This window comes from Peromyscus leucopus, chromosome 4 (assembly GCF_004664715.2).
Source record: "Peromyscus leucopus breed LL Stock chromosome 4, UCI_PerLeu_2.1, whole genome shotgun sequence".
Lineage (NCBI taxonomy): Eukaryota > Metazoa > Chordata > Mammalia > Rodentia > Cricetidae > Peromyscus > Peromyscus leucopus.
In genome coordinates, this window is record NC_051066.1 from 77351869 (window position 1) to 77473764 (window position 121896).

At 43.8% G+C, this 121896-nt stretch overlaps 1 protein-coding gene across 1 annotated transcript; it reads left to right on the top strand.

Moving 5' to 3' along the window:
- The first annotated feature begins 31468 nt into the window (after positions 1–31468).
- On the top strand, positions 31469–121132 carry Pamr1 (peptidase domain containing associated with muscle regeneration 1). The gene is made up of 11 exons (XM_028877926.2): positions 31469–32000; positions 62273–62449; positions 69518–69646; positions 85916–86030; positions 87679–87896; positions 91760–91867; positions 111486–111698; positions 113378–113444; positions 116468–116700; positions 117925–118217; positions 120054–121132. The coding sequence occupies exons 1-11, from the start codon at positions 31928–31930 to the stop codon at positions 120588–120590; spliced, it is 2163 nt and encodes a 720-aa protein (XP_028733759.1). The 5' UTR covers positions 31469–31927; the 3' UTR covers positions 120591–121132.
- Positions 121133–121896: the final 764 nt, after the last annotated feature.

A 121896-nucleotide genomic window follows, 5' to 3' on the forward strand; every position in this document is an offset into this window, starting at 1 on the left:
CTTAGAATAATGGTTACATATATAAGACATTTGGGTAATATTTGTTGAATGAGTGAGAATCATCCTTCCGTGCCCAACTCCATGTTCTCCAGAGCACACACTCCCAGGGGTGTCCTATGCACATACAAGAATATGCCATTTAAGTTTAAGGCAATTCTTGTATTTTGATAAGCTGTAACTCCATTGTTAAACACCTCCAGTTAACCAGTTAACACCTGTAACTTCGAAGGGCTGAAGGAATGGTCGTTGTTTCTGTGTAGTAAGTGGGAAAGAACAGGGCCAGAATCAAAAGAAGTAGGTCATGGGCCATGGAATAGGGAAATAATTCAAGAAAATGCTAAATGGCTCCGACTCTTTATTTGTGATGATGTAAACTTAGCCAGGGCTACCAAGTAACTTGATTCTCTCTCCTCTCTCCTCTCTCCCTCCCTCTCCCTCCCTTTCCCCTCTCTCTTCCTTCCCTCCATCTCTCCAAGGTTGTATAGCCCAGGCTGGCCTAGAACTCACTAAGTAGCCCAGGCTGGCTTCATTCAGACTTGTAGCAATCCTCCTACCTTAGCATCTCAAGTGTTGTGACTACAGATGCCAGCCACCAAATGTAGCTTTTTGTCTTTTTTTTTTTTTCCTCTCATTCCTGTGGAATCCACCTCAGTTCTGATAGCAGGAACCAATTGTGTCCCCAAGGTAGCAGAGGGTGGATGTTCCTGGAATTCTTCAGGATCTCGTTTTGTTGGGTAAAGACAGGACTCCACTTTCTCGTCCTGACTTCTGCAGGCATTGAGAATGTGGGTGTCGGCTCTGACCACAGGGCTGGCCTTCTGGGTGGATTTTACAGCAGCACATAGATATTTCCTTTTGGCCCAAATGCCTGGGGTTGGAGGTCTGGAACATGTATTAGTGGAGTAATGTCTTGGGAGAAAAGGGTGATAGCATGAAAACCCTGGCTGCTATGACAACAGCTGGAATAATAAACAACCTCTGTCCCCCTAGCAAAATCCTGGAGTTTGGCCTTGTGGCAACATTTGGAAGGGAAATGTGTAATACACCAGTTAGATCTTGTGTTTGGCTTGGGTTCTCTCTCTCTCTCTCTTTGCTTGTGTTAAAAAGATTTGCCAAGTGCCTCACTGGGCAAATAGAGACAATTACATGCCATCCAACACCTAGGCCACCTTCCTAGACATTTTTAAACAACAGTAATTCAGAATATGTGAATTGAGAAGTCAGAACCACCCCTCTCCCTTCTCATACTCACTCTTCCAAAGTAACTGCCATTATAGCAACCATTATAAAATTCATACACATGTACACACGTACAGTCTCATACACTCACATACACAAATTTTCAACTGGGTTTTTTGTTTTCTGCTTTGAGTAGCCAGGGCTTAGTGGGGTCTAAGCAATGACTAATGACTCTCTGGTCTTCTGGGTGGATTTCACAGCAGCACGTAGATATTTCCTTTTGGCCCAAATCTTACTTACATGTGCTGTAGTGATTCTCCTTTGTAGTTTCTTGAAGGCATCTCAGATGAATTCAGCTTTCTGATCACTGTCACGTGTTTAAAGGTCCACCCCAGTAGAATTCAGTCTTCAACCTCTCATTGAATTCATTTTCTCTCTGTACCACTCCACCAAGACCTCTGACTCCAGCTCAGTCCTGACCCATGGTGATGTGATCTATTCTTTGAGATTTCTTGTGCCTGATGTCCTTGTAGATATTGGCTCCACTCTAGGTGGAAAAGAGGAAATTAGAAAGGACTAAAGTCTTGCCTCACTATTGTGTTGTAATCTGTGGCAGGAGCCCATATACTGGCTCTTTGGGAAAATCCCGATTCCCAAACCTAAGCCCAAGCGTTGAGGCATATCTTAGGCTCTACTTGCCTCCTGGCTCCATTCACCTTTTCATGGAGCTCGTTTGGTCCAGCACATCTTTGATTTGACCAAGAAGGGCACCATCCTTGAATCTCTACACACAAGGACCTTACTTCAGTCCACCCTCACTTATCTGTGACTCTCTCTTTTGAACTTGGCCATTCATAAGAATGCTTCTACCTGGAGTTTAACTGCTCTTCAAGACTTGTTTGGGTGATAGCTGGACTCCAGAGTTTTTTGAATGGCCTCATATAAGCTTCCAGGCCATTCTAGGTTTCTTCCCTAGGTTCACCTGAGCCTTATTACATGAATGTACATCCCTGGTTCATGGGATGTTGCTGGGGATGTAGATGGAGGTGCTGTATGTGTGGATGGATCAGGAACTTGGGTCAAGGCCAGTTGTCATTTTGTTTCTGCATTCAGAAGTGAGCTCCATTGATTCCAAGAGCCTGTTGCTTGAAGACAACTTTCTAGGTCAGTGTAGAAAAATAGTAAATGGATTATTTAAGTTGACTTGTACTTTAAAAATATTTAGATAAGAGATCCATAGGTCTCCATGTACTTTCTTGATGTAGGGCTTGAAAATAGTAGGGGTGAACATGTGCACTGTAGGGAAGTTCATGCCTCCTTTACCAGCCCAGCCTTGCAGGAAGGGAGGGTCCTGACACTGTCCACTATTCCTCTGCTCAGCACCACATGTGGCTCCAGCCAGCCTCCGGCCTTTTATTCCACTCTACAGGTAGGCACTTCTAGATCCTTATCCACGCCTCCTGGGTGGCCAGGGAAGAGAAACAGGACTGTATCTCTACTCCTTTTCATGGCTTTCCAAAGAATTCTTCTGTGCAGGATTTCAACTGAGACCATTTAAATCTTGTGGAGGGGTGTGTGTGTGTGTGTGTGTGTGTGTGTGTGTGTGTGTGTGTGTGAGAGAGAGAGAGAGAGAGAGAGAGAGAGAGAGAGAGAGAGAGAGAGAGAGAGAACTCATCAGGAAGGCCTTGTGGGTAAGTTCAGAACTTGGCTTTAGAATCAACAGGTTCTTGTCCCTTGCTGTTTTCAGCTTTAAACATCAGCAGACTTCACAGACACCAGGGAAAGTCCTTTCCAATCATCCACTCATGCGCACTCATTTTTACCATACGCACCCATCTCGGATGCTAAGCTTCCTTCTCTTTTGATGGCTTCTTTGCTTCTCCAACAGCTGTATAATCTTCCCCGTAGCACATGTGGATGGACCTGAATTTGGTGAACCATTGTCCTATTGATACCGATGACTAAAATGTTTTTTAATAAAATCAGTATTGCAGTGGTTAACCCTTTAACACATAGTCTCTGGTCATCATACAAATATTCCTAGAAATGTGACTGGTGAGCAAAAGTTACACATATTTTACATTTTGATAGGAGAGATATTTTGTGTTTTAATAGGTAGACTCAAATTGCCATTAAAAATTGTGGCAATTTACACTGGTTCTAAGTCCTCTCCCCCAATGCTTCCCTGCACCGTGTATTGTCAAGCTAAGCTAATTGGGTCTATTCCAATCTAATTGATGAAAAATGATCCCATTCCTGTTTTAATTTGCATTTCTGAGATCGCTAATGAAGTTGAACATTATTTCATGGGTTTACTAGTCATTTGCAACTTGTGAATTGTTTATATCCTCTGATAATTTTTCTTGTTTTATGTTTAGAACTTGTGTTCTTTAGTCATAACGGCTTGCCTGTAAGATATATGGCAAATATTTTCCTGCCATCTGTGAATCTCAAGATGCTTTCATAATAAACAGACAGATGACTGAAGCCAAAAGTTTATTCTTTTATTTTTATTTTTTTTTAACAGTGTCTTGTTATACAGCCAAGGCTGGCTGGAACTCATTCTGTAACTCAGCCTGTCCTTGAACTTGTGATGATTTTCCTGCCTCAGCTTCTTGTTCTTGAGTTACATTTACAAGCAAGCATGTGTTTGGCTCTGTGTGTGGGCTCTGTGTGAGTGCACATGTGTATAGACTAACACCAGGTGTTATCCCTCCTTCACTTTGTGTTTTTGAGATATGTTTTCTCACTGCTCCACAGTTTGAGCTTAAGTACGCTAGTCTGGCTGGCCACAGAGTCCCGGTGACCCACCCATCTCTGCTTCCTGGTTCTGTGATTATAAACATGTGCCTCCATGCCTGGGATGTTTATGGGGGCTCTGGGGATTGAACTCAAGTCCTCATGCTTGTTCAGCGGGCACTTATGACTGAGTTGGCTCTTTGGCCCCAGGATTACTTCAGGTTGTTGTTTCTGGAAAATATTAGTGTGTTAGTCAAAATAGACTGGCTATCCACACATCTGTTGTTTCAATCAGTAAAGGTTTCCTTTCTTCTCTTTCTTTCTGTTCTCCTTCCTTCCCTCCTTCCTCCCCCTCTCTCTCTTCCTTTCTCTGTTCCTTTTCCTTCCTTCCTCCCTCCCTCCCTCCCTTCTTTCTTTCTCTCTCTCTCTCTCTCTTTCTCTCTTTCTTTCTTTCTTTTCTTTCTTTCTTTCTTTCTTTCTTTCTTTCTTTCTTTCTTTCTTTCTTTCTTTCTTTCTTTCTTCTTAACTATAAAACAGACAACAGGGTGTTCATGGTAATCAGTTTCCTAGAACTAACTCTTGGGTTTAGGATCCTTTTATTCTGTAACTCTGTTCTCCTCTAAGTATTGTTCAGCTGGAGATGGAGAGGGAGAAGGAAGAGGAAGTGGAGGGTAAGGGAGGGGGAGAGAGAGACAGAGAAACAGAGAGATAGAAACAGAGAGACAGAAAGACAGAGACAGAGACAGAGACAAAGACTTTCTCTTGATGTTTTTCTGGCCAGGCTTGGAAGAAGGACACATTACTTTCCCTATATTTTTCTGGCTAAAACACAAATATATGGCAAGAGAGACTATCTCTGAAGTCTACCTATGAACCTGCAGGAGCAGGTGAACACAGTTGATCATGTAACTTAAATTAACAGACCGACAACTGAGTGGCTGTACTTAATTTTCCATAGTTGTCTTGTGTTTCTGGAGAATGCCAAGTGGTCCTTCAGAAGAACACAGGATGATCCTTGAGAAAGACACTTCGGAACACAGAGGTCCATTTGAATGCCAAGAATCATGACTCCCTCATTCCTGTCTATGAAGAAGTCTTCTATAACAAAAATTATTTAAGGTATTCTGTAGTCACATTACAGGGGTAAGAGGTAATTCGTCAGTTCTAAAAATAGTCTGGAGGTCTACCTGCCTTTCTCAGAAGTGTTTAAAGATGTGTGAAAAACAGTGATTGAACAGAAATGTTGGGATCAAACGGCCTCTGTAAGACTTGGGGCTAGGGATGATAAGATGGGGATGTGCTTGGCTGAGAGTGCACAGGTCAAGCTAGAGCCAGGGTAGAGCTGAAATCAGTATCTGTCAGGGTTGGGAGCCAATGTAGGGGACTTGGGTGAGCCTTTGAAACGTAATTCTTGTAAAGGAATGACTTCTAAAAAATACGTTAAGAAGGAAGGAAGAGAAACCAAGACAGACTATAGCTAGGTCTTCTGACTTCTGGGCAACGTGAGTGAGGTGATGGCCTAGGTCGGTGATAGAAACAGCGCCCACAGTCACTTCCAAAAGTGGAATGTAGGGTTTCCACACACACACAACAATTTGATCTGGCTCTCTTCAGTAGCCTTGATGGCTCTTCTACACTTTTGGAAGTGAGATTGTGAACTCATGTCTCTATGTCATTGGGAAGCAGTGCGTTATCATCTGGTTTACTGAGATTGGACCTTGGTAGTGGAGCCTCCAAAAGTATTTGATTAGCTAGAGGACTGGTCTCTGTTTCCCTGTTTGTTAAACCCGAGCACTCATGGGAATGCCTTTGGAAGTCTCCACCAACACACGCATTGTGTGTGATAGGAAGCTGAAGTCAGCAAGAGTCCTGACCTGTTTTCTTTACTAAGAGTAAGAACCAAGTGAAGGAAGATGGCAATGTCTCTCAGAGCTTTAGGTTCTCTTGATGTCCATGATTTGAGCAAGTCATTGTCTCTACCTGAGGCTGCATTACCATCTGAAAAACTGGGGTACAGTTGGTAGGGTGATTTGTCCTTTTATCTTCGATTTTCTAAATCTAAAGACAGTGTGTGAAACATGACTTTGTGGGAGAAGGTGAGCTCTACCATGATGCATTCTGGGTAGTCCTCCATGTCTGGGTTCATGTATAATCCAGTGGTCTTTACATTCCTTGTGGCTGCTCAGAGATCATAATGACCTCCTCCTCATTCACACTGGAAGGTCAGGATGTCTAAGGGCAAATTCTGTCCCCTGATTTGTTGTGGTGGCTTTACCTAACATTCTTCACATTCCACACCCAGTTATATCTGCTCTTAGAGCCCCAAGTATCCCCACAGAGATGGCATTGGGCAGTTGCTATAGACATAAGTACATGTCTTTGTTTTCCTGTGTTACAAAGTTTGGAGAGTAGCAAAAAGTCCTTTAGTGACTTTTAGCTCAGAGGGTCTAACCATCAGTTCTGTGAAAGATGTGAATAGTGGCTTTTTCAAACTGGCTGAATACTTGGTGGAGGTAGACTATATACGTGATAGGTCCTGGGGGCTATGTTGGAGAATGCATTTGTCCCAAGTAAGCTAAGAGGTGAGGAGTGTGAGAATCAAGCGTGTATTGGCAGGAGTCACAGATCTTTAGAACCAGACAGATGCCTGAGGAGGTTTTAGTTTCCATTTATTGGCTCAAAATATGTCTACCATTTCCAAAAACCCAGGCTTCACTGTTTGGGGATTATATTGGGCTAAAGGTGGTCCAGGTGCTTGATGTGTTTTATCCTGTACATTCCCCCATTTAATCCACCAAGCAGGGCAGGACAGTAGTTAGAAAAGACAGTGTTGTTTGTTTAACTAGCTAGCACAGCCTCAGCTGATAATCATTTTCACGTTCATCTGGCTTGTCCCCTTCCCCTTTGTAAAGGCACATATGGGTGAGATAAGATAATCTACAAACCCCAAGGGAAATGTGTGAGTGTGGAGCTCACATGAGGTAAAGAAAATTTCCCAGCAGAACTGTTTCAATCAGGCAACACAGCCTGGTCTCTGACAACTTCAGGGAAGGGTTTTCTTACCATCCTTTTGTGTATGCGCAGGTGGCCAGATATAGAATAAATGTATGGTTCTGAGGTTTCCCTGTGATACTCATGATGTCTGTTCACAGTACTAAAAGGCTCTCCTAGAGAGTGAGGCCCCATAATGCCCATCTGCAACTCGACACATGCCATTCTAATTTTCTGATGCTATAAATCTTACCTTGTTGCTTAATTTTTGTCATTTAACACAGATTTTGAGGCTCATTGCAATTCCTAGACATAAATTATCACATCTGACTGCTGCATAATGTTTCAATACCTCTTAAGGCCAAGCCCTCTGCAGATAGGCAATTATATTGCCTCCAATAATGAACTTCAATGTCTAGCTAGCACATCACTCAAAGTACATTCTTCCAGTTGCCTTACTCCAAAATGCAATTTGTTCTTACATGTTTAGTGCTTTCTTAAGTATGCTCAAGCATTCACTCATTGCTTTCTTAAATAGTAACTTTCCCTCAAGCAGATACTAAGGGGCTGCCTTGCAAAATGTTTGCCAGTATAAATGAGATCATGTATATGAAGTGCTTAGCACATTATCTGGCTAACGGGAAATTCTCAATAGATGGAATAAGCTCTCCAGAGCCTAGAACACATTAGAACTTTAATAAATACCAATTATAGTAATGAGTGTTTGATTACCTCTGGTGATCTGGGGTCTACTTCTCCATAAAGCTAGGTCCCGGAACATTTGAAACATGAGGTATGCAGAAGATGGTAATTACCAAGTCACCATTAATCCTTCCAAATTATTCCCCTTTCACAGATGGCGAAACTGAAACTCATAGAGATTACACATCCTGCTTATGATCATTCAGCATCTTTAGTGGCAGAACTGGGGCTCAAACTTCAGCCTAAAGTCAAAGCTTTTATTTTTAACTATCCTGCAATATTGTCAGCCTGGGGGAATGTATTCAAATTTTGCTATTTCAGCAACAATAGTTATGATTTTCTATTTGGGTGGATAATGATTATTAAGTAATGCTTTCTAAGACCTAATATGTGTTAAACCCTGCCAGGACTATTTTTAGAGTACATTTGTGAATCTTAGGGTACATCTTTTAAAGCCTCTTTTAGATAAATGCATCTGTGGAGATATAGATAGATCAGTAGAAGCCACGCTGGTTTCTAGCCTCCGCTTGTTCCCTAATCAAGGCACTTATACACAGCTTACAAACGGCCCAGGTGTACTTGGCACCCTGGGGGCTTTCTGTAACATGGAATGTGTCTCTCCACAACAATCCTATGAGTAAGTTCAATTCCACGTCACAGAGCAAGACTGAAGTTCATTGTTGTGGCATGTCCAGTGTTTTGTAGGTCTGGTAATACATGGTTCAGTGTTTCCCAAGTTGGAGTCCTCTCACTCAAAAGTGCTTAAATATAAAGTGGCTTGACTTGGGTGGGGTCACACTGGAAGACTCTGGCTCAGAATTCAAGAATCACTGCTAGAATCTTCCAAGTTGGACAACTAAGGTTCCTTTGAGCCCATAGGAACCCTTTGCTTTGATGTAGCTATTTCTTTGGTGAGGGATGTGTTTGGTTCTTCCTCAGTTATTTGCAGAAGAGGAAATTCTAGGCAGATGATGAGAAAGTACCAGTGACTTGAGAATGTGAAGTGGGTGCTTGTAAGATGTGGACAGCTCCCAGAATAGGTGGGGGATCAAGTTTGGTGAGTAAACTGTGCTGGATCTTGTAAGAGGCACCCGCATGTATGGGGAGTGGGGGTGGGAGTGCTTGATCCACAGAGAGCCAGGACATCTTGCTGGAAGTTGAGCAGAAATGGTTGACACACTGCTGGGGTCTGTGATTAGGATTCTGGGATCCAAAGAAAGCCAGAATGGAGTCACTGCCTGGCTTTGTTTTACAGAGGCCATAGGAGAAACTGGGAAAGATGTGATCATCATTACAAAATCTAGGACGTACTGTTGGGGTTTTATAGGGTTAAAGTGGTCTAGATACATTGAGAAGAATGCTGAACCTGGTTTTCTTTTCCTTTATTATTATATTGTCTTTATCATTTTTTTTTTTGTGTGTGTGTGATGTGTGAGTGTAGGTACAAGCATACCACAGTGTGTATGAAAGCAGCTAGAAGACAACTATGTGGAGTCAGTTCTCTTTTTTCATCTTTATGTGAATATAACTCCAAAAGTGGAACTCAGTGGTTAGGCGTGGGTAGGAAGTACCTTTGCCCAATGAGCCATTTCACCAACCCTGAGTCTGTATTTCTGACCCCATGAAATCTACGCGAAGTCTCGGTTTCCACTCTTATTCATCACAAGTTTCAGCCTGTGCCCTTCAGTTTCACCATGACTCACCTCGGACCTGCACTTGACCTCCTCCTCCTGGGAGTTGCAGAGATAAATCTGTGACTTCTTGGATGGTGGGCCAAGACTTCTGTCTGGCTGTGGCCCAGCACTGACACAACTCCTGAGCCCAGCAGGGCAGAGGCAGCAGCTTCACCACCGCCTGGAACAGGGTTGAGGTGCTCTGGTTGTGGAAAGATGTGCAACCTAAGGCAAGAAAGAGAAGTGAATTATATCCCTCCTTCTGGAGTTTTCCCTGACTCCTTAGTTCTCACTCGACCTTGGCCACACATATAGTCACCTTGGACTATGGTTATGTCTTATTATTTTAAAAAGTATGTACATGCATGCATGCATGTGTGCACGCACACGTGTGTGTGTGTGTGTGTGTGTGTGTGTGTGTGTGTGTGTGTGTGAGTAGACATGTATGCACCATGGCACTTGTAGGGGTCACCAGACAACTTGCAAGGAATCACTTCTCTCCTTCTACTGTGAGGGTCCTGAGGATTGAACTCAAGTCATTAGGCTTGGTGGCAGATGTCATTAACCACTAACCCATCTTGTCAGCTGCTGGTACTGTGATGATGATGATGATAATGATGATGATGAGCATGATCATGAGGAAGATGAGGATGCGGATTTTAATGCTTGCTCCTACCACCAATTTTTTAAATTTAATTGCCACAGGGAAAATCTAGATTTTCATAATTTTAAAAGTTGCCCTGGTGGTTGAATGTACCCCCATAGTCCTGTTAACATTAGGTTCTGAGACAGGCTAACAAGGGCCTCGGCTCTGGCCGGCTTTTTCAGGATTACTTTGGACAAATCAGAGCTTCTTTGAGCTTCATTTATTTTTTCCTTGGTAAAATCAGGTAAAACCAGAAAAGTACCACTCCTGGAGATGGCTGATGGGCCAGGTGCATGATGCTTGCGTGGGTCCCTAACATCCCTCAAATGCCTGTGTATTAAAAGGTTGGTCCCTCGATTCTAATGAGAGATTGTGGAAACTTCAAGTATGGCCTAGTGGGAGGTTTTAGGTCTTGGGGGTATGCCTTTAGAGGGTACAGTGGAACATCCCAGCCCCTGTCCCCCTTTGTTCCTACATAAGAGGTGGATGGGTTCCTCTCATCACCTGCAGAGGGGCAACAGGGCCCAGTGACTGTGGTGTAAAGGCTAGTGATAACTGTCAACGCCATACAACCTAGAGTCATTGGAAGGGCATTGGAAGTCATGTCTGTGACGGATTATCTTGATTATGTTAGTTGAGGTGGGAAGACCCATTGAACCATTTCCTGGCTGGAATCCTGGACTGATTAAGAAAAGGATCTGGGATGCAGTATCCATGTGTTCCTTGCTGTCTGTTTTCTTGATGATGGGGTGTAACCAGCTACTTCAAGCTCCTGTACCCTTGCCTCCTTGCCCATGGTGGACTGTTACCTTAAACTGTTTCCCCCTTAAGTTGTTCTTATCATGCTCTTTTTCTTCATAGCAACAGACAAGAAACTAAGACACATAGACTGAAACCTTTGAAGCCGTGAACCAAAGTGAATCTTGCCCCTTTATAAGCTGATTATCTTGAGTGTCTGTGACAGTAACAGAGAGCTGACTAACATGGCGTCCAGACGCCAACATCAACTGTTCTTATTTTTCTTCTTATGCTTATAAGATGGTACTGCCCTCCACCTCCACCTTTGAAATGCAGTTACTTTGATATGAGTTAGACAATCTGAAGAAACATGGAATGAGGAGAAAGGTGCAGGGCTAAAGTTTTAACAAGATGATTAAATAGAATAAGTTTGCATCTAGGGACCCCACCTACATATTCTGTCCCCAAGGTTTTTTTTTGTTTTTTTTTTGTTTTTTTTGTTTTTGTTTTTTGTTTTGTTTGTTTGTTTTGTTTTGTTTTTATAGGTAGGATTTGAGTCCAGCCAAAGTGCTTCAGGACCAAGCATGTGGTCTAGGAAGATGGAAGGAGAATTATTCCAGAAAATTTTCCTTTCATAAATATCTTCAATACCATTATGCAGTAAGATTTTCCATAGCCTCCCTCTGTGGTGTGTTCTTTGCTCTCTGGCAGCACAATGTTTCTGGAGGTCTTGGGTGGTCTTTGCCTGCAAAAACTCCCCATCACAATGGCTCTGCTCATCTCTTGTGAATGTGAGTCAAAGGGCTGATGACATCTGGCATGGCCAGGACATGAGTCCTCCCAGTCACAGTCAGCTCTGCAGGGAACTCTGTCCCCTATTCCTGATATTGCAAAGCTGGTCTGGAGGGCACAGAGGAGATGCCAGCAGAGGATAGAAAAGCTGGTACAAACTCATCCCCACTCTAGGAAAAAACAGCTCACCAACACTCTTCCATAATGAAAAGAACGATGTGTCTCTCGCAAAGGAGTCAAAGAAACAGGCTGGAACACAGTCCACAGAAAGGCCCCAAGAACCCAGTCATGATGGGAGAAGACAGAGCTCTCACCTCAGTGATGATGCAGTTCCAACCCGAAGGCTCTCGCATCACCTTTTCCTAGAGCCCAGCTTGCCACTCAGATGGAACACAAACAACCTTGTCAAAGATGAGCAATGAATGTGGTATGGCAAAGAGCCTGGCAGCAATTCAATTTCCCAACACGAATGCCATTTTAAGATGCAGATGCGCTACAATTATCCCCAGACTTTTAAAATGCCATGGGAGCACCTGGAAATTCTATGCATTGAGTCACTCAGTTCAGCAAGCATCAGTGGTCCCAATCAGCATCTATTTATCCTTCTTCACCACTAATACGTTACAGGGTAGACCCCCCCCAAAAAAAACTGTAGGCGTTGATTGGTGATTGGATGCTTCCAACACAGGCAACTTTATGTAGCATGAATCAACTGGGGAAAGTAGCTGTGTGGATTTAATGGTGTGTTCTGGGGAAGTGAATGAGCAATTCACCATATAAAGAAGCTTTATTGCCACATGAAAAAGAGAACTATAGTGGCTTGGTATTAATTATTAACAATTATAAAAATATTATGACTTCAACATTAATTTTATTGTCTCCATTAAACTTTATTTAATGGTGGCTAATCATTTCTCCTGACCCAACCTGGCTGTAAGACAGTGAGGGAAACAAAAGATGTCAGGTGCTTAACACTGTGTCAAACCCTGAGAGCAGACAAGAAATGATGGTCTTTATTTAATAATGGTGACATTTTAATTCTCCCCAAAGACAAAGATCTTGGAAGAAAAAAACCAGGAATTTTTCCAAGGAGAGGATAAGGATGGTGCTCCCCAGATGACTGTTCTTCTGATTATGCGTATAGTCATGAACTTCACATTTTTTTTTTTTTTTTTTTTTTTTTTTTTTTTTTTTTTTTTCGAGACAGGGTTTCTCTGCGTAGCTTTGCGCTTTCTGGAACTCACTTGTAGCCCAGCTGCCTCGAACTCACAGAGATCGCTGCTCTGCTCCGAGTGCTGGGATTAAAGGCATGCGCCACCACCGCCCGGCCGAACTTCACATTTTGATACTGACTACTGACACTGGGTTTTTCTTTGTTTATTTGGCTTCAATATGTAGCCCAGACTGGTCCTGAGGTTGCTGTGTAGCCCAGGCTGTTTTTCCTTCTTCCTGCCTCAGTCTCTCTAATGCTGTGGATACAGGTATGTGCCATCATATCTGCTGACATTTACTTTTCATGGGTTTTGTCTTTCCTTGAAGGAACAATAATATCATTAATATTAACAGCCACTACTTTTACTTCTATTTTGTGTGTATGTGAATGGTGTATGTAGGTGTGTTCCTATGGGTGAACATGCACACATGTGCACATGCTTGTGGAGGCCAGATGTTGTGGGATGTCTTTTTGTATGCTGTGAATATGTTTTATTACCACTGGTTAATAAAAAAGCTGCTTTGGCCTATAACAAGGCAGGATATAGCCAGGCGGGGAATCCAAGCAGAGATACAGGGAAAAGAAGGGCGGAGCCTAGAGCAGATGCCAGCGAGCTGCCCAAGAAGCAAGATGTGAAAGTACCAGTAAGCCATCGGCCACGTGGTAATACATAGATGAATAGAAACGAGCTAATTTAAGATATAAGAGCTTGCTAGTAATAAGCCTGAGTCATAGGCCAAGCAGTTTGTAATTAATATTAAGCTTCTGAATGATTATTTTATAAGCTGCTGCGGGACAGAGAAAAGGCTCCAGCTACAGCCAGAGAGGTCAACCTTGGATATCACTCCTTAGTTGCTCTCCACCCTGGATTTTGGGACAGTCTGTCATAGGTTGACCCAGCACTCTCCAATCCAGGTGCTTGCCCTGCCCCTGCCTCCCCAGTGCTGGTATTACAAATTGGTGGCCCTATGCGTGGATTCTGGGGATTGAATTTGGGTCTTTATGCTTGTGTGGCAGGTACTTTCCTGAGTAAGATCCCTCACCAGCCCTGTAATTATTAATTCTAGATGCTTTGGTGATAGTTAGTGTGGACATCAATTGATTATGCTTACAAAGTCCCCTGCCTTTGCTAACAGCTACATTTTCCTTCAGAGAGCTACTTTCCCCTTGGACCTGACCTTGATTTTATGTCAAAGTATACACCTTCCTCCAAAGAGAGACTCAGTTGGTACCCAGGTGCAGCTAATTTGTCCTGATCACAGTGTGTTGATAACATCCTTCCCTCCCATCACTGATGTCTTGGCTTTCCTGCTATTGGGAGCAGTGTGGACATTCATCTTATCCTCTGATTCTGTTATCGATCTCAGACACACTCAATGTGTCCTTTTCTTTTTTTTTTAAAGGGAAATAAAGGTGATTTGCTCTGCTTACTAATCTAAGAACTTTCAACAATATGTGGCATGTAGCAGTAAAAATAGCAGTGGTTATTATTGCCATTTTCAAAGTCGCTACCATATTCTTAATGCTTTTGTGTTTGGAGAACATTCTAAGCATAAGCTCATGACGGTCTCCTAAGAGCTCTGTAAGGTATGAGATACATACCATCGACACCTACTTTGAAGATGAAAAGAATGGCTTTGAGTTATTGGATAACTTGCCTGTAGCTAGTAAATGATGGAGGCGAGATTCAAACATGCCATTTCCTATTGTGGTCCCGACACTCTTGATCACTCAGCTGCTTTTCTGTGGAATGACTCAGTAGGATGTACCTGGCTGTTCGCAAATCACTTTACATCACTTACTTTGTTTAACTTTCGCAAGGACAACAGAATACCTTTTTAACATTCTTCATTACATTTTATTTATTCTGTGTATATGTGTATGTGTGCCCAGGAGCGTGTGTGGAAGTCAGAGGACAACTTGTGGCTGTTCATTCTCTCCTTCTACCATCAAATATGGGTCATCAGGCTTAATGAGAGCCACCTTTACCTGCTAAGCCAGAATCTCTTTCTTAAAAATATTTGTTTATTCTCTCTCTCTCTCTCTCTCTCTCTCTCTCTCTCTCTCTCTCTCTCTTTCTCTCTCTCTCTCTCTCTGTGTGTGTGTGTATGTGTGTCTGTCTGTGTATATGTACACACATGCATGTGTTCTCAGCTGTGCTAGTACCGCAGTGGGAATGTGGAGGCCAGAGGACAACTTTTGGGAGCTGGTTTTCTCATTCCACCATGAGAGTTGGGTCATCCCAAGTTTCTATGACAAGAGCCTTTATCCGCAGAGGCATCGCATCTGTCCAAACAGTCAAATTTCTGAAGAGGTCCCGACTGTGTCCTTAGAACAGAAGAAACTCTCAGGCAGGTTTAAACGCCTGTGCAAGGTCGCTGGCCAGCAGCTACCACTCTGGGCAAGCCATATAGCCCGGAAAGGTCTGAACTTGTCAGGAGAAGGATGAAGAAAAGAGAAAAAGGCTTGGTCTGCTCATTTCACAGAACAAAAGCAGCTTTCGAGGTTGTGCAGGGCAGGATCACTTCCTTTGGATGCTCCCCAGGAGGCTTCAGCAGAAAAGCAAAGCTTCTCTGAGCTGAGCTGACTTTGAAACCCCCAGACTGAGGCCAGTTTCCTCCCGATCTTTCTTTGTTTCTTCTTTGAGGATTTGAGGCCCGATTAGGTCATGCTCCCACTTGAGCCAGCCCAAGGCCATGCTTTAAATGACCGAGCTCCTGGTGACCTCACAGGAACAGCATCTGAGGCCAAATCTATTTGTTTTACCCGGAGATAATGGAAAGTAAAGCCAGACCTTCTCCTCTCCGGGAGACCTGGCTTACCAAGCTGGTTTTCATAACATACTTTTACAGTTGATTTAGCATCCCGGAAAACGGCGGCTTAAAAACTGAAAAATGAAGACACGCTTAGCAGTGCTTGTGCCGAAAAATAAAAGATGAAGGAGCAGGCATCATCACAGACCCTGTCCTAGAATAAGCAACCGGCGAGCGTCCAGACACAAAAAGAAGACCCTGCCTTCCTCTGAGACCAGAGAGGCATTCAGTGGCTGCGTGGCTAGGGTTTTGTCCAGAAGTGCATGCTTGGAAGGCACTTTGCAGACTGATGTGTGGTCTCTTCAGCCACATTACCAAATCCCATTGGTATTTCTGGTCTCCACCTCCAGACTGCCAGGTTTAGTGGGGTTACAAACTTAGGATTTTTACCCTGTCGGTACCTGGAGCCACTTTGTGTTCGTGTGTGCACGTGTGTACTTGGGGGGGTGGTGTTAGATGATGGTGAATGGGGGCAGTGTGAGGAGCAGTTAAAATGACAAGACAAAGAAGAAGTCATGTCTGGACCTAAACAACCTTTCAGAGGCATGATGGGGTGGAACTGTCCTGACCTTCATGTCTCTGGGCTTCATATTCATTTCTGTGAAATGGGGATGATCTGGTGTCTAAGTCAGTTTAGATGGAAGAAGCCCATACAATAGCGTGTAGAGGGTGTCTGCCACAGGGAAGTGAAGGATGACAACAGCTTCTTGCATTCTTTACGGCGCTCCCAGCTATTTCCACTCTAGGTCTGTATCACTGTCCACTATTCTGCCTTCAGGGATTTGTGACCCACTAAGGCCCCCCTTGAATTCTTCCCTGGATTAATGCTCTATCACCCAAACCCATTCCTCCTACCTTAGAAAACTGATGCTCAGAGAGGTTGAGTGGCGTGCTCGAATCCACACAGTTAACATTTCCTTCTGTCATCTGTGTTTGGGCTCCCTGATTGTTAATCCTGTCAGCTGGACCAGACTGAGAGGTCTAGGAGATTAGGAAAGCCTACCTCAGGGAGGGGACATTCCCAGAGCTGATTTACCATGAGCATTCTGATCTATAGAATATTGCGATGTGGTAGAATTGAGGAAGGTGGGATAGCAGGAATGACATCATTGGGGTCATGTTGTTGGGGGCTATTTCTTGTCCCCATCCCTTCCTGTTGTCACTGTACCCTGTTTCCTGTCCACCGTAATAGGCACTGCTCCACCATTCTGTCACTATCGTTATGGATTGAGACCCCTGGAGCCATGAGCAAAATAGATCGTTCCTCCCTCTAAGTCCTTCGGACAGGCATTTCGTCATGGCAACAAGAAAGATGACAGGTGGAGTCACACAGACCCGCTCTCCTACACTGTGAGAGGGGACCGTGCAACTTCATGACAGACAGGATGTAGACATCACAGGATATCACCTAAGAGGTCAGTGGCTACACCCTCTTACATGAAGACGAAGTCTTAGCATGTCCAGAGGCCTGTCTACCTTCTCAGGCTGCCCTCATCAGTGACTCCCCAGAAGTCTCAAGCTTGGGTTCTGCTGTTTCCAGGGCCTTGCATACACCATGCTCTCCTCCAGCTGCCTTCCAAGCCTGCCTCCTTCCTCACTCCTGACCTAGGACGTTTATGTATCACTTCACTGTCTTGTCAGTTCTTCTTCCTGTAAAGCTGGCTCTGCCAGCACTTCCTCCAGGAAGCCTTCCTGATTCCTGAAAGTTAAGGCTTGTTTTCTAGTTCATGTGTGGTATAAATAATGATGTCATGGTCAACTATTGAATGCACGTTTCCCTTCCAAGTGTCTATAGTCTGGCTTATTCTCTCCAGGTCCCCAGCACAGAGCAGACAGCATAGTCTCAGATTCCAGGGGAATTCTGGGTGCAAACTGGTAACCACCTTTTACTCCTCATTCCTAGAGGGAGAAAAGTAGCTGTTATTGTGCCTTGTTTTTATATAAGGCTCTTTTCATTAGCCCTAAATATAGAATCATGCATATTTTCCAGACTGAGCATCCAGCCTGTAGTTTTTTCTTTCAAGTTCCCTACATTGACCATTGGAATGAAAGCACTTTCTTTACAGTGTATTTTTGTATTTCCTTACCAATTTGACCTTTTTTTTTTGTCAGTGAATACAGGGTTTTAAACATCATGAGCAGTTCTACCTGTCACAGGTTTTCTTTGGAGATTAAGACTTGCTTCCAGAATACACGGGGTGAAGGAGATGGAAGAAAGAATTCTTAGTTTTACTTGGTCTTATGATTTGGCATATTGAATGAGCTGTTTAGAGTGCTGTTTTCACACCAGCCCCTCCTTATTTGTTTTCTCTCCCCTCCTCCCACGCTCCCACCCCCCACCCCATACTTTCTCCTTCAACTTTTGAGACAAGGTCTCATGTATCCCAGGCTATCCTCCAACTTTCTATGTAGCCATGGATAACCTTGAACTTCTTATCTTCCTGCCTCTACCACTGAAATGTCAGGATTACAGGTCGTAGACACAGTTTTATGCAGTACCAGGGATGGAATCTGCAGGCCCATGTCAGTGTCTCCAACTGAGATAGGTCCAGCTACCAACTATGCTATGTCCCTAAGCTCCCTAGTCCTCTTTTCTTCCACTGAGTGAACACACACACACACACACACACACACACACACATGCACATGCACACACGCACACATGCACACACCATTCACTCAACTCATTACTGTATTTGCTGCAATGATGTAAAATGCAGGTGTGTGTGTGTGTGTGTGTGTGTGTGTGTGTGTGTATGTGTGTGTGTAAGTCTTTTCTTGAACTTACAATGGAATTCACATCTGCAGAAGTGATGGGGGGCCTTAAGGAGGTGATTTGTAGGCAGGGTCTCCACCCAAAACTGGAAGGAATGAGGGATGGGGAGGACCCAGTTTTGCAGTCCATACCTTGCATTTTGAGCACTTAGAAAGGAGGTGCATAAGCACAAGAATTGAGAAAATATCTAAAATATCTGTATTAGACAATAGACTCCACAACATGTTTGCAAGTCTGGATGGCCCTGTGTTGTGGAGAGATACAATTTCTCCCTTCTGAACAGATCAGAGCAGCTCACTGGCATCTGGAGACCCAGCAGTTGTGTGGATGAGTGGGCAGCACCCTCACTGTGACTGTCGGCTGCAGCAGCTGGAAGCACACACTGAGAGTGCCTGCCTGGGGACTCCAGATGTGGCCAGCAAGACTGGAGCAGGAGAAGGTAAAAACCAGTGGCTGCTTTGTGTCTGTGGTGACTGGCTAGATGGCAAGTGCCTGGGAGACCCCTGCTGGGATGCCAGGAGACAAGAGACTGAGTGTTTACCAGATACTGGTATTCTGTAGGATCCTGTGAAAGAGCCAGGAGTATGTGGAACGGCTATGAGAAGTGACAGATTTCTATCCACAGATCACAGAACATCCCAAAGCACAGATTCCTATACAGAGCAAGTTCACTGATGGGAGAGGCTTGCAGGACTTTGCAGGTGAGTCGCCTGACCCCCACCTTACAGGGAGGATGCTGAGTCCTACAGATAAAGGCTAGTTTCCCTACTGCAGACAGCTAGAACAGAGATCTGAACTCTAGGCATCCTGATGTTTCCTTCAGACCACTGAGACTCAGAGAGTGGACAGATTAAGGTATACGCAGGGTACCAGTTTGTGTGACTCCAGACAGTGTGATTGGAATGGAAGGAAGCCAGCCAGCCTCAGGTGCCTCCCCTGATGGTGTACCTTAATCAAAGGCATTCTCCAACAGGATTATCTTTCTCTCTAAATCTATGTACTTAGCAAAGATGTGTGTGTGTGTGTGTGTGTGTGTGTGTGTGTGTGTGTGTGTGTATGTGTGTGTGTGTGTACATGCATGTAGAGGCCTGAAGCTGCCATCAAGTATCTTCCTTGATGGTTTTCCACCTTATATATTGAAACAGACCTCTCACATGAACCCAGAGCTCATCAGTTTGGCTATTCCAGCTATCCGGATTGCTATGGGGCATCTCCTGTCCTCTGGAGTGTTAGGATTACAGAGATAGACTGTTATAATTGCCTAGCATTCATGTGGGTACAAGAGATCCAAACTCCAGTCTCATGCTTGCCTAGCAAGTGTGTTACCCGCTGAACTATCTCTCCAGCTCCAGCAATGATGCTTTCAATGGAGCGGTTATTCCAGTGATGATAGACAGCCCTTGAGGATCCGGATTCCTTGTGAGAGCCTGTGAGAGTCTGTGAGGTGCTAGTTAATGGCTGCAGCACAGACAGAGACACCTGCAAATCTGTACTATAACAAGATCGGGTGAGACTTGGAGGGGTGGTCTCTGGGGTGCCAGGAAAGGTGAGTAGAAGCTAGAACGGGGAAATAATAGAAGTGGAGGACAATGACACTATGTCTCCTTCAGGCAGAACCCACTGGTTCTAAATGCTCTGCAGGGCATCAGTCCTGTTTACAATGCCCCCTTCCCCCCAGTCAAGGATGTTCCAGTATGACCTCAATATTTAGATTCTTGGCCTTGCCTTCCTGCAGGAAGGAGAAGGGGAGAGAAGTGAATGGGAACTAAAGGAAAAGAAGAAAAGAAAAAGGGAAGTCGAGAGGATAGAGGAAGGGCAGAAAGACACGTGCGCAAGAAAGCGAGAAACAAACGCGTGTGTGGAAAAGAGAGAGGCTTTGTGAGACCCATGATGAGAAAGAGCAGACAAGGCAGTAAATTGTTTCCAGGGTGTAAGGAACCCAGTGCACTTGTAGAAGGCCCCTGGGGCCACTGTTTAATAGCATCCAGGGGTCCAGCTGCAGGTGGGGCTCTCACCTGGCTCCCAGGAGAGTGCCTGGCCTTTGGAAACCTGTGTGATTTATGGGCCCCTCTGGGCTTCTGGCCAGACTGTCACCCCATCCCACACCTACAGGCTGACCCCAACTTGCCCTCCTTCCTGAACTTGGTCCAGCAGGTGCACTTGACTTTCTAATGACTGCAGATACCTATGTTTCTCTGAAGCACTTGCCATGGTGAGGGAGAACAGATACAGGCCATGCGGTGGAGGAAGCCAGACTTGTTGGAGGCATGAAATAGCACTGACGGTGTGGACCCTGTTACATTTCATTACCTGCTTACATTTCTCTGGCTGCCTTCCACTGGTTCCTGGGCCAGAAACAGAATGGGAAACTAACCTCCAATGAGATCAGATTTTCCAATGAAATATGATAAGGAAAAGTGTCCAGAGCCAAATCACAGGTAAATGGGCCTAGTCTACCAGAGGGACATTCAAGCAGAACTTGGTGTTGACATGGCCCTGGTCCAGCCTGACTGATGGCTGTCCTGAGGCTGCGGGAGGCTCGCTGTGAAGTAAAGTGGAGGAGATTTGCAGAGACCAAGGGAGGTAATGGACAGAGTGGAGTTTATCAGGGCCTGCCAGGTGCCTCCTGACCGCTAACTCTTTAGGAGAGCAGCATCCTTCCCCTGAGGGCAGTTCTGCTGCAGGTCACAGAAATGCAAGACTAAAGGTGTAATGTCCATAGTCAGGCCAGCCGGGTGGAGGAAAACAGATGGTAGGCATCCTGGGCTGGGGAGATGGCTCAGACCTAAGTTCGATTCCCAGAACACTTGTTAAAGAGAGCCAGGCATGGTGTTGGAAGTTTGGAATCCCACTTGAGAGGTGGGAGTCAGAAATATCCCTGGGGCTTGCTGGTCAGGTAGCTTAGCTTATTTGGGGGGAATTCTAGATGAGTAAGAGAGCCTGTCAAAAGCCAAAATGGAGAACCAGTGAAGTGATGTCTTCTAGCTTCCATTTACACATATGCACATATGTACCTGCACACACACACACACACACACACACACACACACACACACACACACACACACCACATGCCAGAGAGAGAGAGAGAGAGAGAGAGAGAGAGAGAGAGAGAGAGAGAGAGAGAGAGAGAGAATGCCAGTCCTAAATCTTCCAAGAGGAAACACAGTTCACAATTGTTCTTTGGTAAGGCACCTGGCTTCATTCCCGAAAGCATACCTGGAAACCATCCTCATTCATCTAAACTCAGCCTGTGGTACCAGCCCCCAAGGGTCAGGCTCTCCCACCGCTGCTTTCCCCTCTTACTCGGAGGAGAAACTATTCCCTGCTAACTTGCTCATGACTTCTTTAGAGCCTATGACAAGAGCTTTCCTCTGTGACCTTAGATAAGATGACATCTGTCCATCTCAGTCCTCACCATGCAAGTGGCCGTCCATGGACCTACGTCACATTGGAATCATTTGGGACCTTGTTAGAAAAGCAACGTCTCTGGTCTCTGTCCCAGCCTCACTAGATCTGAACAGTGCCTCCTGGGAACTCAGCACTGGGCCCTGTGACATACACAGACGTTCTAATAGTCAGATTGGCTTCTGTAAGTTATAGCCCAGGAGGCTGTGCCTTGGTTAGCCTCCATCTCAGCCACCATCTGTTCATGCATGTATGTCAGATGTCAGTGGTTGATGACCATCTCTGGCTATTACTAACTGGTTGAGCAGTTTGTGTCTATAGCTCTTCTTTGACTTACCAGGGAGGGCTCCTGATAACCCCATCCTAAGCTGATAGTGGAAAATGTGTTCACATGCAGGCCACCTCCTGAAAACTGTCAGCACAGCACAGGGTGCCCTGTCCATTGTCACCCTCTGTGATCCTGTGGCCACTTTGGAGCCGAAGGTCACTGATTCTGCCAGCATCTCATATAATTATCATACTGCGCATCACTAGTCCAGAAGAAAGATCCCACTTCAGCATCACTTTAACATCATCATAAAGTAAAACAGTCCTAAGTTGATCCATCATGATCGATGACTGTCTACACTTGGCTGTCCAGTGCCTATTCTTGGTGGCTGCATTCTCATCCACTATTGTCACACTTTACAGTCCCACTTAATACCCACCACCATATACCTGTCTACATGTGGGGATATTTTATTTGTGCTCTAACAAATAAAACTTATCTGAGGATCAGAGGACAGAGCCAGTCACTAGATTAGACATAGAGGCCAGACAGTGGTGGCACACACCCTTAATCCTATCACTTGGGAGGCAGAGATCCGTCTGGATCTCTGTGAGTTCAGGGCCACACTGGGAACAGAACCAGGCATGGTGGCACACACTAATCCCAGCACTTGAGATCTCATGCCTTTGCTTGGAAAGCACACATGCCTTTAATCCCAGGAAGTGACATGACTGGGTGGAGAATGGTATATAAGGTGTGAGGAGACAGGAACTAAGCAGCAGTTCAACTGAGACCCTCAGGGGTGAGGACCCAGAGGCTTTCAGTCTGAGGATTTGTGGAAACAGGATCAGCTGAGGAGTTGGCAGGGTAAGGTTGGCTGTGGTTGTTCTGTTTCTCTGATCTTTCAGCTTTCACCCCAATATCTGGCTCCTTTTTTTTTTTTTTTTTTAATATGACTGTTTAGCAATTCCTGTTACAGTCTGCATGCCTCTACTATAGACCTTTCCAACCATCCAGACTCCTGCTCAGCCAGCAGGACCCCAAGCCTGTATATGTATGCTCCCATCAGACTACTTTTCCTTATGCACTGCAGATGACTAGTAGTGGCCCTCAAGCCCTTGCCCATAGTGAAGACTTTCTCTCTTTCAAGTTCACTCCTGAATAAGGCTGCAACACCCACCACCCATTTTCATAGACTATGGTTACGAGGTTGGCTCACACAACAGGCAACTGATGGTGGTTGCCTTCCTTCTCCTTCTCCTCCTTTCCCTTTCCCTCTCTCTTCTTCCTCCTCTCCTTTGAATATAGGGGTTCCTTCTGCATTCTACCATGCACAATATAATATCTACCCAGCCCTCAAACAGGGACATGCCTGTGGCTCTCTCTCAGTCCTCCACACACCATCAATCACAGGTCCCGTCTTTCTGACCTCCTTATTGCCTCCTCCTTCAAGTCACTTCTCCAATTGAACGCAGGGTACAGAGAGCTGCTCTGAGGTTCAATATGACCCAGTAACTGTCTGGTTTTCAAATTGTTTTTCAATGTCCTTGGAACAAAGTTCATTGTTTTCAAGGCCTCGTCTCCTTATTAAACGGTCCATTCTGCTTTTTCTAGACTCTGCTCTTTTTTTTCTAGGTCTGAAGTTCAATGTCCCTTCCTCAGGAAGGGCTTCTGACCCACAGGGAAGATTGAACTCCTTGTTATTGGCTTCAGGGATATTCTGTCTTTGTTTTTGGCTGTACTCGCCACATTTGCTCGGTGTTTTAACCCTGTATGGTCTGTGTGTCTTGAAAGTGCGAACTCACACAGGCTTCACTCACAGCCACACTGCTAGCATCTACGAGGATGAACATAACATACAATAACTTGTGTTGAATGAATGAATCAAGACTGTTTGTCTAGGATTTGCTTTATGCCATTTATTTCCCTCCATAGAGAGAAGCAGCTTGATTTATATACAAAACCCTCTCAACCTAGTAAACAAAGTGATGAAATTGAGGCAAATATTCAAAGCCAGGCTCCTGGCAGGGGTGTTTCTGGGACCTGGGCAGGATCCAATTAGAATAGGCCTCTCATTTTTTTTTTGTCTTCCACTGAATGTATATTCTACCTCTAGACCTCCAACTAAAAATATAATTGTATAAGAAAATGCAGTTTTAAAATGTGCTTTTGTCTTGAACCAATAGCAATATAATGTAGTTTAAATTACACATCTGAGGAAAATAGTACCTACTTTTTAATTTCAGCTAACAGTTTGAATGGATTATTGTTTTTGAAAGAGCTATAGTGGGATTTTATAGATAGGTACAGTAATGCGAAATATATCCATTTAAATTTTATTATTTATTTATCGTGTGTGTGTGTGTGTGTGTGTGTGTGTGTGTGTGTGTGTGTGTGTGTGTGCATGCCATGAAGGTCAGAGGACAACTTGTGGGAGTCAGTTTTCTAACACGAGGGTCCCAAGGGTCAAACTCAGGTCATCAGGCTTGGCTGTAAGTGTCTCTCTATCCCCTGAGCTGTCTGAACCAGTCCCCTATTTTCCTTAGAGGTGTAGAAACTGAGACCCAGAGGGTTGATGAGCTTTTCTAAGTCCATGCACCCAGTCAGCAGTAGATCCTTGGTGCATATGGGGTCCGCTGCATACAATGCCCTTTTTGTGCACTGAGGTCAGACCCGCCTCCACCCTCTGCTGCCTTCTCACGAAATGGCTTTATTTTGTGTTCGCACCTTAAATGGCTCAACTACTTTTAACTCATCAGCTAGCCACTTGGATCATGGCCAGACATTTGCCGGTGTTTCTGTAAAGCTGTGTGCAGTGGCCAACTATTTCTTTTCAGTTGAAGTTCATAAATGCACACATGGAAGTCAGGACCGCGTCTCTCCAGCTGTCGCAGGAGCACATTGACTGTGAAGCAGAGAGGCTCGTGGGCTTTCAGCAATTTGCACGAATGACATAGAGCCAGAAGAATGTGGCCAGAGAACCACAGAGGCACCTTCTCCTAGCAGACTCCCAGCAGGAAGGGAGCTGAGCTGAGCCAGCCCCAGAGGCAGAAACATGGCTGTTTGCTGTTTAGGAGAACAGCAGGGTTTCATTAAGTCTGGAGACTTCCACGGTGGGGCCAGTCACAGCAGGCTCCAATGGAAGACCTTTTTCCTTCCCATGGTGCTCCCCTCTTCTTCTCTTGTCCTGGTCGACTTGAACGTGGTGTTTGTGATACTGATGAAAACCAAGCTTAATTATCCCGCTCTCTTCACAGATCCCTTTCCCTGTCCTCTTTCTTTGGCTTTTCCACTGTGTAGGTAGTCTGTGGAGACTTCCAGGCTGGAGAATGGGGAACTGCTGGCACTCATAAAGACAACCACCTGTCTTTATATGCTGGTGTTCCCTGTGTATAGCATGTGTGTAGCCGGAAGATGCCAACAGGGGTTGGGTGTAGGTTTTGTTGGAGCATCTCATTCTTTCATGTAAAACTTAGTAGGTATTGCAAGTGGCTTGACTCTGTGTACTACAGCCCATTGTTGAATTCCGAGTACTGGTTATAAGGAGACAAGACTTTTGTGGTTTTTCTCCCCACCCCCACTTTTTTGAGACAGAGACTCACTATGTAGCTCTGGCTGTTCAGGAACTCACTATGTAGATCAAGCTGGCCTTGAATTTACAGACATCCACCTGCATCTGCCTACTGGGATTAAAGGTATGTGCCACCACACTGGGCAGGAGATAATTCTTCATCCTGTCTGTCATTCCTACTTCCTGGCATGTTATTCTGCCATTTTCATACATAGCCTCTTACTTGGGATTTGTTACTCCCTGGAGCATTGGATAAGAAGCATGGATGTCTGATGGACAAGATGGCTTGTTGGGTAAAGGCATTTGCTGCCAAGGCTTTAGGATTTCTATAGCTATGAAGAGACACCATGACCACAGTAACTCTTTTAAAGGAAAACATTGAATGGACTTCAGTTTGATTGTCAGAACCCACATAGTGGAAGGAGAGAACCAACTCTTGGAAGTTTTCCTCTGATCTCCACACACACACACACACACACACACACACACACACACACACACACGATAAATAACTGCAGAAATTTTAAAAAGGAATCATGGATATTACTATCACACACCGAGTAAATATTAGATTTTAGGTACTGTTCTGAACGATTTGCTCCAATCCTATGAGAGATGGTACCATTATTTCTTCCCACTTAACAAATGGGGGAAGTAAGACCACCTTAAGTCCATAGATCATAAGGGGTCAGTCAGGAGTCAACACCAGGGAGCCTGATCCAGGGCGAATGCTAAATCAAGAATATTATTTTCTTTAAGATTATATTTTTAACTATGTGTATATGTGTATGTCTGTGTACATGCCGTGTGTGTGTGTGTGTGTGTGTGTGTGTGTGTGTGTGTGTGTCCATAGAGGAGAATGTGTTGGATCCCCTGGATCTGGGGTTACCAGATAGTTGTGAGACCCCTTATATTTGTGCTGGGACCAGAACTCAGATCCTTTGTAATAGCAGCAAGTACTCTTAACCCCTGACTCATCTCTACATCTCTAAGAATACTCTCCTTTAAAGGTGGGGTATAGGCCTTGCAAACATCTTGTTGTTTATGGCCTGGACTCAACATTTGCTTAGATGTACAGAACCATTTTTCCTAAATCTAAAAAATAATATTTAGTCAAAGTTTTAAAAAATATCATCAAGATCAATGTCCATGAAAGTTTGTAGATGAGACTTTTAAGAAGGCTATGGATTCCTCTTCCTCCAAAAATGGTGGACAAAACACTTGCATTTGGAGACTTTCAAGCCCCTCTTAAGTCCCCTTTCTCCACAAGACTCCCTGTTGAGAAGACCGGATTTAGAACAACACTAAACTCTATGTTAAAAATGGTGCTGATATTAATGCAGCACAGGAATCTACACTCATATCAGAAAAGAGATTTCAGCAGAGCTGCACAGCCTCAGATAAACTACTGACGTTCCCATATCATTGTCACAGCTTTGCAGGCCCCCTCCCAGCCCAGCAGCTCCTGTGAAGTTTAATAGAACATTATCCGACGGTCTCTGCTTTCAATTAGCTACATGAATGTTCACACTCCTTTGTACAGCAGAGTTTTGTTTTTTGTTTTTTTCAGAATGATTTCCAAGTTCCCTACCCAAGGAAATTTGCAAACTCAAATGACTCAAACTAGCATGTAAACCCCTGTGGGGATTCCAGAAACAAAAGAGGGTGTATTTTCAGTTCTTAGCTCCAGAGAAGCAAGGATCTGCAACCAGGGACTCCTTGCAGCCAATCAGGCTTATAAAGGAGGGGGATATCTTTTTTTTCTCTATCTTGTGATCATTGATTGGGGTTTTGTCAATTAGACAGTAGAAGACAGATTAATAAAAAGAAAACCAAATATACGTACAATCCATATACCTGGGCGTGCTCATGTGTGTGTATGTATTTGCATGTGTTCCCATGCACATGTGTGTACAGTTTGCATACATGTGTGTATGCCTGTGTATAAAGGACAGCCTCATGCCATTCTTCTCAGGAATGCTGTCCACCTGCTTTGAGACAGAATCTCTCATGGGCTAGTCGCTCACCTATTAGTCTAGACTGGCTGGCTAACAGACCGGGACGGTCTTCCTGGGGCTGTATTACAAGAATGCACCACTACACTGGTGTCTACAGAGCATCTTAGCAGAGCGATGCATTTGTGGGGAAGTGTCAAGGATGAGGAAGATGAGTTTCCAGGAGTGAAATTGAGAGAAGTCATAACTCTACAAGGGCTGTTGGGAGACAAGCACTGGATAGTAGGGTTTGTATATCGCTTCCTCCAGGCTCATGAGGGCTATAGTGACAAACTTGTGCATTTCCTCACATAGACAGGAAATGGGGACGCCTTTATAAATGAGGTTTTCCAAATGCAAGGAACACGGAGTTGTTCTTACATCAGTTAGCCTCAGCTCAGTCTTTTTGTCAGAGTGGCATGCTTGGATGATGTGCTTGCTCCTCTTCAGGCTCATCACCCAGAATGCAACCTGTCCAGGGTACGCTGAGTATTGGTGCGGCCCTATGGCCACTGAGTATTGGTGCAGTTTTACCTTTGAAGTCATATAGTATAGTGGTTAGTGCTATAGTCTGTGGATCTGAGAGTCACAGGCCCAAACCCAGCTGTGCCCCTTACTTGTGTGACCTTAGATGAGTTAACTTTCAAGGGATCATTTCCCTATTTATGGGAAAGAGGATTGGGTGATGGAGGGAGAAGAAAGAAAGAAATGATCCTGTCAACTGTTTGCAGACTCAAGAGGCCTTAATATCCACAATGCTTTGAGTAACAAGAATTTCATTCTTCATGCACAAGCCTATAATAACTCAGATAATCATTGTTAGTCAACATCCACAGGTATTTAGAGATGGAGCTACCTCTGCAGTATGACTCTTAAAAGGTCTTATTAATAAAAACAAACCTGGAGCCAGGTACTGGGGTGAACGCTGGAAGATCAGAGAGACAGAACAGGCCACAGTTAACCTCACCTCACCAACTTCTCAGCCAATTCTGTTTCCTCAAACTGGAAGCCTCTGAGTCCTCATCTGGAATGAGTCTCAGCTGAACTGCTGCTCAAAAGCCTAAAAGCTTAACCAGGCTCTAGTACCTGGTCCTCACGCCTTATATACCTTTCTGCCTCCTGCCATCACTTCCTGGAATTAAAGGCGTGTGTCACCATGCCTGACTGTTTACAGTGTGGCTTTGAACTCACAGAGATCCAGATGGATCTCTGCCTCCAGAAATGCTAGGGTTAAAGGCATGTGCTACCACTGCCTAACTTCTATGTTTAATATTGTGGCTGTTCTGTTTTCTGACCCCAGATAAGTTTATTAGGATGCACAATATATTGGGGAACACAATATTACCACATTTCCCCTTTTTTCTAAAATTAAAAAAGCTTATAACTAATACAAGAAAAACTATATCCAGTAAGTATATACAATATATACAGTCAAGAATTACATTAACAATGTCTAGTCCATTAACATTTGATAGATTCAGAAAAAAATTCCATTATATATATTAACAATGTCCAGTCCATTAACATTTGACAAATTCAGACAAAAAAATTTTATTACTTATTCTACTTCAAACAAGTAGTTCCTTTTTAAGAGTACATTCAACAATCTCCCTTTTTATCTTATCACACCTCTGTCCCCATTGCCATTACCAAAGGACCAAGAATGGTTGGCCAGCACCAGAGCAAATGTCCTTTCTCTAGTCTTTCTCTGCTTTGCACTCTTTCAGATATTCTGCTTTTTGTCATTTTTCTTCTCTTTAATGCCGTTCCTGATGCTCATTTATACAAATATCTCCTGGACAGAGAAGTTGACAATGAGGAAGAGAGCCCACACTGTATGTTTCCTCAAGGTCAGTCTCAGGATAGACAATGATGATGCCTAACATTTATTTATAACAGTCAGTGTGTGCTAGGTCATGTAGTATCCTTGCACGTATAATCTCATTCTGTTTTTCCAAGAGTTTCCAAAACAGGTTTGATCACTATACTCGCTGTATACTGAAGACAAGTTGAGAGGGTTGGGTAGCTCACTCTGTGTGGTATAGCTTGAAAGTGAAGCAAGCTGGGCGGTGGTGGCACACACCTTTGATCCCAGCACTCAGGAGGCAGAGGCACGCAGGCGGATCTCTGACAGTTCGAGGCCAGCTTGGTCTACAGAGATCGAGTTCCAGGACAACCAGAGCTACACGAAGAAAACTTGTCTCAAAAAAACAAAAAACAAAAAACAAAAAACAAAACAAAACAAAACAAACAAACAAAAAAAAAAGAATGTGAAACAAGGATTTAGACACAGGTCACTGAATGCTGAGTCTTCCAGCCTCTTCACAGCCCCAACCCACTCCCCTCCATGGCTGGAGAGTCTGCTCTTCTCCCGAGCTCTGGCCTACAGTGATCACCCATATCTTCCTGAGTGGAGAAAGTGGAGCCCTGTGTCATGGTTCTTGCCTTTCCAAACTGTCCTGAGTTCTGGTGTCCACCCTCCCTTAAGTTGTCTCTGTCATAGAGTTTTTATTGCTGCAAGGAGACACCATGTCCATGGCAACTCTTATAAATGAAAACATTTAACTGAGGCTGGCTTATACCTCAGAGGTTTAGACCCTTATCATCACTGCAGGAAGCATGGTGGCACACAGGCAGACATGGTGCTGAAGAAGGAGCCAAGAGTTCTATATTCAAATAGGCAGGCAGCAGGAAGAGAGAGGGAGACATTGGGCCTGGCTTGAGCATCTCAGACCTCAAAGTCCACTCTCAATGATACACCACCTCCTATAAAGCCATGCCTACTCCAACAAGGCCACACCTCCTAATCGTGCCACCCCTATGCCTGTGGGGGCCATTTTCCTTCAAACCACCACAGTGAATACATACAAGTTTTGAGATTAACTCATAAATACATGTTGTTTCCTAATGGCACTGGCACTGGTTCAGCCTTCCTTCTAGAAAATTCTCTCTACTCTCCTCCATGCATGGAGATCCCACTTTTTTCACTAGTTCTGGCCTGGAAGAATCACCCATGTCCCATAACTTTGTGTTTAATCTGACATCACCAACTAGTACTGGCGTAGCTCAGAGCTCCAGGCCAGCATTGGACTTGAGTACATCTTGCTTTGCCATTGGTTCATTGATCTTATGCAAGTCACTTAAAATCTGAATCTTTCTGTTTCCAGAACCTGTAGAAAATGCTATTGATTGTACATCTTGACTACAATGGTTAAACCTATTTTTATGTGAATTTTACCCTTGAAGCCATATTGCAAAGTGGTTAAGGCTACAGCCTGTAGGTCTGAGAGCCACAGGCCCAAAACCCAGCTGTGCTTTTTACTTGTGTGACCTTAGATGAGTTAACTCTCAAGGACTCATTTCCCTATTTGTGGGAAAGAGGCACTAGGGTCCTGCCTGTATGCACTGGGAAGTACTTCATGCTGCTGAACTCACTGCCATGGGCTTTGTGGGAAGATCAGGGTTTCCCCAGTGACCTGTGTATGTAAAGGGCCTGGTTTCTGAACTGCAGTTGCTCAAAGGAGAGAAGGGGAGAGCTTGGAGGTAGAGCAGGAGAGCTGAGAGAAGAGTACAGGTGGGTCTCCTCTATCTGCCCAACACCTACTAGGGGAGGGAGTACACGGCCTCCCATGGAGGTCACAGGAGACAGTCTCTCCTTCCTTGGGTTTCGGGGACTAAATTCAGGTCCTAGGGCTTGAACAGTAAACAGTTCTGCCATTGTGCTGTCCCACCCCGCCCCGCCCCCAAGCCAGTTTCTAATCTGGCTCAGCCTGGCAGGTCCAGGCAATCTACAGCCAACACTTGTTCCAGCCTCCCATTCCAACCTTCCATGTCCAGTCTTTCTCAGCTTCCATCATCAGCCTCCCGTCTCAGGCTCCAGTCCCACCCTGCCTTCTCAGCCTCCCATCCCAGCCCCCCTCCTAGCCTCCTACACCAGCCTTCAACCCTAGCTTCTCAGCTCAGTTTTCTAGCTCAGGGTTTGTGGTGGTGTGGGATGTTTGAGGGAGCGTGGTCCCTAACCTCATATGAGAGGTCCCACAACCATTCCAACTTCTGTTCCCAGCCAGGTGCTGCCCGCCACTCATGTCTACCCTCATCCCCACCAGAGGTTAACCACGGGAGTCCAGCGTGAAGGAGCTGACCCTGGTGTCCCGTAGCTTTCCCGTGGGTCGCAATGCACCAGCCTCCAGGCGTGGCCACGTTTCCTCGAGCTTCTCAAGGGTTAAGAGGAGAGCTTCGGGCTGACGTCGCTCTGGCCGAAGGTGGTTCCCCTCTCGGAGGGTGGGAGAGCCCAGCGGGCTGAAACCCGAGCTCCCGCTCAGCTGGGACTTGGGGAGGTCCCGGCAAGAGCAGAGCCTGCTTGCTGCTCTGCTCTCGCTCAGGCGTCACTCCAGTCATTCGGCACCGGTGCAGCAGCGGGAACGATGGAGCTGGACCGCTGGGCGCAGTTGGGGCTGGCGTTCCTGCAGCTCCTTCTCATCTCATCCTTGCCAAGAGGTACTGTTAGTGACTGGAAGCCCTCCTGGGGGCTCCTGGGGAGCCAGACCAGGCTGGGGGTTGTTGCAGTGACAATCTGGTAGTGGTTCTGATGCCCTGTTGTCCTCCTTGAGAAATGGCTAATGCAATCCTAATTGCGGGGCTGGACTATGTCTGGAAAGAAGAGCGCTCCTATGCTATCTGTCTGTCTATCTGTCTGTCATCTATTTTCTTAAAGTACCACATTGCCCTGGGAAGTCCATTTCCTGTGAGTTACTGGTTCTGATTTGCAAAGTCAAAGTTTCCTGGGAAAGCACTCGCGCAGGGATTGGGTGGGTATTTTTCTAATGAACTCCTGCTTGATTAAGTCTCAAGGTGGGAACTCTTCCTAGCAGATCCCCAGTACAGGAGATGTGCTCACTCAGAAAATACCCCACATCCTGGGAAATGTGAAGCAGAGGCTTGGAGAAAATGGGCAAGTTCTTTCTGGGGGTGCAGTGTTTGGTTTGAAAGAAAGAGTCCTGGCTCCTTTGTTTCTCACATGTCATATTTCTGACCCCCAGTTCCCAGGAGATGGGCTCCTAGGGGCACTAGAGCTTGGGGCAGGATGTGGTTTGTAGCAGCCTCTTGACAGATCATGGAGCAAAAGCCAGGGAATGGCAGGTCTCAGAAGAGGTCCATAGTAGGGGGGAAGCAGGGGCTTCTGTCTGCATCTGTCTTGGGTGGTTGGAAGGGTGAGGTGTGAGGTGAGCCTGAAAGGGTGGAGGAAGCCTGAGGGTCGAAGAGTGAAGAGGGCTGAGATGTCGGGGGGGGGGGGGAGTGGTGTGTGTGTGTGTGGGGGGTGTTGGAGGTGCGAGGAAGTGAGGCTGGAGGGACAGGTGTGACTCTCGGAGAGATAAAGTATGGAGTCAGAGAGGTGAGGTGTGAGGAGAGGAGGTAAGACCTCATCAGATGAGCACAGCTGAGATTTGCCTAGGAGGGGGAACTTGCTTGGGGGAAGGGCACCTGTGAGCCCCTCCTGTAGCCTTTCTGGGTTGATTGACTGTACCCCTTGTGCACCAAACAAAAGGGGGTGCTTTGCTCTAGCAGGTGGCTGGCAAGTGCCCGAGAAAGACACAGAAGTGGAAATGGTGCTGAACGCAGTAGCCTGCTGCAGAACAAGAGAACACAGCCTACAGAAGCTCCCCTTTATGTCAACACAAAGCCTAGAAACACGAGACTTCCCTTCCCATGTTTGGTTAATAATTTCCACGTACAGGAGCCTGCCTGTGCTCAGCTAAATCTTCCTTAATGATTTACTGTCCCGATGGTGGGAGTGTTTGGGCTGGGTATATATATATCTCAGAGGCACGGAGCTTGCCTGAAGATGGTTAGCTTGTCTCCTCCAAATTTCACCCCACTGACATCTTGTGCAGCCTCGATACAGTATTGAAAGAAGGAAGAAGCAGCCCTTTGAGGAGGGCTCATAATCCAAACATCCTAAACACTTAGGCTGACTTAAGGACTCTGTATTAAGACCTATCTCCATTTCATCTCTGCCTTTTGGATACAAATCTCTACGGTGTGCTGGGTGGCCTAGACCCACTCTAGAGGATTCTGCTTCCTCTAAGTTCCTGGGCCCAGTGCACCAGACTCGCAGGGTGCCACCAACATTTCCCTGCTTAATTTCTCTGCAGTGGCAAGTGAGACAGCATCATTCCATACAAGTTAGGAAACACAGCTCAACTTGCCCAGGGGCTGAAAAACTCATTTATTGTTGACCTAAGAATCTCTTTTACCTTTTGCTATGGAAAAGCTCGGAGGAGGGTGTGAGGTGAGCCGTCAGCCAAGTTGCTGGCTGAACCAAACAGCAGCTTTATGTGTTTAGCATGATTATCCACTATTGAGCTCAAGGCAGAAGGCAAGAGCGGAGAAGGAAAGTATTTCTTCCTGCAGGGAATGAGTCTACTCCCTGGGCCTGTCAAGAAAAGCTTGGAAGGACATTTCCTTTAATTGCTTTTCTAAAAAGAGTATCTGGTATGTAAACACCCCGTGGGTTGGTCCGGGGAAGTTGTTGTTGTTCAGGGACATGTGATTCACGTTGGAGGAGGAGAATCTAAGCATGGGGCCAAGTGATAAACCTAACATAAACAGCATGTGAAGGGGAAACCCAACTCCGCTGACTCCACCAGACAGCATCCGAGCTGCCAGCGGGACTCTGCCCGAGAGGAAAAACCTCATTGGAAATATGGGGCTCTGGGGAAATGAAATCTTAATACGGATCGCTTCACAGGCATCGCTTCCAACAGACGTTAGCGTGTAAGGAATGAACACAAGTGCAAGTGGGGAAGATGATTGGAAGCACAGATACTCAGTGAGCAGCAGCAGCCGGCTGGGAAAGGGAATGTGGAGAGTAAGCAGAGGAGAAGGAGTGGCCAGAAAAAAATTAGAGGTTCTTTATAACGGATACGTTAGCACATTCCGAGGAGAGCTATGGAAATCGGCCTTCTTAGCAGGGGTGGAGTTGTGTGAGGAGCATGAAGAGGCTGTTCCCTAACATCTACTCTGAGAATGCCTGGCATCCCAACAGGAAAATAATTTCATGGTGGATGCACTTCAGACCCAGGACCCAGAGGCCCCTGAGCTGGATCTGACCTGAAAGCGTCCTTCCTGAGGACTAGCTCTCATGGTACCATGAGGCACCATGCAAGCTTCCAAAGGAGGCAAACAACCAGTAGTCCTACCCAGCAAGGATGCCTATGGACCACAACAACCAGCATGGCACAATACTCCCAAAAGTGAAGTAGCGGCCTGCATGCCTTGGTGGTAACCAACAGCTCTCTAATTGTACTTAGACCTGTTCACGGAGAGGGAAAACACCGTGTGACTCCATTTACGAGTGCCACACTTACTTTTCTATTGCTGTGATAAAACACCACGAGCCGGGCAACTGATAGGAGAACTAGTTTAACTGGGCTTACAGTTCCTGAGTTAGAGTTTATGAGGGCAGAGGAAGGCATGGAAGTAGGTAGCTGGAACAGCAGCTGAGAGCTCACACAGGCAGTGAGAAAAAACTGGGAATGGTGCTCGTCTTTTGTAACCTCAAAGCCCTCCCCCCCAAGTGACACACCTCCTCCAACAAGGCCACACCTCTTAATCTTTCCCAAACAGTTCCACCAACTGGGGACCAAGCATTCAAAGCCATGAGCCTCAGGGGGCCATTCTCATTCAAACCACCACAGTGAGGTGCAGTGAAATTCATTAAGATGGAAATTAAGATGTCAGTTGCCAGGGCCTGCAGGAAGTAATTGGAAGTTAGTGTTTAATGAATACTGAGCTGTGTCTTGATATGATGAAAAGGTTTTGGCAATAAGTGTTGGTGACGGTGTGACATCAACTATGTGAATGTTGCACACACACACACACACACACACACACACACACATGCAGTTAGTGAATTATAAAGATAATTGTATTATATATATTTTCCTACAATAAAAAAATACTTTCGGGTAATGTCAAGTGGTTCACGCCTATCATCTTAGAACTTGGCAGGAGAACTGCAAATTTGAGGCTAGCCTAGGCTACATATACTCCCCTTCTCGAAACTAAATAAATAAATACAACTATCTAAAGATATTAGTGGAGCCTTAGGTAAACTTCGGCTGCATAATTTTCAAGATCACATTACCTTGTAACCTTTTATCTAGCCCATCTAACCTTGGTAAAGCTCAAGAAACACAAAACAGAGAGAGCCCTTGCCATTCTTGTTAGGAGGGTACTATTGCTCTGTCTTGAGTGGTTGGGGTGCTGAGAGAGACCACAGAGCCAAGGACTGCACACTGATCACCCAGAGGCTACATGACCTGAAGTATCTAGTGGAACACAAGGGTTAGCAATATTGGAACCTGAGTGTGTTGAGGGAGGCTGGCTCCTCTCTGTAGCTGGCACATCCCACCTGCTCATGCTTGATATTGGCTGCCAGCACCTGAGTTTCTGCGCTACATTCTTGAAGGGTCGGGAACAGAAGGGGGAGGGCAGAAGGGAGAAAGAACACAGAAGGCCGGATGCTGGATTGGGGAAAGTACAAGCATATAAAACTGCTAAGAGGACCTTTAAAAGCTCCTGCTCTCTATCTGTGTAACCCTCCACTATGTTCCAACCCACAAGTTTCACAGGACCTGGTCTTGCTTCTCTCTGTGACTCCTTACCCTTTGGTACAGTATTTAACTCCCGTGAATATCCTTGAGTGTGAGCTTGTGGTGGAAGCTGAGGCTGAGGCTGGTTCTATGCCTGGTCATAAACTGTGGATGAAATACTTAGGAGCAAAGAATTAGGAAGTGGGAGTGCCACAGAGCATGCAAGGCCCTTGTGAATACTCAGAGTCTTGGGGAGCCTTTTGATGTCACTGGCATAGAATGGGAGTTCGACTCGGTCTTGCCTACGTTTGGGTTACATTGGAGAGACAGAACTGGCAGAGACCACCGTGTCTAAGGACCTATGATTGGCCTCGAGTTAGAAAATGATTTCCATCTGGCCAATTAGGGAACAGAAAATCCTGATGCTGAAGAAATCTTCTCCACCTGCCTCCCCCAAGGCCAGCTCTAGACACTGCAACTGATTTGAGGTGTGTACATGTTGGAAAAAGTGCCATGTCCATGATAAATGGGGAAGGGTGTGATCTCTTCCTCAATGTGGAGAAGGGACTGTCAGCCTCACTCCAAGGCTATTTAGAGTTACAAGCACTCAGCCTCCACTCAGCCTCCTCTCCTCTTCTTATGTTTTTAATGGAAGTGAAATGCAGTGTTTACGTGTTCCAGCTCACAAATTCCAGAATAAAGAACTCAGAGGCCAGCCAAAGTACCCCAGCTACCAGATCAGCCGTGGAAAGTCCACCAGATTCCAAGCCTGGTCCCTGGTGAAGAAATTTGTCAGTCATAGTAAGATGTTCAGCTAAAGCTATAGGCTTTTAATGGAGAAAAAGAAGTATTTTTTAAAAAATATGACCAGCTAAGCCTCATCTCTGTAAACAGCAGCCTTCAAGGAAGGTGGAGAATTAGAGCTGGCAGGAATGTTTCGGGCTTTGAAGCAACGTGACTCTATTTACTGCACTACTCCACTCCTTCATTTTTCCAGATTGCAATGAGCTGTGAGATAGGCTCAGGTCCTGTAGGTTGAGAATGGCGTAAATAGTGATTGCACGTCAAATTCTTTACTGTTGGTGAAATGCCAAAGTATTTGCAACTTTGAAGACAACTTTGAGGGGGCTTCTGTCGTATTATACCCTACCTGAGGGATTTAATTCCAAATTTGGTTACCCAAACAACTGGCTGTTTATGATGAATACATTATATACATATATAGATATGTATACACACACCCACACCCACACACACCCACACCCACACACACACACACACACATATTTAATTCTTGCAATAGACATAGGAAGAAATAGGATTGTGAGCCTAAGTTCACATGTAGAAGAACTTAGGCAAAGTTTCAGTCCTTGCCCAGGTTGAATGTTGAGTGCCCGTCCTGAATGCAGACCGACAGTCTGATTGCACAAGGCATGGACTGTAATGGTACAAACAGTACCACAGTAAGCAGCAGATCCAACCAGAAGAAATGATGAAAGACCCTGACGTCTGACTATCCCTTGGATGCTTCAAGTGCTCAGCCTGGCCCAAATGAGGGCATCTGCTCACCTCTGTGGAAGAGGATGTGGAGAAAACAGAAAAATCAGCTTCAGTGGAACCGCACGGATTCTGAGAGGAGCCGTTACAGAGGAAAGGGCTGCTAAGCAGACCCCAAACCCAACCAGTTTCAGGGATGACTGTCCACAGGGTTGCCCACTCTGATTAGATATGGGAAGTGGGAGTGGGAATTTGCCCCATGGTCAGTTTTTGTAATCTGAATCATGTGTATGTTTGCAGGAGAAGAGACTGAACATGAGACAGATTTCATGTTTGGCCTCAACACTAAGTATTCCTGCTTTCTTATGGACTGGTTCTGTCAGGGTCATCAGTTGAACACTTGTAAGCCATGCGATAGGAGGAGCTGGCCCGTAAGCATCTTTTCCTTCCTTTTTTGGCATAACGTAGCTGATGGATATTGCAGGAGATGGAGACTTGGTCCTTTCCCATAAATACCAGGATGCCTTTTACCAAGTCATTTCAACCTGGAGAATCTAGCGCCTGCCAGACACCATCATCTTGGGTTTTGTGGCACATAGAGCAAAGACTCCTGTTTCTGCTGCCCTTCAGCCTCCACAGTTGGATAAAAACTTGACTCCTGCAAGCATGGTGTTTTTACCACTGCCCTCACGGAGCTTCTGGCTGTCTTGGAGGGCTGAGTTAGTGGTTTGGCAGCCTGTGTCTACATAAGTAGACGTCTGGTCAGTTGGTTTTGTGATCGGAAAACCATGGCTACTGCTGTTGCCAAGATGGAGCAAGGAACATATTTAGCCAACTGGAGCTTACAGGGAGACTCAGTGATTTTCTTCATACCACGAACTTTGGTTTAAAAAAATCCCAGCCACTTTAATGCAAAACCCTTGAGTGGAGGGGGCAATCTCAGTCCAATATACTTTAATTGATTAAACTGTTTGAGGACTATGAGGAACAAATACTGGTATCTTCAAACCCACTTTCCCTTCCATTACTTCAAAAGATTTCACTAAAGGTGACCAATGAACCCCCTTGATCACATGATACCTCTTCTTAGAATTAACAATAAAGATGGAGAATGTCTTAGGTGTCCTAAGACATGGCACCTGAGCTTAGATTATGGCTGGGAAATTCTCTCATATTTCCAACATACCCCTGTCTTATCTGAATTTAAGCACAAGGGAAGATGTAGCTGGAGGCAAAGTATCTTTGTCTGGGACTTCTTGGCCTGGCTTTCTGCCTCTAGGGGCTGTACTGCCCTCATCTAAATGGTGCCCAGCATCTCCTCTGGGTAAGATTGGCTTCCTTGGCTCATGCATCAATGTAATACTAAGTGTCTGGAGCCTTATAGAAATGTGACACAAACTTTAATAGACAGACATGTCCAGCTTGATGGATATGATGGATCTCCAGACTCCACAATAAGGATGGAAATATTGTAGCAAGAGAAGTGTCTAACATCCATCTTTGTCACAAATGGCCTTCACTTCAGCAATTACTCCTGCCTCATATGTCCATACTCATGTATCTATTCAGCAATGTTTAGCCAGCACCTATCAGGCACCAAGAATGTTTCCAGGTGCTGGGATATCATGATAACTAAGACGAAGCCCTTTTCTTAAAAACATTTACAACCTGTTGAGAGAATTTGGCGTTAATCCTAGCAATTCCCTCCCAATGTGGATTTCACAAATTGCAAGTCCAGGTTGATGTTTAATACCAAAAGAGAGAATCCAGGAGGCTGTGATGAGATAAGCTGGGGATGCAGAGATTAATAATATACAAAGTACAGTACAGAGTCCAACAACAAAGAAAGCCATCATTAGCAGATCACAAAGTTGTTTGGCCATAGAGCATTCTTGGCACAATATCTTAAATGCTGGGTAGAATTAGTGCTTCATGGGATACAGTTGTAAAAATTCTAGTCTCTCACAATTAATAAAACATCGAAGAATATCTTACCTCTACAGAAGAAAGGATAAAAAAGGGCATGTTAAAGTCCAAAAAATTATGGGCTTCTCTTCAGACTTTTTTTAAAAGGTGTTGCTACTAGTACCTGCCAAGATATTGAAAGGATCCTATGGAAGATGATGCATCCATGGCACTATGAGAAAATTCTGGCTAGCATTCATCTGCATGACTCACTGAGAAAATTCATTTCCTGCATTCAAGTTGCTTTAAGCAATGTGATTGGCCTGGGATCGTTGGGTATTCTGAGGTGTGAGTCTGATTGATTAACACTCACAGTGGTGATAGTGCTGAGGAGTGATAAGGCTTGTGACTTGACTTCTCAACTAGATGCATCCCCACTTCAAGAACAATGGGAATAATTGAGCATCCTTTGAATTTGTGGGAGCACTGGAAGCCTATACCCACCCCTACAAACCACCTCTGTTCCCCTTTTCCCCAGTCTAGTCTCATGTTATCTCCTCATTACTTCTGGAATCGTTCACACACAATAACTGATTTGTACAGCCTGGAAGTAGTGTGGCTGTTTGCAGCTGGGACATATTCCATGGAGACGGCACATGCATTTCAGTTGTTCATTGGGCCTTTGCTTGCTATTTCTGCGAGCTTGTTTTCTTCCTTTATAAAATATTGTTCTTGTCAACATGCAACATGTTTTCTGTCTTGGCCCTCACACTGCCTGCCTCCTCTCTGTCCAAACTTGTTTCAGATGCAATGACAACAGTGGCCATGGGGGAGGAACAAAAGCAGCTGTTCCTATAAAAGGCATCTTCATGGGAACACATGATCTTCTCGGAGATTCAGCTCCCACTCACCATGTACATGAGGTTCATCTTTGACGTAAATGTCTTGGTATGAGTATATTCACATTTATTTGTGCATATACACAGAAGACTAAAAGTATAGATTTGAATGGTTATATATATATATATATATATATATATATATATACATACATGTGTAGATGTGATCTATATATACATGGCATCTAGTGTGTTATGATTTAAAACACAAGCTGGTATCAAATCTCTGATCCATCACTTACCACTCTTTCCTCTTTACTTATTTTACCTCTCGGGTGATTGCATAACCCTCTAAGCTATAGACTAAGGATAATGACGGCTATAGTCCAGGTTTATTCAAAGTTTTAAGTGGAACAACTTAAAGTAGTTAGCACATTGCCTGGAAGATAGGGAATGTTCAGAAGGTTAAAGTCTCCCACCTGCTCCTTTCTTTTAAAAATATTCATGTATGCCACGCACACTGACCATTCTTACTCTTCCCCCCCCCAACACCTCATCCATCTCCCCACAGATCTTCTTCTTATTCATTTTGTTTTCTGATCCATTAAGATTAGCCAAAGCCATTTGTGTGACCACAGGTTTGAACTACCATAAATCCATCGGAGCCTGGTAGATTCAGGCACACAAAAGACAGTGATTTCCCCTCTCCCAGATTCTTTTGATAGCCAATAGACCTATGATGGCCTCCCCTTCCTTAATTGATTGTTGGCAGAGCTGGTTTGTGAGGACCCAGTGCCAGTAACCACAGTTGTGTGAGTTAATGATAGCAATGATTGTGCTGAGTCTGGAGAATAGTGTTTCATGGCCCTTCATCCTTTCCAGTCTTGCTTGTCTCAGTAGCATAAACTTTACAATGGAGAATGGAGAAGCAGCAATAACAGGCTTCTTCATCTATAGTAGTAAGGGACTTACATGGTCCTCTTGAGGCTCACTTTATCCATCCTTAGTCTCATTCTATTCATTGGTGATCCTGTTAAAGAAAAACAAATCCCCAAACACTCAACATATATTAATCTCATATGAAACATGCTCTCTTCTTTTGGTTTTGCCATCCATGCATTCTCCAGCCTTAGGGGAAATGTTTTCATATTCTGTGCCTTAGTGTCTCTTTATTTGAAATGAGGCTAATGTCAGGAATTTACAGGGACTCAGGAGACAGTGTTTAGCAGAAGAAATGATTCTGGGACAGTTATGTTGTAGCACAAACACTGGGGTTCCCTTAATAGTACGAAGATGAAATACTGCCAATGACTATTCACTGTGGATTAGCCAGACACCCTCAGTGAGAAGTTCCCTTCATCCTGTTCTAGCTTGCAGAGCTAGTGGAGATAACTATAGCAAGGGCTAGACTGCCCAAGTTGCCATGAACCTCAGGGTTGGTCAAGAACTGACGGGACTCACCATTGCAATTACCAGCCATCTCCCTTTCTTGTCTTCTTGCACTTGATATCTATTATTAGTCAGCTGTCTTTAGCAGAAGGAAAATCTGGCTTCCACTGGCATTGGTGTACGTGGTTATGAAAACAGTAACACTAACTTTATGAGCTCTCGGCAATGATGTGGTGGGTCCAGGCATGTCCAACCTTTTAATTTTGTATCGTATTGTTGTCATATGCAAAGCTTACCTAAAAATGGTTAATAGAGTAACTAAAAGAATAGCCAAAGCATGATGTACTTTTATGGTTTTGTGTTGGGCTGCATTCATGGCTATCTTTGGGTGGACTGTGGATTGGACACACCTGATTGTAGTCTGTGGAAAATCAACACCCATGATAGCCCTGGTAACATCCTCATTCAGAAGACTTTGAAGTGTGGAAGATTAGGAACAAGGAAGAGGTTTGTAGAATGCCTGGGAAATACAGATTTGATATTAAAGGCATTCCTTAAATTTCATCATTTATTGCCAAGCACATTTAGGTGCATCATTCAACTGTTTTTACAATTTCCTTTTATTACTTTTAATTCTGTGTAGGTGTGTGTGTCCATGTGTGAGTATGCGCACATGAGTGAAGATGCTCACAGAGGTCAGAGGTATCAGATCCCCTTTGTTGGAAACTGTCCTCTGGATTAACAGCAAATGTTCCCAACCACCGAGCCTTCTCTCTAGCCCACAACATTTTTTCCCAGTAGCCAATGCTAATAAGAAAGAAGAAGAAAATTTGTCCATCTTATATTCTCAAATTCAAAATAAGCAGAAGCAGCTGTCCTTGAAGGACTTTTGCACCACAGTTGTTGAGGATTAAGGCAACTGGGGAGTTTCTCCAAGACTGGAGGCTTTGAGTTCCCTTAGGCTGTGGATGTGGAATTTCCATTTCTAAAGAAAGGCAGCAGGAAGTGATGTATGCCCTATTAAAAGCTACCCGAATGAGAGCACTATGGTTTGACTCTGTTCCCTAGTTTTATATCTAGGAGAGTTAATCCCCAAGTTCATATATGAAGTAGAAGTGAGACTTTGGAAGATGATTAGTTCTATTCGTTAATGGATTAGCCCCTGGGTTTTGGAGGAAGTGGCTTCCTTATATAAAAGTGAAGTCCTCTAGCTTACTTGCACTATCTTACCTGACAAAGCCCTCCATCTAATATTATGTAGGAAGAAGACCCTCACCAGAAGCTGAGAAAGTTCCCATGGTATGTTTTTAGACTTCCCAGCATCCAGCACCATGAGCTAAATAAAGATATACTCTTTATAAATTATCCAGTCTTGTGTGTTTTGTTACAGAAACAAAAAAATTGGACTTAGGATGTGTTAGAGGAAAGCGAGTAAGATCTAAAGTCAGGTGGGAAGAACCAAGAATGGTTCAAAGAAACACGAAGAAATTGCTTGAAATGCTGTGCATGTGGGAACCTGTGGAGAACACACTGTTTCTCACCCTCTTCATTCTCTGGGGTTTAAACAAAGATGTTATTTGAAAAAGAAAGATTAAACAGTGAATGATGGTGAAATTTGAAAATTGTGCAATTCTTCTTCCAAAGCCCTTCACGGTCATTGTTATCTTTGAGTGCAATGACATCTTTAACCTCATCCCTTTGTGGCTTTGGGGAAAGCCTGTGGCAAGATGTCCTGTCTATGACTGTCTGTCAGTACAAAAGAGAAGTGAGTTCTATGGATGTGGATCCAGAGCGTGGGGGTCCCTTCAAGGGTTTCTTCACTGAGGAGTCAGGGACACCATCTTGGATTTTTAGTCAAGTGGGGAGGGAGAAGCCATATAAGTCTAACTTTTCATGGACTGGAAGGAGGCTGGCTGAAGCAGCATAGTAAAGCTGCAATTCTAAAAGGAGTGTTTATTTTGTTTGAAAGGCAGAAATCTCGATTCTATCTGTAGTGGCGGTAACAGAATGGGCCTGAACTTGGGTACTCAGCACAGGTGCTGGTGTAGATGAGAATGCTACTTTCTGATGCATACAGATGAGTCTCAGCTCTGCCAAGTACTATGTATCTTTGGTCAAAGTACTGAACATTTGTTGCCTCAGTTTCTTCAACTATAAAATGGGAGACCATCATGCCATTGAGAATGAATTAACACATGGAAACACAAGGGAACAATCTACCCTGTACCCAGCTTAGAACAAGCTCCAATATATAGTAAGGCTGTTGCTGCCATTCAGAATCAGGAATAATGTCCGTAAGCCAGATCAGCACTGGTTAAGTGCTCTCTCTGATCCAAGAATCAGGCTGCCTATATTTGAACTCTATTTCTGATATTTGCTACTTATGTGACCTTGGATGTCGTAACTCCAGGCTATAAAATGGGGGATTTCTTCTAAAGTCCTTCATGGCGGCTGTCATTTTCAACTGCCGTGACATTGATGTGAGTGGATTGTTGTGAGGTCTAAATGAGCTAATACAGGTGAGTGACTTAAAACTGGGTCAGGTCTAAATGTTACTATCATTAAGCAGGGTACTCAGCAATCATTTCGAGAGCTCTAGGGGTATACCACTCTCTTCCCCGGGCTTACCTTTGTCACTCTCTGAAGCAAAGCTCTCTTTTGGATGGCCTACTTACTGATAGGACCCAAAGTAAGACTGCTGATCCTCATCCTGAAGATAAGAACACAGAGGATTTCCTGAGTCCTCTGTCTGTCACTTTGTTTTTACATTTCTTGTGTTCCTTCTCATAACTATCACTATCAATACCTGCATTTTACAGATGAGGGAACTGAGGCACAAGAAAGCTGATGAGCCATCCAAAGCTGTATACTAATAGACAGAGTCAAGAGTAAGTAGTTTTAGTCAAAAGTTGGTAGTCTGAGTCTCAACTGTTTCTATTTTTACCAATAATACTGATGCTCTCTTCTTAAAAGTTATTTTTGTGTTTATGTGTGAATGGTAATGCATGCTCCTATACATGTTTGCGTGTATATGGATATACATGTATGGGTATGTGCTTGTCAAAGGTTGACGTCAGGTGTCATCCTTGGTCACTTTCCATTTTATTTACTGAGGTAGGGTTTCTTTTTGACCCTGGAACTCATTGATTAGGCCAGTTTAGCTAGTGAGCATGCCCTAGGGATCCACTACCTCTGTTTTCCAAGTACTAGGATTACAGGTGGCTGCTATGAGGGGGCCGGGGATCAGAACTCTGATCCTCATACTTGCGTGTCAAGCATTTCCTCTATTGATTCCTCTCCCCAGCCCTGCTGCTTTCTTCTTAAATGGTAAAGTCAGAGGCTGAGGCTCTGGAGAACCAATATACCACATTGGCAAGACAGAAGTGTTGACCCCAGTAAGAGTGGGGTTCTGATCTGTCTTCTTTTACTTAACATGCGGCATCTATTTACTGTCTGTTCTTCCCTGTTAAATGAAGAAAACAACACACACTTTGAATGGTGGTTGTGTGCACTGATGAGCTGGTGAGTTTCAAAGACTGAGAGCCAGCCACAGTGTGTGGTGGCACTGAAACGGGAACACATGCAGACAGAGCAGCACCGTGGATGGAGCTTTGTGCTAAGAAAGCGAAGAGGAACAGCAAGTGATAAATGCCATTCTTACTCTCCTTCCTTCCCAAACACACACGGATTTAAACATCAGATTCCTGAAGAATTCATTCAACACCATGGTTTGCAAAGGGAGGCAATGAAGGACTTGGCTTTGTAGTTGCCAGTATCTTACCAGGAAAGGGGGAACTGTGAGAAGGGAAGCCTGAATCATTGAATGTGAGATTCAGCGGGCTAGGCCTGAGGAATGCTAGGGGACAGAATGGTTCCCAAGTCTCCAGAGGAGTGATGGAGTCACCCAAGGCCCAGGGAGCATTTTGTCAGCCTGACTTAGTCTTATTCTTCTACCCTGGTCTCCAGCTGTTGACCAAACCTTACAGCAGGGAGGAAGGTTGTGTGGTGTGAGGTAGCAATATGGGGGTTCGGTAGCCAGTGTGGAGAGGTGCTGTGAGCAGGGGTGAGTGAGGAGCTCAAGCTGCCTAATTATGTATCTCACGGACTCCTGCATTTATTTCCTTCATTTTTGTCCTGGAAGATTTATAAAATGAAATCTGGTTTAAGAAAGAAACCTCAGAAATTTTAGTTAAATGAGGCTAGATGGGATGGCTGTGGAGGTTTTGATGGACACAAAGGTAGGTTCTGACATCTAGAAGGAGGTGCCATCACATGGTAAAAATGCCTTTCCTTGATACCTTCTGGGGTGCTCCTGGCTAGGACCTCTGTTGTAACAAATGATGTGGTGCTTCAGCAGGGTATGAAACAGATGGATTCCTGTTTTCATATGGAGTCCCCGGTCTTCAGACCGGCCCTTGATGGCTAGCATGCCCACTTATATCCTTAATAAGGTTGAAGACTTTGCACTTGAAGGTTCTGCTAAGGGGACAGGATTCCTCTCTGCCCCTTCGCTTCTGTAAGTACAAACTGCTGAAGGAATTGTTTGTCCAGTTCATCAGCAATAGAAAGAGACCAGGGCCAGATAACCCTAAAGCAAACTGCCAGCACGTTCCAGGACAGTGAAAGTGAGCGTGAGATGATGGTGACAGTGATGACAGCAGCCAGCTGCCTTTCCTGTCCTGCTCACGTGTTTCACCAAATGCGTGGAAGCTGCGCTGGTTGAGCAGCCTTGTGTAGATCACCGTGGCATTCTCTCTACAAGTCAGAACTAAGATGTTAGGCAACTCCTGATATTGGTTAACCCCGGTTTTTTAAAAGGGGGGGGCACAGGAGAACCCTTGTACATATAGGATAATTACACAGCAATTTCAATGATCAGCAACTGACCATTGACTTTTCCATGTCAAAAGGAAAAGCTTCTGGTAGAAGTTTAGAAGAAAGTTTCTGAATCAAAGTATGGCATCAATTTTGAGAGGTCGGGGGACTCTGTAGTTACACAACAATCAATACCGACATGTAGATATATATGTATACTAAAAGCATGATGTGAAAGATGGTCATGTGGAAGTTGTTGAGGCTATTTCTAAATATTTATTATGGTTTATTGATGTTCTTCTTAACTCCTCAAAACGTTCACAAGGATATCGCCCTCCTCTTTCTTTTGTACTGAAACATGTATTATTTTGTGTGCGAATGAGGAAGAGAAGAGATGTACATCACAAGAAGTGAACTGGATATAAAAGTGGACTGGGTGATAATTAGTGGATTGTAACAAATTCCCACTCTTGAGGGGACTGTTCTTAGTGGGGGACACCGTGAAGGCATGGATGGTCAATCTCTATAATTACCCCCTGAATCTTATTATGAACCAAAAATGGCATCTTAAAAAGTATTTTGGAATGAAAAATTATTTTATCTATCCAAAAAGCAAGTAATGAATGTATGTACAGAGAGCCCAGGAGGAGGGGAGATGATTCACTCTGAAGGAGTGTTTGCTTGGCAAGCACTGGGATCTGAGTTTGAGTCCTCAGCATACATGTAAAAAGCCAGGCCTGGCTATGTATGCCTGTAACCCCAACACTGAGGAGGGCAGAGACAAGGACACCTCCAGAGTTCTTGGGCCAATTGGTAGTTTCTGGTTTAGGGACAGTCCTTGTCTTAAGGCAATAAGGTGGTCGGAGATAGATGAAGACACCTGACTTTTTCCTCTGGCTTCCGTATGAGGCCCATGGACACCATACCCACACACTTATGTGTATGCATCACACATGCATAACCTTTCCCCTGCATCAACACACCTGAAGTTTGAGAAGACTAGTTTTAGCCATAGGACACAGAGGAAGTAAGGTTGACCCTACCCCTACCCTACGAGATTGTTTCCCTTAAGTAGTGAACTTGTTCACCTTCTGCCAGCCCTAGAATTTTTTCTTTTTAGAATAAATTCCCTAGAAAAGATGCTTGGGTATGTCTTAGTTAGGGGTTTCTATTGCTGTGAAGAGACACCATGACCATTCTCTCTCTCTCTCTCTCTCTCTCTCTCTCTCTCTCTCTCTCTCTCTCTCTCTCTCCTCCCTCTCTGCAACTCTTATAAAGAAAAACATTTAATTGGGGCTGGCTTACAGTTTCAGAAGTTTAGTCCATCATTACCATGGCCGGAAGTGTGGTGTGTGCAGTCAGACATGGTGCTTGAGGAGTTCTACATCTTGATCCACAGACAGCAGGAAGAGACATCGAGTTGCTAGCCTGGCTTAAGCGTCTGAGACCTCAAAGTCAGCCCTCTAGTGACAGATATCCTCCAACAAGGCCACACATTCTAATAGTGCCACTCCCTATGGGGGCCATTTTTATTCAAGCCATCACATCTGGTTCCCTGGCCCGCATGGGCTTGTAGCCATATCACAATGCAAAATGCATTTAGTTCAACTTCAAAAGTCCCCATAGTCTATAATAGTCTTAAACTTGTTTAAAAGTCCAAAGTCTCTTCTGAGAGTCATGGCAATTTCTTAACTGTAATGCCTGTGAAGTCAAAATGAAAAAGCAGATCACATCCTTCCAATATATATAATGGCACAGGGTATATATTACTGTTGAAAAGGGAGGAAAGGGAATATAATGAGGAAATACTAGACTAAGGAAAGACCAAAAAACCATTTGGGCAAATTCCAAACACTGCATCTCCATATCTGATATCAAAATACTCTTTAATTCTCTAACTCTTTCCAACTTTGTTCACTGTAATGCACTTCTTTTTTCTGGGGCTGTTTCCACTCCCTGTTGGCAGCTTTCTCCGGCAGGTATCCCACAACTCTGGCACCTCCAACTTCTTGGGATCTCCAACACAATCCAGCTTTTACCTTCACAGCTTCATTCAATGGCCCCTCTAAGCTTCCATACAGGGACATCCCTGACATATACCTGGTCTTAGAAGCTTTCCTTAGCTGCAGAGGGAGAATCCATAACCCCTTTCTTCTATCCTTGACTCTAAAGCCTGACCACATGGCTGAAGCTGTCAAGTTCTGATTCTTGCTGAGACTGGAACATTTTTACCAGCTTTCTGTTTTCAATGGTTTCCTTCACTGCCTAAGCTTGACTGTCCTGGAACTTGCTCTGTAGACCAGGCTGTCCTTGAACTCTGAATTGTGGATGCCTCAGCCTCCTGAGTGCTGAGATTAAAGGCGTGCATGCACCACTACAGAGAGCCCTAAACTTTTCTCTAATTCCTTTTTACAAGTTGGAAGTTTAGCTGGGTAGGATCTTGCCCTGAGATCATCACTTTATTCCATTTAACAGCAGGTTTTTCTTTAATCTGTTTATCTCTTTGAACATAGGACTTAGCTCCATTCCACTTCCTGGTATCCCTATTTTCTTCAAATTGTACAGTTTGTATTTTTTCTTGTTCAGCTTGTCCCTTTTCATTATATATCTGCATAAGAGTGAACACTAATAACCACATGACAGAGTCAATATTAGGTTGTCTTGAGATTTCCTGCTGGGCGGTGGTAGCGCACGCCTTTGATCCCAGCACTCAGGAGGCAGAGGCAGGCAGATCTCTGTGAGTTCAAGGCCAGCCTGGTCTACAAAGCGAGTTCCAGGAAAGGCGCAAAGCTACACAGAGAAACCCTGTCTTGAAAAACAAAACAAAACAAAAAAACAAAAAAAAAAAAAAAAAAAAAAAAAAACAAGAGAGAGAGAGAGAGAGAGAGAGAGAGAGAGAGAGAGAGAGAGAGAGAGAGATTTCCTCTGCCAAAGCAATTAATCCAAAACTCTTCAATTTAGCTTCAGGCAGACTTTTTGGATAAGGGCAAAAATTAGCTACATTCTTTGCCAGAGCATCACAAAAACAATCTCTAGGCCACATATGTAGATGAATTGCTAAATGGTCTTATAAGTGAAATGCACAGAGCAAGGTATTAGGGTAAATTCTGAAAGATCAGAGAGACAGAACAAGTCACAGCTCACCTCACCTTGCCAACTCCTCAGCTGATCCTGTTTCCTCAAATGGGAAGCCTCTGAGTCCTCATCTGAATGGATCTCAGCTGAACTGCTGCTAAAAGCCTAAAAGCCCCAAAACCTCTAGTTCCTGGTCCTCATGCCTTATATACCTTTCTGCTTCCTGCCATCACTTCCTGGGATTAAAGGCATTAAAGGCATGTGTCTTTCTCAAGCAAGACATGAGATCACAAGTGCTGGGATTAAAGTTGTGTGTCACCATGCTGGCTGTTTCCAGTGCGGCCTTGAACTCACAGAGATCAGGATGGATCTCTGCCTCTGGAATGCTAGGATTAAAGGCATGTGCTACCACGGTTTAACCTCTATGTTTAATATAGTGACTATTCTGTTGTCTAACTCCCAGATAAGTTTATTGGGGTGCACAATACATCAACCACACACATATTAATATTCTTCTCCTCTGAAACCAGTTGAACCAGGCTCCCACAATTCAAATATCCCTCAGTACCACTGTCTTCCATGCTCCTCCTAGAATGTACCATTAATCCCTACTTAAAGTGTCTAATCACTTTTCTGATCCAAAGTCCCAAAGTGTTCCACATTCCTGCAGGCAAAAACATGATCTGGCCTATCATAGCAAAACCCCAGTTCCTGGTACCAACTTCACTTAGGGTGTCTATTGCTGCAAAGAAACACCATGACCAAAAAGCAAAGTTGGGGAGGAAAGGGTTTCTTCAGCTTACACTTCCACATTGCTGTTCAGTCAGGATAGGAATTCAAGGTGGGCAGGAACCTGGAGGCAGGAGCTAATGGAGGGATGCTGCTTACTTATCCAAACCACCACAGGGTGTTTCTCTGTGCTTTCACTAATAAGGTAACTAAGGTCCCCCCTTAACCTTCCTCCCTGGTAAAGTGAAGGCTAGAGTAAGTGATTCTGACTTAAGAGAAACACACTATAAACCTCACTGGATCACACTGAAGACATTGCATGAAGAATACAGAAGTGTATTCAAAGTTATGGAAATACTAACATGCCTCAACATGGTAATTTAAATGGGATTGGCCCCTATAACCCCATAGGAAGTGGCACTATTAGGAGGTGTGGCTTTGTTGGAGTAGATATGGCCTTGTTGGAGGAAGTATGTCACATGGGGGTGGGCTTTGAGGTTTCCTATGCTCAGAAAACCACCCACTGTCTCAATTGGACTTCCTGTTGCCTGTAAGATGTAGGAGTCTCAGCTCCCACCCCAGCACCGTGTCTGCCTGTATACCGCCATACATGATGACATGATGACAATGGAGTGAATCTCCAATTAAATGTTTTCATTCACAAGAGTTGCTATGGTCATGGTGTCTCTTCACAGTAATAGAAACCCTAAGGATGACACTCAGTACACTTAGAGAATACAGACAAAATGTCTACTACTGCTGTTGTTTCTGTCAGTCTTAGGTTCTGAAACTGGACCTCAGCACCATCTGAAACTCCTTGAATTTGTACAGCTGAAATCAAGTCATCAGTAACTCTTCCCACAATTGTAATTCCAGTAAATGGAGAAAACTTCCAAGATGCTGCTCTTGTCTGCTTATTACACCTCAAATCTTATCTCATTAACTCAAGCCACCACAGGATACTTCATGTGTCTATTTTTTTATTATTTATTTTGTTTTCAAGTGTTTGTGTGCATGTGTGCATGCATGCGTGTGTGTGTGTGTGTGTGTGTGTGTGTGTGTGTGTGTGTGTGTGTGTGTGTATTTGTGTATGGGGACATGTGCACCTATGTGTAGAAGCTGGGAGAAGCATTGTATGTCCTGGAGCTAGAGTTACAGGGGGTTATGAGTCCCTCATTGTGGGGGCTAGAAACTTAACTCAGGTCCGATGCAAGAATAGCAGGTGATCTTAACTGATGGGTTATCTCTGCAGCCCCATCTGCTTATTTATTACATGTCTCTTTCAGAGACCACGTTGCTGTATCTTTCAAGCTGAGAGAGTAAGAAGGGCCGTGAACTTAGACTGTGAAAAAAAGAGCTTCATATGAACCTTTGAAGCAATGACCTCTATTTGTCATGTCCCATCTTCCTGGAAATGGTCTCATCTTTACAAATAGATCAGTTTCTTTCTATGATTTTATTTAAATGACCCCAACCCATTTTATTTAAAGGTCCTTTCATGACTACTTATTTTCATAAGTTTCTCCTATCACAGTTTGTGATCCCGTGGGGTCATCTGACCCACATTTATTCCTCTACCAAACTGTGATCTCCTTGAGGTCAGGAATGGTATGTATTGCCTCCTTCCTAGGACATATCTAATACTCAATAATTGCTTGTGGAATGAAAGAGTTAATCCATCAGTTCACCCATGCTCTTGGTACTCAGCCTCACAGGGAAATGAGGCACAGGATGATCATGTGACTTGCTGTGGGTTAGCCTGTCTCTGCGTGGACCCAGTGTGTTAATCCCTTATTAATTTTCCAGTCTGGTATTACAAACTTAATGACGCAAATGGTCCACATTGATCACCTTCGACTTTTGGAAGTCAGCTAAATCTGAAATGAATCTTACAGGCAAAACCAGGGTGTTAGACCTACTGCTTTCTCCTTTCTAGAAACCCTCTCACTCACCACCTTACCCCTCCTCTATTTTCAAAGACCCTCGCTTCTCCAAACTCTACTGCTGTCTGCACGCCTCCTTTGCTGACTCTCACCCTCCTACTTCCTTCTTACACCTCCTTGTGGTTACACTGATCCCACCTGGACAGTCCAGCACCCGTCGCCCATCTCAGGATTCCTTAATAAGTTTCATCTGCAAAATCCCTTCTGCCAGATTCCCCTGAGGTCATTATGTGGGACTGAGAAGGCTCTATTAATAGAACAGTCTAGCAGGGCAGAGCTGGGCTTGCTCACTGAAGTAGAGACATGCTAGAGAAATTACTTCAGGGAATTAATTCTTGGGTAAAATGGAGGCACCCAGGCTGGAAGTGAACCAATCTGCTGCTTGGCAAACAAGATGTGGCAGCTACCGAAGCAGAACAAACCTCATTTGGCCTTCCATGTTGAAATACACAGTCTTAGAAATGATTTTTAAAATTTGCAAGTGAGTTTCATCTGTGTGGTGACCTACCTCAAGGGGTTACTAGGATCTAGAAATTTTTTAGGAAACCAGGGAGGGCATGATGCTCTAGGGTGGAGAGATGGAGAGTGTTAAGACATGAGCACACACCTTGCTATTGAGAAAGTGCACATTTGCTGTTCAGAAAGGGCAGAAAAGACGCAGTCTGACAAGGCAGGAGCTGTATTGGAGAAAGGCAGGTCCATAGTGGAGGTAACCTGGACCAACCGCTCTAGGCACTCCCTCAAGGGGAAGGACATGGCCCTCCCAGCTTTGACACCTCAATGGGGGCAAAGCCGACTCTCCTGGCTCAGAGGTTCAAGAAGGATCCTGGGAATTTGGCTGCTAAGGGGAAGCTAGCTCTAGAGTTTGATGAACTTCGATCAACGCTTTCTTCCTCTGCACTTCCTGGCACAGCCTTCCTGGAAGCTGGGACTGAGTTAGCTGTAGCTGGGTCATGTGAAGGAGAGAGGAGATAAGCAAGGACAGTCACCCCACCATGGTATCCAAGGAGATTGGCTCAGGCACCCTCATGGTTATGCAAAGTCCATGTATGCTCAAGTCCCTCATATAAAATCCGTCGTTGTGCACCACCTCGCACATTCTCCTGTGTGCTTTAAAGCATTTCTAGCTTATCAGACGTACATAACACTATATAATAGTTGACATATTTAGATAATGATTTACCTTCGTATGAGATTTTTTCCCCTTTGTTTTTAACAGGAAAATTACTTGAAAAGACAAAAGCCTAATCCTGCCAGGCAGCCTGACTGCCACTGGCTGCTGCAAACCCTAACATTTCAGATCTTCTAAGTTACAGAATTCAAGTTCATTTATCAAAAAGGAATGAAAAAAGTTAAAACGGCACCCTCAATGGAACACAACAAAACCTATTTTTAAAAAGTCTATGCATGTTGAACATAGGGAAATTCGTTTTACAAAATTTGACTAGAAGCTGTTTGAATCTGGGTGTGCCAAGCCCGTGGATAAGGAGGGCTGGCTGTAATAAAAACAGCTCTGTGCATTGAAAGACAACCAGTAGGATGCAGTGTGTGGTAGAGACACCTTGGTGGGATATGTGTGGAATGTGCTTCTGATGAGTAGGCCAGAGAGCCCCTCCCTGACCAGGTGTGATACAGAGCTGGGACAGAGGTCATGGGAAAAGCACAGAGGAAAGTCCCGTGGTGGGCAAGAGCTTGGGGAGGAGGGTTCAGAGAAACTGAAAGAAAATGAGAAGCAGTGGCCAAGGACAGACAGCAGAGAAAAGGTCAGAGGGAGGGGGAAGGGGAGGGAGAATCAGGCTCTTCGCAGTTCTGTGGACCACGGCAGAGCTTTTTGTATGGCCGTCTTGACCATTGTGTTTCTTTTTTTTTCCCCTTTTATTGAAAAATGGATTCTTTTCTCATACAATATATCCTGACTACAGTTTCCCCTCCCTCTACTCCTCCCAGTTTCTCCCACTTCCCCTCGCTTCTGGATCCACTCCCTTTCTGCCTCTCATTAGAAAAGAACAGGCTTCTAAAAGATAACAACCCAACATGACAAAAATAAAAGATAATAAGATCAAACAAAAACCATCACATTGAAGTTGGAAAAGGAAACCCAACAGGAGGAAAAGGGTCCCAAGAGCAGGCAAGAGAGTCAGAGACCCACGTGTTCTCACACTCAGGATTCCCATAAAGATCCTAAGCTACACTATGTGTGAGAGGATCTGGTGCAGACCCGTGTGGGTACCATCTTTGCTGCTTCAGTCTCTGTGAGTTCATGTGAGCCTTGCACAGTTAATACAGAGGGTCTTGTTCTCCTGGTGCCTTCTGTCCCCTCTGGCTCTTACACTCTTTCTGCCTCCTCTTTACCTGAGCTCTGAGAGAGTGATTTGATGGAGACAGCCTATTTAGAGCTGTGTGTTCTAAGGACTCACTCTGTGTAATGTGTGGCTGTGGGTCTCTGCATCTGTTCCCATCTGCTGCAGGAAGAAGCTACTCTGACAATGGCTGAATAAGGCACTGATCTATGAGTATAGCAGAATATCATTAGGAGTCAATTTATTGATACTTTTTTTTTTTTTTAAAGAGAGCAGTAATATCTGATTTTACATTAGATTTCTGCGCTATCCCGTTTTTGGTTCTTGGTCACCCAAATAGTGTCAGGTACAGGTTCAGTCTTGTGGAGGGGCCTCCAGTCTAATCAGACATTGGTTGGTCACTCCCACATGTTCTGTGCCACCATTGTCTTAGCATATCTTTCAGGCAGGAAGGATGTAGGTTAAAGGCTTTGTGGCTGGGTTGATGCTTATGGTTCTCTTTTGGTAGCATGCAGAGTACCTTCCACACAAAGACATTAGAATGTAGGGGTGAAGGTTCAGAGCATTATGTGAGTGCTGTCCTCAGCAATGGGGCCATGCTGTCAGTTTTTGAAGAGAAGCCCACTGTTTTAGCAACAGCCTCAGTTATTTGGGGATTTCCATGGGACCACCTTGGCTGACAACCCAACCAAATGCAACCCAGCCATGGTACTAGAAGCCTCATTTGGTAACAAGAGATGGCCAGTTGGGACTCCCTATCCCCCATTATTAGAAAATCTCATTGGGATCACTTTCATATATTTTGGGCAGTTTCCACTGCACTAGGTTTCCACATCATCCTTCAAATGACCCTCAATTCTGGCTGACTCTCCCTGAATTCCCTCCCTCAACCCTGTCTCTCCTCTCCATCCCTACCTTATCTTCCTGTTCTCATCCCCACCTGCTCCCATTTCACGCTCAATATCTACTCTAGTTCCCCCTCCCAAGGAGATCCACAGGTCCCCCCAGTCTCTTTTTCTATACCTAACATCTCTGGATCTATGGATTGTAGGTTGGTTATAATTTATTTAATGGCTAATATCCACACATAAATGAATAATACCATATTTATCTTTCTGGGCCTGGGTTACCTTACTCAGGATGATTTTTTTCTAGTTCCATCCATTTGCCTGAAAATTTCATGATGTCATTTTTTTTAAACAGCTGAGTGATACTGCATTTGTAAATGCACCATATGATTTTTATCTATTCTTTTGCTGAGGAACATCTATTTTGTTTCCAGCTTCTGCTATTGTGAATAGAGCAGCAATGAAAAGCAATGGTTGAGCAAGTGTCCTGGTCATAGGATGAAACATCTTTTGGGTATATACCCAAAAGCTGGGTCTTGAGGTAGATTGATTCCCAACTTTCTAAGTAACTGCCATATTGATTTCCATAGTGGCTGCACAAGTTTGCACTCCCACTGCCCATGGATGAGTTATTTATCTTATTCCACATCCTTGCCATCATGAGCTGTCACTTGTGTTACTGATCTTAGCCATTCTGACAGATCTAAGATGAAATCTCAAAGTAGTTTTGATTTGCATTTCCCTGATGGCTAAGGATGTTGAACATTTCTTTAAATGTTTTTCAGCTATTTGAGATTTCTCTACTGAGAATTCTCTGTTTATATATGTACCCCATTTTAATTGGATTATTTGATTTTTTGATATCTAGTTTCTTGAGTTCTTTATATATTTTGGATAGTAGTCTTCTATTGGATGTGGAGTTGGTAAAAATCTCTTCTCATTCTGTAGGCTGTTGCTTTGTCTGAATGATGGTGTCCTTTGCTTTACAGAAGCTCTTCGGTTTCATGAGGTCCCATTTGTTAGTTGTCGATCTTGGTGCCTGTGCTATACGTGTTCTGTTCAGGAAGTGGTCTCCTGTGCCATCGTGCTCAAGGATATTCCCACTTTCTCTTCTATTAGGTTCAGTGAATCTGGTTTATTTTGAGGTCTTTGATCTGCTTGCACTTGAGTTTTGTACAGGGTGATAAATATAGATCTATTTCTATTTTCCTATATTCAGATGTCCGGTTTGACCAGCACCATTTGTTGAAGATACTGTCTGTTTTCCAGTGTGTATTTCTGGCTTCTTTACATAAAATCACATGCCTATATGTGTTTGGATTTATGTCTGGGCCTTAAATTTGTTTTCATTGATCAATATGTCTGTTTTTATGCCAATACCATGTGGTTTTTATTACTATAGCTTTGTAGTATAACTTGAAATCAGGGTGGTGATACCTCCAGCACTTTGATTATTGTTCAGGATTGTTTCAGCTACCCTGGGTTTTTGTTTTTCCATATGAAGTTGAAAATTGTCCTTTCAAGCTTTGTAAAAAATGGTGTTGGGATTTTGATGGGGATTGCATTGAATCTGTAGATTGCTTTTGGTAAGATGGCCATTTTTTACAATGTTAATTCTATTGATCCATGAGTATGGGCCATCTTCCAATCTTCTGATATCTTCTTCAATTTCTTTCTTCAAAGACTTGAAGTTTTTATCCTTCAAGTCTTTTGCTTGATTAGAGTTATCCCTCGATATTTTATATTATTTGAGGCTATTGTGAAAAGTGTTGTTTCCCTGATTTCTTTCTCAGTCCATTTGTCATTTATATAAAGGAAGGCTACTGATTTTTTTAAAGTTAATCTTGTATCCAGCCACTTTGCTGAAAGCATTTGTTAGCTGTAGGAGTTCCCTCGTGAAAATTTTAAGGTCACTTATGTATCCTATCATATGAAAATAAAGATACTTTGACTTCTTCCTTTCCAATTTGTATACCCTTGATCTCCTTCAGTTGTCTTATTGTTCTATCTATAGAACTACTACATTGAATAGGTATGGAGGGAATGGATAACCTTGTCTTGTTCCTGATTTTAGTGGCATTGCTTTGAGTTTCTTTCCATTTAATTTGCTGTAAATTGCCTTTATTATGTTTAGGCATATCCTTTGTATCCCTAAACTCTCTAGGACTTTTATCATGAAGAGGTGTCAGATTTTGTCAAAGGCTTTTTCTGCATCTAATGAGATGATCATGTTGGTTTTTTTCTTTCTGTTTGTTTATATGGTGGATTAATATTTGCTGATTTTCATATACTGAACCATCCCTGCATCTCTGGGATGAAGCCTACTTGTCATGCTGGATGATCTTTTTGAAGTGTTTTTGGATTTAGTTTGCAGGTATTTTATTGAGTATTTTTGTATCTATGCTCATAAGAGAAATTGATCTGTAATTCTCTTTCTTTGTTGGGTCTTTATGTGGCTTGGATACCAAGTAACTGTGGCCTCATAAAATGAATTTGTCAATGTTCCTTCAGTTTAAATTTTGTGGAAAACTTTGAGAAGTACTGGTGTTAACTCTTTTTTGAAAGTCTAGTAGAATTCTGCACTAAAACCATCTAGCTCTGGGTTGTTTCTTGTTTTTTTTTTTTTTCCTGGTTAGGAGATTTTTAATGATTGCTTCTATTTCACTAGGGCTATAGGTCTATTTAAATTGCTTATCTGATCTTGATTTAACTTTGATAAGTGGTATCCACCAAGAAACTTGTCCATTTCTTTTAGATTTTCCAATTTTGTGGAGTACAGGTTTTTTAAGTATGTCCTATGATTCTCTGGATTTCCTCAGTGTCTGTTGTTATGTTCCCCATTTTGTTTCCAATTTTGTTAATTTGAATAGTCTATTTTTGTCTTTTAGTTAGTTTGGATAAGGTTTGTCTATATTGTTGGTTTTTTCAAAGAACCAGTTCTTTGTTTCATTGATTCTATGTTTTGTTCTCTTTGTTCCTATTTTATTGGTTTCAGTCCTCGGTTTGATTGTTTTTTTGCAGTCTACTCTTCTTGGATGTGCTTACTTCTTCTGTTTGTTCTAGAGATTTCAGGTGTGCTGGTAAGTTGCCAGGGAGATCTCTGTCTCTCTGTCTTTCTCTCTCTCTTTCTTCTAATGTAGGTACTTAGTGCCATGAACTTTCCTATTAGCACCACTTTGAATGTATTTCAGTTGGAAAAATATTTTTACATCTAGGTAATTTTCATCTTTGTGCATTGATAAAAAGGTGGCCAGTTTTCAAGTTCCTAAGTGAAAGAGGCTAGGGCTCAGTGAGTCTAAGAGTGATGCTAATTCACTGAAACTTGCTGTGAGTGCATTTCTCTTTCTGTGGCTTAGAGTAAAATTTATGGTTTGACGTCTTTGTCATGAAGGAAAAACTATAAATGAGATGGAAATTCTCAAAAGTATGCATCTATTTCATGTGAGTAATGTCACAAAATCATGGGAGTAATTCACATTGCTATTTCAATGCCATTTTTGTAAATTTAAAAAATTTTATGCCCTAAAAAGTTTTTTCCTTAATGTTACTTGGGTTAGATTACTGTGACTGAGTAAATTATTATATATCCCTGTATAATATTAATTTTTTAGCCTCTGTCTCTTTTTCTTCTGTAATAAACTCATTTTTTTTTTTTTTTGGTTTTTCGAGACAGGGTTTCTCTGTGTAGCTTTGCGCCTTTCCTGGAACTCGCTTTGGAGACCAGGCTAGCCTCAAACTCACAGAGATCCTCCTGCCTCTGCCTCCTGAGTGCTGGGATTAAAGGCGTGCGCCACCATCACCCGGCAATAAACTCATTTTATGAGAGGTGTAATTTATTGTATAAAGAATATAAGGACATTCCTTGTAAACAGAATCAAATTAGTTGACAAATTATCCTACTATTACAGCTTCAAAACAGATACTGGGAAAAAAGAAACATAATCAGTGTACTTAGCTTAGAAGGCGGAAAGATCTATGATATAAATACATTGCAAAGAATTTGTTTTCTAAATCTCAAGAAGATGTGATTGCAGGTCTTTCTTTTGAGTTTTTTCCCCTCTGATCACAGACATTGCAGCAGGTGGCCAATCATGATTCAAAAGTCTAATTGTTGATAAACGATTAAAGCATAGACAAAAATATTAATATCCATTGTTTACCACCATATTATTCTAAATGCAAATTACCAACTTCTTGCTTGAAGAAGTTTTTGATAAAAGAATAGCAATAGCCATCATCTGTAGATTTTCTTGTTTTAAAGAAAGCAGTTATATTCTGTATATAAAAATTGTGTAAATAATAGTAATTTTATACAAAAAATCCTCCTAATGATATATTGCTATACCCATAGATGAGTGCACTCTTCAACTCCCATCAGAGAAGCCTTTCTTGCAGTAGATGGTTAACACAGAGACCAACAACTGGACAAGGTAGAGAGAATGAGAAACTTTGGAGTGCTCAGCCCTGAATGGGGTGTCTCTATCATGCCCCTCCACTCAGTGCTCAGGGATCATGTGCAAGAAGGGTCAGAAAGACTGTAAGAACCAGAGGGGTAGATGATTTTAGGAAAATCGCATTTCCCAGACACAACAGTGCAGGTGCATGGAGTTTAGAGAGACTGTGACATCACGCACAAGACCTGCGCAGGTGTAAGCCAGACATAATCCCAGTAGGAAGAAGGGGACATAGGTACAAAGTCCCACCCCAGCCAAGAAGCTACTTGCAACTGATAACTGCTGGGAAAGTGAAAGTCAGTTTTCTCCCATGGAGTGACACTGGGTATGTCAACCACACTCCAGGACAAGCCCCGTGCTCAGGAGTAATTGGCCAACACAGATTGGACTCCATGGCTTTTAGTGGCTCTTTTCTTTTCCTTTTTTTTTAAAAGAAGATAAAGAACATGAAGCTGGGTGGTAGAAGAGGGGAGAATCTGGGAGTAGATGATGTAGAACATCATAAAAATATACAGTATGAAATTCTTAAAGAATAAAACCTAATAATAAAAATAAAAGTTCATTGATGAATCCGGAGTCATGGGCTTTGCCCTTACACATCACCCTGTGTTCACTTTCTCTTTCCATCTAGATTTCAGAAGTTAGGCTAAGAGCATGGAGGCACAGCTGAGCAGAGCATAGAGCTCCCGAAACAAAGCCTCGTGTCAATCTAATGTCAAGGCCAGGGTCATTGCCGGTCCATTGATGTTAGTGCAAAAGGATGAAAGAAAGACAGTCTTTCATAACACTAGACTTACTCAATTTAATGAAGTGTCCCATAAATAAACAGGCAGTTCTTTTGCATGTGTCTAGAATGTTCTTTTAACCTGAGCCTGAGAGTAGATGGTGATTTTTTTTTTTTATGGTTCTATTTGGTAAATTAATAATGACCAATCTTGTGTTGGAATTTCCAAACCTGGGGGAGAAAATCAGAGAGCTAAACTATGAGATTCAAAGGTCTTGAAGTCACCACAGATGCTAGGCATGATGCATGCTAGGGATCCCTGCAGAGAGTTTCTAGGGAAGGCTTCATGGGACCTTGCCCAGACAGATACACTTTCTTCCTCAAATATCCGACCCACTTCTTCTTTTATCATCTTATGCAACACTTTTGGAAATGGAAAGTGGGGAAAAGGAAAACAAGAAGACTAAATACAAGCTAGCAGGTCTGAGTTTTAGCCTGAGCTTCTCTGTGCAGCCGCCAGCTGATCCCTGTTATAGATTTTGCCAGATGGTTTTCTTTTTTCACTTAAGGTATATTTTTGCATATATAAAAAGGAATGAAGAAAATGGAAGGAAAAATATCCCACCCACAAACAAATACTTCTCCCCGGAAAGAATGCATGGTTGTACTAGGTTGGGGTACTGACTTCACCCTTGACGTTCTCCCAAACATTCTAATAAAGGTACTTGTCCTCTCTGTTGCTTTTATGTTTGAAGATACTATGACTATGGCATGCTGCAACACTGAAGAACCAAGTTTGGAAGCAACGACATAGTCTCCACTTGGCCACCAGCCTTGCATTTGAATGTCCCCATCTAGAGAGTGGTCTCTGGGCTTTTCTGATGGGCCCCATTGCCAGGCTTCCTTATATAGCCCTGCATTTGAATCGTCTATCTTGGTGGTGTGCAGTGAGCAACACGTGCAGCTATAAACAGTGGCTAGACATATCTCAAGAAAAATAGATATGAGACCAAGGAGGGGCTGTGGTTTGGTGACATATGCTTTGGTTTCAATCTCCAACACAGCTGAAACAGCAAGTTCAGAACCTAAGGGATTTGTGTTGATTATAAAGACATTCTACTGCTTGTCAACTTGTATTTGCTGAAGCACGCTTTTACAATTTATTTGTTTATTTATTTGAGAAAAGGTCTCCTGTAGTTCAGGCTGGCCTAGAACTCACTATGTAGACCAGGGATGGCCCAGAATTCATAACCCTCCTGATTCCACATCCTAAAAACTGGAGATTACAGGTGTGTACCACCACACCCATTTTTTTTTGTGGTGCAGGATCAAAACTATGGCTTCATGAATAGTAGATAGGCAAGTACTCTACCAAGTGAGTTACATCAATAGCCCTTGAAGCATGATTCTTTAAAGACTAAAAATAAGGTGAAAAACAGAACAAATTTCATCTGTATACCAATGACTGGCTTTGAATACCCCTTGGGGTAGGTCACCTCACTTGGGAGACACTGACTTGGGAAGAGGTTACACCAGTGCCTCTCATTCAGACAAGATGACACTCTGGTAGGGTCAGATTGCTTCCTCACGGTGGCATGTCTGTGGGTCTTCCAATGCCTGCTAGGACCTGGCCTCACCTGCTTGTTTCCCATTGCAGAATACACCGTCATCAACGAAGCCTGCCCTGGAGCTGAGTGGAACATCATGTGTAGAGAGTGCTGTGAATACGATCAGATTGAGTGTGTCTGCCCAGGAAAGAAGGAAGTGGTGGGTTACACCATCCCATGTTGCAGGAATGAGGACAATGAATGTGACTCCTGCTTGATTCATCCAGGTGAGTGTGCAATGGGACACCACCAGTTGTCTTCACATTATCAGAGTGAATGTCTGGATTGCAGCAGGCAGCCATCCATCCAGGGCTGTGGTGCTGTGGGAGCCCACAGAGCTATGTAGTGAGACCTTACTTGGGGTCAGAGAGTCTGGGCTTGCTTTACCCAGCAGGACTGCATAATGGGATGATTTTTGTCATTACCAGATGTTCAGAAGGGTCTACCTGTGTCTGTATGGTGTGCTTTGATCTTACAAGGTGATGATCTCTTGCCTATTATAAAAAGCCCTTTTGAATAAAGTTCTAGGCACAGCTGGGTATTGATCCAGGGCCCTCCTGGGGAAAGCTATGCTGTGTTTCTGTCTTTCTCCTTGTCTCCATCTATATTTCTACCTAATATTTCCTCATTCCTCTGTCCTCCACCCAAGAACCCTTTGAAAGGTGGGAGCTGGTCAGAGCTGGACTCCCACATGATGCCACAGTTATTAAGAGTAACACAATGCAACTAAATCTGACCAACCGCAGGAAAAGGAATCAGAAGAATTAGTATTCTTTTCGTGATCAAGTCGGAAATCTGAGAGTTTGTCCACTTATTTGTTCAATTAGCAAGCAGAATGAGAAGCTCTTAGGCAGGCATGGAGAGGACAATGTGACGGTTCTGTTGTTGTTTATTTAAAATTTTTATTTATTTATGTGTGTGTGTGTGTGTGTGTGTGTGTGTGTGTGTGTGTGTTGGTGTGTGTACACATGCACATTTCTACAGAGGTCAGAAGAAGGTGTCGTATGCACTGGAGCCAGAGTTTCAGGCAGTTTTGGCATGGGTGCCGGAACCAAACTCAGCAAGAGCAGTATACATTTTTAACCACTAAGCCATCTCTCCAGTCATTTTGTTTAAAGACACATGCCCAACATTGCCAGAGCTTACAGCCCGGTAGGGAAGGTGGGGAACAGGGAGCCACGATTGGTTCTATGTGAGTACTGTGGTAGAGATGCACAGGGTACCATGGTAACAGGGATGAGAATGGGGTGAGGTAAGATCAATGAAGACTTGTTTATCAAGGTGATGTGATGTGTATTCTGAGGATGGAAGCAGCAGACTCAAGAGGATCTGGGGGACTAGAGGGGCTCAGCTGTTGACGGAACGTGCAAAGAACCTATGTCAAGAGGAAGCACGAGGCTTCGAGAATTCCAAAAATCTCCCTCTGGCAATAAACGCAAGTGTGTGCTGTGAGAAGTGAGCAAAGGGAGACAGACAAGGAGATATTAAGGGAGAGCTATTTGAAAGAAGGAGCAGGAGCCAAATTAGGAAGGGCTGTTCCCAAAGCCCCGCTATGAGATTCAGGTTATTGGAGATCTTTTCGGGAAAGGTTAAAAGCAATTTCTCTTTAGCTATAGATAGAGAAAGGACCTGGAGGAGGGCAGGATGAGGGGCAAGAGGGAACTGATGGGGGCTACAATGAAGGTCAGGGGCTGGTGGATAGAGTTAGGGAGAGGGCTGAGAATCATCAGGGAGTGGAATTGGCCATAGTTTGGAATTGGTCGGGAAGAGCAGAAATCAAGGATGATGGATGCTGAGCCTCTCACCGCATTTCCATTGTGACGGGCACTGAACGTTTTCCAGCATGAAAAACAAGAAACTATTGCTGCATTACACTATGACATCCCCAACACCCCGGAGGCTCATCTTGTCCCTCTGGGAAAGGTCAGATGGGAGGATGCAGAGACTGCCCAGTGGGCTTTCTGAAGGCTGAAGAATGAAATATCAAAACCGTGCTGGTGGAATTTCTTTCATTTTCGTCTTCTCCCTTCTTTAAGAACAGAGAGTAGCTTTGAAAATGAAACCAGGATTGGCTTCAGTAGACCTGTACCACTGAGTTCAGAAAGGAAACTCACCACCCCAACTCCCTGACAGGCGAGGCGGGCCTGTGGAGAAATGGCTGAACACTCCTCAAGATTCCTCTATTATGGGACACTAGTCGTGGTCTGCATGGCTTTGAATGGTTTGGGAGAGACCTGTGTTTGCTGTTGGGTAACCACAGGGTAGCCTCAGCTATTATAAAGTGATGTGAGGGTCAGTCAGGCACATGATAGGCAACAGGCAGCACCCAGGGTCTGCAGTGTCTCCTTCAGAGGTTCTAGGAGTGATCACTGGCTCTGAAGAGTGAAGGACTGTCCCATAAGAATCACTCTGCAACCCTGAAAGGCAAGCAAGGCAAAGGGAAGAAGGCTGCTTTGAAACTCCTTTTCAGAGCAGTGAGCTGATTCACTAGCAGCCACCATTGAGGATCCAAGAAGTCTCAGTGTGTGTCCTTGGGAACTGCAGTTTGTTTATATTTGTAGTTTATCAACTTCAGGCATTACCTTCTTTAGCATGTACATGATCCCATTTTAGGTCTCTGAGAACCTATTTAGTCCTTTAGTCCTTGTCCTTCAGACATGTCCACTGGTGTGATCACACTAGTTTTAGAAGGCTTCTTGGGTTTCTATCATGAACGAGTCTTTCAGATTTCGTATATATTTCCAGCCCAGATCTTTCATCAGCTATTTCTCCAAGAAACTCTTATCCTAAGAGTGCAGTCTGGGTGTTGGCAGTATTTCTGGATTGTTGGTAGGTGTGGTGTTTTAATGTAATTGGCCCCCATAAGCTTATAGGGAGGGGCACTATTAGGAGGTGTGGCTTTGTTGGAGTAGGTATGGCCTTGTTGGAGGAAGTGCGTCACTATAGAGGCAGGCTTTGAGATCTCATATAAGCTCAAGCCATGGCCAGTATCTCAGTCCTCTTCCTGTTGGCTGTGGATCAAGATGTAGCAGGTCCTTTTCCAGCACCAAGTCTCCCTGCATGCCACCATACTCTCCGCCATGATGATAATGGACTAAACCTGTGAAACTGTAAGCCTCCACCTTAATTAAATGTTTCCTTTGTAAGAGTTGCTGTGGTCATGGTGTTTCTTCACAGCAATAGAAACCCTAAGACAATAAATAATCATTTTTTATTTTCTTTCTTCGTGAGATATTTGTTAGAGCGCGCGCGCACACACACACACACACACACACACACATCCCTGCACTGATAGGAATCAAGCCCAGGATGCCTGGTATGTTACCATTGTGCTACATGCCCAGACCATGATGCTTTTAAGATAGGATCTCTCCATTAGCTCAGACTGTTCTTGAGCAAAATCCACCTCTTGAGTGCTGGATTTAAAGACATGGTCAGAGTGTAGATCTATCACCTATCTATAAATCAATCAGTCTATCTGTCTATCTACTTACCTATCTATCTGTCATCCCTTTAGTATCTATCCTCTACCTACCCTTTTTAAAGAAAAATAGAATGCATGCAAATACTCAGGTCTATACATAACAGTACAAGGCTGTTTACTACTTTGATTTTCTCTCAAGGTGAAAAACCATTTCCTACTAATATTAATGTAATTCCTTATTTGCCTCATCTTATAGCATACTATAAATGTGCAAGATAAGAATAGCATTGTCTGTATCACCAATAATCCCACTGCATACAGTTATGATTCTTTATGGTTACCCTTGACTTGGGAATGCATGCCAGTAGATGTGTACAATCAAAATGCTATATTGTAAAATCAATAAATGTGGCTTCCTCTTTGGTGTTATGCTGCCTATCTAATATCTAGATAGGTTAATTGTTTTCTATATCTGAAAATGCAAGGGAATAGACACATGCATTTATTTCTCTTTCCCTATTTCACACAAAAGACAACATACCATAAACATTGCTAATTATCTGGTAGTATTTTTTTCATAACAATATGTGCTGGAGATATTTTACATCAGATAGATCCATCTTCTTCATTTCTTTTCACAGTTGCATATGACTGCATTGTGTGAATTACTATATCTTGTTGGCATTGGGCTGTTTCTAGCCCTTAGCTATTGTAAGTTGAATATTTACTACCTGCAGTGCTTGGGACCCAATATATTTTGGATTTTAGACTCTAGAGAATTTTGCACATATAAGTAATGAGGTGTTTTAGAGGTGGCACCCAAGGCTAAATGTGAAATTCCCTTATCTTTTATGCAACTTATACCCATAGTTTGAGGTAATTTTATATAGTATTTTTAAATATATCCTTTGTTTTGGATATTATCTGCCTATGGAATTTTTTTTTTTTGTTTTTTTTTTTTTTGTTTTTTTTTCCGAGACAGGGTTTCTCTGTGTAGCTTTGCGCCTCTCCTGGAACTCACTTGGTAGCCCAGGCTGGCCTCGAACTCACAGAGATCCGCCTGGCTCTGCCTCCCGAGTGCTGGGATTAAAGGCGTGCACCACCACCGCCCGGCATGCCTATGGAATTTTTTACTTGAAGTGACATGTTTGCACACACACACACACACACACACACACACACACACACACACACACACAAATCCTATTTGAATTAAAAAAAACCCTCAGATTAGGGAAGTCCAACCTGTCTCAACAACACTACAGTGAATACTCTTAAGCATACATTAATTAGTATTTTTTCAGTTTATCTTAGAGGTAGATTCCTAGAAGTGAGGTCATGGGTAAAAGGAAAGCAATATGCTGTTTTCTAGCTTTTGCCTAATTCTTTGCTATGAATTTAGCACTCATGCTGAGGGTTTGTGAGGGTATTGTTTTAGCAACCTCTGTAACAAAGTATGTCATCTGGATTTTTATCAACCTCATATGTGGAAAATGGAATGCCATTATAGCTTCAGATTACATTTCTGTTGTAAAAGAAAGTGATGGTCTTAGTTTTGGGGGGCTGTGGATATAACTCAATTGGTTGATTTGACCCCGTGTACTGCATAAGCTTGGTGCTGTGACCTATGATCAATCCCTGACCTCTGAAGATCAAGGCAAATAGGATCAGAACATCTTCAGCTACATAGGAAGTTTGAGGGCAGCTGGGCTTTTTTTTTTTTTTTTTTTTTTTTAATGATCATCTCTTCGCTGTTGTAAGTGATATAGGGGTAATTGAGATCTGGGGACATCAGTGTCAAAGGTGTCAATGATAACCTCCAGTGGCATCCAGCTAAGTCTATGCCCTGGATAGGCCGGTGTGAATTCCTTTGATCCCAGACTGTGCAGCTCTGTGATAGCCCCTTCGGCAACCTGTGAGCTTCCTAGCGTGTCTCCTGCAGAGCGTGGCTCACCTCCATCTCTAAGATGGGTTTTGTGGCTGGAACCTAAGGACCCCAATGTGTGGCTGTGCCAAGGAACAGAGTTAGCAGGGCTGTTGAGGACAGGCTCTGAGTCCATTCACCTCTTCAGTGACAAGTGAGTGGAAGGCTCAGGGAGTCCAGTTGTGGGGCACAGGATGGGCTAACCACATTAATCATACCAGCAGCTCAGCTTCTCGGGTAGGAGGGAAAGCAAAGTCAGGAGGAAATGGAAAGAGGACTGAGTCCAACTGCTATAGAACACACACACACACACACACACACACACACACACATACACCATACACATACACACATACAGACACACCACACACACACACACACACACACACACGTACAACACACACACACACACCATACACATACACACACACACACACCACACACACACACACACACATACACACACGTACAACACACACACACACACACACACACACACACACGAAGAGAAGAAGGATGTTGTCAGCTCGAGCAAACAGTGGCCATCTCCAGCAGCAGTTCATTAGTCATTCACTCTTTGGGATAATTTTTATTCAGCACTAAACTGGGTTCTGGGTGTTTAATGCAGAAGAAGATATATCTCCTTGATTGAGTCCGTTGTAGGAGAGTACAATAAGTGGTAACATTAGGCATGGAGTGTACAATGATAAGGATAAGCCAGGTGGAATTATGGGAAAGCACAATAGTAATAGTTCATAATCTGAGAGCACTTACTACTATGCGCCAAACACTTTACACATGTTAATGAATTTTTAAACAATTCCGAAAGGTAGATACAATTTAATCACATCTTGCCATTAGGGCATTAGGGCAGGGCTGAGGTTCTGATAAATGAGAAGGAATTATTTCTACGTTTTCTCACCCTCCCTCAACCCTTCAAGAGACCTTGCTTTTGAGGAGAACCACACACGAACAATACTCAGGTCTCTCTATCGAGCTTTTCCTCTGGGGGCTCCCTGCCTAACCTTTCCAGGGCAAGATGCTAGCTGGCCATTGGCACTGATTTCATGCTGTATTTTTGTGATAAAAGTGCATGATGTAGATGAATATTTAATAGAAAGGTATTTACCATTTGTAAATAAAAAGGAATGATGAAAACAAAATGCATAGTACACTGAAGAAATTTAATTTGTGTGTGTGGATATGTATTCAGCTGTATGTGTATGCATGCATACATGTATGCTTATGTGTGAGGTCAGAGGACAACATTGACTGCCATTCCTCAGGCATGGTCCAACCTTGTTTTTTGAGACATGGTCTCTCACTGGCTTGGAACTTGCCAATTAGTTTAGGCAGACTGACCAGTGAGCTCCTGAGATCTACTTGTCTATGCTTCTGCAGAACTGGGATTACAAATTCACACCATTATGCATCATACCCAGCTTATTTATTTATTTAATAAACCTGGTTCTAGGATTGAACTCAGGTCTGGATTATCTTCCCAGCCACAAGGTATAAGAAAGAGTATTAACAGAATTCTCCAGATGATACCATTTTGGGTGTTTTTTTTCTTTTTCTTTTTATTAAATAAATTATTTTGTTTGTCTGAATTTTCTATTATACAGTAAACATAAAATAAATTTGCAAAGAGCAAAAACTAGTACCACACTGGCTGATTTCACCCTGCACTACAAGCTGTTTTGTATGACTTTCTTTAAGACGACAGCCACTAATCAGGAAGATGCTCAAATCCCCACACTCCTTGCTGAATCCCAGTGACTCTCCTGTTCCTTAGGAGGAGCAGGTTCACCTGAGATCTTTGGAGTCTTTCCAGGGCCAGGTGCCCCAGGCAGAGATGGGGCTGTGCAGAAAGAGAGACATGCAGTTTGTCTCCCGAGAAGACTCAGAATCTGCAAACGTGTAGACTAATATTTTGTGATGTTTCAGGTTGTACCATCTTTGAAAACTGCAAGAGTTGCCGGAATGGCTCGTGGGGCGGAACTCTGGATGATTTCTACGTGAAGGGATTCTACTGTGCAGAGTGCAGAGCAGGCTGGTACGGAGGAGACTGTATGCGTAAGTAGATGCCCTGCGCACATGCTGAAGCTCCATCTAGACTTGGTTCAGCTTTCACGTCCCAGCGTACAACACAACTCAAGTTTATCTCGTTAGAATCTGAGTTTTGGAAAGTTTGTGGCCAGAAGGCTCTATAGATAGGTAGGACTATGAAAACAAAGATGTGCTTTCATCTCTTGAGGGTGGATAACAGACATACGTTTGGGATTGTTGCTTCCAGAAGCTTCCATATCTGGCTTTCAAGTTTGCCTTTTGCTCAAGTGAAGCAGAAATGTTGCACACACAACATGCCCGGCGTCTGTGCCAGGAGAACATGAGAGGTGGCTTTGGTCAGCAGACAGTGAAACAGCATCCACTGTTGCCATCTGTAGTACAGTTAAAATAGGAATGTCTTTGATAAATTTCTTAACTCCTGAATTAAATCCTTGAAACCAGAGCAAACTGCCAGTACACCACTTTACCCGGGAAGGGAATTCTTCTGCAAAGTACTTGATCTTGGAGGATTAGTCTTTGTTATTCTTCTTGAAGCTTAAAAGTTCTTTGAAATGTAGAATAGAAATCTAGCACTTCTCTTAGGCCAGGACACACCTCACGGCTGGCCTTGGATGTCCTCTGAGAGCCTGCATCCACAGCAATGCCCGTGCTGTGCGATTTCAGCAGCTCTGCTTTCTTTATGTGCTTTTTAGTGGAATCAGAGGCAGTTAGGACAGTCAGCTTCACTTCTATGAACAACATTCCTGTTTACAAAGATGGTTTGGAGTGATGCTGACCCGACCACTGGACCCGATTTGTAGCCAAACACTTGTAGTTTTGAGATGCCACCATAGCCAGGGGAGGAGAGGGTTTGTCTATATTCCGGGGTGAACCTAACAGTTCTAGAATGTGGGTAAATTTTGAAGTGCCAGTCTCTGCTGCAGATTTAAAACTTCCACGCCATTTTAATTGGGTTCTAGGAAATTTAATTTGGGGATTTGTTCATTTTTTTTCCTCAGGTAGCTCAGCTGCAGATATAACCCATTCTTCACCCTGGCAGCTATTCTGTGAGATAGTGTGGGAGGACAATGATCAGGATACAAGCTCTGCAATGACACAGACCTGGGTTGAAGTAAAAATTACCTATAACTTCCTATGACTTTGGGCAAGTCATTTAGTCTTGATGATAGTTGCTGTCTCCTCTTAAAAATATGGAAGAATGATGTCTGCCTTACAGAGCTGATTAAATGAGATTAAACACATATGAAGCATTTATTGCTTTGCTTAGAGATAGCGAAAGCCCAATGCCATGTACATATATGACATATTGAATGTTTTCCATATGCCTCTAATTGATACGATGGTAAGAAGTCAAAATATAAAAGTACTTTCAGTAGTAGATTAGGAAAGTCACAGGGTCCTGTAAAGATAATTCAGTCAGTGAAATGCCTTGCCTTGTAAGCATGAGGACCCAAGTTTGATCTCTAGCACCTATATAAAATGCTGGGCATGGTGGTATAGGGGAGATGGAGACAGGTGGATCACTGGAGATTGCAGACCACCAAGCTTAATCTACTTGGTGAGTGTCAGGCCAGCCAGAGATAAAAGAGATGGAGAGTATCTGCGAAATGACTCCGAAGATCCCCTGATTCCCACATGTGCAAATACACGAGCACACACACACACACACATACACACATATACACACACATACTCACACACACACACTCACACACACACTCCACATGGACACCCACAAAAAGAAAATAACATCATTATAATGCATGGCTTTAGATTTCTTGTTGGAATTTTTTGTAAATAAGATAACTTTAGGGTTTTCACTAGCTTTAGGTTATATTGGGACTGTGTGTGTGTGTGTGTGTGTGAAATGCCAAATCAAGATTCAATCACATGTGGTCCTGCTGATAAGATAGGTAAAGAGTTTAGATGGTATTCAGGTGCAGTGGGAAACCAAGGATGAGATTTGAACTTGAGCTGGACTAAGTGCTCTGAGAACACCATTAAGTGAACAATTATTACAGACAGAGAGAGGCATATAGGGGTCTCTTCTGAAATTATCACTGAATTGCAATTTCTTCCTTCCTTTTGTTCCCTCCAAACCCTCTCATATACCCCTCCATGCTCTTCTTCAAATCGTGGCCCCCTTTAAAAAAACTAATTATTTCCCTGTCTCGAAAAACCAAAAAAAAAAAAAAAAAAAAAAAAAAAAAAACCACAACTAATTATTATCGCGCGCTCACACACACACACACACACACACACACACACACACACACACACACTCTTCCTGTTCAGTCTGTATAATGTTACTTGTATATATGTTTCCAGGGCTGACCATTTGGCATTAGACACTCAGTTGTCTGTAGTTCTTTATGTAGGGTTGAGGCTTCATGGGTTTTTCTCTATCGTTTGGTGTGTTCATGTGTGTCATCCTTATTTAGTTCATGCTTGTGCAGCCATGTTAGTGAGGGACCTCGAGTTTGTCTGATTCCCACTCTGAGCAGCTGCCCAAGTGGGTGTTGGTAAGTGAGATGGTGCTCCACTTGAGATCAGTGGACATCCGTGCATCAGTAAGAGACTGTATACCTAATAGGTTCCTGGAACTCAAAGAACTCCAGATACGGAAGCCATTCCATACAGGTATGAGTGTTTACCCGAGGTCATGCACTGAAGAGTAAGGCCCTGAGAAACCAAGGTCTACAGTTCGTCTCTGCCGTTCAACAGGGACCCACTATGTTATATTGCCCAAGCTGGGCTCTAACTGCTGGCTCTGAGAAACCGAGGTCTACAGTTCATCTCTGCCATTCAATAGGGACCCACTATGTTATATTGCCCAAGCTGGGCTCTAACTGCTGGTTCTTTTGCTTCATCCCCCGTCTCTCTCATCACACTATTATCTTACCTTCTACCAGAGAATTCCTGTCTAATAGGTCTGTTGTTTCAGGAAAAGTAGGGACTGAGCACTCTGCTGAGATTAGAGTGGAGTCAGGCTGGGACCCTCAAGAGTCCCAAAGGTTTAACATTGTCTTGTAGGAAGCGGGAAAGGGACCACAAGTGTGGTAAGGCATGCACAAATATCCAGAGATGAAGCAGCAGATGGAGCTGCTATGAGCTGCTATGAAGGTGACGTGGTCAGTTAGGGTAGTTGAGAGCTCCTATCCAGCTGCACGGGAGCAGAAATGATGTCTGCTGTTTGGCTGACCCAGAGCTGGCTAAGACATGACTATGGCCTCAAGTTGGAAAGGGCATGAAAGTAGAAAGAGCCTAGTGGAGGCAGAATGGGGACTGGGGACAGTCATGAGCTAGAACAGTGGTTCTCAGCCTTCCTAATGTTGTGGCCATTTAATACAGTTCCTCCTGTTGTAGTGACCCCCAAACAGAAAATTATTTTTGTTGCTACTTCATAACTGTAATCTTGCTACTTTTATGAATCCTAATGTAAATATCAGTGCTTCCTGATGGTGACCTCTGTGAAAGTCGTTAGACTCCCAAAGGGGTTGCACCCCACAGGTTGAGAACTGCTGGGCTAAACAATCTGATCTGACGACAGTCAAGCAGTGGTGCCTCATAGACAGCAGAGGTGTTATAGTCAAAGAACGGGATTTCTAAGCTGACATTCCCAAGGTTGTGGTAATGGAGTGTTCAGTGCTGTCCTGGGTAGAGCTCTGGGCTGCAGCCTCAGGCAGTAGGCAGAAGCCATTCAGAACTCCATTCAGGCACAGAGACACATTTAAGGTTTCTGCTCACATCAGTTCACTAACATCTCACCAGCCAAAAATAAGTCACTAAGTTACAAATCAGCCAGTAGGTACATGTACTTTATGCCAAGGGGAAATGCACTCCACTTACCTCATGTGAGTGTGTTTGGGGTCGAGGGGAGGGAAAGAATATTTGCATCCAGGAGATCAATAAGGCATAGTTACAGAACAGTAGGTACCCGGAGATATCCCATAGATAGCCTTTCCTAAAGACTCTATTGGTTGGGTCTTGGGTTGAGCCACAGTATGAGAGCTGGCTGCAAAGTCTAATGGTAACACTCTAAGAGCCAGGCTCTCTGAAGGACAGCAGCTGGCTCGGAGCTGACAGTGATCTCACTAGATAGGTCAAGGAGATGCCTGTGATGTTATCCATCAGCTTGCAGATTCATTCAAAAGAATGCATCCGGGGTGCCGGACACAGGACGACAAGCAAACAGACATGGTTTCTGCTGTTGTAGAGCCGCGAATCAGCAAAGGAAGGCAAAAACAACAACAAAGAGTGAAAACAAACACAGAAAGCAGTTAATTCTGTGAAGTAAACACACAGAATAAGGGCCAGATTCCTCTCTGCCTCTGATTCTGTCTTAGACACATGGGGTGGTGTGATTGCATTCTGCCTGTTTTGAAAGTCTCTTTCTGCACAAACTGTATGTCATCACAGCTGCCAGCACAAGTGGAGCATTTATTATGGGCTGGTCATCACAGAATACAGTGAGTCCTCAGGAGGGTAAATTCCATCTGTGGAAAAAGGTCAACCTCAAGAAGATACCAATTTTATGCTATTAGATTCTTACCACCTACACTTCATTCTGTCACTACATAAATTCCAAGTGATTCATGTTTCTGTCTGCTGAATGCCTATCTGGAGCTGGGCATTAAGCTGCCTTCTGTGATGAGGGGACTGGGTAGTTGGGTGGCCCTGTCCTTGGCCGGGGCACAATGCAGGAGCTACAAGGCAGTACCAGAATTTCCCCAGTAGATGGCGCCCAAACAATCCTTTCTATCTGTCTTTATCTTGAAGGAGGGTTTTTTTTTCCTGTAGGGCACCTCTTGGAGGGCTCCTGCAGTTTCCCTCCCTGAGTACCACGTACAGCCTTAGCAGGAAAGAGGAAAGGCCAGTCAACATTGAAAGACATTAGGTGATATTAAAGCATTAGAACATTCAGCACTGGAGAGACGGAATAGCACCTTAATTTGTTAACTGTCCATATTGATGATAATATTAGCCCACCTCCTAACAGTCTTAAAACTTAGTATGTGATTGTTTCATCCATTGCTATGGTCCAGGAGAATGCTTGAGTCCAGGGCCTAGAGAGCTTACTCATTTTCACCTTCCTATGCAAGAAAGACAGTTTGGTGGTCTCAAACTATCCATGCTAAGAGCCAGGGGGCTTTATTACTAAAGGAAAGATCTGTTTCTTTGTTCTTTCTCTCAACTTTTAAATTAGAATAATTTCAAGTCTACAGAGTTGAAAGAACTCTTTGCATCCATGTTGTCTGTCTGGACTCACCAATTATAGTTTTCCAATATGTGACATTATTTCTCTTTTTCTGTTCTATAATCTTCAACATTTTGTGTCTTATAATATTAGCATAATCTTTCCTTGCTGTTTTCTTCTGAGACAGGGTCTCAGGATGTAGCACAGGATGGCCTGGAAGCCTCTGTTCTCCCGCTGCATCCTTCCATGCGCTGGAGTGACAGCCGTATTTCATGATGTCTAACTAATTCTCCTTTCTGAGCCTCAAATTGGCCCAGGGAAGAGCCTTTAAACAGTCTCCACATGTTGGTTTTTGAGCAACCTTTCCTCTTTTCAGTCCTCATAAGTATTTTAAGTTCATGTGTATTTCTCTTCCCCGGGGCCTGAAACTGGTCATTGTCTGTGACTCTGGATTCCTTTCAGTGGGGAGTGGTACTCAGGGTTGTCACCAAGTGCTGCCAGTTGAGGCGCCAGGATCTGAAGTTAAGCCCAAGGCTGTCTTCAGAGCTCCTTAGACGGGAAAGTTGGCTTCTCACGTGGAACCACCTGCTGCCCTCCAGGGATGGCTTCTGGAATAGGATTTGTGTGTGTGTGTGTGTGTGTGTGTGTGTGTGTGTGTGTGTAAATGGATGTTTTGTTCTTTGTAGCACTAATCTTAAAAAGTCTTATTAATAAAAACAAACCTGAAGCCAGGTATTGGGGAGAATGCTGGAAGATCAGAGAAGCAGAACAAGCCACAGCTACCTCACCTCACCAATTCCTTAGCTGATCCTGTTTCCTCAGACTGGAAGCCTCTGAGTTCTCATTCAAATGGGTCTCAGCTGAACTGCTTCTTGAAAGCCTGAAAGCTTAGCCAACCTAGTTCCTGTTTTTCACGCCTTATATACCTTTCTGCTTTCTGCCATTAAATCCTGGGATTAAAGGCAGGAGTCACCATGCCTGGCTATTTCCAGTGTGGCCTTTAACTCACAGAGATCCAGGTGGATTTCTGCTCCTGGAATGCTAGGATTAAAGGTGTGAGTGCCACCATTTTCTGGCTTCTATGTCTGTCTAGTGGCTGGTCTGTTCTCTGACCCCAGATAAATTTATTTGGGTGCACAATATTTTGGGGAACACAATATCACCATAGTTCCTGTTTTAAAAATTTAATTTTCATTGCATATATTCATTATACATGGTACTATGTTGCCTAAGGACAATTTTACACAATATGTATTGGACATTGAACATATTCTCTCCATCTTACCCCTCATTCTTTTTTTTTTTTTTTTTTTTTTTCCGAGACAGGGTTTCTCTATGCAGCTTTGCGCCTTTCCTGGAACTCACTCTGTAGCCCAGGTTAGCCTCGAACTCACGATCCTCCTGCCTCTGCCTTCCGAGTGCTGAGATTAAAGGTGTGCGCCACCACTGCCCGCCTTCCCACCCCTCATTCTTAGCCCCCACCTCCTGTTAGTCCCCTTTCGCTTCTACTTCCATGTCATGTACACACACATAATTTTTACATATTTATATAAAATGTAGGGACACCATTTTAGAGAAAGCATATGATATTTGTCTTTCCAAGGCTGGCTTAATTTGCTTAATATGATCATCTCCAGTTGTATCCATTTTCTTACAAATGACAACTTTGTTCTTCTTTACGGCTGAGAAATTCCATGTGTACATAGGACATGTTTCTTTATCCATTGCCACATTGTTGAACACTTATGTTGGTTCCATAATTTAGATACTGTGAATGATGCTGCAATAAATATCAATGTACATGTGTCTCTGTTATGCTGTGTTGGCTTGGAGTCCTTCAGGTGAGTACCCAGGAGTGATAGAGCAGAGTCATGCCTTTCTAGCTTTAGTTTTTTTGAGAAAATCTGATAGTAACTGGACTTATTTCTGTTCTAGCAATCTATAAGGGTTCCCTTTTGTCCACATCCTTGCCAATATTTGTTGTGATTCATTTCTTAGTGACTGCCTTTCTAACTGGGGTGTGATGGAATACTAATGTAGTTTTAATTTTTATTTCTCTGATGGCCATTAAGCTTGAACATCTTTTTCATGTGTCTATTGGCTATTTGTGATTTATCTTCTCCAAACTGTCTGTCCATTACCCCATTTATTTATTGGGTGGTTTGATTTCTTACTGTTTAGTTTTTGAGTTCTTTGCATGTTCTAGATATTAATCCTATCTCAGACATATAGCTGGTGAAGATTTTTCTACCATTTTTGTAGACTTTCCCCTCACTTGATTAACTATTTTCTTTGCTGTGCAGAAACTTTAATTTCACAAGGTCCTGTTGGTCAATTGCTGTCATTATTTCCGGAGTGACTTAGCTTTATTCAGAAAGTCTTTTGCTTATTCCTTATCTTGAATCATTTCCTTACTTCCCTTAACAGATCCCGAGTTTCAGGTCTTATATTAAGACCTTAGATCCATTTGGAGTTGCTTTTATACAGGATGAAAGCTGGGTATCCAGGTTCATCTTAGAACAGTATTTATTTAGCTTGACCCTCAGGATGGTCCTTGCTCACCCACACATCTGAGCAGCAAGAGGACCTCGGGCCTTGTGGATGTTACCCTGGTGGCTAATGTCACAGTGATCCCAACAATGCAACCACTGAAGGATATTGGGGATCTAAGAAGGTTAGGAAAGCAACCCAGATGAGAGGATTTATGGGGAGAGATTATGGCCCCCTAATACGTTTATCTTCTTACTTATGTTTTGGGCAGAGACAGAGGAGAAGAGGTACTGGCTGTGAGCCATGCCCCCCAAATGTTTGAGGGCTAGGAAATATGAGATGATTTGTGAAGGATATATCCAGAAGTGATTAAAAGAAAATTTGAGAGGGGAAAGATTAGAGGAAGAAGGAAGGGTGGGTTAGGGATTGGGGACAGAGATGAGGAGCAGAGATCACTCATTGAAACTGGATCATCTTGCCACAGCTTTCTGGGTCCTGACTTTTTTTTCTTCCTTCCTTTCATTTTTTTTTTTTTTTTAGATGGGGTTTCTCTGTATAGCTTTGGAGCCTGTCCTGTACTGGAACTCACTCTGTAGCCCAGGCTGGCCTAGAACTCACAGAGATCCACCTGCCTCTGTTTCCTGAGTGCTGGGATTAAAGGTGTGCGCCACCACTGCCTGGCGAGTCCTGACTTTTCTAGGGAAAGAACAATTCACGGTTAGGTCTACGGTGAGGAGGGTATCATGTAGTGGTTAGTAGCCAGAAACTGGAGCTGACAAATTTGCAAATCACAGGTTCTTTTTTATGAGTAGAGACAACAGTGGCCCTTGGTCCCTAGAGAATATGTTTATTTATTTATTCTTGTAAGAGTTAAATCAAGTGCTGCCTATAAGTTCCTTAGTCTGAGAAATAATAACTACTCAATAAACAGTTAATGTGTGTGCTGGTTAGTTTCTACTGTCAACTGGACACAACCTAGAATCACCCAGGAGCAAAGTCTTAACAAGAAATTATCTAGTTTGGCTGATAGGTACATCTGCAGGGAACTGTGAAGTTGTGTAGGAAAACCCAGCCCACCGTGGGTGCACCATTCCCCAGGCAGTGGGTCCTGAACAGTATACAAAGGAGGAAGCTAGCAAGCAAGCAAGCAAGCGTGTATGCATGCACCACTTTTCTCTGCTTTTGTCTGTGGACGTGAATAGCTGTTCCTAGCTCCCACCACTGTGACTTTCCTGATATGACGGACTGTAACCTGGGACTGTAAGCCAAATAAACCATTCTCCCTTAAGTTGCTTTTTGACATAGTAATAGAAATAAAATCAGAACAATGCTATTCTTATTACTAACCCAGAGCAATGAACTTAGATTTATTTATTTATTGCTTATTTGTTTGTGAGCACACACGTGTGTCTGTGTGTACATATGTGTGTTTGACATGGGCAGAAATTAATATAAAAGAGGTACATTGCAAAAGAAAAATCCTGAGAGGGAAAAAAAAAAAAAGAGGAAGTAGTCATGCCAGCATAAGTGTTCCTTGGTAAATAGAACTTCATGTTTCCTGTCTGATAAGTTTCTTGACACCAGGTCGTTAACATTTGGACTGCTACAGACAGCTGTCGATGCCTCACCAGCTGGAACTCAGTGTCTGGGGAGGAGGAGAATGCTCGAAGACCCCTTCTTCTCAAACAGTAAAAAATAACTAGGTTAGCAAGAATGCAGTCAGGATTGCGGCAGTTATCTGTGACTATAGAACCTGAAAGACTTGGCTCTCCAGAGGTAGGGTTTCTTTCCCAGATGGACAAGGACCTAGGATGCTGTGTCCCTAGAGTTGGTTGCTGAAGCAGGCGGAAGACAAGGTTCAGACTTGTCCAGACTGTGCCTGTCCGAGGAAGAACAGAAGCCGGGCCTTGGTGATCCTATGAGCCAGCCTGTTGGAGCAGAAGCTGAAATAGAAGACAATCTCCTCCTAGTATTTTCTGAAAGGAAGTTTTGTGAATTGACCTGGGTAAGGCTGGACAGCAGATCTCTACAGGGGGTGTCATTACAGGATCATAAACCCAGTCTCAGGGCCTCATAGCCTCAGAATCCCCCAGGGTCTTCGTCGTGCTGTCTGGAAAGCGGTGGAAGTGGGAAGGAGAAGGACTGGAAGAACAGAAGAGTGTATGGGGCTCCTGGTGCTTGGGTTTCAAAGCCACCCCGCTTCTGGTGGGGCTCTGCTGTAGAATGTCTCAGTTCCAGTTAGCATGTCCCAGTTACTAACTCCTGATCTGACTGACTCAAACTGACCAAGCTTATCCCATGTGCCTGCTGGAGGAGAGTGCATTCCTCATCAAAGAAGTGACGTGCTGTGAAAGAAAGAAAGACAGAAAGAAAGAACTGCAGTAAAGAGAGCAATTAGCAAAGTAAGTTTTTAGATGATCAAATAGTGGAACTTTCAGACTAGAGCTTTGAATAACTTTAAAATAATTATATTAAAGGATTTATAGGAAAATATGTCTCTTATGGACTAACATATGAGAAATGTCAGGTGAAATTTAGAAAAACACAAGAACAAAGTGAGCATCCAAGAATTATCAATACAGTAGTTGAAATAAAGAACAACAAAAGCACCAGTTGAAGGGAACCAAGGAGGAGGAAGAAGCAGAGAATTAGAGGTAGGCCAACAAAAGTCAGACCAACGACACCCGGAGACAAGACACACCAAGTCCCCAATGTCATCTTTTTATTAGTGTATTTTAATTGTATAAAACACTGGTTTGTATTGTGATATTTTTACACATGTAAGAAATGGATTGGGGGAGGGGCTGGGTGGAGCAAAGGAGAGATATGGGGACTGAAAACAATCAATGCATTTTCCTTTTCCACCTTCCTCCAGGTCCTATCTTTCCGGCCGGATTGGCAAGTTGACTTAATGTGCATTTTTTGTGTGAAAAGATCCAGGCAGTGTGGGGAGAAAATATCTCCTGCCTCATAATGCTACATATTTTTGATGCTGAACAGTCATTTTAATGGAAGGCATAACACATGCAGTCTATGGAGAAGGGGCTTTGAAATGCTTTGATTGGGCAGGGAGCTGTTGAACTATTGGGTATGGTCACCCATTTGATTAACAGTTCACTGGGCACCAGCTTGATACTTACAAATGACATTGTGAACAAGACAATGTCCCAGCTCTCGCACAACTGTACTATTAAGTACAAAAGAAAATTCAATCAGCAGTTTTCATAAAGGGCCAGGCTGAGTGGAGTTTTAGGCCAAATCACAGCTTGAAAAGTCACTCCAGGACCCCTAGAGTTCCTGATGAGGACAAGAGTACCTATCAAAGCAAAGCCTTTGCTTGGCACTTACTGCTAACTGGGCATTGTTCTAATACCTTCATGCACAGCCTCATTTGGCCTTTCCTGTGGCCTCATCAGAGCTGTTTGATGGAGAAAGACACTAATGCACCCAGGTCAGGGAAGGGATGGAGGAGAGGGGGTGCTGTCACATAGCTGTGAGCACCTGGGCCCCATCTTCTCCACTGAACCACCCCAGAGGACTGGGGCAGCAGAGGTCGGGGTTCTGGGGGTCTGTCTGAGGACCTGAATGGTGATGGTAAGATGACTGGAGTCACACACAAGGCTTCCTTTCTGACCCTGGCCTAGTGCACTGGCAGGCTAACATGTCACCATGAGGGCCTCAGCTCTGCCAGCTGTGTGTCTGCTGGGTATTAACCATGATCACCATGTGACTCTCATGAGATCTAGAGTACAAAGCGGAACCTGAGTTCTCTCTGGAAATCTTATGCTAAGATAGTGTCTCTGATCCAGACAGGACTTAATAGAAAGAATAAAGACATTTACAGAGTGTTTTTAGGAATCACTGTGTTGAAAACCAGGGCTACAGTTAGAGCTCAGCTGGTAGAGTACCAGCCCAGTACAAGTGGACCTAGTTTTGATCCCCAGCAACACATAAAATAGGCATTGAGATGTACCTGTGGAACGCTCTCACTTGGCAGGTGGAAAGAGAAGGATCAAAAGTTCAAGGTCATCCTCAACCTCAGCTAACAAATTCAACACTAGCATGGATGATGTGAGACCCTGTCTCCAAAAAAAAAAAAAAAAAAAAAAAATCACATTTAATCAAACACGGAAATAAGAAAAGCTACAATGGCGGTACTATTATCATTCTCACCTCCAAATGAGAAGCACTGGCTCAGACAACAGGGAACTCTTCTAGGGTTCAAACCCAAGCTGTTTTCATGGACTGAGTCTCACCTCTTGCCTTATCTTTGAAAGAGAAGAGACAGCACCAATATCTCACTGTCTGGACCTTTTCTCCAAGTCCCTATGAGGGAAGAGTAAAGGAAAACAACAACAAAAAGCTGCTTCTCAGAGGTGTGCTGTGTCTCTCTCGCCCCTCACTCCCCACACCTAGTGCTGGAGATGATGAGACTTTGGTGAATGTTGGAGGTGTTCCTTTCTGTGGGGAACCTTCCTGTTCTCTTACTAGTTTGGAAATTAAGGAAGACATCTTTTCGATTCTGTAAAACAGAAGCAGATCTGTCCACCTATCCCATCCATGTTGAGCTGTAACTGTGGGCAAGAAGAGGGGTGAATCCAGCGTTTGGAAGCCTTGGGATGATCTGGATACACACACACACACACACACACACACACACACACACACACACACACACACACACTTGTGTGCAGTAAGACATCATTAGGGAACCCACTCATGTCTCCGGGGCCCTGAGCCTGTTCTGGCCTTCTAACTGAGGACCACCTGCCTGGTTGGCCTGTGGCACTTCCTTGGCAGGAACTCTGGCTGGATTCACTGTTCTGTCCTGGACAGAGAGGTGTGTTAGTTTGTCTCTGCACCCAGATCAGAAGAGGGAAGGGAGCTGAGGGTGCCCCGAATGTGGGAGGGAGTGGGGTCCCTTCTCTTCCTTTCTGCTCAGTGCCCCCTCTCCAAGCACATTTCCAGAAAGCGGCCTCTTTGTCTTTGGTTGGCTGGAAGTTGTTCCTCCTCTTGGAGCCAAAGATTCCCTCCCCTTCAGAGTGAGAGGGAACCACACCAGGAAGAGCTCAGGCCCTGCATATGCTTTGCAGTTCTGGCTACCTCTGGAGGACAGCTCTAAGGCAGGCAGGCATAAAGGGACCAGCCTTCCCTGGGTGGGGCTGGGGGCGCCAAGCCCTCCAGAGGCTGCATGAAACCCTGGAGCTGTCCTAGCTTCACCAAAAGAGACCGGAATGAGGAGGGGCCCACAGACAGGCTGTCTGATTTCAGCTTCCACCAGGAGGAAGAAACCGGAAGTAGGCTGGCAGCCTTCACGCTGCTTCTAACTTGGGGCTCCCAGCAGGAGATTTGTAGGGGGAGCTGGGATTTAACACCTTGCAGGCTGGGAAGCTGCCAGGCTCTGGAGGGCTGAGGCTGTGCGGGAAGGCTTCTTTTTCTGTCTCTCACACCCAGTGTAGCACGGAGCACTTCCTCAGCCTTGCAGCAGATGGGCAGATGTGGGTGAGAAAAAGAGTGAGGTGTGCGGGAAGAAAGATTGTGTGCTTCCGGTGGGGGGCACTTCACTAAGGGCTGCGTGCTGAAAGAGGAGGCAAGTTCTTGCTGCTTCCTAATGCAGAGAGAGAGAGGGTTAGATCAGAACGTCGCTAAGGCAGTACGATGTATCATCCAAGACCCACTACCTGAATTCGGCAGATCCACACATTCAAATCCCTGCTCCCCCCCCCCCCCCGCCCAGTAGCAACAGCTGATTTTCACTGATTTTTGTGTTACCACCTCCACACACAATCTGTCTGAAGCCTCACAAACCATAAGACCTAAGTGCTGCTTTACTCACATCTGACCGAGGTTGACTGAGGTTTGGAGAGGTGAAGTAACTTGCTTAAGGCTGCACAGCTAGTGAGCTTGAAGCTGAGCCTCAGAGGACAGTTAGACTTTGAAATTTCTGTCCTAACGTAATGACGCTCAGAGACTTGCAGGGTCTTCTGTTGGCCATCTGAGCCTGGGAGCATCACGTTCTTATTCTCAGTGTTCAGCATCCAGGCAATGGGAAGATGAATGTTCTTTCCCCCAGATTTAAGATGAGGGTTATCCTTCTTTCCCTCCTTCCTTCATTTGACATACATTCCAGGTACTATTCTAACTGTACAAGCTAGCTAAGGTCCCAACTCTACCAAAGTAGGTAAGGAAGTAAAGTCAAATGATTTCAACTTGTGTGTGTGTGTGTGTGTGTGTGTTATAAAGAAGACAAAACATGATAAAGTTAGACTGTAGAGTGGGGGCAGACATTTCCACGGATGCTTGAGGAAGGGTCTTTGAATAAGTGGCCCCTGAGGTTAGTTATCTGAGACAGGAAGAGGATGAACTTCCTAGGTTGAAGGAGGAGCCAGTTGAAGGCTTAGTGTTAGGAAGGCTGCTGTTGCTGGAGCAGAGTGGGCAGGCAGAAGGGGATTAAGAGGTGCTGTCACATGGCCAACAAGGCAATGCTGTGAATGTCACTGTGTTGTGTGACTTTCCCTGGGGAGATGTGAAGGAATGTCTGTCCACTCTAGATAGGACACTGATGTCTAGCTTGGTGAATCACTGAGTTTACCTGGGTTATTTACAGGAGGAGTTCATGTGTAGAGCTACTGATAAGAGCATGGATCTCTCAAAGACAGCTACCTCACAATAAACAAACAAACAGACAAATAAATTTCCTTTAGGCAACCATGCACTGCACACGTGACAGACTGCTTAGCCTACCAGAGTCTCCTCTCCCCAGCAATTGTTACTACTTTTAAATCATTGGGGAGGGGCCTTGTGAACCTTGTAAGTTTCTGGAGCATCCTTAGCCTTGTAGGTTTCATTAACTTCTTGCATCTTACAAGCTTCCTTGACTTCATTAGTCTTACCAGCCTCCCCTTCTTTCTGGAAGAAATGTTTCAATGCAGAGGAAATAACTACACAACACATGGGAAGGTGCTCCCATGGGGTGAACTTCGGCGAGCTTAAATAGAGAGTGATACTATCTGATTTATTTATTCATTTGAGATAATAAGGACAGGCCTGGGGTCCCTGTGGAGAATAGAATGCTGGGTGTTAAGGACATATGCAGGACAGCTTGGAGGAGGCTGGACTATCGCAGGGGTCCACAGTGGACAGCAGCAGATGACATTCTCATGGTGGAGCAGGGCAGCAACCACACATCTCAGGGAAGAGACGGACTAGACATCTTAGGCAGTCACAACAGCCTTGGGTCTCACCCTCTTTCCCTAAGACCATATCCACGCTTCTACTGTCATTTTGCCATGGACGAACACCCACTGATACTATTTTTCTTATTAGCTTTGAGATTAGCTTTTCTGAGGGCTGGCTCTGGAATGGGACTACTGTATATCTAGAGTTTATGATACCTCAATTTCTGCATAGAACCAGAGTAGATCAGTTTCCCTCATGATGGTCTAGATGGTCAATGTTTTCATTTGCTGAGATCCAACTGTCTCTCTGTGACTTCTCAGCTCTGCTACTATTGGGCTGAAGAGCCAAAGTCAGTATCCCAGTGGATGGGCTCTGCTGTGAACAAGAAAACTTGCTTGTTATTGTTGTTTAATAATGTCTTGCTCTGTAACCTGGGCTATCCTTAAACTTACAATCTTCCGGCCTCAGCCTCCTTGGGTATTGGGATTATAAGTGCATCGTCACACTCAGCCCAGTGAAACTTCATTTACAGCAACAGAGAATAGATTCCGTTTGGCTCTTTGGGTCACAATTTGCCAAGGTCAGGTAAAGAAAACCATTTATTTATATTACTCAAGTGAATTTTTTTTTTCAAATAAATCACCTGAAAATGTTTACTAGAAACCCTTTTACAAAAATAGGGTGTACATTGCCATGGATAAACGTACAATTCAAAGAACGTCTCTGTTAGGGACTTCCAAGTCTCAGAGTTGTCTTTGGAAACAGTTTATGGGACCAGCGAAGCAGGGGCTGGAATGCTTCTGGCTCTTCAGCCAGGAACTTGTCCTTTATCCACGGTTTGCGTTTTTAGTGGACAGACCTAATGAAAGCTTGAACAGGAAGACACGGGGGTAAGAGGAAAAGCGATAACCATTAATCTAGCTCACCTCATGGTGATCATTTGTCTTTTCTAGCATCGTTGTGGGTTAAGGAAGCATTTATCAGTTGGTCACAGAACAAATCTCACAACTGGTCACAGAACAGATGAACACATCCGTTGTCTAAGCGGGTGGGAAGGAGGGAGAAGAAGTGATGCTGGAGAGGCCCAGCCTTCTGCAGGAAGTAGCAGGAGAGGAAATGAGGTCACAGAGAGGCAGATGACGGATGCTGTGGACTTTACATCAGGCACTAGTCTCTCGGGAACAAGACTGGAAAACTGAGATGGTCCCACTCTGTCCCACATGACTGGGCAGAATAAAGGAACTAAGTTATGCAAATTCCCTAGATTGAGAATTATTTACACACTTCTTCCTTTTCCGCTTTATTTGGTTCTTGGGGATGTGACTGAAGCAAAAGGCCCTGTGGAATTTCTCCCGTATCTCTTCTCTTGACCCTGTTGTCTGTGTCTCCATCTTTTCTTCTCTTCTCAGGGTGTGGCCAGGTTCTTCGAGCCTCAAAGGGTCAGATTCTGCTGGAGAGCTACCCCTTAAATGCGCACTGTGAGTGGACCATTCACGCCAGACCTGGGTTTATCATCCAGCTGAGGTAGGAGTAAGAACCTATAAGGAAACTGTGATGGGATGGAGGGTCCTGTGTCTGGGTGACCAGGGATGAAACATTGACACCGTTCTTCCCTCCAGAATAGTCTCACCTCCTGAAGCATGGCTCCTCTTCCTTTCCAGCAGGATGGAATGATTCCATCACTTACAGGATTTCCGGGACTATTGTTCTTCTCTAACTAGTGGTGAGGGGGAGGTGATTAAAACCCCTGGTTCTTTGGGTTACAAGTTTTCAGTAAGTATTTTCTGAGTGAACCAGTTCATGCCAATGTTGCCATGTGCTATCTGGCTCCTTAAATGGCTTCCTGCCCTTCAAAAGGGGTAACATGTCACCAAAACTGACAGCGAAAAGCAAACTAGACCCCTTCCTAAATCCTCCTGTGCCAAACCAGACTTGATTTCTGGTGCCCCCACAACCCAAGGACCTGGGCTTGGGAACAAGACTCAATGGTTGGCTTTTCTGATCCAGGGAGCCAGTGAAGGGCCATCGTCTTCCTGCTTAATAGACTCTGGGCTGGGTCTGTGGTGTTAAATATTGCAAGTTAATATTTCAGCAGTTCAGGGACCAAGACAAATGGGTATTTCAGAGCCTCTGAGAGTGTCTCCAAGACGCAGGGCACAAAAATAAATCTCTCCTAAAATAAAATGGAAGAAGCACGTCAGCTATTCAAGAGTCCCAGAGAAGCACAGAGACACGGGATTTCATTGCACTTATTGAAACACGGGCTTCCTGGCCAGGGACAGCTAAAATGGTGGGAACGTTTGGAGGCGCATGTAGAATGCTTTGCCCAAAGCTCGATGGTCATCCCCAGTGCTCCTTTGCAGCACTAACCACATCCATGCTGTCATGCAAATCTGTCTTCCTGCCTGTAAAATAATCTCAAAGTCGTCCACATCCTCCCTTTTTACCCACTGTCACAATGTTAGTGCAAGGATCCCCCATCCTCCCCGAGAGAGGTCCTGGATCTGGCCGCATCTCTCTGCTTCCACTGTGACCGATGCTACCATTTCCTCCCTTTAGACTGATCTTTGTGCAGTGGAAATTCAACCATCAGCCCATTGTTGAAGCCTGCCAATGGCTGCCCACTGGACTTAAAATGAAATCTGAACTCCCCAGAATGCAGGGTGAAACTCTGGCTCTCCTTGTTGGCCTTAGCTCTCTCATGTCCTCCCTCCCTCACGGCCTAGCTCTCACTGACCACCCTCCCTCACAGCCTAGCTCTCACTGACCCTCCCTTTATTCACGGCCTTGCAGTAACCGTGACTTTCTTTCAGGTCCTCATACATGCCACACTCATTATAGTCACTAGGATTTCTGCACTTATACATTCTTCTCCCTAGACCACTCTTACCCATGACCTTCCCAAATCTGACTCCATTGCATTACTTAAATCTTGGCTCAGATGTCAGGCTTTTGGAGATGTCTCAGTAATATTGACAGCAGTCTTTTTTCCTCCATCTTTCCCCGCTACTCTTATATGGCTTATTCTGCACCTGTCCCGAGTCCCATTCTTTATTATCTGTTTTCTATATTAGTTTATCTCCATGAAGTCATCTGATCTTGAGTTCACCCGCAGGGTCTCAGGACAGACCCTGGGCCCACCTGCTCCTTCTGCCACTCTTCCCCCACACAGGTTTGGCATGCTGAGCCTGGAGTTTGACTACATGTGCCAGTATGACTACGTTGAGGTTCGCGATGGGGATAACAGTGACAGCCCCATCATCAAGCGTTTCTGTGGCAACGAGCGGCCAGCTCCCATCAGGAGCACCGGTTCTTCCCTCCATGTCCTTTTCCGCTCCGATGGCTCCAAGAACTTCGATGGATTCCATGCTGTCTTTGAGGAGATCACAGGTAAAAAGCACAGGGACGAATGTTGCAGCGGAGGACTTGCTCCGTAAAAGCACCTTTCTAGGTCTCCTTGTTCATCTTTATTCAACAATAGGATGCCCAGATCTCAGAAGCAGCCTACGTAAAGAGGGAAAAAATAAGCGGAAAGATGAGAACTTTCCTTCTCTCCCCTCAGCAAAGCTCACCCAAAACTGGAACAAGGAATTATGCCTTCCTTATCCAGAGGAGGTGGCTGGATCCCACATGGGCTGCGTTGTATATTGAGGGTCACACAGGTATGAGGGTGGAGCCTAGGGTTTGTATTAAAGCTTTTGACTCTAGCAATCATGTGAAGAGGCCACTCATGGTTAAGAGTGCTGGCTTTATGAGTGCTGGCTTTGTGACCAAGTTATGTGACTTTGGGGAAATTCTTCTGCCTTTCTGGGCCTCAATTTTCTAAGAAATAATAAAAGGAAGAAAAGATGGGTTGATCCTTAAAGACACTCTGGAAGAAGAAGCTTCCATAGTCTAAGCACTCACGACCGCCTCAGCCATAGGCATTGCAGGTCGGAAGCCCGAGCCCATGCTCCACTAATAACTCCCACTGTGTTCAGGCAAGTGACCCCAGTTAAACTCAGTGGGTCACAAAAATAAACAAACAAAACCAAGAAAGACAGGAAAGCAGGAAGGGGGTTAGCAGGAGCAGGAAGGGGCGTGAAAGGCTGAGAGCAGATGTAAAAGTGATCAAAATGCACAGTATCCATGTGTGGAATTGTCCAAAAGTTAGAATTAAAAATATTTATTTTATGTGTATGTGTGTTCAGTCTGCACGTAAGTCTGTGTACGGTGTGCATGCTTGGTGCCCACCGAGGCCATCAGATCATCTGGGAGTGGAGTTACAGACAGTTGTGAACTGTCATGTGGGGTCTGGAACTTGAACCTGGGTCCTCTAGAAGAGCAGCCAATGCTCTTATCCTCCAAGTCATCTCTCCAGGCCCAGAAATATATTTTTTAAAGTCTTAAACTTAAATGCCATTTACTTGATTACTCCAAGGTCAACTTCAGTCCTGCCCTATCTGGTCTTATCTGGAGGTAGGCTTGACCATCTGGACAGAACCCTGAATTCTAAGGAGTCACTTCAGCTCTCTTTATTGCGAGTCTGGATTTCTCATGTTTTACACAACAAGCTTCTGCTCTAAGGTCAAAATTTAAAGCCATTGTGTGAGAGTAATGAAGAAAGAACAAGCCTGCAGTGGCGACCTGGTTATCAGAAGGCTGTGGGAGGAAGGGCTAAGGTGAGAGTCTCAGGGAAGGAAGAAATGAGAGGCCCCAGAATCAGGCTTCTTCAGCCACACCCTTTGTTCAAGACCAGCATCCTGACCTCCGAGTCTTCCCCTCCTTGAAGATGGTACTCACAGCAGCTCTCTGTAGTTGTTCTTTATTGTCCGAGGGTCTGGTTCCTTCTCATGCTGGGTCCTACGGTGCTGTACAGGGAAAGATGTAGTGTTGCTGGAGTGGAGTGTGGTCAGTCTGTGGCTAGCTCCTCATTCCACAACGGCACCCTACAGAGTAGACTGAGGAGATGCAGTGAGAAGCATCGGTGGATGTTTGGAACATGCAGCCGGAGCTGGCTGGCAAGGTAGCCAGGGTGGACAGTGGCAGGTCGTTAGCTTGCGGCCCTGTGACTAGAGAAGCATCTTCCCCCTCTGAGGAGGGCTGGTGACAGCAGGCGGCACCACCTCTCGTCTGTCCCTCAAACACTCCCAGCTGTCGGCTCACCTTTGACTTATTCCCTCTGGCTAAGGTCACTCGGCCCAAACTTGTACTTTGAAATCTGTTCTGCAGGCCTTTCCCACATTCTCTCTTCTCTGCTACCTTTCTCTTTCTCCATTGAGTTCTGACTTTGCCCTCTTGTTAACTAACCTGTAGCACTTCTTTTGTCCACCGTAAACTACCTACATTATGCTTCAGGCTGTAGTCATTGTGTATTCTCCTTTACATAGCCTTGATCTGGTAAATTGGAAGTCCTGTGTGTCTGTCTCTCCAGGGCCCTCACTACTATTTCACTGAACTGAGCCCAGGGATAGAGTTCTACATAAGCATATATGGATTTAGGAATGAGGGCTAACACATACACTAATGTTTTCCATTGGCCTTTGCAGGGGAAAAAAAAGCCCCTTAGATGCTCAGTAAGCCACAGGTTCTGAGCTTCAGTAAGATTTGAAAAGACTGAATACTATGTGTGTTCTTGGAACTTCACAGGTACACTAGGCCACTGAACTAGGAAGTTCTGCAGCAAAGAGATCTGACCTATTACTGGTTGAGCGGCACTTCTTGGGGAGTCTAAAAAACACCCCATCTAATTCTGGCTTAATGAAACAGTGGTTTATTAGGGGTTCTTGCAGGAACCTGGGTGAAGGGCTTCTTACGGGAACTGTGCCACTCAGGAAGCATAACCCAGCATGGTGATGATTCCTGACCGCTGGAGTTGCCTGTGCAGTTTGCAGGCAGCTGCACCACGGAAAAGTCTCCTTTTCCCCAGCGTTTGTTCGCTGGTTGCATGACCTCGAGGACGAACCTGCTGAGTCCCTGTGGGAGAGATACTGCATGATGTTGCTTTCATTGGTGCTTTTCCACTGTGTGTTTGCCTTCTGTATGTGGGTGTTGTTGGTTATTTTTACTCTTTACTCTTTGGCTCTTTGGGAGCCCACCACCTGGCTCCAAATAAATCCACATGGAGACTTATTCTTACTCATAAATGCCCAGCCTTAGCTTGGCTTATTTCTAGTCAGTGTTCCTTAACTTAAATTATCCCATTTACCTTTTGCCTCTGGATTTTTTTTCTTTTCTTCTGTATATCTTACTTTCACTCTTACTCCATGGCTGGCTGTGTGGCTGTGTGGCTGGCCCATAGCATCTTCCTCTCTAAGTTCTTTTGCTCCTCGATCTTGCTTCTCTCTTTTTCTCCTTCTGTTTATTCTCTCTGCTCTAGTCTCCTGCCTGCTTGCATGAGCTCTTAGTAGACATCAGTTTTAGACAGGCACAGTAACACAGCTTCACAGAGTTAAACACATGCAATATAAAAGAATGCAACACATCTTTGTATCATTTAAACAAATGTTCCACAGCATAAGCAAAGGTAACACATCTTAAAATAATATTCCACAGCATATGGGTACCTTGAACATACTGTTAGGTGCTTTGGACATGTTAAGCAGCATCTGCACCACTTGACACTTAATGTCATTGTGCTTTCTGCATTCTCAAATCACAGCATCATGAATTCAGTAAAATGAACAATTACATTGTAAGAAGTTGGGGTAAACACATTGGCTCAGATTACAGACTCAAGTGTGGTGGTATTGTGTTCCCCAAAATATTGTGCACGTTAATAAACTTATCTGGGGTCAGAGAACAGAACAGCCACAATATTAAACATAGAGGTTAGGCAGTGGTAACACATGCCTTTAATCCTAGCATTTCAGAGGCAGAAATCCACCTGGATCTCTGTGTGTTCAAGGATACAGCCAAGCATGGTGACTCATACCTTTAATCTAGAAAGTGAGCCTTTAATCCCAGGAAGTGATGGCAGAAAGCAGAAAGGTATATAAGGCACGAGGACCAGGAACTAGAGCTGGTTAAGCTTTTCAGCTTTTAGCAGCAGTTCAGCTGAGATTCATTCTGGATGAGGACTCAGAGGCTTCCAGTCTGAAGAAACAGGATCAGCTGAGGAATTGGCAAGGTGAGGTGGCTGTGGCTTGTTCTCCTTCTCTGATCTTCCAGTGTTCATGGTTTGATTTTATTAATAAGAACTTTTAAGATCCTGCTACACTTGAGGAGGTGGATCACTGTTGGTGGTGACATTGACAGATGCCTTTGTCTTTCAGCGTGTTCCTCATCCCCTTGTTTCCACGATGGCACATGCCTCCTTGATGCAACTGGATCTTACAAATGTGCCTGCTTGGCTGGCTACACCGGGCAGCGCTGTGAAAACCGTGAGTATGCCTCCTGGTGGGCTTTAAGGTATTAGTGGGGGCATCCACAGGGATTTGGGGGCTCACAGCACTCTGGTTTCTTGGTGTCTCCAGTGGTCTGTCAGAGATGGCACATCATAGGGGCCTCTGAGTCATAGTTGTTGCCATCATTATTGTCATCATAGTGTGTGTGTGTGTGTGTGTGTGTGTGTGTGTGTGTGTGTGTGTGTAAGTGAGCGCCTGTGGAGGCCAGAGTTTGATGTTGGGTGTTTTCCTCTATTGCTCTCCCCCTTATTTTTCTCCATTGAACTTGGGACTCATTGACTGGCTAGCCTGTCCAGACAGCAAGGCCGTCTTCCTGTTTGCTTCTCACAGTGCTGAGACTGAGGATGTGTACTGTCAGAATGAAAGAAATGGATGCTAGGACTCTAGTCTTACACCGTCATGCCTTCACAGCAGGCATTTTACCCACTGAATCATCTCCACAGTCCCCCAAGCCACATTCTCTTTTCCTTCTTTCTCTCTCTGTCTATGCCTCTTTCTTGGTTTGGGTGCTAGGGACTGAACCCAGGCTTTCCTTCATGCTAAACACAAGTCTTTCCACTGAGCTACGGCTTTCTTCCTTGTGCCATGGATTGGCTCTACTGTTAATTTGCTAGCTCTTTGGTTCTTATGGACAGTCAAAAGCAGAGCAGTAGCAGCCCTCAGGAACCTGGGGCCCTTAAAAAAGGAAACCAGGTGAAACTAAAACAAATAACCCACACCAAAGCAGCAGGAATTTCTAAATTATGTCCTTGAAAAGGCAGGACACAATTTTCTTCTTCTGATACTAGATTTGAGCTTTTGCCAGAGGGAGAAATTTGAACCGACTGAGTTCATACATACATATAACAGGGCATATCCTTTTGGCCTTGGGAAGTATGTGTCCCACGACACCACAACTTCCCAGCTCTGCTGTGTGGTGCTGAGGACCATGCCGTTGGCAAAGAGGAACTTCACCATCATGACCAGAAATACTTGATTATGGTGTCTGGTAGCCAAGATTCTATGTATAATGCTTGTCCTAGCAGAAATTTGAGACCTAAAATTCGTGCCACTTCCTCCACCTATTGCTCTGCAATGGAGTGTGCAGAATGAGATGTGCAGAGCAAGAATGAAGGTTTGAAGACAAGTGGAGGAAGATAATGTCCTGAGCAGGGCTCCTCAAAATAGATCCAGAGATGGGGTGTGTGCAAGTGAGGCTGTAAGGACAAGCTCCCCAGAGGTGCTCTTATGGCTTGGGAGACCTGACCTAGAAATGGAAAGAAGTCAAGCAAAAAGCAATTTCAAGAAAAAACCTGGGCCCACTGCTTGGCGATATTGAAATATGGAATGCTAGTGAAGTGCGCGCAAGGGTACTGGGTTCTTCTAACCACACAGCAGCTAGTCACTAGCCAGGCTGCCCTGGGGGAGAAGGGAAATGTGAACTCAGGCACGCTGTCTTAGTTAGCTTAACTGTCAACTTGACACCACGGAGAGTCACCTGAGAAGGGCCTCTTGGTTGAGGGATTGCCCAGGTCAGACAGGCAAGGCTATGAGCTGCCTGTCGGGGATTGTCTCTTTTGTTAATTGATTATAGCAGGACCCAGTGTGGCACCATTCTCTGGACCTGTGTTCCTGGGCTGTAGAAGAAAGCTAGCTAAGCATGAGCCTGCAAACGAGCCAGCGAGTAGCCAGCCTTCTTCCATCATTTCTGACGCTCTTCCTGGGCTAGGAGTGCGTTCCCCGCTTGGAGGTAATGCTGTGTGGAACAGCAAGCCTCCCTGCCGTCAGGTTCCTGATTTGAGTTCCTGTCTTGACTTTCCTCAATGGTGCACTGTGACCCGGAGGTGTAAGAGAGATAAACCCTTTCCTCCCTAAGTTATTTTTGGTCAGAGTGTTTTATCTCGGCAACAGAAAGGAAACTAGAACATATGCCTAGCTTCCTGAGCAGATGCTCAGTGTGGTTCCAGGAACCGAGGATCAGTTTCCTGAAATCATACAGGCCACAGGATTCAGTGGGGGAGGAAAAGGAGAGCATACGAACAGGAGGAATGGATTCAAGGGCAGAGCACTGTTCATGTCTTCTCCAGTCATTCCGGACTAGAGCGCGCACACACACACACACACACACACACACACACGCACACACACGTTCTGTGCGCCTCTGCTGTCTGAGAGTTGCTGTGTTTTTCAGGCACATGTTTCCTAGCATTCCTTACAAACCGTGCGTTTCAACAGTGGGTCTCTGAGTATGCTACCATGCTCTGCTAAAATCTCTGGTTCAGCACAGTGGCTGGAGTGTGTAGGAGGCTTAGAAAATGATGCTGAGATTCATGGACCCTCCCTGATTTGAGGCTTCTGTGTTATGTGTAAGGCAGATGAGAGCAATGTTGTTTCCTCCTCGTTTCAAGGATTTGTATGTGTTGTCTAGAGTCTGAGCAACAGCAAGCTCTGAGATTCAGAAGGGAAATGAAGGAAAGGTAGGCTTCATTTCTGGACGACTAGCCACAGTTCTGATAAACAGGTAACACTCGATGAAAGCAAAACATGAGCACATAAGCCAGACACCTTTAAGAACTGTTTCAGATCAGGAGAGGAAAGTAAATTGCTCCAGACGTTATGACTAAACTATGCATGGGTGGCGTGCAAGTCAAAAGTGGATTTTTCTGTAAAGTTATTCTATCAAAAGAAAAACAAGCATCATGAAGAAAGAACGTAGTGTAAGGCACGTGGATTGTAGCTTGATTCATAAACGGTCTCAAATCACTTTAAATACCAGGCAAGGTTGGGGTTTGGCTTTGTGATGGTGTGTTTGCATAGCATGTGTCCTCAGCACTGCAAACAACAACAACAACAAAAAGCCACAGACAAATGAAAACAAGCAAACAAACAACCATCATGACCCCCTAGGGAGATGGTCAAGGGAATTAATTCTCCATGTCCATGTTTCAATACAGTTCCGAAACTGTAAGCCTGGCACTGCATACTTGCAGCTGGGTGAAGAGTTGGGGATGGGCTTGTCATCTGTCATTTGCTAATAGCAGTCTGGGAAATTATATTTTTATTGTTTTTTGTAAGATCTAGGTCTGCTTTTCCTGATATGAAGTTCAGGGTGAATTCTAACTCACTCAGTCAGTGAGACATCACAAAAATCCAGCCATGAAGTTTACTTGGTTATTTCTGAACAGATCTTGGCCATTGTTCATGGCAGTTTTTCCATGAAGAGAGTAAAACTGAGCAGGTGCGTGTGTGTGTGTGTGTGTGTGTGTGCTCTCACACGCACATGCACTTTTGTTTTCCTTCCGAGGATATCAATGGGCTGGAGCAATATCCCCAGAGGGAATTTTTTCAAAATTAGCAAGAAATGCAGGCAAGCTTTTGGAGAATCGCCAAACTCCAAAATACCCAAATTGGACCTGGCACTTGCTTTTAGAAGCAGCTTCAAGAGCACCAAGGCATGAATGAGAGCCCTGTCCTTTACTGATGCGCCTTTAAACCTGGTCCCCAGCAAATTCAGAGCCAGGAGATGCGCACATTTCTCATAGTTTGTGATATCTCGGGTGCAGATCATAGCATGTAGTGTGGTGAGAGTCCAGGTGACTGACGACCTCTGCTCAACACTGAGTCCTTTCCCCTAGGTAAGGTTCGTCAGCCCCTCTGTTCCAAACAGTCCTTGACGTTAGATTTTCTCCTCATTTCTCATGCCCGTGAATGGGAGTGGAATAGGAATAGATTTTCCCACTTAATTCCTGAAGAAACATACACTTTACAAAAGTCAAAGAGGGTTTGAGAGGTCACTCTATGGGCAAAATGTTTGCCACACAAGTGTGAGGACCTTAGGTCAAACCTCCAGAGCTCACATAGAGCCAGATGTATTACTGTGCACATCTGTAATCTCCGTGCTGCTAAGGGAAAATGGAAAGTAGAGACAGGAGAATTTCAGAAAGCTGGTAGTCCTGGTGCATGCAGTGTGTGGGCAGGGGTGGAAGACAAGAACCAGCATTGGAGGTTGTTCTCTGTCTTCCATTTATGCGCCATGGCCTGTGTGTATGCACAACATTAACGTACACAAATGCACACACACACACACACATACACACACACACACATCACATATGTTTATTTTTAAGAAGGTGAGCAATATCAGGTATATAAAATAAAAATGAAATATTACTTTTCCTGACCCATCTTTGTTCTCAGAGGAACCACTTTGAGGAATGCTAGATCTATGTTTCTTAGACTTTTTCTAAGTTAGATATCTAAATCATACTTTAAACCAGTGATTCTCAGCTCTGCCTCCCATATCCACACATACATGGCATTTGGAAATATTGGAAGATGATTTGGATGAAAACTGGATGGTGATGCATCCTGTGGACTGAAGGATGCTGCTGAGCATCCTTCCAGACACAGGACAGGCTCTGCTGCTGTTATCCAGCCTCAGTGTCAGGAGTGACAAGGTGGGAAGTCTCTATTTTAAATGAAAGTAGATGAAAGCATGCTTATGAATTTTCAATGTGTTGTCAATGTCCACGGCATAGACTTTTTCCCAGACAAAATGATTGTTGACTATTCTACGGTGAATGTGAAAATATGCACTCATCTAATTCCTTAAGATGGACTTGTTACTGTTCTAAATATTTTGTTATTATGAAGAGAGCTGCAATCAGATCCTTACATTATTTTGTTGTTCACATGGAAACTGAATTCCCAGATGCTGTACTGTCTGTTCAGAGGGCACACATGACTATATTTTTTGAGAGCCATTGCTGAAAGGGCACAGGAAGATTTGCTTTTAAGCAATCTGATACCATCTAGGGTTGCAGTAATGGGTTCCTTTTCTCTGCTGATTAAAGGATTAAAAATGCAGGAAAAGTTGGAAAGTCATCAAAGTCAATGTTTATTCAAAGAGGACAATTTTACTAGAGTTTAATTGAAAAAAAAAAACCCTCCGGTCAGGCAAGCTGTAAATCGAGGAGGAGAATGGAGGAGAATGGAGGAGAGAAGGGAAAAAAAGCCATCCCATTTGAGTTAAGGCAGTGTGGAGGGCAGTTGTGCACCAGCAGACACATGGTGAGGGGGTCAGTTTTAGGGGGGCAATGAAGTCCCGAGTGTCAGGGAAAGCATGGTTGGAAAAGGCATAGAAGAAAAAAAACAGGCTTTTCTAAGTGATTTGGAAAAGTGGACAGACTGCGCTCCTTAACAGAGTATGCTGGGGCAAGAATTCTGGGAAGGGAAAATATTCACACTCATCAAAGGAGTAATTGTTCTGCCTTTCTCTTTAGCTCCGTTTAAAGTGAGCCTGCCTCTAGGAGTGGTCCTGCCTTCCCGAGAAGGGCGGTCCCTTGGCCAGGTGATTGAGCAGTCCATCTGATTAGTTCCTTTATACGTAGGGTAGCTTGGAATAGTTGGGCTCATCTGGGCCTGATAGTTCACTGCCTTGACTGTAAGGAACTAGTTTTCCCTTAGGTGGGCCTTTACCACCTTTGCATCAAATCTGCAGGATGATCCTTAATATAACTGCTGCTCTTCAAAATAAGAACTGAACCTATACTTCAGAAACTAGAGGTGATCCTTATCAAACTGGAAATGGATTTCTACTCAAAGGAACCCATTGGTCTGAAGAGAGAGTTCCTGATTAGATTCAGGTGGTTTGACTTCAGTTCCAGTGGTCAGGAGGATTGCCAAAGCCCCTGACAGAACAGCCTGAAGATGTTAGCTCTCAGCCTCGCCTTCCCTGAATCCTTTCCCAAGGTGGAAACCTTCCCTCTACTCTTGAGTGACCTTCTCAGAAACCTAACTAGGGGGAATGGCCCCTCCTTAGCCCTCAGGCTCAGCTAGCCTCCTGCCAACACCCTCAGCGACCTCCAGGATCCCCGGGCCACCATGTGAGAAAACGGGGCCCTTTCTTTCCTCTGAGGGTTCCTGTTTCATTGTATGGAGCACAAGGACAAAGCGGGTCTTCTAGTAAATGGTCCGAATCTTGTTTTGAAAGAGTGGAGAGTGAGAGATTCATCGCCTGCTCCAATTTCCATGTTGTCTTTGTTCCTCTGGCCCAGTTGACAGAGCTGGGCTTTCCCCCTGCATCCTAATGAAGGCCGATGAAATGGACTAAATCTTCAGTCACAGCGTTCACACTGGAGGCTCTGACGCTCCTTGGAACAAAACAAATCAGTCCTCACCAATTAAAGGAAAACAGCGAATCTGGACTTACTGGGGTTTTTGGAGTCTCAGAAGGTTTCCCACTGGTCTGTCCCAAGGACCAGGGAGAAAGAGCAGGATAAGAGGCACACTTTATTCTTGAGCTTCAAAGCAGCAGCCCAAGTTTCTCATCCGAATGAGCCATTGGGAACTTTGGGAGGGTCCATGAAAACATGACGCAAAGAGAATGTAGGAGACACCTAGTGGGCGGCAGCCACGCCTCATCTTAGATGGGTAAATGGAATGGAGAGGGCTTGATGTAAACTGCCCTGAGATCTGGCAGGTGAGGCATTTTAAAAAATAGACTCACCGTCTTTTTTGCCTTTTTTTTCTCAGTTCCAAAGGCTTCTTTTATCCTGAACATTTGGGAGATGGATACATCTTTGTCTAATGGGAGGTGGTGGAATTCAAGGCTGGATGACTTTGGGTGGACTGTGACTCTGCATTTCCAGTCTGTCAGCCCTGAATGAGTGATTTAACGTGTTTGGGCCTCCATTTTCCTGTTAGAAATTTCAGAAAAATAATAGGTAGTTCTCATGGTGTTTGTGGGGATGAAGTTTAATGATTCATATAAGACAGAGTTGAGTATTAGGAGCTATTATTTTAAGATTATGATTATTAATGACTCTTTTAAAATAAAATGCCATTTAGAATTTATTATAAAGTTTCAGTGAATAAACCACTAAAATATCCCATATTATTTATAATAATGACTGACAGTAATGTAAATGATACATTAGGATAGAATCTCACTAAGATATATGAAAGAAAAAAAGACTATATTTTTGACCTTTCTTTTTTTCATTTTATAATAATCTAATCTCATTCATAAAATAATCTTAATTTATTTTCAAATCCCTTTTCTGCTTTCCTACATAGCTACAAGATTTTTTAAAATTTTTATTGAAAATAGATTCTTCTCTCCTACAATACATCCCAACCACAGTTTCCCTCCCTCCACTCCTCCCTCTTACTGTATAATTAATGAACTTTTATGTGATATTTCTACACATGTATATGGCATTCATGGATCATGCCCATCTACTCTTCAACCTTTTCCTTCCCTGCTCTGTCTCTTGTTTCATGTAGGGTATGTAATGGGTTGAGTGTTTTCCTAGTCAGAGATTAACAAACAGTGTTCTCCCCAAAGAGTGGAGAAATAGGTGAAGACACAGAAATTACTCACTAGCTCAACTGCTCCCACAAACATAGGATGGAGCTGACCATGTGGTAAGGGCCACCTGCTGTAGGGATGCTCAGGTTCTGTGTCCATCGACCTGCTCTTGGCCTGGCCCTCCTGGCTTTTGTTTTGGCGGATGAGGTCACTGAGGCAGGACTTAATGCAGGAGGCAGAGTTTATGTAGGTCCTGGGTTCAATGGTAATCCATTAGAGCTGGAATGGGCTGTGTGTCCATGGAGAGTGGGGGCACCAAAGAATTAACCTGAAATGGACCAGGTGGTGGTGGCATACAACTTTAATCTCAGCACTTAGGAAGTAGAGGCAGGTGGATCTCAGTGAGTTTGAGGTCAGCCTGGTCTACAAATCGAGTTCCAGGACAGCCAGGGCTGTTACCCAGAGAAACCAATAAGTAAGTAAGTAAGTGAGTGAGTGAGTAAGTAAGTAAATGAATGAATAAATGAATGAATGAATAAATAAATAAGTAAATAAATAAATAAATAAATTTAACCTGAAATGAAAACAAGCATTCCTGAGGCCACAACCCCAGAGGAACTCCAGCCCCAGACATAGGTCATAAAACTCCCATCTTTCTTAAATCCTGCCTTGCAGAACATTCTTTACCTGGTCTCTACCAACTTCAAAAGATGAAAATGTCCTCTTTGTAAATTCCGAGGCATTCTTGTGGGCATCCATGTGCTAAAAAACAACAGTATTTTTCTTGAGACAAGTTCTCACTATTGTCACCTGGGTTGACCTCAACCTTGTAATCTTTCTGCCTCAATCTCCAAGTCCTGATATTCCAGGCATTCACCATTGTGCCCATCTCCTCGTGTGTGTGTGTGTGTGTGTGTGTGTGTGTGTGTGTGTGTGTGCACATACACACATGTCCAGATGTGCGCGTAGAAGCCAGAGTCAACCTTAGGTGTCTTTCCCGGAGGCCATCTGTCTTGTTATTCAGAGTGTCTCTCCCTGAACTGAAGTTTCCCCATTCAGCTAGCCTGACTAGTTAGAGAGCCACAGGGTTCCTCCTGTCCCTTCTCCAGTGCTGGGATTCCATGTGGGTTCTGGGGTTCAAACTCAGGTCCTCATGCTTGTGTGCCAAACACTTTACTTCCTGAGCTGTCTCTCCAGACCTATATCCATCTTGATGATGACTCAAAAACAACCCCTGAAATGTTGGGAAACCCAAAGAAGACTATTCTATCGAAGCAGAGCCGGAAGCAGAACCATCGAGCTTCTCATATCACATAAGTGGCCCACTTGCTCTATCACAGTAATATGCCAGGTGATTTTGAACAAAAACTTTAAACAAATCTGACTTTCTGAACAATGGTCACTGTTGACTGTCTCTTGGACACAGGCTGTTTTAAATAAATAGGCCATTCAAGCACCGGAAAGTGGTGTTTGAAAGACACAGTGTACCAGAGGCCCAAGACAATACTGATTAAGATCAAATAGCCAATTAAGCCCCAGTCTCCAAATTGCTGCCGGATGAATAAATAGCAGTGTGTGCCATCCAAGCCAACCTCACATGGGTAGCACCTCATTCACACCCACAGAGGGCTGGAAAACATCGGGGAAGCCGAATTCTACCCGCTGGAAAGGGATAAAACGAGTCTTTGGTGAAGATTATATCATCAGCTGGCGCCATTATTTCCGATCGGTGATGACCTTCAAGAGAGTAAAACACACTTGCTTCAGTCCAGAAGGACCAAATTCAAGCATGAACCCGACAAGAGAAGGCATGGAAGAGATAGGAGCCATGGTTCGCTTGTCTCTGAGCACTGCCTTTGTGCTGAGTTGGGTTTTAGAACAACAAAACCTCAGTGAGGAGGCAAATGCCTTGTCCAAACAGAACCCAAACTGTCCCAAGTTCTTTCCTTGATTTTGGTGATGAGTGAGGTTGGGTGGATGTAAAGAGTATGATAAGAATTGAAACTAACACCCTCCACCCCAGCTCCCACCACAGCTAGATCATAGGGTGACACTTGTGTAGACTTCCGGCCTGTGTCCTTTGTTACAATGCTCAGAAACTGCTTTAGGAAGAATACCAAACCCAACTTTTGCTCGGTGGATAACTCAGCTTTCACAAACATTTCATGACTGAAATTTGCCAAGAGGCAAATATACTTCTTCATTCATCATTTTGTGCTTCACTATAGACCATTTGTGAAATCAAGAAGGATGTCAATAATAATAATTAATTAAAAATAATAAGGAGTAGAGTAAGAACAATAAAAAAAAACAGAAGAAGCTGTTATGATTAGAGAAAGGTCACCACAAGTTTATCTATGGGTACAAACATTTACTTTTATTCTGACCAGAACTCCTTTCTTCTCTATATCATGTGTATATGTGTGCATGTACACACACACACACACACACACACACACATACACACACACACACACACGATTCTATGACTATGAGGCTGAGAAGCCCCCCTGCCTGCTGTCTGTAAAGTAGTGGTGATGAAGCTTGAAGGTTGGAGAGCCAATGATGCGACCATGTGAGCTGTGAAATGGAAAGCCACAGGGCCAGGAGTTCCCAAGCTTCTTGGAGTTCAGGAAGGATAGCATTTCCCCCAGAAGCTGGGCATGGAACTATAGCGTTTGACTTTTGCTGTGCTGTGTTCGGGGCTCGATCTGGTGTCACCCCTCTTTTCTATGGGAATGTTTACTTTGTGCCAATATTGGAGGTATGGAAGTTTGTTGTTTTTATTCCACACTGGTTCATATGTCTCAGAGTTTGCTTTGAGTCTCAAAAAAAAATCCTTTGAGCTTTTGAGCAATAGTGAGAATATGACGATTAATGGGACTTATGGAATGAAGTGAATTTATTTTGCATTATGAGATGAACAAGAACTTTGTAGGGTGGCATGGTATGTTTTAACAAGTGATGTGTTTGTGTGTCAAGGTGACAAGGGATGGACTTGTGGCAGTCAGTCAATTAGATCCTCATCTGTTTGTACTTCTAAAATACTAGTTAAGCATTCAATAAATGTCAAGTGGTACGTATTCTAGGGCTTCGTTATTTAAAGGATGCTCAAAATATGAAATATCCATTTTGTTGATTTGTAAAGTGTTAAACTTGAGAATTTAGGACCCTCTTAAAGATTTATTCAAACTGCTACCTAGCATTTTCCAGGCAGTGTGGTACACAGCTGCTCTTATCACGAAGAAGCATTTCTGAGTCTCTTCTCAATGTCTCATCCTTTATAATTTGTGGACTTGTGCCTGATATACTGGATGCATTGCACTGACTCCAACATGTGCCCTGACTAAGTGGCAGTCACTGTGTGGTACCTTAGAGATGACACAAATGTGATAAAACTGAGAACTCTAATTACAAGTCCCCAATTGTTGCTCTGGGCAGAGCATCTGAATTAGAATCTGGGTCCATTTCACTTGGCTTTCTACCTGTAGAGTAAGAGGCTTTATTTTGGACCACACAGCTGCCTAAGTGGTCTCAAGGCAGTTCCAGCAATTTGACCTCATGGAAGCTGTGCTGCCAGCCAGCCATACTCCAGCCAGCTCCTGCTGTTAGCTAGTGCTTGCTGAGGTCCTTCGCACCCTATTCAAGTTTGCTGAAAGCCCCACGGTTACCTTCCTTATTCCTTGGTTAGCATGCTCTCTTTTGATGTGATGTTAGAATAAAGGCATTAGTCACAGGCGAGCTGATGCTAATGGAAAGGATGTGTGTATTTGTTCATCCCCCACACCCTCACATGTTGCAGCTTCGTTTTCTCCATCTGAATGAGTGGAGTCAGTTAGCCTAAAGAAACTAAACTGAGTTTCTTACAGTGACATCTAATTGAACTCCTGAGATTCTTCTTTTTCTTCATTGTTGTAGGGCTGGAGGTTGGACACAGGGTGTCACATGTGCTCGGGAAGCACCTTGCTACTGAGCCACATCCCAGACCTTTTGCCACCTGTTATTTTGAGACAGGGCCTGACTAAGTTGGGCTGACATTGAGCCCACTCTGTAGTCCAGGCTGGCCTTGAACTTGCAGCATTCCCCTGTGGTGATATTGTGTTCCCCAAAATATTATGCACCCTAATAAACTTATCTGGGATCAGAGAACAGAACAGCCAGCCACTAGATAAACATAGAGTCCAGAAAATGGTGGCACTCACACCTTTAATCCTAGCATTCCAGAGGCAGAGATCCATCTGGATCTCTGTGAGTTCAGAGCCACACTGGAAACAGCCAGGCATGGTGACAAGAGCCTTTAATTCTAGGAAGTGGTGGCAGGAAGCAGAAAGGTACTTAAGGCTTGAGGACGAGGAACTAGAGCCTGGTTAAGCTTTTAGGCTTTTGAGCAGCACAGTTCAGCTGAGATCCATTTGGGTGAGGACTCAGAGGCTTCCAGTCTGAGGAAGCAGGATCAGCTGAGAAGCTGGCAAGGTGAGGTGGCTGTGGCTTGTTCTGTCTCTCTGATCATTCAGTGTTCACCCCAATGCCTGGCCCCAGGTTTGTTTTTATTAGTAAGACCTTTTCAGATTCCTGCTCCATTCCTTTACTCAGCTTCTTGAGTCCCTGAGATAACAGGTCTGTGCCACCAGACCTGGCTAAGGGTTTTCTTCATTCAGAAAGATTTAGCATGGTAGAAACCAGACCCAAAGAATAAATAACTTGATGGAATGTCATGAGTCCTTTTCATTTGTAAGTACTTAAGTGAGGCTGAGGAAAGGCTGGGCACACAAGAATCTTAGAATAAGCCAGAACTAACATCACTTGTGTTTCTGGTTTTGATATGGAAAAACCACTCTGTCTACTTACATGAACTCACAGCAGCTGCACAAGACTCACACAAAATCAAGCCAGCCAGTTCCAGCATGGATGGGGGAAGGACTCATGAAGTCTCACTCATAGCTGAGAAGATATTGGTGATTGATGGCTGTTGGGAGGAAGGAGAATAAATTTTCTTTGGGGACACAGTTCCTGAAAGGCTACCCACACTCCAGTAGATGTTCCCATACCTGTGCAACCAGGATTGAGAGAGAGAGAGAGAGAGAGAGAGAGAGAGAGAGAGAGAGAGAGAGAGAGAGAGAGAGAGAGAGAGAGAGAGAGAGAAGTGCGAGCGAGAGAGGAGAGCACATAAAGTTAAGAGGGAAAGGTAGTGGTGGGAATAGGGAAAGAATTGGAGATGAGGGAAGAGGGAGGAGACTGGATCAAAATGCATTATATTCATGTATGTATTTCTCAAACAATAAAAATGTTTTTAAAAGATACAGAAAAATATCTGCCAATGCCTTTTTCTGCTTGACATGGGTAGGGGTCATTTGTTAAATATGTAGTGATCGATCAGCATCATCCCAGCCTGCCAACAAGTGACGTGATAGATTTTGGAAAGACAAATTAAGTTGGTTTTTTGTTTCCAGGCATTTTTTTTTAACCCATCTTGTCTACAAATCTGAGCTTAGACTTAGAGATCTAAACAAAAGAAAATTGATAAATATTCATAGAAGATTAGTGTATCACATTAAAATTCTAGATTCATTCATAAAATGCATTTCTTTTGTGAACAGGAATATTATATGGATAATGACATAAGGGAAGAGACAACAGGCTGTTTTTCCATGGCTGGGCTCTGCCCCAGGGCCTGATACCTATCAGAGAATGGTGAGGCAGCTCCAGTATGAACTTCCTTCTGTGATAGTCAATGTTACTTATTTGGATGCCCAAAAGTGGTGTTATCAGTGTGCACAAATGAACCACTCTTCCTGAGGACAATGTCACAAGGCCCTGACATGTTGCATAATGCTGCCATCTTCACGTCCACTTCTTATAGATCTATGACCTTGGTCATCTCAGCTGTCAGTAGTGATTCTTACTGGACCAGTCAGGAAGAAGAAAAACAATATAACTTTATTTGCTCTAAATCAACTTAAATCCAGTTCTCAGATCTATAACTGGGAATCCAGTATTGATCATTGCAGGGGCTTTCTTCGTGCACAGGCTGTATAGAATCGGGTTATGTAGACAGCAGTGAATCATCAAGGAGAATCCTGAGCAAGTCTTCATTCTTCATCCTGGGAAATCCCATTGTCTACACCACCTGACCACTTTGGGTACAATAGCTTGGAGCATGAGAGTGTCTATGGAAGCTGGAAGTCCTTCTTTCTCTAAGGGCGTATTCTCTAATTTCCTGTTCACCTTCCTGCAAGAACTCATTACCCAGTCATGCTGATGGCTCTGACAATTGCCTCACTAGGGGCCCATCTCTGTCTGTAGAATCAAGAACTGAAGGCACGTGAGGTTCTGGTGCCTCAGGCTAAGAAAACAGTAGAGCTATCTTAGGCTAGTTTCTCCTGGCTCAAGTATTAGGGACTAGATTTTGTTAAAGCAAGCACTCCTAGAATCAGACAGTCAGGGAACTGGAGAAGATATAAAAGAGGAGGAAACCAGTCAAGATGTTTTCTACTAAATTCCCAAATGCAGCCTGATCCTGCAGGGTTCTGGAAAGTGAAAATTACAGCTCATAAAACATGCCCATCCTATTGGCAACCCTTGGTTGGATGAAGGGTGAGAAAAGATCAAGGTTGGGCAAGCTAGCTTTCACACCCAAGGGCAGTCCTCTGAAGGATGCAGGTGCCAGCTCCAAGCAGCAAGACACACCTGGAGAAGTAGAGGGCAGACATCTTATGTTGGTGTAGAGATATGAGGAACCTGATGGGGGTTCCTGTAGAATTCAAGATAAGAACAGTTTAACATCATCACATGTGTGCCTGTAAATGGAATCATAATGAACCACCTCATATAGTGCCTTGCAGGGAGAGAGGAACTAAGGATATGGAAGACCTTTAACTGTTCATTGAAACAATAGTCCATAAAGATGCCCCTCTGGTGACTATTTTGTTCATGCACTAGCTTATAAGGGCATGCTGCATTTTATGGGTTTGTGTCCCCTGGCTGAGTATCAACAGGAACAAGGCAATGTGCTATCTCTTATTAATCTTGGGTGTTCTACTTAGCCAAGTAGGGGCTCTAACTCCTTTAAGCCAGAGATAGAGGTATTTTAAATTCTCTATTGGCTGTGTCTGAAATATCCATCCCACTGAGGTGAAATGAGACATAAAGCTCTTGAAAAAAAAATCAAACAGAAAAGAATCATGAATCTGTCCAATGGGGAGATACAAAGGTTTCTAAAAAGAGAATACATGGAGGACTGGGAATTGCTTTGAAACCTGTGGGAAGGACCTCTGATGAGATTCGAATGATCTGTATACCCACCAGGGAGATATCTAAATGAGGAGAAACAACAGTGAGTGGACCAAGTCTTAGAGTTCCCTTCAAAGGCACCATAAGTGGGTGTGCAGCTTTGGAAGATAGGGAAATGGGAGAGAAGAGACAATAATGTCCAGGTGCTGTTTGCTATAGGAGCAAAAATGTAAGGTTTTACTATGTAGGATTAAAATGAGAAAGTAAAGACACTGCACTTGGTACCCAGAAGTCTGAGTCAACTTGAACTTGGAAGCTCATCATTGGTAAACTACCCAAAGTTCAGAAAATGGAGAGGAACACTGCATTATGCCCTAGAGCAGTGGTTCTCAACCTTACTAATGCTGAGACCCTTTAATGCAAGTTCCTCATGTTGTAGTGACCTCCAACCATAAAATTATTTTTGTTGCTACATAATAACTGTGATTTTGCTACTGTTATGAATAGTAATGTAAATAATTTTGGAGATTGAGGCTTGCCAGAGGGGTTATGACCCACAGGTTGAGAACCACTGCCCTAGTAGTGCTAATAATGGCCTTTTAAGGCTTCTCTTTGGGATGTTCTGTAATGTGTTTTAAATTTGGGAAAATGGATTTTAAAAGTAGTTGACTACTTTGTAAACAAATGCAAACATAGGAAATAAAACTTTTTTTTTTTTTTTTTACATTTCCAGCCCAAGCACATACATGTTATAGTCCTACTTTACACACAACAAAAATAAGGTTTGGAGACATAAATTTCCAATTATTGTTCATTCAGTAGAAAAATGAATGAATTCTACCTCTTTGGTGGATTTTGTGCTTGTTTGAACTCTCATGTTAGAAGGCCCCTGCTTTCCACCAGTGCCCAGTGACTGAAGAGATTTCATGGAAAAACTTGTTTAGGTCAATGATTATGCAAGATATTAAAGAGATTTTTCTTGGGATGGAGAGGCTATGGGACATTTACCAAAAGGCACAGAACAGCAAATGTTGACTTCAGATACTTACCAGAGAGGATCCAGGCTGTCTTGCCTGATTTTTGAGAGCCTATCAATAGAAACAGCATACAAAATAATAAAAAAGAAACTTTTGTCTGTTGACATTGTATGACTGCAAAATTTGAAAACAAAATATAAAGAAACAAAAAGCTATTCTCAGTGTTAAAAGCCATAGATAATGACTATTTTACATTATTCCACACCCCTCACTGCTGTGTGTGTGTGTGTGTGTGTGTGTGTGTGTGTGTGTGTGTATGTATATATGAGTTTCTTCGTGTTTGAGGGGATTTGAGACTATGAATCTGTAGAATATTTTTAGCACATAACTTTGTCTCATTCTCCTCCTCTCATCCAGGGACACCAATTTACATACATATTTATTCATTTTTCTATATATATTTATTTTCCTATACATTTACACCTTTTTGGCCATTTAGGCTTATTTATAATTCTTTTCTTATAAGTGTTCTTTCAGCTTATTAGTACTCTTCAGTCTCATTAGAATTCCTATTAAATTATCCACTGAATTTTTTATTCTATCATTGTACTTTTCCATTTTAGATTTTTCCTGTGGTTATACTTCAAGGCTTATAGTTTCCTGCTAAAATTATCAGTCTTGTCTTTGGTTTTCTTGAGCATGTTCAGCATAGTTACTTTTTAAAGTGGTATCACAAAACTACGTTCTCTAGATCTTTAATGAAGCTCTTTCTATTATCTGCTTCTCGTGATATTCAATAATGTGGTCTTGTCTTCCATCTTGGTCAGTTGTGACTACTACAACAGAATGGCAGAGATCGAGTGATTTAACATTTATTTCTCATAGTTAAAGAGGCTAGGAAGTCCAACATCAAGACACTGGAAGATGACTTGCTTAGAAAAGACCTGCTTCCCACTTCCTAGGTGTTAGAATCTTGCTGAGTCCTGAAATGAAGGAAGGCAGGAGAGAGAACTCTCTGGATTCCATTTTATAAAGGCAGTAATATCATTCACAAGGGCTCTATCTTCATGATTTAAGTACTTCCCAAACATTCTGCCTTTGAATGCCATGGTATTGGGAGTGGTTAGGATTTCAACACAAGGCTTTTGAGGGAGACACTGAGTATTCCATTGGCTCCTCACTTAGAAGTATGCTTGGACTTATCCTGGGGACATTATATATGCAATAACTTCAAACCACTATGTGGTCTCAGAATTCTCTGTCCTAAGTTCTCACCAAATTTCAGCTGCTCTGTTGATTTAACTGTGACTTTCCTTAGCTCAGAAATAAAATGTGCTATATGAAAAGTTTACATATGACCTGATTTGACAAATGTCATGTTGTAAAGTGTACACATTGAAGAATTGTGAAAATAGACTCATATCCTCACAGCTTGGGTAGAGATGGTGATATATTCCAGATTAACTTCTCTTCCATTCTTATTTTAAAGCCTTCCCAGTGAGAGAAATGAATGACTTCAATATTCTAAATCTATTTCCTCCAAAGGTTCAAGAATTTTGCAGTGTTCAAACCCACAGTAAATGTAGCAGATTTATGATCCCTGAGGGTCTAGCCCATGCTAAATCATAGTGTGGGAATCTGTCATACTATGAAAGTGCCTCCTTCCCAGGAAAGAACATCCCAGTTCTCAGGTTTTCCTGTCTGAACCATCAGTAGAAAGGATTTCTTCCCTCTGCTGAAGCTGATGTGGCTACAGTTTATTCTTCAGTTCTCACTTTCAGGACTGCTTTGAATACCACCATGAGCCATGAGCAAAGCTCAAAATTCATGAAGAACAACACTTGTATTACACAATCTTCAGCTCCTAGACTAATTGGCCACAGATCTAAGTAAAAGCCATAGCGAGGCAGTCTAGTTGAGGGTCACGGCCAAGTGAGTAGCTCTGCCCCATGTAGACAAAATGCTACTTATCAACTCCAAACTCCGGTTGATTGTTACTATATGGGAGCATAGATCCAGACATTTCAGTCTTGAATCATGTTAAAGGCCAGTAACTTGACTTAAAATCTCCCAGTTACTATGCTATGACTGGTTCCACAGTGATAAACATGCAAGTGGGGTACACTGTCCTTTTTATTGTAGTCTCTAGGTTCTGGTAGTGGCCTTCCAGCTGTGTGTTCAGAACTAAATGCATCTGTGCTAGATGAAGGCTACAGCATTGGCTGCTTTCTCTGCCTGTTTCTCCCACGCTGGATTCATTCCTGAAAACATAGCACCGAGGTTTTCTGAGTCCATTTGAGGTGGAGTGCTTTGTTATGCCATCTCAGTATTTTTGAACAGCTTGCTCAGTGAGGTCCTTTTTCTTACACTTAAAATAGGAGCTTAGGATTCACTCACAAGAGGAGCTGCTTATATTACATAACCCCAAGGCACACAGATTATGATTGATCTATTGCCATATGGCCTGGACTGTCTCCAAGTAGAGTCAAGCCACTCATTTGGCTGGTTCTAGCAATCTTCCCAAGTGGCACATAGAAACAATATTTTTTAAATTTTTGAATATTTTAAAGGTATTATCTAAATGAAAATTCTCTTCTTGCCTGGGAACAAGTAAATAAATTGCTGGGATGGTGATTGGGGCAGTTATAGGAAGAAAGGTATGTAGAATGTACAATTGCCTTACTTGGGGACTGTTCCAAAGGAATGAGTCTATTCCTTGGAAGAAATGACTGCAAGATATCAGGGATAGGCACCGGAGAAATAGCTCACTTTTTGCTCTTGCAGAGAACCCAGGTTCTGTTCCCAGCACCCACATGGTGGGTCACAACCATCCAGTTCAGAGAATCTGATCCCTTCTTCTGGCCTCTGCAGGCACCAGGTATATAAGTGGTACACACATGTATATGCAAGCAAACACTCATACACATAAAATAAAGTAAATACTAAACAAAAAGAAATAAGGGAAGCTGAGAGAGCTTGGTCCCAAATTCAGTAATTAAAGGTTGGATTCTTCAGGAGACTCGCTGTTTTTCCCTAGGCTGGTCAGAGTCATTACTGTGTCATAATCTGTTTCAGACAATAATGCTGCTTATCCAAGAGAGTATTTCCAGGCCGTGGCTGAAATGCTCAGAATAGCTGCTGATGCCATTTGACTCTGTCAGACAGGAATGAAAGAATAGAAATTTCTTCATAATGAATGTTAGCTGCGCAGATGGAGGTTCTATTTGGAGATCAGGGAAGTCTGCTAGATCTACAATTATATTACATAGTGCCATTTTGTTTTACTTTATTTTGTGCATATGGGTGTGTTGCCTGCATCTGTGTCCGTGAACCACTTACACACCTGATGTCTGAAGGCCAGAAGACAGAGCTAGATCCTGCTGGAACTGGGGTTACAGGCAGTTGTGAGCTACTGTGGATGCTGGGAATTGACCCCCAGTCTTTTGGAAGAGCAGCTGGTGCTCTCATTTGCCGAGCCAACTCTCCAGCGCTCCCTCAACACTCTGTTTTCTTTGTTTGTTTGTTTGTTTGTTTTTGACTAAAAGTTTCAGCATACTGTTTTTTTTTTTCCAGGAGATAAAAACTAAAGTCTAAATCCATTTTAGATATGCATTCTTGTTTCAAGTCAATTCTACTTTTGGAGTACATAATCTAAGTAGGAAACCGGTAGAGTGAGTCTGGCTTAATTGCTTGAGTGTTAGGAAATGAAACATATAAGACAATATCACCAAAAAGTAAAACCATGATATATTAATCGAAAAATCTAGGTGAAATAGTGACATTGTCCAGGCTTCCTCAGTTTCCGCAGTTTGAGAAAGAAATGAACAATATCATCTAAGGCCCAGATTTAGTGCCCAACTGATTTATATTTAGAATGAATGATTTCTTGATTTAAGAATATGTCATAAAACAAGCCGAAGACATGTTTAACACATGCTTCTTTATGATGAAGTTTCTCTAGGAGTTTCTTCTACGTACTGCTGTTAGCAGGCACTCTATCACTGTATTTTTAATTCAATGAAATGTGAGAAGAGTCTATTCTAAAATCGGATGACTCAGACTTTTCACAGTTTTTTTTTCTTTCTTCCACTTCTAGTCCTTGAAGAAAGAAACTGTTCAGACCTTGGGGGCCCAGTCAATGGGTACAAGAAAATCACAGGAGGTCCTGGGCTTCTCAATGGGCGCCATGTCAAAATTGGCACGATTGTGTCATTTTTCTGCAATGGCTCATACGTTCTCAGTGGCAACGAGAAAAGAACCTGCCAGCAGGATGGAGAGTGGTCAGGGAAGCAGCCCGTCTGCATAAAAGGTAACTCAGGGTTGTTTCTGGATTCTGTACATGTGCATAGAGTCGTTGTAATTCTTTGACAGCTCCCATGCCTGCCTTTAAATCCCTGGAATAATGTTGCCTTGCAGACTCACCCTCAAACCGTTTGTGACTCTTGTCTTGGAGAGTATCTTGTAAAACTTTCGCTTCTTTTTTTCTGGATTCCAAGAAGACCTGACTCTCGTCTTCTCTAAGGTGATGGAGAAGAGCAGTTGGGGAAACATGACAAGGCTAGTCTTAGATATGTAAATCCAAGGATAAAATTTGTAAGCCTTTGCCTAGCTGCTTTTTATCACATTTCTGATAAAAGAGTCAATAAGCGTGTGGTCCTGGCCCCCTCTAAGGGGAGACTTCAGATGTGGATGGCTAAAAACTAAGATAGTAGACCTTGAAACATCTCATGGGCAAGATGTTAGAACAAATGAGTAGTTCAGGGAAAAAAAAAAAGGGAGAGAGCGAAATCAGTATTCCTGAAATGGAGTAGATGGTGTGAGGTAGGTAGGATCTGTAGCCATCAGGAGAGATTTAAGGATGCTAGGAGAAGCTGGGATGGTATACCGGATGAAAGACAGGAGAAGAAGTGGGTGTAGATGGAAATGCAAGCATCTGTCTTATGGTAAGCTCAAAGAAAGCCGGTCTAGAAAGGAACATTTAAAATATAGATTGGGAACAGAAAACCCTGGACTATTGTATAGGGAGGCTGGAGCCCCCCCCCCCCAAATCCCAGCAGAGATTCAGTTTCTTCCTGACTTTACCCATTAGTTGTTTTTGGTTGACACCTCCTTAACTGAAAAGAAAAGTGTGTTCATGACCTAGATTGTCAAGATCATTGCCCCCATTCTCCACTCTCTCTGCTGGGTGTTTGTCAACACCCCGAATCATGGGGAAAGGAATAAAAGAGAAAAAAAGGGATAAATGTGAAAGGGATAAATCACTTTAGACTTTCGCCAGAAGCGACTTTCATCCTCCAAGTGCAGGGCCTGATGTTTTATTTCATTAAGTATGGGAATGGTGTTGCATATGTCCTTGGAGGTTTTTGTCAACTTTTCTCTTACAAATTAATACAACCAAAGTACTCTAAGTTGCTAATTAGACAAATGTTGGCTGCTAGATTGGGAAAGTGAGATGGGAAGGATTCGTTTTCCCTGGAAGAAAAAAAGAAAGAAAGATTTCAGTGAATTGAAACTGGGCTCTGAGTTGTCCTCTGGTGACTGCTAAGGACCTTCATTGCAGAGACAGGACAAGGAATGGTTGGTTCCTCGGGACTTATTTATTGGCACTGTGGTCTGGTTTTAAACAAGGACTTCTGAATTCCCTCTGTGGGCCTTCACTGTGAGTTTTATCCCATTATGATCTAGTTTGCTAACACCATTCCCAGGAACAGATGGCTCTAATATATGAAGTGCCACTGTCCCAAGACACCTCGGCAGAACAGTTCTTTTTCAGAGAGAACTACCGGATTCTCCAGAGGCAGCTTCCAGGTTATGTCAAAAGCAGTTGACATCTTTGCTAAGCACACACACTGTTGAAGTTTTCCTAACACATCTAGGCTCTGAGACCGGGGAATGAATGCAAGTGTCTGGAAGGGTGGGAATCTGGATGACGTGGTATGCATGGTGAAGATGGGAAAGAATCATACAGCATGGTCTATCTGTTTTTAGCCTGCCGGGAACCAAAGATCTCAGACCTGGTGAGAAAGAGGGTCCTTCCGATGCAGGTTCAGTCAAGGTGAGACCAAGCCCCTGAACCCCACTTTCAAGGCTAATGACTATCTCCCTTCTCCAGTTGTATTTGGCCAAAGGCAGCCTGGCATTTCTTAGGGACATTTAGTGCTAACGGGTCATGAAAGAATGGGGCTTGTTAGATGGAGGCTCATTAGCCAGCTGCTTTTGGCCAAGAAGTAGCTCCTACTGGAAGAGGTACAAGTTTTACTGGATCGTGGGAAAGCAGATGGCTGATGAGAAGAAGCGAGGCTTCCCTGATGATCTTTGAGGAGTTGAATTTTAGTATTTTAGTCTTCCTGAAATGACTGCTTCTTTATTACGGCAGCTTCTAGGAGTTGGGCAATCCTGCTAAACACTGCAGCCAGCTAGGGTTTAGGAAGGTGGTCTTGATGATGACCAACCAGATGAGGCAAACTGATGGATGTGGGACATGAACTCTTGTGTGTATACCCAATGCTTCTCTTGGGAAGACAGATGAGACCCACCTTGTGGCGAGAAAGACCATTCCTACTCTCTTCTTTCTTCCTCTTCCTCATGCTCTCTGCTGCAGTTGCATAGACATCTTTGGTTTTCTTCTACCAGTCCAAGCATAATTCTATGTCAGAAACATGAAACTTGTCATTTGTTTAGTCTAGAAACTGTTCCTACTGGATCTCACAGAGGCTTAGCCCCCTCTACCCTTTTAATTCTCAGCTTGTTTTCACCTAGCAGAGAGACCATCTCTGACTGTTCTTTTATGATTATTTAAAAAAAAATTTATGGTATTGAGGAATGCATCCAGAGCTTCATGCATGCTAGATAAATACTTTACTACTATATCCCCAGCTTGCAGCTGTCATTTCAAACAAAACCAGCAACAACATGCGTATCCTGATACCACATCAGGCAGTTTCCATTACCTGGTCTCCTCTGACCTTTCCCATGATTCTGATTTCATTTGGCATTCCTATCTTTCTTCCCCCACCTCTCTCTACCTCCCTCCCCTCTCTCTCCTTTCCCCCTTCCCCTTCAAATATACAATCTACAAGTAAAGGAATATTGCTTGCTTTGTTTATGCTGAAGTTTTCTTCCTTGATACTGCCTCTGCCGCATAGAAGCTGTAGTAGTTCTTGAATGAATAAATCTGATAGACAGTCAAGGGTTCAAAAATCTGCTTCTGCCTCTCTTCAATCCTAGTTATGTTTAAGCAACTTCCTGAAGTTACTGGGCCTTCACTTTCTTTTTTGAAAACCAGAGGTGATTAATAATGGTCCCGGAGGATTGCTATAAGGATTAAAACCACACTAATAGATGACACAGACAGCACCCTTGCTGTGTGCCAGCTGTTGCTCTTGTCATGTAACAGATGTTAGTTTATTTAGTGCTAACCTCTGAAGCTGGGCATTTTTTATTATTACTTGCATCTTACTAACATTTCCTTGCATATGTGGAAACTGGGGTGCAGAGAAGTTAAGTAACTTCCTCAAAGGCCCCGACAAGATGCCTCTTTAAAGCAGAACTGCTTGGATTACCCTTCGGGGAAGATCACCATTTATATCTCACCTCTGCTCAGGCTCTCCTCCATGTTTGTCTTTCTCCTGGGAAGGTGTTCCCTTGGGAACAATGGCCGTAGAATGCAGACTGCCTCATTTCTGGTCTTGCCCTGGTTTCCCTAGGGTGGGCTCTCTGCTAAGTGCCATTCACCAGCTTCCAAGAAGACACCCTGCTTAGGCGATGATGCCTGTACAGGGGTCCTGAGCTACACAGAGACAGCAGGGCTTCCTATTGTTACAGAAATTGTCATGGAAGATTAGGAGAAGGCGCTAGGTGACTCCTGCAATTGAGAAAGCAAGCCTAGCATTTAGTGAACTAGGGGTGTTCTTAGGTTCCGCAGCCTCCTGAAACAAACAGTAGCTTCAGCAACCAAAAGGTAAGCACACTGCACATTTAGAAGCCCCCACACCTGGCTGTAAACATAGAATGGATATTTACTGAATGAAGTCTACGTAGACTGAATATTTCCTGAGCCAAACACCATAGAGGTACAAGAAGTAGATTTCATTTTCAACATCATCAGATTGATTTGGCAGAGAGACTCTAGAGTGGACATGGTGACTGCTAAATACTACCTTGGGTGTCTTTTTTTACTGCATCCCCAAGGCACCCCTCCCCCTAAGTAGCTCTCCGGGCTTTGTTTCCCCATTCATTATTACATAGGGATGAAGACACCAGTTCCTGAAGGAATCTCAGTTTGCTGACTGACAGCCATTATGCGTCAATGTAAAGCAAGCACAATCTGCAGGAAATGTGTGGTGCATCTCTCCCTAAAGAGTGTCTCTAGGGGCCTCGACTTCAGGGCCATTTAATGCCCCTTCTCACATTTACATGCAAGTTTTTGTATTTCTCCCAAGCAGTGTTGCCTGAGAAAAAGTTCAAGTCTCTGAGGTGAATTAATTACATTTGCTAATTGCCAAATCAAGCTACTGTATCAACACAGTTTAGTTCAAGTCAGTTTCTAATATTGCCCCATTATAATAATGTTTAGAGAAAAAAATGTGCCTGGCTTTCTCTCATTCAAATTAACTTCTTTTCCTATTTAATTTTGCAATTAAATGTCCCCCCTCTCTGTTTCTCACACATACACACACACACACACACACACACACACACACACACACACCCCATGTACCTCTGTGTAGCGATATTATGTCAGACTTTATTCTGTTTGATTAAAACCCTAGGTACTTGGAAGCATGCCAAGAACAAAGGAATACACTGTTGAGTGATATAAGAGTATGTGTTCAGTAGCAAAGGGAGAGAGAGTGAGAAGGGGAGGGAAGAAGGGCGAGAGGGAGGGAGGGAGAGAAAGAGAGGAAGAAGAAACAAGAGGGGAGGGAAAGAGGAAGTGGGCAGACAAAGACAGGGAGAAAAGGACAAAGACAGGAAATGGAAAATGGGAGGGTATTCTTCTCGTGTAACCAATAGCAGCATGGGAATTGGATACTAAAGTCTTGCTCTTCTTCTCTGGTCCTGTGTGCCTTGATCCAGGGAGACACCATTACACCAGCTTTATTCCACAGCCTTCAGCAAGCAGAAACTGCAGGATGCCTCTACCAAGAAGCAAGTCCTTCCATTTGGAGACCTCCCTCCTGGGTACCAACATTTGCACACCCAGCTCCAGTATGAGTGCATCTCACCCTTCTACCGCCGCCTGGGAAGCAGCAGGAGAACATGCCTGAGAACTGGGAAGTGGAGTGGACGGGCCCCATCCTGTATCCCAAGTGAGTCAAGTCTCATCTGTGAGCCTCTTTCCATTTCCAACACCATTTGTGAAGAATTGTTGACCATTGAAGGCCTTTATGGAAAGTTTAATTGAGCAAGGGATGGTCTTCCATGGCTTCCCCTAGTTTCGTGACCTCTGGAATTCCACAATGAGAGCTCCCTCCTTTTGGCTTAAACTTACTGGTCAGGAGAAATTGACTCATTAGCTCTGAGAGGAATATTTTCTGGTAGAGGATTTATCACATCTAGAAAAAGGAAAGAGCCACAATTAAATACCAAATTAAAACTGTGAGAGGATCTCTGCTTATGTCACCTTGACTGCCTTGCTAAGGCTCGCTTTTCACACTCCCTATCCAATGACTGTAAGTAATTGCCATTAATTAAATGATGAGGTGATAGGAGATAGTGTAAGATAAAATGTGAAAGTTCTAGATTTGAGGCTTGCACATTCTCGCCTACCACCTTCATCCTCTTTGTGAAAAGAGAATAGTATGACTGAGTTTGTTGTGGTCATGCTTATGAAGACAGTCAAGGGATTTTGTCTGTTACATCATCCCATTCAGTCTTCTCAAAAAGCCCCTAAAATCATAGTTATTTCTCTGTATATTTTCTAGGCAAAGAAACCAAGGATCTAAGGGGCCAATAATTTGTCCAAAGTCCTATTGTTTCAGTGAACTACAAAACCTCCACTTTTAACTCTAGACTTTATAGCCAACTACATGTAGATGGTTGATTAATAACAAGGGGAGGGAGGCTAGGGAGATAGCTTGGTAGGTAAGTAAATGGCTGTACAAGCATTAGGGACATGAGTTTGGCTGGGCACGGTGGCATGCACCTGTGATCACAGTTCTGAGTGGCAGAGACAGAAAGATCCCTGGGGTTTTCTGGCTAGCCAGTTGGGCCAAATTGCTGAGGTCCTGTCTCAAAGAATAATGTGGAGAGAAATGAAAACAGCATTAATACCTGACATTCACACATATATGCACACATGTGTCTGTGTGCTAACACACACACACACACACACACACACACACACACACACACACACACACCTCTGTACATTAAATTAAATGAAAAGGAAGAGAAAACCTGGTTGGTTTACTTAGTGGTTCTTACCTCTGTTGGATCCTTCCTTTCAGATTTGTGCTCTCATGGTTGAGTGACCTGTTTGCCTTCAGGTGTCAATGGTCTGAGTTGATCCTATTAAACTGTTTTCTCCACAGTCTGTGGAAAAATCGAGAATGTTGCCTCTGCGAAGACCCAAGGGACCCGCTGGCCATGGCAGGCAGCTATCTACCGGAGGACCAGTGGTGTGCATGATGGTGGGCTACACAAAGGTGCATGGTTCTTGGTCTGCAGTGGTGCCCTGGTGAATGAGCGTACCGTGGTTGTGGCTGCTCACTGTGTGACTGACCTAGGGAAGGTCACCATCCTCAAGACAGCAGACCTCAAGGTTGTCTTGGGAAAATTCTACAGGGATGATGAGCGGGATGAGAAGACCATCCAGAATTTACGGGTAAGAGAGGTCTTTCTTGGAAATTGGAGCTTTGACTTAACCAGCTATGAGCACAGGAGAACAGAGCCTGTGTCAGCCCCATCCTTCAGCATGTCAATATCCATCCCAAAGCCTAGCATGCAACAGGGGCTTAGAGGCTTATACTGATAGACTCTCGATAGAGAAAGTTAGCAAACCATGCAGCTGTCCTCCACAGCTTTGCTTGTTTTGAAAACAAGGTAGAGCCAGGTACCATCAATGACTGTCGTCTTCAAAAGTCATTCACATCACAGTAAAATATACATGTACTGTGTCTAGCAGCATGTACTATAAATTATAGTACGATAAACGTTGATGAAGCTATTTGTTTAATGGCTATCTCTGTTTCAAATGATTTGTTCCAGAAATGTTGTGACTTGTTACAGGGCCCTGACTACTCAGATCAAGATTAAATAATAGGTGTTTCTTGAACAAAAAAGAGAACTAATTATCTATCATATTTGAATTTGGGAATTATTTCAAGTAGGCTTTGAAGACGCAGATTTTTTTTTTTTTTTTTTTTGGTTTTTTGAGACAGGGTTTCTCTGTGTAGCTTTGTGCCTTCCCTGGATCTCACTCTGTAGCCCAGGCTGGCCTCGAACTCACAGAGATCCGCCTGCCTCTGCCTCCCAAGCGCTGGGATTAAAGGCGTGCGCCACCACCGACCGGCTATTTTTTTTTTTTTTTTTTTTTTGGTAAGGATGCAGGTTTTTATCCAGGATACTTCTAACTGTAATACTTTTCTCTTGTTCTGAACCCTCCTTCCATTCATCCATCTGTCCATCTGCCTATCCTACCCTTCTTTTTACCTGTCCATTCATTCTTCTACCCATCCTTCTGTATGTGCCTCAGTTCATCCATCCATCTATCTATCTATCTATCTATCTATCTATCTATCTATCTATCTATCTATCTATCTATCTACCTATTCATTATTGAGCCCCTACAACATGTTATCCATGGAAAATAGAGAGAGAAAAATAAAACATGGCTATTTTCTCTAGCCTAATGGGAGGGACAGACCAATATGTCATGAACGGCATTTCATAAAAGAAGCCTCCGAGGAAATAGGATCAAGTAATAGAACTATACATTTAAAAATTGAAAGACAGGAATATGAATTTTTAGAAGCCCCAGTCAAAAACATTGACTAGGAAGGCATAAAATACTTAGGAAATATCCTGTGGAAAAGTGTTGTAGAGTAGTCTGAGAACATCTTTATAGACAAAACTTAGGGACCATTGTTAGGAAACATAGCTCTGTCTTACTGGTTTGAAGGTACATGAAATGCTTACAGTGGCCAGAGATCGTAAATCCATAACTTAAAGGGCTTACACATGGATAGTGCTAACACATAGAACTTACACATGGATAGTGCTACCATGTAAAGCTTATACATGGGTAGTGCTAACATATGTGTTCTTAATCAGTTGATTGAACATTAAATGATTGAGATGTTTCAAAGAAAGACTTGGTGTCCTTCTCTGGTAAAAATAAGAATGCTTATCACATCTTTGTGCAGCAGTAATCATCTGGAACAAACATGGGCTGCCCACTTCAGATGGGACGTGGACACCCACTTCTACAGCCTTACTTGCAGACTTCACTTATGTACTATCACCTTCCAGGGCCCAGTAGGCATTTGAGTTGACAACTCCAAAAATACCACAATTATTTTTTATGATTCCTTGAGGAATGTATCTTCAATAATTGTAGCTGTCACTTAGACAGTTTCTTTCAATAATTTGACCCCCAACTGGCCTCTTCCTGTCCACACTAGAGCGGGCTGTTCACTGCTGCTGTCTCTTGCTTTTGTAGATTTCTGCTATCATTCTGCATCCCAACTACGACCCTATCCTGCTGGACACTGACATCGCCATTCTGAAGCTCCTAGACAAGGCCCGCATCAGTACCCGTGTCCAACCTATCTGCTTGGCTACCACTCGGGACCTCAGCACCTCCTTCCAGGAGTCCCACATCACCGTGGCTGGTTGGAACATCCTGGCGGATGTGAGGAGCCCTGGTTTTAAGAATGACACACTGCATTCTGGAATGGTCAGGGTGGTAGATTCACTGCTCTGTGAAGAACAACACGAAGACCATGGCATTCCCGTTAGTGTCACTGACAACATGTTCTGTGCCAGCCAAGACCCCAGCACCCCTTCTGACATCTGTACTGCAGAGACAGGGGGCATCGCCGCTTTGTCCTTCCCAGGCCGAGCGTCCCCTGAGCCCCGTTGGCATCTGGTGGGGCTGGTCAGCTGGAGCTATGACAAGACATGTAGCAATGGCCTGTCCACTGCCTTCACCAAGGTGCTGCCTTTCAAAGACTGGATTGAGAGGAACATGAAATGACCCAGCTGCAAGGCCACCGAGAAGCTTTTCCTAGCATCCATCTGTATATATGGCTTATGGCTCAGTGTGGACCTGAAGTATGATTTTGCCCATGACCTTGGCTACAGAAAGGTTTCTGGTTTCAGGGATATACCTCAGTAGGGGGTGAGTAGTGTTTGCTTCCTGGCAGGGAATTGTCTTTCTGACTGCTTGGAAACCATCCAAAAGATGCCAGGGCTTGCAAGAACTGAATTTCATCAAAGAAAGCCATGTGACTAGAAAAGAAAATTTCCCAGACTTTGTAAACCTCACAGTTACATGAATGTCATAGTCAGTTCTGGTTGAAAGAGTTGACTTGGGGGGACGACTCTGGGCTGCACCAGGCTTCAGTCAAAGTTCCAAAGAACAGCCTGCATGGCAGCCCAAGGCAAAGGAACTTATGTGTGGCGCATGCTCCTTTGTATATTGTCACAAGATTTTCTGATTCTTTTCCTCTCCAATCTTCTGTACACATTTCAATAAGACAAGGGTTGGCTCTAAAATAAAAGTCCCACTCTCATTTTTGCATGCTGTTTTTATAAGTTACATAGATTTGGGCCAATGATTTGATAAGGGCGCTTCAACATAGAGCCATGGGGTATGATTTTTCCAATGTGTCCATCAAAAGCTGTCTTTTCTATACCAGTCATTGGAGTTTGGAGGGGCATGGGTCAGGCAAGTCAGATAAGACAGAGAGGACAGTATGAGTGACATGCTAGTTGATCTTGACTGCGTGCTCAGTTGCATGGAGAGGTGTCTAGATGAGTAACGCACAGTTCGGTGTCTGCAAGGCTGTTTCCAGGGAGGATTAGTCAAGAAGAGAAGGCGTACCCTGAAGGTGGGAAGCTTCCCACATTCCATCCTAGTAGTTGCGGGCTCAGATGGAATAAAAGGGAGGAAGGAAAAGCAAGCCAGTGCAGGCATTTTCTCTCTGCTTCCTGGCTGCCATGATGCAAGCTGCTCCCCTCCTCCACGCCCTTCCCATTACCATGAAGTGAAATCTCTAAGACCGTGAGCAAAAGGCTCTTTCTTCTCTTCAACTGTTTCTCTCAGGTCACAGTAACAGAAAAGTTAAATGTGGAGTAGCCGATTCCAAGTTCCTATGTTCCATGCTCAGTGTACAACTGCCTTAACCCCCCACAAATCTTTTTAAAAAATTACAGTTGTGTGTGTGTGTGTGTGTGTGTGTGTGTGTGTGTGTGTGTAGTGTATGCTTTCCACCATGCAAGTGTGGAGGCCAGAGGACAGCTTTCAGAGTTAGTGCTTTCCTCTCACCATGTGGGCCCTG

Excerpts from the sequence above, each read along its gene's own strand:
- Pamr1 (XM_028877926.2), top strand. The coding sequence starts at position 31,928 with ATGGAGCTGGACCGCTGGGCGCAGTTGGGGCTGGCGTTCCTGCAGCTC. Across the intron at positions 87,897-91,759 it reads TGTCTTTGAGGAGATCACAG|CGTGTTCCTCATCCCCTTGT; the intron begins GTAAAAAGCACA and ends TTTGTCTTTCAG. Across the intron at positions 118,218-120,053 it reads AGACCATCCAGAATTTACGG|ATTTCTGCTATCATTCTGCA; the intron begins GTAAGAGAGGTC and ends TTGCTTTTGTAG.